Consider the following 144,179-nt stretch of genomic DNA (forward strand, 5'->3'; position numbering starts at 1 on the left):
AACCCGTAACGGATATTTGTCAAAAAAGATCCGAAAAGGCTCGAAAAGTTTCGTAAAGGTTCGGTGTTAGCAACAGGCCAAATACATAAAATTGGATCTCTATCATAAACAGCGGTGGGCTCCTCTACACTTACAGGGTTACCAAATTGAGAATGTGTTAGTAAACACGAACGCGTAGCGAGCACGAAAACAAAATCAATTATTTATTTAGTTTGATTTCAATGCTTGAACCATAGTAAACAATGGCTTGAACGGTGAACACGTGTCACACGCACTCTTTGGTACTCTGTTTTAAGCGTGCGTGCGATACTTCCTCACCGTACGACCATCGAAATCAAACTAAAAGAGCTGTCGTTGATTTTCACGAAGTAGCCATTGTGCTATCGCTTTCGTATAGATATATGGTCGCTTACAACCCAACCTAATAAAACTGCACTGCGTTTTTTTAGCGCACGCAAACAACCGGCGTTTTTTGCCCTAACCCAAATAAAGCATATATGACACTACTTTATTTTTGCTTGGATTCCAAGCTAAAAACACTGACGAAACTTCATCGGAACTTCAAAACACAAAAACAATTTCTATAATGAAAAAGCGAGACCACTATTCCCCTAAAATTAGTGAGTTTGACATGTGTTTGTTTATGTTTTACATTTTATTTTTACATTAACACTTTTAACAATAAAAACAATGCAAATAACACGCGAAAATTATTTCGGTCTCTAATGGTTCACTTTTTTTTACAAGAAAGTTGATTTTAATTGTGTATTTATGCACCGAAATTTCAAACTAAAAACAAAATTTTCATGTGTCAGAAAAAAATAAAGAAAAAGCGGCCGAATGTCAAAAAAACCTATCGAAATACAAACTGGCTCGTTTGTTTTTAATGAACTAGATTGTATTTTCCTTGTATTTCGTTAGTTTTTTGAAATATAGTTTACACACTTAAACCAATACTGCAGGCGTATTAGGAGGGAGTGCGACAAAATATTGAAGATAAAATACATGAAAAAAGACACGAAAATAAAGTAGTGTCATATAGGTATAAGCATGCGTTGCGACAATGTAAAGCATGTGTGCAAACGTCAAATCTAAATGTCACGCAGAACAAAAATTGGAAGTCGAGTTAGGTTTTCACGCAGTCAAAGTTAAAGTTAAGGTTAAAGTTAAATTTAAAGTTACAGTTAAAGTTAATAAAGTTAAAGTTTAAATTAAAGTTAAAGTTAAAGTGAATGTTAAAGTTAAAGTTACAGTTAAAGTTAAAGTTAAAAATAAAGTTAAAGTTAAAGTGAATGTTAAAGTTAAAGTCAAAGTTAAAGTTAAAGTTAAAGTCAAATTTAAAGTTAAAGTTAAGGTTAAAGTTAAAGTTAAATTTAAAGTTAAAGTTACAGTTAAAGTTAAAGTGAATGTTAAAGTTAAAGTTAAAAATAAAGTTAAAGTTAAAGTGAATGTTAAAGTTAAAGTGAAAGTTAAAGTTAAAAATAAAGTTAAAGTTAAAGTGAAAGTTAAATATTAACTTCTCATTTATTCAATAAAAGTAAAAAAATTGTTTTCTTATCAGTCACCACGCTTAAAAAGGTTAACTTGAATTAATATCAAAGACAAAACTTGAATTAATATCAAAGAAAACAAAATGTTGCATAAATATTATAATTGCATAGGTTGATAATATGCAATAGCTTTACCGCGGCAGTCCCCGAGTGCCACACGTCCTTTTTTATTTTTATATTTTGGTATTGTTTTCATAACAAAAATATAACAAACTGTAATATATTTGGCAATTCTATACGACAGCATGACACTCTTAATACACGTCCAAAATATCAAGAGGGGTATCAAAAGACGCGTTTTGGATCCAGGATCGCGAATCCGAAAGCGGAGTGAAAACATTTTGGGTATGTCAAGAGATATTTGCAAAAGAAATTTTGAAAATTTTCATGTGGTTGTTGTAATTTTGATGATTTTGTGGTGCCCATAAAAAAAATTGTGAACATAAGTGTTTTCCGCGGATATAGTTTTGGTCTCCAAACCGGTGTTGAACCCACCCAATGTAATTTTTTATAAGCGCGGCCAAAGGCCGCCAATGCAGAAAGGTGTTCTACGCAAAAATACTGTGGATCCCACCCTCGGTTTCGGAGCACTCCGGGGTCATTTTCGGGTTTTCGTTAATATCTTTTGAACGATCTAAAATTTTTATTTCCGCCTTCGGATTATTGTTGTCGAGGTCAATATGAGTCTTCTGACACCTCTCTCGGTATTTTTGGACGCGTATTACCGGTGTCATGCTGTCGTATAGAATTACCATATATTTTTGCGTTCTAACAATTATATTATGATATTTTATCTACAAACGAATGTTTTATTGGTGGAAATAACCAGAAAATAAGAAATCTCAACGGTCAACCGCATTCCAGAATTTTCAATTCAAGAATTGTATTGTGGTTTCCCGCAAAAGGAAGAATCAGGCCACGATCCTCTTCTGAGGAATTTTCTTCAACAAATTGTTTAGAAATGTATCAGCGTCTGCGCGACGAGAAGAAAAACCCGACTTACCACCAAGGTGTACGGAAGAGATACATATCTACTAATAATAACAATTTGGTGTATATAACTGAGGAGATTAAGGTCCAGCTTTCCATCCAATCTATATTTATTTATTTATTTATTATTTAAAGTCGACGACAAACTATGGCCGACTGAATAATATAAAAGATATATAAATATAGAACTCAAAAGTTAAAATTTAAGATATATCGAGATTTCAGCAATGTTATATTACAAACAAAGATATATTATTGAACATTACACTTTAATTTCAGGATATAGTAATAATAAGAAATATGAGCAGAAATAAGATCTTATACCGAGATCTTATACTGGCGGAACGCTCAGCATGATTTCGGAATGCAGTGGATTCCAATCTTGCTGTTGGAATGCAACAAGATTCCAATCAGCATGTCATGGGAATCCGGCAGTGCTAAGAGTAGTGTAATGAGAATACGCCATCACAAGGCATACAAAAGTAACATGACCTGTGTTTTTGGAATGCACCGGATTCCAATCAGCCCGATGCCTGACCCATAAGATTATACTGCTGGAATGCATACGAGTCCGGTCAGTGACTCACGAAAAAGCATGTTTTTAAGGTTGTTGGAATGCACCAGATTCCAATTAACACAGTACTGTCTTGTTCCTTCTTAATGATATATGTTGATAAATGTTCTTCCATCCTTAAACGAGATAGTGTCTGTTATTCGAAGGATACTTATCGTGTATTCGTTTTTCTACGAACTGTCTCACCTAAATACATGTTTTGTGCCGACCCAAAAATTTATCTGCTAATTCGGACGAACTTTTGATGCCAAGGTAATCCCGAGGGACAATCAATACCATTTATACAAATTTTCTTAAATATTTTTGATGGATAGGCCAACACCCTAGCCCTACACCACGGCGGCAGACTTTGACCGTTCAGCCGGTAAATGCAGCCTCCACGAACTATCATACTCCAACTGGACGATGATGTTTAGCTAAGCTGACAAGAGCTACAGCGTTTTGATGGCAAGTTATGGGAAGATCTCCACTGGGTTCGGAGAAGCAGGTAGGGGAAGACTTTTAGCTGGAGTGACTTGTTACGCAACGACCAGCATCTCTTAAACGGTTAAGCGCCAATTAAAAAATGTATCTTCCAACCACGAGGAAAAGGACCAAAACAAACCAAAAATATCTCCAAGATCATTTTTTTCGGCAGTAGCGAGGACACTTTAGACTGGTGATCTCCTATAAAGGGAAGTTTCAGCATATTTAAGGGTTAAAGACGTATCAACCAAGTGAAAAAGGATGAATGAAAAATCAATAGGTGTGGTCTCCAGCATTCGTTCTTCTTTCCCTTTGCAAAAATAGCACGTGTTGAGGCATCCATTATATTGGTAACTCATTTTTTCGCCATATACATAAAAACCGATTTCAAAACTTCGAAATATTTTTTCACTTATTTCATAAGCATTTTATTTTTTTGGTATTATAAAAAATGAAATGTCACACCAACAAATTTCCACAAAGTTTAAGAGAGTGATTTTAAAATTTTTTTAGAAATCAAAAAACCATTATGGCCGCCAAGAAGAGTAAATGGTTTTACCTGGTAATATTTATACCATGGTGGCCATTGTGAATTCGTACAAGTGAAAAATCTTTCTATTCCTCCATTGCCATACCTACCTGTCAAATAAAAGCTGACAGGGAGAACGGCTGTCGCAAATGGCGATAGAATTGTTTGTTTGAATAGGTTTGTTTTTTGCTCGCGGTTATTAAATTGAACTGCCATGAAAGGCCCAGTTGTGTTTTAAATCAGCTTTTCTCTTAAATGTATCCACAGAAAACCAGACTACATTTTAATATCCACTTCTAAAATCTAGTTAATAGATTAAAATTGAGCAGCCAGTTAAGCAAACATTTCAAAATATGTAAATAACGCAATATACCAGTCGTCCACAAAAATGTTTGAAAAACATTAGGTGTGTTTTTTAACATCTATAGACGTTTACACTTCAGGCGGTGCCGCAATGACATTTTCCATATAGATGCGTTTAACACAAGCTTATGCATTCCAATAACATCGCCACAATCAACCAAGATGTTGCGTTTGTAAATATGAAGGAACTTCAGACGTGGCAATTGAAGTTTATTACGCCATGCCCATTCACATACAAAATTTCGCGAAGCCCTGGTATAAACATTATCCCCTTACAACAAAGATATTTGCTAACATATTTTGTGTCGTATTCACTTGTTATATTACAATTTTTACCTGCGAAAAATGGTAGAAAATTTACCAACCAATGGGAAAATGATTTCACTTGCAAAGTGTGTCAAGACCCTTAACCAAAACAAATGTCACATTCTTCTTCTTATGCTTTGCTTGTAACAAAATTTGGGAGATGGCTACTTTTCAATATCAGATGGCGCCAGTGTGGCTCATTCTACCGTTCTCCATAAAAATGCGTGCAATCTACTCATAATGCATAAGCTTGTGTTAAACTCATCTATATGAAAAAGTGATTATGTGTCGGGGCTTTTAAACTTTATATGGACTGCTAATCGTCAAAGTTTAAGTACTCCTCTGAAATTGCTGCGCATAAAATTAGTAGTACTAAATTTCAATGCGCATTATACTCAGATGTAACTGAAATATTAGTCTATGTTTCACCTCTAAAATAATTCTATGGTGATAATGGTGTGTGCTCACTATTCATCGCAACCCATTTAACTATATGTTATACGTATACGCATGTAAAAAAACACGGCTACTATTTAGCAAATGATTAAAATTATTAAGCCGTGATTGAAGAGGTGATCGAGGCTGTTTACTATTGTGAACTTTTTTTCCGATATTCATATTGGTTTGTAGATGAGCCAACGATATAGCGATATAGTTGAACCAAGAGTTTAATATAAATGCGGCCTTACGCATTCTTTTTTTTATCCTTTTATGTAATCGTTTTGAAGGTTCGCCGATTATATTATCGATTTGTGTTTGGTAGCGAAAAGTGCACAGAAAAGAAAATTAATTCATAAAACGTCTCTAGAAGTTACTTTTTTGTTTTTCTTGCCAAATTTGGTTAAATTTGTGATAAAGTTTCCATAAATTAAATTAGCCATCAAAGAAATGGAAGTATAGTAATAAATTAACGAAAGTACATTAGGAAGTTTTGTCTACAATATTGCAAGTCGTACTGCAAACATATATATGTACATATATGCGTACCTACCGACCAAATTGCCGATAAAAAAGGAAGGGGACGTTTTCAGGCGTCGTCGTTTTCTTGGTATACAGAATTGTTTGCAATTCGAAACATTAACTTTGGTTTGATTCATGAAAACCCACTTCAAATAATTTGAGAAAGTTTAAAAGTTAAATTCGGTATTTAAAGTGAAAGTAAAATGACAAATATGGAGAAACAAAATGAAATGGTTAAACGAAGTTTGGTCCAATTCGTCAGCGCTCACATTCCAGGAGCTGACTTTAGTGTAGTCGATGAAATAGTCTTGCAGTACGTAATTTCCATCTTGGAAGAAGCTTCGCAGGATCCTTGTTTTGATGTGGAAGGGTTTGTAGAGATGATGGGTGCCTACTTTGCCGAGTTTTCTTCAATCGATCAGGGTATTATATGCGACTGGATATACAAATTGGCAAGTGAACTAAATGAAATGGAAAAGAATCAAGGTAGTAATGGTTCAGCAAATTTGTCGCTCAAGTAAGTGGTAGATAAATGGTGACAAGAAGCAATAATAGCCAAAGTAGAGTTAGAATGGCATTCATGATGCTCCGATGTATAGTTATACTAATTGTCATGGTCCATTCCACAGAGATCTCATTTTCTAAGCGCTCGTGTAAAATTGCATTGATTTTAGTTGTTACTGGTTTTTGTCACGGAAGTATACAGATTTGTTGCAAAATGGCCAATTTATCTAGCATAAACGTATGTAAATAATTTGTATGCTTTCAGCTCCTTAAGTCTTTCAGACATAATTCCTGAATCAAAACTAAGGGCACGAAATTCTTCTATTTCCGACAAAGATGACTTACTCTTGAATGGAGGTACCGGAGGGGCTGGCCCTAAACGCTCCCAGCATTTGTCTGAGACGAGTGACGGGGGTTCTACTGATAGCTCCACTTGCGATTATTTTTTGGATGAAGCTGAAGTTTTGCAAGAAATGTTTCCAGATACAGCTTATGTTGAGGTACGTTAAATATTAAGAACTCAAAACCTTACTAATCCTGCCGATTATCGCACTAGGCCCGAGCTAGCGCAGAACTATCGTAATAAAGAACAGTACTAGTTTTGAAGATCTCTTGAACACGTTCTTAATAGGGGTTCCGGTGGTTCTGTAATAGTCGTCGATTTCGATTCTTTTAAATACATATAGCGCCGACTTCAACGCAACCACAACTGAGGCAACTAAATGTGCCGCATTGCATGAGATCTGTTGCTAATCTAATTCTTAGGTTGTCATTGAACGTCTAGGGCGATCATATCTCTTTTTAATATTTATGTGGTCACAGTTATAATCAATTTGTGATCTTAGTACACATTGTACCATCTAATTCACTTTCATACATTCAGTTTATGCCGTCGTGCTCCATAAATACTAAAATCTCACCGTTTTTCGTTCAGGTAAAGCATTGTATTGCTATAGCCAAAGGAGACATTGACAGCGCAACACAAATTTTGTTGCATCGCCAAGAAACTGGGCAGAGTCTAACCGAAAAGTCGATCACTGTTGCAGGACGCAAAAATATTGTTGTGAACGACACAGAGCTAAAAAATCGTATCATTGAAAGGTTACATAATCCGTGCTTATTGATGCGACATACTTGTTTATATTATTTTTTACTTATCCATAGATACTCATATGTTGATAAGAATGCTACACAGCGTGAATATAAACCAATGGTACCGAAATTCGAACCGAAAAAGTTAGTACGTTATCGCGATAATAAGATAGTATCTTTGAAAGGCGAACGCTACACAGAAGTAAAACGGGACGAGGAAGCTGAGTTAAAAAAACCCAAAAAGCAACTTCAACCGTAACTAAAGTTGTTGAAAGCTTGCTACAAATATTTCATAAAAAAGCTGTATCGAAGAGGATCAGAACAGCAGCAACTACAACCAAAATATAACAAGAAACTGCTTCATCATTTAAATCACCATTTGATATTAAAAATTGTGGAAAAAACTATAACTAATAATATAACACTTCTAATTACACCTAAGGATGTATCAAAACAATCAATCGCACTAATATCACAACCACTAACCCTAAAACAAACAAAGCCTACGCTTATAACAGCAAAGAAAAACTTGGAAGCTAAAATTTCCGTACCGCCAATTACACAACTTTTAACTAATTTATATGCCAAAGCAACAACATGTCCATTAAAGAAAAGTGATATTGTTAGCAACATTATTGCTGCGATATTAAAGTCTAAACCGATGTTGGAAACACCATGTGAAAGGTTAAATAAAAATTCGATTTCCATTTCAGCTTACACCATTGATACAGCTAAGTGCATCTTGAATTTGGCGCCCAGATATGAAATTTTTGTTATTTTTAACGAGACTACTGCTAGGATAATTGAGTATTTGTTTTATATTAAAAATCAAGGCTATATTACAGATACCGTACATCGTTATCAATATAATTTTAAACGTTTCCTAACGGAAAGTGAATATACTTTCGAAACACTTACTATTAATATTACTATAATTATTAATTTAATTTTTATTTTTTATATCGAATCAACGTGGAACGTTTTGCAAACATTTTTTTATTACTTAGCAGCTTGTTTTGTTTTTGAAAAGCAACAACAAGAACAAGCTAGTTTTCAATTAAAATTTTTATGAGTTAATATTTTATTAAGAGAAATAAGTTGATTTTGTAACTGTCGATATTTGCTACTACTATTTTATAAGAAATTATGACAATGTCGTCCGGCTGAGGTATTTTTTTCACTGATGTGCCATAGTGCATCAAACAGATAACAAAAAGCCTAACTGCGTAAATTATATTCTGGATTAAAGGAAAATCCAGTTGATGCTGTCGGAATCAGAGTTGAAACTAATAAATATTTCAAAATTCTTGGCTCCTCCAAGCTGATTTGTTATTAATTTACAAATCTGATTCGAAAAACTACCTACAACTGTATATTTTATAGGTGATATTTACATTGGTTTAAATTTCGATTTCAACATCTTTGCATAACAAGATTCATTACGTAATTTCTTGTAAGCATATGTTTATTCTCATGGCCGGATTAACCCTTATTGTCCTCTACAATTTTGAATATCTAAACCACAGTCTTCAGTAAGAAACTTTAAAGTTTGATTCGCTAGACTTTCACCAGTACGACCTTCCAACTGAAGAAAAGTTATAAACCTTTTTTATTATTCAATATACTCTCCTTTCACTACCATACACTTCTTTGCACGCTCGTACAATTTGTCAAATGGAGCGGAAATGTCCTTTTTAGGAACCTTGTCTAGTTTGTCGGTCGTCGCCTTTTCAGTGCGGTCAATTGAGTTTTATTTATTTGAGTAAAATTAATTTTCAGTTCTGATTATATTTTTATTTCACTCTCTAGAATTTTATGGTTGTAATATCCGCCAAGTTCTAGAAATATCCTCAATATCTTGTTGATCATTCCAATTGCAAAATTTATTTCAAACCCACTTGTCCATTAAGCGAAATTTTTTTTCGAATTTTCTAAATATTTCCGTTACTTAGTTCATAAGTTCATACACATCTACCCTCCACAAATTGATCTATATAAATTTTTAAGTATAACCTATATTGTTTTTTTATGAATATGGGGGTTAATTTTTACTACGGATAATTTTTGAGGTTCAAAATTTTTCTCATAGAAATTTTATTTAAGTGCCGTATAAATATGTATATGTTCTGAGCTTTGTGCTTTACCTTGAAAAGTTCAAAAAATTTAAACGATGGCTTTTACATATCAACCTTCTAAGCCAAAAAACAAATACTTCCGTCCCATGAAATAAAACCAGGCAGGTGTCTCAGTACTACAACAACAAAAATTTGACGGCCTTCATAATCCGGTCATGAGTTTTAAAGTATGTAATAGGAAGGGAAAGTTGTTGGTACTATTTTGCTACTTTTTTTTAGCACTTTGGCAATGTAATATGCGGAAAAGAGTCAAACTCGATATATCTCACATATAGGAAACGGGAACATGACAGAAAAATGATGAGAAAACAGAAGCAATAGGAAGAAAAGGAAGAAGTTTGAGGGAAGTGGGAAAAGTAAAGAGACCAAGAGGAAGAGGGAGAGTGCGAGTAAAAGTGGGAATAAAGGTAATGGTCTGAGAGGAATTGGAAAAAAGAGGTTTACAGGAAGGGTTAGAATATATTAAGGATAAAATTAAGGGTAGAAGCATGGACCATGACAACAGCAGAAGAAGCGGCTTTGGGAGTGTTCGAGAGAAAAGTTCTTCGAAAGATTTATGGACCTCTACGCGTTGGCGAGGGCGAGTACCGAAGAAGCTTTAATGATGAGCTGTACGAGCTATACGCAGACATCAACATAGCCCAGTGAATTAAAACGCAGCGGTTGCGCTGGCTAGGCCATGTTATGCGAATGAAAGATGATGCTCCGGCCAAGAAAGTGTTTCTATCCGAACCCGCCTATGGAAGCAGAGGTAGAGAGCGGCCCCCACTCCGTTGGAAGGACCAGGTAGAAAACGATTTAAACTCCTTTGGTGTGACCAATTGGCGCCGGTTGGCGGAGCGAAGGAGCGACTGGCGCGCCTTGTTGGAGGGCCATAACCGTTTAGACGGTTAAGCGCCAATTAAGTAAGTAAAATTAAGGGTAATACTGATAGTTAGACTTGAATAAGAGCAAAAGCAAGAAGAGTAAGAGTAAAAACGGGAAGATTTACGGAATAATGAAAGGGATAGGGAAGTTGAATGGGCCGATTAAGGTAAACTAGAAAGTGCAGAATATTTATGCTCAAGGTTGAATAATGACTTAACATCCATATTTGAATGGGCTAGGAAAAATGACTTATGCGTGAACAGTGAGAAATCATACGTGTTGCCTATATCTAAAAAACGAATAAGTTTCTCAAGTATTCCGCCCTTGCGCGTTGCCAGTAAATGTCTCAAACTCGTTTCAAAAGTGACTAATCTTGGTTTTGTTATTAACACGACGCTGTCCTGTGATGATCATGTAAATTCGGTGGTTAAGAAAGTATACAATATCTTAAGAAACTTACGAATGTCTGCTATTTATACTCCGGTCAATGTTAGAAGAAAACTTGCAATTCAATTGATTATGCCGATCATTTGCTACTCTGAGCTAGTGTACAGTAAACTGAGCTCCCAGTCTGCTTATAAAATTGATGTAGCATTTAATCATGTTACACGTTATGTATTCGGCTTAGCTAGATTTGATCATATATCCAGCTGGAGATCGCGTCTACGGGGCTGTGAAATCTTCGAATATCTGAAAGCTAGAAACAGCATTTTCCTTTGTCAACTTATCATGTATAAGGAGCCTAGTTACCTATATGATAAGCTAATATTCCCCAGGTCTGCTCGAATCAATGACCTAATAGTACCAACTTATAACTATCTAACATCTGGACGGCTATTCTTTGTCAATGCTATTCGCCTATGGAACTCTATTCCAGTATCCGTACGTAGTAGTCTAAATAAAAGCAACTTTAAAAATGTTCTTTATGCACATTTTAGTTGAAACCATTATACTTCTTGAGTTTTCGCCATCAATATGTATGAGTGTATACAATGTTTTGTTATTGAATTTAATTATTTGTTTATATTAGATACTAGTAAATTACGATACTTCTCTATGTTTAATGTGATAATTTAACCTACATAACCGTCTGTTATGACTTTTGTTCTTTTTTACATTGCGATTTATCTTTTTGTTGTACTATAAAAGATCCTAGATCTTATTGTACTAATACTATTTTTGCAATAAATGATGATGATGATGATGATGATGATATAGAGGAAAGCATATAGGATGGAAAGAGTTATGCAGCAGGGAGGTAGGTGGATAGATAGAGAAAAACGGAACCATGTCTATCGGGTTTGATCATACGGCTATTTCATGTTCGTCTAAACGTTTTCAGGGTTAGCCAGATCTGTTTAAAATAAAGTTTTGATAGTCCACATATTTCTTTTTCGCTATCAATGAATTTCTTTAAGCTCTGATTTTTTGAAGCATTGTTGTTGTAAACTCTCTGCCGCTTTACATATCCGGTTTCCGCTTTTTCGAACATTGTTCAGAATAGGAGGAAAGGGAGAAGTGAAAAAACTCACAAGGAATTTTTATTTAGAATACGAGGAATGGGAGAAGGGAAAAAACTCGCACGGAATTTTTGTTTAGAATTGGGCTGATAATGTATGTCCCACTTGCAATGTGTCCCCACATGACACCAACCAACACCTCTAACACCCGTTTCCTTGGACTTCCATTAGAGGTTATTGATGACAATTTGTGAGTTGTCGCGGCTATTGGATGGGACATAGCACTGCTACAACAACAACAGTTGGTAGAAAACTTGAGGTATTGAAAAAGTGGAAAAATGAAGCGTAACAATTTTCTGCACAAGTTTACTGTGCTAAATGAAGAGACAAATTTCGGAGTTATAAAACCAAACACGCACGTAGTCTTAGTTTAGCCCAGTCTCATTTTTCTCACTTTCTTGGTCTTATCTTTGTTTTTCCACTGTCCTACAGCTTATCTTATTTGTATTTCTGCAAAATAATATTTGTGCATAAAAAACGATTTGAATTGTAAAAATTTGAGTTTTTTATCAATTGGCATCTTCTGGTGTTAGAAGGATATGCATGATGATGCCATGATAAAAATATTAAAAAATACAAGTCGCGATAACCCCCGAAAAGTTTTCAGGCAGAGGGGCGATCCCATGAACGTTTTTCTCATTGAAAAAACTGCACGGTTTTTTCTCTTTATATGACCAGCCCACAAAAACTTTCTAGAGCCTATGTGAACAGCATTACACTCTGCACCACCCGGCTAGGTATTGGAACAATCAAATATTTTTGAACAGATTGAGCACTAGGAAAAAAATTAAAAATAATTTCTACGTTTTTGAAGTTAGCGGGCAAGATATAATTATAATTGACCTTAAAAGTCGAAATTGGAGCCTTTGTAATATAAGTAGCTATTTTTTTTATTATTTAAATGGTTTTGAAGGACAACTTCGAAAACAGAAAAATCCCTTTTTGTTGGGGGAACAATTTTTTCAAATACCCAAATGTAAGAAGTAAAATCTTTGCTTCCGAAACGCTGAAGTTCGATATTTGACATTTCGTAACTTTTTTGTTACACAACCGTGTTTCAAAAACTAAAAAATAAATATTTTTTTCTTTGCAAGTCTTTCCCCCATATTCATAAATAAAATAGGTTAAAGCTCTTATAATGGGAAATTCGTATGAAAATGTATGTTTATAAAGCTTCCATGGTTCAACTATATGGTTGGGTCATCTTTACAACATACCTTTGTTCAGATTCTCAAAATCTGCAATTCTTGTGTGTTGTGGGAAAATAATGCGCTAAATTAGATGCATTTACTGAAAAAATAACTGAAAGTGATGTGAAACTATTTTTTTTAAATTTACCACCACGGCAGTAAATTACTATACCAGTGAAATGAAAAAATTAAATCAGCTGGTGAGATGAGCCAACAATATAATTGAGCCATGAAAGCTTCATAATTCTTTTGTATTTTAAGGGAGTTAGTTCATATATCTGAAATTTTTTTTACCTTTTATGTAAAATTGGACAAAACAACTATTTCAATCAAATCAGCAAACAAAGAATAGCAAAGCCATATTTTTACTTTTTCGTTTTAAGTACTCATGAAAAAATTATATCACGATGGTTCCAATTTTGAACTTCGAAAACCCATATCTACGTTTTAGACGCTAACTTTTTAACGATTTCAAAAAAAAAAAAAAAAATTTATATATATTCTAACTTTGATACCTTAAACTGAAACTCAATTATCAAAGCAGAAGTTGCCAAACAATTTAATTAAACAATCTTATTATCCTAAAAATGAAGTAGTCTCAAATCTTATGCTTATGGCAATTTCATTTTCAACATATGAACGAATATGAGTACTAAAATTTGGCGCGGAATCGATTTTAGAGGAAATGTTCACTCACACTTTTTGATTATAATACATAAATAAATATTCACTAAAACACACACCTGCACGCAAAATATCCAAAAATCCATATTCAATACAATGAAGTTTAGAGACATAATATGATATACAAAATAATATATAGTACACATATACATAAATATTGTGCAAGCGCAATAGAAAAGTTTGAATGTTTTTAATTATTGTGCTTCATTGTAATTTCTAGTAAGCTATAAACGGCACGAACTTATGTATATACCTACAGCAAAAACACAACACATATGTATAACTTATATAGCTTATTAAAACTGGAATTCAAATCAAGTAAATTAGTAAAATTAGTCTTAAATTTTATACCGTAAATTTATACTGTGTGACAATAAGGCTGTGTGCCAATAAAAGCGGATATAGATAAACGCTTTGGTCGCCTCAAAACGAAAAAGTGGAAAAGCCTTGCAAACAACGCGACCAAAGCTTTTATATAAATCCGTCTTAAGTCAAATTTTCCTCAGTGGAAAAGTTTGGTGTAAAAATTTTTTGTGGGGACAAAAATTTCCGATATAATTTAAAATTTTGACGTTTAGCTAACAAAACAAGGTAGGGTAAAGGCTCTAATTTTTGGTGAATTCAATTCTTTTCGCACGCTTTTCGCATTAATTTTCCCTTTCCGCCTTCTTTTGTTTTGTTGCTGCCTGCAAAGCTTCAATTATATCTGCGAAAACATATGTATATGCATGAACTCGCATTAACACATTCGTATTTAGCACAATATGTGTCAGCGTTTTTCTTTGGACTGCCAAAATTTCATCTTTTAAGACATTTGGCACATGGCCTAAATATAAATTTTACCAAGTTAACATGTCGATCCTGCATTGGAAAATTGACAGTTTGAAAATAGCTTTTCTCAGAGTTCGCTTGCAGAAAACTATCTCAAATTTTTTTTAACACACTTTCATAAACACTATACCGCAACGGGTCGATCAGGTACGTCCAAGAGTTCCTGAAGATGATCTCAGATTGAGGTCGAAATATCGATCAATTATTAAACAAATATATTTATTGAAACATATAAAATATTTGGTGGCCTTGAGCTCGAAAAATTGAATAATTGCAACTGAAAATATATTGAATTTATTCTGAGGTAGGGGACTTATGAAAATATTGAGATAAGGTGTTTTCGAAAAGGCAGCGGAGTAAGGGGGATATTCCATTAGGCTCGACATGTATAATTGTCACACAGTGTTTTCAAGGCATATAAATATAATTACATATATTGTTAGCTTAATTCAAAAAGAACCTAAAGAAAAAATTTAAAATTTTACAGGAGATGCAAACAAATTTTTTGGTCTATTCACGGTACCATGATTATCAATTTATCTGTTTAAAAATTATTTCGTTTCAATGTGTTTTGTTTTTGTAAAAGAGTAAAAATTATAAGCACATAACCAGAGAAGCACGTCTTCGTGAATAGCCCTATTTTGTTTTCACATTCACTAAATGCAGATCTGGCTTTTTAAAATTGGCCAAGCACTTTCAAATTCTTGCTGCCGGTTGTGTTTTTATACATACCATAATCTGTGAAAAAGGCAATTCCAAAAAAAGAATATATATTGGTTAGGGCCTTTGTGAATTAAGCAATGATATGTATATGTTTTTAGGTTGGCGGCTACTGAAAAGTTTAAAAAGCACACACAAATTAGTATAATCTTATTTTACATAGTCCTCAAAGATGCGATGACTCACTGACTTAAAATGGTTAATACAAATGGTGGCATGCAACATTATAAATAGTGATTTACACATTTATACAATGATTCGAAGTCATTTCGAATGTTACTATTTAGGGTATTCACGTTACCCTGGTTATTAGCTTATGTTTACAAAAACTACAAAAATACACTGAAGAAAAAGGCCCCTATTATGAGACAAATTCGATCTTCGACTGTGGTCGAAAGAGCTGATCGAACGAATTTTCATTCGGTATTATGACACTCATTCGATCAAGACTAGTGTCATTGTTCGATAATTCGATAAATTCAACCGTTCAGAAAAGTACATTCCCATCATCTGTCAAATAAAATAAAAGCAAAATTATTTATTATTAAGAAAAAAGCTTAAGTACTGCAACTAGCTAGAAGTATAAAACGCTGAAATGAATTTCAACACGTAATTGTAGCTTTCTAAACATTGTAACTTTCTAAACATGTTGTTACATGTGTTAAAAACTAAACTTCATAATGACCATAGAAGCGTTCATGGCCTTGCTATCCAGTAAAGATGAATGGCTGCAACAATGCACAAGAGCCAAGTCTATTCCAACGTTTTTGAAATTGGCAACAATTCTCAGATTTTGCGCTAGGGATTGTCCCAACTGAGCATCGGGCACGAGAATGCACTTGGAATTTTTTCCACTTGATCCTTTCTGCAAGTTCCTTTTGTTATAAACGGATTTTGGCCAATTTTTGAAACCAGTCTTTCATGCAGTTGTTTTGTATTCACGACCTTGAATCTATATGAAGGGGTCTTAAATTATATTGACTCAATTATTCGTATCTAACTTTGTAATTATGTTACTTTGAACTTTATAATTTTAATATGTTTTACAATATTTAAATTTTCAATATTGATCTTTCTATTTCCAAAATTTTAATTATTATTCAATTTTGCATCATGAAAATATAACATTTTCTTTTAAATAATTTTTGTGTAGATATTAATTTTATTAAAAATAAAGCATCCTACAATATATACGATTAATACAAATAGTTTAAAATTACTATTAGGTAGCAAAAAAGTAGAAAATAAACACAAAAAACTTACGTTTGAAACAATTTTCTTCTAATTCGATACAGCGTCGACAACAAATTTCTATTCGCTTCAAAATTAGATACACAACGAAAATTTCGACAGAGATTAGATGTCATAATACCAATTTCAAATTCGATTTTCGATGTTCGATAGCCAGCGAAGATCGAAGATCGAAAAATTCTCATAATACGGGCCAAATAGTTTTTAAGCTGACAAGTTGATAAAGAGTGGAACTTCTCACATGCTTAGTAGTTCGAATTTGCAAGCTTGGCCAAAATTTCCGCGGAGTTATATCGTACCAAGAATTATGTTATTTTTTTTGGAAAGGTAAGATTCTTGTTCCAGTCGACAATACCTATAAGATCAGCAGTATGATCTTTCTTAGTCTCGTACCAAGTTTTTTTTGTAAAAAAATAATTTTGTCTGTGATTTTAGACTTCAGTTTAAAACGACGGTCATCGGATATTAATCAGGCTTTGCTGAATCGTCTCTCCGACTCAACAGGCAATGCTGCTAAGCACAGATATTTTGAGGCCGGGTATAAAGCACATATTACTTGTGTCACCGGTTGACTTAAATTACTTTTTGCAGGAAGACCAAATCCCCGTGGTTTAATAATTTCGATTGGAAAAATGATTCAAAATATCAGATACTTTTTTGGCGTAACGCTAGCACCCAAACCAACTTAATTAAAGTTCCAGCTTAAGACCTACAATTCCTCTATAATTTTCCTTCAAACGATAATATCGATAGTCATAAAACATCGGTAGTATCACTGACAGGTGGAAACTATTGATATATCGATACAAGCAAAAAGATCGATGGTTTGTTATGTACTTTTGCCAAGTATTACACTACGCTCCAGCGGAAATTTTTGCGCATTACTATATCAGATTGTGACCAGTTCAATGTATTTAGTTCTATGTAGATACATTCATACAAAAATTAATAATTATAATATGTCAGTTAAAAATTTGCTTCTAAAACTCGGTTAAATACGTTAGTACCATCGGCAGTTATAGCAGTGATTTGCTTATTTGGACACTATCGAAGACTATCAATAGTTTTTTAAACCTATCGAAAACTATCGATAGTTTTGCAACTCTAGTGCCAACAACCGGATAAGTGAAAGCAAATGTTGACAAATTCACTCCATGTGAGATCCCTATGTACCGGCCTGCCCAAGCAATTCCATTATTCTTTATAACATAGCTTAGGACCGTAAATATCTTTAATACTTTAGCGTAGAATGGCGATTCATAGTGGCTTGAGGAAAATAGGTGTTCATACTTCAGCGAACTTCTTCAGCCCAACATTAATTTTGAATTTTGAAATTTTCATTGGCTGCTAATTACAAAAGATTTACATTGGCACTAAAATTATTTGAAATTTTGTGAGCGTATATGTGTAACATTAAATAGGCTAAGTTTGCATAGATTGATTAATTTTAAATAAATTATATACACAAAATATTGGCCACGCAATGTCATAGTCATTATTTACATACGGCTTAGTTTAGTTTATAAGTTTGAAGTTAATATTTCACCTATACTATACAAATGTACAATCTCTATGTGTTTGTATTATAAAAAATTGAATTAACATTTGCATTGATATTATGCCTTTCTGTTTATATTAAACACAACCACTATTGTAAACCAATAATAAGTTTACACTTATATTATTTCTTATGTAAAAATCTTGCCCAAACTCACCAAAAGATATGCATTACCCATATATTTTTTTTCTTTCTAAGCAACTATATATTTTTAATAAGTTTATTTTTATTTATTGTGATATTAGTATAATTTCATCACAACTGAAAATTAAATCAATTTACTACCTAATGCATATTTAAATAGATCATATGCATTTACCTAACATACATACATACAAAATATTATCTACTCGCTATAGGAACAAACAAAAAAAGCAAGAAAAGGTTCATTCAAAAAAAATTAATAAATTGGCTATAAACTTAAAAATGGATATTACATACAGAAATATAATAAACATTTTAAATTTTTCGAAAAAGTAGAAGATAGGTGAGTATGGATTATCACATCCGTAAGTTATTATATGTTATTGTTAAAATGGGAAGTCTTTTTTGGTAGCTTAATAACTAAATCCAATATTTAACACAAATATTTGTTTTAAATGCTCTTCTTTGTTTTAAATAAAATAATTAATTAAACTTATTTTGTTGCTTCTATGTCACTGCATTCCAATGTAATTTCCAAAATTATTATTTTTATTAATTTTTATATTATATGCAAAATGTGCATTTATTTTGGTAATGTTGGTTGTGCAGCTTTACAGCCCAAGAGACATAAAGTTATTCTTTGCAGTTGCTGCCTATATACGGGTACATACTTTAAAATTACGCTCTACTCTCCTTAAAGTCATTGCTCGTTCGCTACTAACAACAGTTTTCGCGGATAGCTCGTATCATGTTTTGTACACACTCAGGAACGGGATTTTTTCTCAATATGCTGACATTTTGCCGGGGTAAACGCTTTATGATAAATAGTTCATTTGTCCCATACAATTATTTGCTATAAAAAAATTGAAATAATTATGTTATTTAAATACAAATATTTAGTTTAGTTATTAAGCTACTAAAAGAATTGTCGTCCCATTTTATTATTTATTAATTTAATTCTAATTAAAGTTGAAATTGTTCACATATACATAATTACTTTACAGAGGTAGATAAAAAAATTGAAAACAGAAAGACTTTAGCAAGCTGTCATGCTAGTTGTCGTCCTGATTATATAAAAAGAAAGCAAAATGTTGTAATCAGATTTTCCAACTGTATTTTCCATTCCAGGTGTTTTAACATGTTTTGTTATGCTCGGCTTCAGTTAGTGTGCAGGATTAACAAATTCGAAGTTGATTCCCAGACTGTTTTCGGTAAGCTTTGTATGGTGCAAGAAGCTTATCTGTCTTCACAAAATGGCAATACAAAAATTTTAAATGCAGCCGTTGATCACCCAAACGCTTCTTTCTGATCGGGTTGGTCTGAAATTACAGTTTTGCTTTTAATTTGAATTGTTTTCGTAAAAATACGAATACATACTTATGTTTTGTGTTAAATACATAACACAATACAATCACCCTTATCGCGAAGTTCACGCGGAAAAGTGTTCGCCTTCACTTCATTTGTTCCCGTGAACTTTTTCCGCCTATCGGCAATTGCGGGCGAACAAAAGTTCACTTCGAAACAGCTGATGCTCTATTGCGAATTGGCAGTGAACAAATAATTTACTTACAATTGTGTAAATTTTGTAACCAAGCATATATTTCCCTAAAACACAACAAAAATATAAATAAAAAATTAATAAAATAATGTTTAGTATTGCACTTAGGTTGGTATTGATTGAGCGCGAGGCCAATATATATGTAAAAGCGATACGGAGGCAATTAAGGGACAGTTCTAACCCTTTGGAGCTAAATGATTCACTGTAAGCTAAAAATTACTATTTTCAGCACTTTTGAATAACAAGTTAATTTTTTTCAATTAGCTTTCGCCAATATTACAGGCTAAAGAAGCTGGCATTATAATATTTGCTAGTTATTCTTACCAACTCCTTGCCACCATTGAAGCAAAAATTTGCAGTTCCACTAATTGTAAAATTGTGTACATGACTTCGCTTTTTCGCATAGGGAAAAGGCGTCGGAAAGGATCGTGAAGTGGGTCTTAGCCAATCTTGTTTCAGTGAGGTGCTCAACATTTTGGAACCGTTGCTTTGTCCACAATGGATAACTTGGCCAACTGATACGTTGTCATAAAAAATATAATTTACAGCAATACAGGAATTTCACTTCTTCCACTCGGCTTCCGATTGTGCATTATTTATTGATTTATTTCTAATAATAAAAGAACATATAATTATAAGAGTATCAAATTTCAAAACAAAAAATTACTTAAATTTTGTTTTCCTCTTGTTCGCCTGTAAAATATAAGTGAACAAATTTGGGTGTTCATTTCGCCCGAACAAAGAGTTGCCGATAAGGTGAAATCTTTTTCGAACACGAAAATTTTTTTCGCCACCCTCTGCGATAGGGTGAACAAAAACTGTGAATATTTTCGGGTGAAAATAAAACTCGCGATAAAGGTGAATGAATTTACGTACTTTTTGATACAGACTAATCATGGTAATTTTTTTAGAGGAACGGGATTTTGTACAGAAATACTTACAGCTGCAAACACAAAAATAGTAGCAAAAATCATCAAACAATTCTCTTTTTTAAATTTATTTTCGTTAATTTAAGAAAAAGCTTTAATTCATTGTATAACTAAACCTATGCAAAGCAATTTCAAAAACGTTTCCAAAAAAATTGAAAATTCTTCATTTTTTCGAGTATGCAGTTCAGTACTGCCGTCCTAATAAAGAATGTGGGTATCTACATTCTATCTGAAACTAAGATATTAAACGCATCTTTCCATCATATTGTGAAATTCCGCTTATTTCAACTCTTCTGCTAACGTTTGAATCGCTAAACTGATGAATAATTCACTCCAATATTTTTTAAATGTTGTTGTTGTTGTTGTAGCAATAAGGATACTCCCCGAAGGCCTTGTGGAGCGTTATCGATGCTGATGGTCCTTTGCCGGATGCAGATCCGGCACGTTCCGGTAACAAAGCGGACCATATGTGGAACGATTTAATATGACCACGTGAAATCTTCAAGGCCATACCGCCCTCCCACTCTTTAGATCCATGAGGAACTTGGGGTCGCCAGAGCCTCGGCTGTTAAAGAAACAGTATTCGCTACCGGTAGGTGAGGTTGACAAGTGGGTTCGAGAAGTTATATATTGCGCTGGCAACCCCTTTAAAGGGATGCGCTACATAACCCCTTGAACCGATTTGGTATTTTAATCGCCTCTTACGAGAGGCATACATGCCGCGGGTATATTCTAAGCCCCCTAACCCGCTGGAGGAGTGTTTTCACATCTAATTGTACAGATCTTTAAACGCTTCTCGTTTTTTATTTTCGAAAATAAACAAACATAATGAAATATATATGTATGTAGGTTTGAAAGGAAAGACGGTAGGTCGAAGTCTACAACCAAATAATATGCTACTTATGAGGGGCTGATAAGCGCAATACAAAGCTTTATAGCTTCAAAGCTTTCGCAATCCAATTGTCAACCTCACCTACGCGAGGGGAATTCTGTTACAAATATGAATGTATCATACACATATTCAGCAGGCGAGGCTCTGGCGACCCCAAGTTCCTCATGGAACATGGTGGAGGGCGGGATGGCCTAGAAGATTTCATGTGGTCATATAAATCGTTCTCGAGATGGTCGGGCTAGTACCTTAATGGTGATTTGTTACCGGAACGAAACGTATCTATATCCGGCAAAGGACCATCGACATCGATAACAGTCCCCAAAACCTTGGGGGAGTGTTGTTGTCGTTAATACAACAACAATAACATGCTATCTATGCCATCCCCACTTGGGCCATGTGGTGTTATATGATCACGGATGAAAAACCAATTTCACTCAAACCATAAATATGAATCTGTCAAACTGTTTATAAAAATTTTAACGATACATGGATCCATATAATCGAAATCAAAACAAGACAGCTACGGCTGTAAACTGCATCTGGATTTTTCAACTATCCGGATAAACCGGATATTGAATAACCGGATATCTAAGCAAAAATCCGGCTATCCGGATATCTAGATTCATAACTGGGAAATTCGGATATCCGCTGTTCTGCTATCCGGATACGTAAACGGAAAATCAAGATATCCGTATGTCCGGATACTGGAATATAAAAGTTGAATATTTGCATATCAGAATTGAACGAAGCAAACATCGAAAACTTATTCACAAAATATGTTTGTAGATTATTAAATTAACGTCAAAATTAAAAAGCTACAATTTTACAAACAAGTGAGAATAAGAACAGTGCCATTTGTTTATATTGTGAAATAAAATAATTTAAAAAAAATTGTTAAGTTCAACGGTTTTATTGAAAACAATACTTACATGAAGCAATAATAATACTAAAAGCTAGAAAATAATTAGGTAGGTCCTAGGTACTAGTATGAGGAGTATGATCATCAATCTAGGGCGTTGATCAGACAATTAAATAAAAGCGTTGGTCGCCTGAAATTTCTGAAAATGTGAGGCGTAGCATAACCTTATTAAGGTTCAGTTGGTCTTATATATGACTATCAATAGAAATTTGCCGCGTCCAACGCTTTTATTTAATTTTCTGATCAACGCCCTAGATTGATGAGGAGTGTGATGACTAGTACTTAGGACCTACCTAATTATTTTCTAGCTTTTAGGATTATTATTATTTAATGTAAGTATTGGTTTCAATAAAACCGTTTAACTTAACAATTTTTTTTAAATTATTTTATGTTAAAGTTTCTAGTCTTTATTTAATTGCCTATTATTTCTCATTCTATGTATTTAGTTCATTTAGTGACTCATTATTACAAGGACTCTTTCCTGACAATTTGTTACAATCTAAGTCCCCAATACATAATCCTTCCAAAGACTTTACTCGACTCTGCGCCACGTATGTATGTAATATTTGTTCCAAATATGTGCCAAATCGGACATCATAGGTCGCTTTCTATTCATGTATGTATTATGTGTTCCAAATATGGACCAAATCGGACCACAAACACGATTTTTTTGAATATCTCGATCTTTACGCCACCTAGCGGTGATGTTTTTCATAGGTCGCTTTCTATTCTTGTATGTATTATGTGTTCCAAATATGAACCAAATCGGACCACAAATACGATTTTTTGAAATATTTCGATCCATGTGCCACCTATCAGAGGTTTTTTCTTATTATTGCATTGTCATCGGGTTCTGAACTATATTACAAGTTTGAAGCTTGTAGCTTATCGGGAAGTTACTTAAATTTCAATTACAAAATTCGTTCACAACGGCCGTGCTGCGTTTAAAAGCTGCGAAATAGTAAATGGTCTTGATTACCTAGGAACCAGCGTTAGAACAAAAACAATGTCAGCCTAAAAATCCAGCGGCGAATTACTCAGGTCAACAAATGCTGCGTATTTGACCTCTAGTTGTTGCAGCAGTGTTACTCTTTATGACAAAGCATCAGGTTTTTTGGCAAATTTTTGAGCAGCTGTGCCAGCCTCGCGCGTTGGTTGACTATCCTAATTTTTTAAGCCAAGTTTGTAACTAACTCCACACGGCGGTCTTCAGGCTATAGACGTAGGAAGGTCCTAGATTGGAAGTCCTGGTAAAATTAACACTAAAATACTTTAGAAATTGGTTTACTAACAGATTCGTCCTCAGAAAGGGTTTGGAAACATTCCAATCATAATGAAATGCTTTTATCTCTCCTTGTAATGTTTTTACATAAGCTCGGTATCCAGATCACAAGAAAACGCTCAGGATAGGTTAGGTTGAACTGGCGGCTTAATAAAGACTGAATGTGTCTGTTACCACAATTAGTTTGACGACCAAACGTAAGAACCGCAATCAAGTGCCAGGACTCATGTTATAGAAAACTTCGTCCTCTTGGCAAACACTGGTGAGCGCAGGATACAAACACGAACGTGCTCAACCGTTTCTTCCTGCAGCCTCCTTTTGATTACTCCCAAACGGATTGGGACCTATACCGTCGATTCAGCGACTGCGACACCATCCTTTGCTAACTCATCGACATTTTCGTTACCCTTATATTGATGCGACTGCAAGCTTAAGCACGCTTCGTCCAGAATTTGTGCTGCTTTCTTCTGTACGAAGATTACTCGAGCCGTTCTACAAGATTGTGCGGTGGTTCAGTTTTATCCAAACCTCAAAGAATATTTTAGGCCATTATACAATGGCTCCACCTGGCATTTTCAGCATAGCAGGTAATATCTCATCTGTACCCGGAGATTTGAGTGCGCACAAAGTTTCGGTATTTTGGTATTTGTCACTAATCCTGCTACCTCTCTCTCAGTGTTAGGTGTGTATACGTTGTTACATATGCAACTCTTTCGCATCATCTCAAATGGGAAGTGTCTTTAGTAGTGTCTCAACCCCCATTCAATGGGCATGACCACTCACAAATGTCCTCTAACGGGAGTCCAAGGAAACTGGCAGTTTCAACAGGGGCGGATCACAGGGAGATTGCTGCATGTGGGGACAAATCGCATGCAGCCTTTTTGTATGTGTTTTTAAGACCAGGCGACCAAACTGGTGACGCGTAGCATATGAGCCGCAGCCAATTGCTTTGTACGTGGTTAGCAACATTTGTTCATCTTTTTCTCAGGTGCTGCCGGGAAGCAACTTGAGGATTTTTTGCGGATTTGCGTAATTTAGGTACAATTTCGGTGGCATGCGCCTTGAAGGTGAGAGCATTATCAAACGTTACCCCTAAGATTTTTGGGTGACTGACAGTCGGTAGCGTTCCATCATCGACGTAAGCGTCCTCACCTCCGTCACCTGTTCCTTCTACGTTGTAAACAGAGTGGCCATGGATTTTCTCGGTGATAATGCCAGGTTGCGCGAGGTAAAGAAACTAGAAAGACCAGGTGCATAGCTGTTTATTTAAGAAACTAATTCATATATTGACGGGCTAGGCCCCGTTACCATAATCGTGCAATCGTCGCCATAAGAAATGGTTGTAACTCCTGGTGGGGAGGGGAGCTTTGATTTGTAGTGATGGGTTGGAGCGGCCGCGTTAGCTGGAGGCGCAGTTTGACGCGAGCAAAAGCGAATGGTTGATGTGGCCTGCTGGGGAGCGTTGCTGCTAGAAGGTGGCGAAAGTACACTTGAGAGTGAACCGCGGGACGTCCTTGCACGCGAACAGCAGGGAGCCACAAAGGTTTTGTAGAAATTTTGGGGGAGGCGATTGGGTTCTAATCCAGAACAACCCGAACGGTGCAACCATCTTTTACACGTGACACACTGGCAAGAGTATGACCGTCTAAGGGTCCGACATTTTCAGTAGAATCACAGCCTGGGACCGGGGCTAGGCTTAATGCCTTCCCGGAGCAGGAAATATGGAGCAGTCCAGGCGCAAGGAGCTCGTCCGAAAATGACAACTTGTGGGAGGGCAACAAATTAAATGGGGTTACAGTGAAATGACAGCCCTTGGCCGGGAAAAAAATCCGGAGTGGATCCGGTAGATAGTACTATTTATCGTCATCCTTTTTTATTAGTACCGCGACCACATAACCGTTATTTAGCAATTTCATAAGTTTCGCTGGAGATTCTATGTTCGCACAAAAATGTTTCCCTGAAACCCTCTTCTACCTGCTGATTTTACGTTTATAGATCCTCAACAGATCTTTATATTCCTCCCAGAATTCTTCGGTTTCCGCAACTTTTGCCAACTAAAAAATCTCGTTACCTGCGTAAGAAGACTCGACTCCGTACTCCACCAAGGTGGTTTTGCTTTCCCCTTGAATATTCTCAAAGGAAAAGCTCTGTTCAGCGCAGTGGTCAGCGCCTTTGATAAGAAGTTCTTGCACTCGTCCAACCCGTCTACTGTGGTAACCTCTTTAAGCTGCCCCAGTATTTCCGATACACATTTTTAAAATTTGTACCAGTCTGTTACCCTAGGGTTTCTAAAGGTTTTATTTTTCTCTACCCTCTCTAGGGGGATGAAACTAATATATGCATGGTCTGAGAAGGATGGCCTGTCAAGGACCCTCCATTCATACACTCAGAGAAAAAATCGTTCTAAAACGAACGAAACAAGTTCAAAATTAAGAACATTCGTTGACAAAAGTCTGTTAAGTACGTTTTTTCTTAACTCATGACCGATGGGCTTGTTTCAAGAACAGTTTTTCCAAGTACATCGTTCGTATTTTATGACCAGTTTGGCATTGATGTGTGAACCTTCTGTCCTCATTTCAAGCACTACTTGTGCTTAAAATAAGATTTTTCGTTCTCACGCTTCGAGAACGATGTGTGGTCGATTTAACAGTTTTCGTTCTCAATTCAAGAACGGTTTGGGCTTGCTAATTGATGGGAGGGGAAAGTATTTTTTTTAATAAGTATCCATTTATTTTTTATTAATAATAATTTGTTTGTCATAAATAAAAAATATTTATAACAAAAAAATTTTTATTACAGTCCAAAAATTTAAGAGAAAATGCATAATATGCATTTTTCTTATGTTTCTCTTATTAAGAAATTATTCTTATTTGAAGATGTAATCTGCATATATACTTAAAACATTTCATAACAAGTTTGAGAATTATCTGTGCATAAGTGAACGAAAAATAAAAGTTAAAAAATTGCTTTAAAAAATTTTATAGTTTGACGGTGATCGAACTTGCGCCACGCGATCACAACCACAACATCATTACCGCTGGGCCACCACGACTGCTTGATAGCTTGCGCCAAATTTTTTATTTAACATTGTAGTACAAACGAATTTTACCCTTTCTTTTTACTTGAACTTAATTTAAGAACATTGTTCTTAATTTAAGAACATTGTTCTCATTAATAGAACATTTGTTCATGTTTTAAGACCAGCCGTTCTCTTTTCAAGAAAATGGTGTCAGTTCAAGAACAAGGTTGTTGTTTTGAGAACCGGTCGGTCGTGTTTCAAGAACAAAAAAGTAAGAACATGAAAATCTTGAATTGAGTCCGGTGGTGCTGGATTTTAGAACGGCGTTTTTCTCTGAGTGTATACCAATATATCATGCTCAGAGCTCAATGTGATATCACATTGCTTGCCGTTGGCTGAACTTATGTAGGAACGCTACCGCTGTTAGCCACCTGTAGACTACTCTGCAGTATATAACAAAAAAGTTACTCACCTCCATTGTTGACATTCTCTCCTCACATACGTTGTGATGCCCATTCGCATCCGCGCCTATGACAAGCCGTCATTTGTACCTTTCTTGATCTACCAGCCTTTTGAACGCATCTGGTGGGGCTTTCACGTTATGGGCCATGTAGCAGGACGCCAGGATCTTGAACGAAATTTTGTATATAATGTGATTACTAATAAGCGAGGTGCGGAGATAATTTTTTTTATAAAACTAGAGACAGTGTGGATACTAATGTTGTAAAAACCTTCAATCAACCTAAAAATATTCAACTTTAAATGTATTTTGAATATGTACCTTTTTTCTTAACGTAAAGTGCTGATTCAACAATTTAAATTAGGTTGGAAAAGTTTATTTTGAAAAACCTCTTAAACAATTGGTGATTTACCACTCGAGTGATTAATAAGAAGAATAACTACCGTAGCTCGTCTTTATTTATGAAGCTGACCTAAGTACCAAGTTATTTAGGCCCTATATTCCTATTATTAGATGTATCGCACAAAAAAAGTCGAAAGCTGTTATTCCGAATTTTGCAAGTCGTTTTTTTATACCATATTTATTATACAATTTCAGAAATTCATTTTAAATATATCCAACAATTCAGTGTAGACTTCTTTAAAAAGTGAAAACGATGTACGCAGAAACAGTTGTTAGAAATGAGTAGACATTGTTAATACGCCTTATAATCCTTATAGGGAAATTTTAATCAAAGTACGACAGCTATGAAGCAGGTCTTTGTCGGGCCCTTGAATCTGAGTTTAGGTCTTAGAGAGTGAAAATTCTTAAAATGTTCCGTGACATAAATTTATTTAGCCCAGGAAATGATTCTATGACGGGAACCATATTTTGAACCTTTGGAATACTTTATTTGCTATTATTACACAGCTTCATTAAAGGCTTAGTTCGAACATGTTTCACTTGTGACAAATGCTATCCCACCTGTGACACTTATGTTTTACATTATAGTAATAAAATCATTTAAGAAAAGTTCATTACTTTTACTTGGATTCCCCAAATGTTTTTATGTCTAAAAGTATTGAAACAAAGCAGGCCACTTTTTATAATATACTAATGAACTGCGTCTTTTTTTCCTCCCACCTCTGACAATTATACAACTTGTTATAATTTGCATATATACTAAGATATTGTGAGTTTTTTTTTACATAACAGTATCTACTGATTCAATGTTAAGTGTCTGAAATATAAGAACGTGAAATCTCCAGCTGGTTTTATCAAACTGCTTTAATAAAATAAATAAATGTAAGGCGCGATAACCTCCGAAGAGATCTAAGGCCGAGCTTCTCTTCCAATTTGCGTCGTGCTCCTATTGATTTTCCCTACAAATTGGCCGGACGGGACCTACATGTTTTTTGCCGACTCCGAACGGCATCTGCAAGGCAGATGAGTTTTCACTGAGAGCTTTTCATGGCAGAAATACACCCGGAGCGCTTGCCAGTCACTGCCGAGGGGCAACCCCGCTTAGAAAAATTTTCTTCTAATTGAAAAGCCTTATTTCTAAAATTTTGATGTTGCTTTGCCCGGGAGTTGAACCCAGGGCATACTGTGTGATAGGCGGAGCACGCTACCATCACACCACGGTGGCCGCAACTGCTTTAACAAAGATTAAATATTGCGTAGAATCGTCCCACCTGTGATGATGGAACATCCCATAAGGGAATATACATTTTTTCAAAGAAAACAACTTCAACTTTGGCTTGAACGGGGAAAATAAAAAAAAAATCTTTGAGCGTTTTATTACGACGTGGATACCGCGCTATATCCTGAATCTGTGAAATTTTTGGAACATTTTGCAAAAAAAAAAAATGTACATTTTGGGGAGCAAAAAATGAATTTTTATGTGTCAAACATCTTTGCTTGCGGTATGGGGAAATCCTTAATAAGCGTAAGCGTGGGAAAGGACAGGAAAGAAAAGAAAGCCAAAACAGAAGGCATGTTATCAATTTGGTAGTGTCAACAGCTCAACATACTCGAGTATCGAGCACCGTTTCTAATTATAAAACCATCACTGTATATATTTACATTCCATACGAAAAAAACCCCACAAAGATTAAAAGCCAACACAATGCTTGTATAAACATGGCTTCGTTTGTCATATGGGATTCATCATAGGGCTGATCACGGCGGAAGCAGGAACAGGCTACAGCCGGAAATTAGCTGATTAGTACTTTTTTGTATGACTTCAAATTTCAACTTCCAACGCAGTACGATTTTGACATTAGTCCATCCATTTCGAAAAACAAAGTACATGGGATCTTTGTTTGGATTTATATGTATGTCACCATGCTGCCATCTTGTATAGATCCGCCATGAGACGCTGATTGTCTATGAGCCGGTTTTTTGAAGTTGCATGATTTCATTTTTTGGGAGTTTTTTCTAGTTGTAATTTTGGTGTGTATAACTATCAAACATCATTGTAAAATTAGCGCTAGATAGTACCGAATTCACGCCACTGGGACTCATTCAAAATGCTTACATGCACAGGTATGTATTTGACCTAAGGATACACATAATACATTTTTCTAATCAGTCTATATATCTTCTTAATTAAGTACTAAAAATGCAACTCTGTATTTAGTGCTAAGAAAGCAAGATAACATCAGACTGGCATTTTTTGTTGTTAGTGTATTGTATTGTTTATGATGTTTGTATTTTGAGACTATGATTGAAGAGTGGTGGGGTAGGCAAAACGTTCAAATCCTACAATTGAACGAGCCAGACGTTTTTATATTGCCGACCAGACAAGTTCTAAAATTATAACAACGTCAGAATAAGAATTAGTGTACCAAAAAGTACTCTTTGGTTTGTATTTGTTTTTGTACGTTGGAAAAGTTAAAGCGGTAAGCAAGGTGGCGAGTGTAAAATTTGTATATGTATATCTACATACCTTTGTACATATGGATGCAAATAAATATGTATGTATGTATGTATGGATCTACATATATACAAAAACTAGAATGAAACGATCACCAGTACAGAATATTTTATTTAGTATCTACATATACAATATTTAAATATATGAATGTACATACATTCCTAATTACGTACATATTTACTGACATAAATGCATGTAAAAGTGGCAGGTGAAATTGTAAGAAACTAAAAACAAACAAAAACACCGAAGAAGAAGTAGTAACATAATTCTAATAAAATCGAAATGCCGGAAGCAGGTCACGGGGCAGATGACAACAGTCGCCGCTGGGCGCTTCTCAATCAGTCCCCAACTTAAACCTTAAAATTAAGAAATTGAGTGAATGATTCATAAATACATATTATGTAGATATGAAACTACTACTCGTATATGTAATTATATACATTTATACTATATGTTTGTGTGTCCGTGTTTGCTATTACAATGCTCAGTGAATAAAAACGTATTTGCATGTACGTTGGACAGTGTCGGTGCCCATACGAAATAAAAAGGTTGTAAAATTTCGCTTTGAAGCTTCAAAAAAAAAAAAGTTTTATTTAAGTCACGTGAGCCTGTCTCGCTAATTTAATGCATATTAAAAATAATATTTATATAATAGTGAACAGCGCAAGCATTGCTAATATTGCTAGATAAACTAATGTCAATTGAACGACCTTAAGAATATTCCCCGCAATTTGGATTCAAAACATATAGTACAGAAAGGCAATTCTTAGAGACAAATTAAAAAGCGTGGAGCATGGCGTTAAAATGACCGAGTGGATAGGGGCTCCCGCCTTTAAACCAGTATGAATGTAGGAGATTTCGAGTTCAAAACTCAGCACCCGAATAGCTAGCTGATGAAGAATCGAAGTTCAAAAACATGACCTAGTAACAATCGCCGTGTGCAAATTTTGTAATTTGTCTCTAATATCAATAACAAAAAAAAAAAAAAAATTATATTAGGCAATATGAAACTGTCTCGCTAATTAAATTCATTAATATATAAAGCTTATGTTGAGAAAGTCTCGGATTTTTTTTTTTTTTCAATTCCGTTGATCCTTATTAATGCAGCAGAAATAGTTTTATGATTGTACTAGCTTTGTTTTTGACATACCTACCATTTTTTAAAATAAAACATATTCGGTTTTTGTTTGGCAAACCGAGAAGCATAGGTACTTTAATGGGATATAATTGGCTCAGTCTGCATAACGAATTCCGAACTCAAAATGGCATTAGAACGAAAAAGACTCAACAAATGGCGTGCATATTTAAAAAAATCGAATATCAAATAACCAACCTGGCTTTGCAAGCAAAAAACAAAATTTAACAACTCTCTCAACATAAGCTTTAAATTAAGAGCTGTCTTTTGCAATTTTTTTCGTCCCAGTCTAATGTGAATATATTTCTTCATATGCGTCGGTATAAATATATACCGATATAAATACGTATATATAAACGTAGAAATAAAAATGTAGTAAATGATTTTAAAACTGACGAACTTTGACTGTTCAATTAACGACTTCTTTTATTATAATTAATAGTCATTCATACAAGAGTCCGTATGTACATATTTTCTTAAGTTTTAACTGCGATACAAAACGAATGTTATACATACCTACATACCACATACGGAACCACTTTTGAGAATAGTTTTCAATGTGGCAGTTTGTACTTCGCAATTAAACTTCGCTTCACAACTGATAGCGTGCTTAAGTCAAACTAAATCCGGACTACTAAGCTTCTGCTGCTTTTATACTCTCTTCCCAAATGTCTAGACGTTTCTTCTTCTAGAATCCTCTACCTGGTCACCAGCTATACGTGCGTGGATTTGTAGTGTGCAACCATATGCGTGTATATGTGAGCGAAATAGTAGCTGATGATGACATGCGTTTGTGAGTATCTCTCTTCTGCTTGTATGTATGTGTTTACGTACATACAAGTGTGGCAGCTTGCTTTATTGTTGTTGTGGCTTTATTTACTTAGTATCAGATTTGTGATGTGAGTATCACTTAGTGCTACTAATATTCGTGATACACTTACAAGAGGTTTGCTCGGTAGACAAAACATTCGATAATTGCAGTAATATACATATGTACATAGCTCTCAATTTGAATTACACCCACTGACTGTTGTTTCCTTGCAAATTTGTGTAAAACAGTAGAAAAGAAATAAGAGGCAAACAATTTACAATTGGCGGGTTATTTCATGATCCTATAGTAAATTTATTATTATTGTACAAGAAATCGCGCACTCTCTAGTGCTAAATTTGTGTGGGCAAAAGCGTCATTCGTTTTTTGTCAAGGGGCTCTCCGTAAATCTACCAAGCCAGTAGAATCGGAGAATTGTACACTTGTTCCTTTTCTTATCTTAACAGCAAAACCCTATGAATGCTTTCCTCCTACAAATAAGTTAGGAGATGTGATTCTGCCTTTTTAGGCATTTTTACACGAGTCAATTTCCAGGTCGATTTTTTTTGACCTTAAACCGAAATTATAAGGCAACTGTGCGTCCAAAACTCGACCAAAAAATCGATTCATGTAAAAAGGCCATTAGTAAATACTAGAGATATTATAACGATATTAAAATTCTGAACTACTATACAAATTTTGGTCAAAGTCTAGAACAGGTGTCGACTGCTAATACGCGTCCAAAATATCGGGAGAGGTGTCAAACGACGCGTATTGACCCCGACAATAATAATTCGAAGGCGGAAAAGAAGATATTTGTAGGTAAGGTTGGCATAAGGTGTTCTGCGCAAAAATACTATGGATCTCCCCCCGATTTTGGAGGAGCCCGGGGTAATTTTTCGATTTTCCCTAGTATCTTTTGAACGAGTTTACATTTTTATTTTCCGCCTTTCGGATTATTAAAACTAATGTCAATACGTCTTTTGACACCTCTCCCTATAATTTTCTTCAATTGTATTTTTCTGAACTTCGATTTCAACTTCCTCAACTAAATCTGAAAAAGATATACTAATGATTGCATAAAAACTATTTCGATTTTGTAGAAAACAAAAAATATATTTAAAAAAATATCGTTGGTTTAATTCACAAAGACCCCAACCAACAAATTTAAAATTATACAAGAGAAGCAAAAACCATTTATTTTAACATTCACTACAAGTTCATAGATATGGGATTTTCAAAGTGGCATAACTCCGTAATTATTGGCTCTAACGATTTCCAATTTTTACGAGGGGTGTATTTAATATATCACACAGAAATCTGTGAAAAACGCAGTTTGGAAAATCGGTGGATTGGTGCTATTCGATGTAATTATTCAATCCTAACGTCTTGGATAAATTCCACAGTCATTTAAAAATCCCAAATTAATCACTCTTAGTCGCACTTGCAGAACGGGAAGCTATTTTTTTAGCGCATATTTTTTTGTTTTTGTTTTTTGGGATTTGGGATTAATGGCAGTGGTTCTATGACCATAGTGCCAGGTATAAAATCGAAATGGCCTTTCTAAATTATCATTTAATTTCACATGTTCCTCCGTTATGCACAATATCTCCGTTATTCACAGTAGCTCCGTTATTCAATTGTATTTAAATTTCGTTATTTCTCGTAAAAATATTAATCTCAATTCAAAGTTTTTTCTTCAATTAAGTATTTTAATGGCAGTATGCCAAGGACAAATTCATAAGTTTTTCTTCCATTTATATATATATAGTCAATATATATTTGTTGTAAAATTTGGTTTTTAAATGGCACCATGCCAGGCGCAAAATGAGTAATATGTTTTTCCGTTAGTTACAGCTTGACCAAACCGAGCCTAAAAATGTTTTTGGTTAAATTGTGGGTAGCTGGTCCTTCCCCGTTAAACTCCACAATCAAACTGGAATAGCTTTTAAACGAGTAAACTTAGTAAAAAAATTTTTGTATACCTTTAAGTTAGATGGTTCAATTTCCTAACGCAATAAGACACCTCTTAATATTAAAGCAAACAGCCAAAATTTTGACAGCTTAAAAGCAAGCTTGTTTAATATCGAGTGAAAGGTTCTCGTGCGATATGCATCATCTTTTTGTCGACTTCAAAGTAGCTTATGACACCTTGAGTTTATGACACCTGGAGTTTCCTGAAATGTTTACAAGTATTTGCTAAATGAAGTTGAGCAACACCGTAAGAGGAGAGGTGGGTCTTGCACCGAACAAGGAAAAGTGGAAGTAGTTGCTGTCATCAAAGAAAGAGTCGGTGCATATGAATCTTAGGAAGCACGACAATCAATGTTGATGCATATACTTACATACATATACAAAATTTTAACTATAAAGGACTTCATATTTCTGGGAATCAGAATTATAACTCTTTTGCCAACAAGTCGCGAAAAGGCAATTGAAAAGTGAAGTTCTCTCTTGAAAAATCACGCTCTATAAGACTCACATAATGCCTGTCTAGAGTATTGGTCTGAGATAGGGACGATGTCAAGAGAGAATGGGGTGGCTTCTCCGGAAGATTTACTAAAATATGTGTTGCAATAATCTAATTTTGAGTTTTTAACTATCTCACCCCGCGGTAGACTTGCTGTTTCAAAAACAACAACAATAAAAACTGAAACGTTCTAAAACTTAATAAAAAATACTTTATCTGAAAATTTAAAAATTTTAAGTGCAAATTGTTGACGTTGTGTGCCAGCAAAGTGTGAGCACGTGATGTTCGTTTTTTTGTCTTGTGCTTTTAATTGAAAATATCACTGTAAATATGTGTACATATTTATGTATGTATGAACGACTGCCAATAATATTTCTCGTAAGAAGTGTGAAAAGGCAAAACGGCTTATCAAACTACTGCAAAACTGAGTAAACGACATTTGTGAAAGTATTTCTGGAATCTCGTGACATTATTCCAGAGTACGAACCTTAATAGCATTTGTTGACTATTTCTTGAAATTAAATAAGTAGGTACCAATTTTTTTTCCTAAATAGGTATTGCAATATTTTGATACGCAATTTGCACCTCCCCCCATAAAATTTATCTACGTGCATCTGGGACGTCAACCGGCTTTTTTAAACGGTCCATTCAATAAATATTTGAAAGATATGTATGTATGTACATAAATGCATAGGTTTTTTTTTTTCATTGTTTGTTTCTGCAGGTTAAAACATCCACTTTTTCAATCTAAAATCAAGATTAATTCGTTTGGTAATACAAAGCGGCCTACGAACCAGATAAAAAAGAGACAACTGAAGTGGCATAAGTTGTCTTTGGTTGTCCTGCACAGGTTTCAGTTAAGAGAATGTTATCCACCTTAAAATTTATTCTTTCGAGCTTATTAGGAAGTATTGATATTGATGAAGAATTCATTGTTATTAACCCCAACTGGTTATTGCAAATCAAGAAATTATTGATCTCTGCTGCGTACAGCAGATGTTGGAACTGCGAGCCGCAGGAAGAAACGGTTGAGCACGTTCTGTGTTTTATGTGTCCTGAGATTGCGAGGTCAAGGCCCAAGCTTCTGGAGGCGGCCGAGTTGGCAGATCTCGAGGAAGCAAATACAACTTCTAGTATTAGCAAGGAGGATGGAGTTATTCTATAACATAAATCTTGCCACCTAATTGGGGGTTTTGCATCTAGTAACACCATGCACACATTCAGTCTATGTGTGGTCTTCATTGACCGGCCAGTTGGACCAAACCTAAACTATTCGCAAAGTTCACGTACACGACTTAAAGTTTGAGCCTAAATCTGAAAGATTTTTGTACTAAATATATGACCAAATCAAGTTTTATTTAAATTTAGATCATACCATCCTTTCTGAAACCGAGTGCGGAGAACAGGGTTTCAATTTTAAACCAGAGAAGTTGTCGCTTGCGGCTATAAAAAAAAAGAAAACTATAGTTAGCAGTGGCCTGGTTTTGAACCTATGTACGTGTCCCGGACCCCAGCAGTTAAAGAAGCTAACGACAAGTTGATTACCAATAAACTAATAATAATGCACACTATCTGTTTATATTCTAAGAAGAAAAAAAGTAACTACTCTTGCATGGAATTGGCATTACATTACATTACTTTCCAACTAACTACTAGTCAACTACGAAGCTAAAAAATAAGGAAAGCATATAATAAAAACATTTCCAATCATACACTTAATCGGACTAAAAACCAACCTGGCTTTTATTCTGGATGCATGAAATTTGGTCTGGGCATTGGAGACGGTAAATTTCCGGTTCAAAGAACCAAAAAACCGCATCGATGAACCAATTCAAAAGAGCAAAGTGGTTCGAACCGCAAAACCGAACCGATAGCATTTTCCATCCGGTGCACCACCCTAGTGTGCATACATACACATAGATTTGTACTTATGTACATACACATTGGCAACGTTCTCGGCTTGTCAAACTTGAATGGCTGTCACTTTATTTACTTACGAATTTATTACAGTCATGTGAGTTTGCATACCTACTGTTGCTAGAAACGACTTTTCTATATTGAGCCGCTCCCAAATTTATTCCAATTTAACACTGACTGCTCCCTCCTCCTTGCCATTGCAGTCGAGCTTTTTTGTATTTTGCTTTGTACTCATCCTTTCTCCATTTATCATACATGCGTTCATAAGGTGTTTAGCTAAATACATTCTTTTGTTGGAATCAGGGACGGCAAATAGTTATTTTTTTTTCATATTGTAACGATTTTACTTGCAAATCCTCTTATTTGCAACATTCTGCTAAGTTCGATCACTAAACTGTTGAATAAATAACTCCAATAGGTAATAATGCAAAATGGCCTTTATTAAAGTACTTCACAATAACACTCAAACTGTGCAACGAATAGCTTGCTTAATAACCAAACTGATTGATAGCTCAAATGAAACTCTACTATTTAAAATAATACTGCTCTTGCTCGCTAGATAACGTCTTAATCGAAATCTCAAATCAAACTGAATTCCAGCGCCTCTACAATTGCCGCCTTTTATACTCTTTGATTTCAACCTTCGCATCTTCTAGGCGCTTCCAGAATCTACTAGTCCATCAGCTCTCAAACTTCTCAGCTGTAACTACAATTGCACAATTTTATAGTTTTTCTCATTGCATACTTATAGGAGTATATCAGATATATGCATGTGTTTGTGCATTGACTCTCCGCTGCTCGTATACGTACATGGTACATATGTGTAGACGCAATTATTGTTTCGTTTATGTAGATACATAATGATTGATCTATGGATGTGAATTCACGTCACTGCTTAGCATCGGCTTAGAGATGGCAGCTCTCCTTAGTTTTGCTAATATTCGTAACACTGCCCTCCACTTAAGTCTGATCGTCCCGATTAGACAAATCTCCCGATCTAAACGTTGCCAGACTTTCCAAAATGGACCACTTTAATTTTGGTTAGTGGTTTACCGATGGTTTGTATGCGGTACACTACATCGTTGATCCGTTTTACAACTTTGTATGGGCCTTCCCAATTACACTGCAATTTCGGGGACAAACCTTTTTTACGTTGTGGGTTGTATAACAGCACCAAATCTCCTTCCTGAAAACCTTCTGAATTAACTGCTTTATCGTATCTGGCTTTCATCTTGTCACTCATAATCTTTGTTCGTTGCCTTATCAGATCATGTATTTATCTTAGCACTTCTTCCAAATCACTAGTGGATTTCTTGACATTCCTCTCCGCATTGGCATCTATCCCAAACTTCAAATCAGCTGGCAGTCTAAGGTCATTGCCAAAAATTACTTTTGCAGGGGTTTGGCCCGTTGTCTCATGCACTGCTGATCGGTAAGCCATCAAGAATAATGGTATGCGGGTATCCCACTCTTTATGGTACTTGTCTACTACTTTCCTTAAGTGATCCTCCAATGTTCTATTGAATCGTTCTACCATACCATCGGATTGAGCATGTAATGCAGTTGTTCGTGTTTTTCGAATGCCCAATGATTTACACAATTCCTGGAACAGAGCTGATTCGAAATTCCTGCCTTGGTCAGAATGTAACTCCATTGGTACACCATACCTTGCAACCCAATTGTTTACAAACACTTCTGCTACCGTTTCCGCTTCTTGATTTGGGATTGGGTATACCTCTGGCCATTTGCTGAAATAATCCATAACTACCAGTACATATTTGTTTCCGCCGTTGCTAGTAGGAAATGGACCGGCGACATCCATAGCGATCCTTTCAAATGGCGCACATGAGTTATATTGCTTCATCTGGCCATGACTTCGGGTTCTGCGCCCTTTCGCTCTGCTGCAAACCTCGCAGTTCGCAATCCACTCAGTGACCGTCTGACGGCAACCAGCCCAATAGAATCTCTGTTTAATTTCCTCGAGCGTCTTCGTGATTCCAAGATGACCTCCGCTTGGACCATTATGCAGCTCGCCGAGCACGTCAGGAATCCTCCTTCTGGGAACAACTATCAGTTTCCGATGAAGGCAACCGGATATCAATTCTAAACTGTTCCACTGTGCCCAATATGACTTCGCAATGGGACTCTCTGCTGACATATCTTCTCTGTTTGGTCTTTCGTTTCGTTCGAGACCTTGCATAACACGTGACAGATCTGTATCTTCTAGCTGACACTTTCTTAGCTTTTCCTTGTCCCATTCATCTGCACATGTTATACTCATTAGCCGGACATCTATAACGTCTTCTTTAGCCTCGGCTTTTGAACAGTGCTTGCATTCCAAACAAAATGGTTTTCGTGACATTGCATCGGCATTTCCATGGGTACTACCTTTTCGATGCTCAATGGAAAAGTCATAGCTTTGTAGTCGCTCAATCCACCGTGCCAATTGTCCTTCCGGATTACGGAACTGCAGAAGCCATTTTAAATCTGCGTGATCTGTCCTAACACGGAATCGCTGGCCGTAGAGGTATTTGTGAAAATGTTTAATGCACTCTACCAATGCCAACAGCTCTCTCCGCGTAACGCAGTAGTTCTCCTGCTCATCCACCAGTTGTGATAAAACGCCTCCTATAGCATATCCGCTCGCATCTGTAGCTAGAATAAATGTTGCTCCTGGAATCGGATATGCTAACATTGGGGCAGTGCACAAACGCTCCTTCAATGTTTGGAAAGCCACTTATTGCTCCTTCTTCCATTCAAAAGCTTTATTTTTTCTTGTAAGCTCATGGAGGCTATGGGCTACGCTGGAAAAATTTGGTACAAATCGGCGGTAATATGTGCACAGCCCAAGGAAACTTCTTAATTCATGTAGGTTCTGTGGTCTTGGCCAATCCTTTACAGCCTCTATCTTTTCGTTCGCAGTGCAGATGCCCTCTGTCGTTACCTTGTGACCCAAATAATTTACTTCCTTTTTAAACAGCGCACACTTTTTGGGACTTAACTTCAGACCAGCGCCAGCTATTCTTTGGAAAACTTCCTCCAAGTTCTTAAGATGTTCATCAAAATTCTTACCCAATACGATGATGTCGTCGAGGTACACAAAGCATGATTTCCAATGTAGTCCTTTCAGTACCTGGTCCATGAGTCTCTCAAAAGTAGCTGGTGCATTACAAAGTCCAAAAGGCATCACTGTAAATTGCCAAAGATCATCACCGACACTGAGGGCTGTTTTCTCTTTATCTTCCTCCTTCACCTCCACTTGCCAGTAGCCGCTTTTCGAGTCCAGCGTGGAAAACCATTTCGTACCAGATAGCGAGTCCAGAGTGTCGTCAATTCTTGGCAATGGGTAGCTATCCTTTTTCGTTACGTCATTCAACTTCCGGTAGTCCACGCAAAACCTCATTTTTCCATCCTTCTTTTTTACAAGTACTACCGGTGAGCTCCAGGGACTAGCTGATGGTTCGATGACGCCGCTGTCGCTCATTTCTTGTATGATTTGACTCACAACTTCCCGCTTCGCCAGTGGAACACTACGTGGAGCTTGACGGATCGGGCTCGCATCTCCAGTGTCAATTTGTTGTTTCATAACATTGGTGCGGCCTGGTTTGGAACCATCCTGGTCAAATATGTTCGCGTACTTTATGAGCAGTTGTTTTGCCTTACTCTGATAGGCTTCCTCTAGCCCCTGCGTCCATGCCGTGATGTCATTTGAAAGATCAGTATTACTAGACGAAACGTGTTCATGGAGCTGTTCACAGTTAATAACTACTTCAGCCTCTTGGCATCTTCCCAAAATAGCTCCTTTAGTCAGGTTGAGTGGTGACTTGAACTCATTGAGTACTCTTACCGGAATACGTCCATCTTATTTTGTCATAGCCAGGGTTTTTCCTACAAGTATGTTCAGTGCTGATTTGTTTCTGCTTCGACAACCCACAATTTGTTTGTTCCACAATCTCCATCAACCTTTGCCCAGATTACTGCTTCGGATTTTGGTGGTATTTGCTGACTCTCTTCCACCAGGAGTCGTTTAATGCTGTAGCCTCTCTTGTAGCCGAAATTAAGTGGTACATCCATGTTCTTATATCGCATCATCTTGCTTTGCATGTCCATCTTGATGCCCTAGTCGAATAAGAAGTCCACTTCAATTATGATTTCATCAACAATCTCTGCCACTATAAAACTACGTCAACTACCGTGACGTTCCCAATTGCGACTTCACATGATACTTCTCCTAGAACCGTGCTGTCTTCTCCAGTGGCTGTACGCAATCTTGCTCCATGCAATGGTCTTATCTTCTTGTTGACTAAATCTGCTCGAATAATGGAATGGGATGCACCCGTATCTACAGTCAGTAAACGTTCCTTTCCATCCACATGTCCTCCTACAGTAAGATTGTTTGACCTTCTTGCAATTTGTGAGATAGAGATTACGGGGCATTCAATTGAGGGAGCCAGCTGTCGCCCCTTGCGGCTGACTAGCTTTAGTTTAATGATTGGGTGGACTTGGAGATTTGCTCATCTCCTTCAGCTCTGCGTTTACGGTCACCCACATTGTTGGAGCTATAGACCCCGGTGCTGCAATGTCGTGCCATATGACCTGGGTTGCCGCACTTGAAACATTTAATAACTCCGGCATTTTTCTGTTGTGATCCCTTCAGTGCTTCCAAAATTGTGTCTACCCAATCTGGTCTTTCCACTTCCACACGATGAGCTTTGTATGCTGGTTTACTCAATAGTGAGGCCGTTTCCTGAGTCAATGCATGTGATACCGTTTCAGCAAATGTCAGGTTTGGGTTTGCGTATGTAGCTCGCTTCGTTTCCACGTCCCGTATGCCATTTATAAAACTCTGGATTTTTCCCTCTCGGTGTATTCCACGGGTGCGTCCGCATTTACGAGATGAGCCAACCTTTCAACATCCGAGGCAAACTCCTGCAAAGTCTCATTCGCTCTTTGATGACGGTTTTGCAACTCAATTTGGAATATCTGTTTCCTATCCCCGCTTCCATAACGTCTCTCGACATCGGCCATCAATGCTTCATAGTTGTTCCGCTCTCCTTCGGGAATCGTCTGTAGGATTTCGGCTGCTGGCCCTTTCAATGCCACGAACAGAGCTGCAACTTTATCTTCAGCATTCCAGTTGTTCGCTGCCGACGTCTTCTCAAATTGGAGCTTAAATACCTGGAATGGAACAGAACCATCAAACGTTGGGGATTTTACCTTCAGAGTAGACGTTGAAGTGATTGGACGTTTCAATTGTAACTCTTGAATCCGATCTTTCAAAGCATCTATCTCGGCCTCCATTTTATCTTGTCGACCACTGAACCCTTCCTGAAACTGCGTTAGTTTCTCTTCCATACGCGATTCTAGTTGTGCAGAGATCTGCGATGATACCTGTGCTGAAATTTGTGTCGACATTTCTGATATACGTACCTCTTGTGCTTCAATTTTAGAAGTTATTTCTGACGACATTTCTGAGATACGTGTCTCCTGTGATTCAATCTTCGCTGTTATACGGTTCTCCTGTCATTCTAGTTGTTTTTCCATCTTGGATGTTATGCGTGTCTCTTGCGAAGCCAGTTGAGATGACATTTGTGACGACATTTCTGAAATGCGTGCCTCCTGTGCTCCCATCTTGGATGTTATCTGTGTCGACATTTCTGACATATGCGTTTCTTGTGCTTAAATTTTCGATGTTATTCGTGTCTCTTGGGATTCCATCTGTGATGACATTGTCGATGTTTGAGCAGATATTGTAGCCAAAATCGTGTTCAAGTCTGTGCTCGTAACTGTCTGCGATGTTTCGTTTTTCATTTCAATTTTTGTTGTCGTCTCGTCCCCATCAGGATAAAAGACATACTCGTCCACATCAATTCCTTCTGCTTCCATTGCCTCTCGTAGTCGTGCTTGGAGTTCAAGTTTAACGCCGCTTGTATTCAATCCACGGCTCTCCAACTCCTTTAGTTGCTGGATCTTCAATTCACTGAACTTTGCCATGCCCTTGTTGTCCTCTAGAATTTATTCAACAATTCCTCTTCCGACACCAATTGTAACGATTTTACTTGCAAATCCTCTTATTTGCAACATTCTGCTAAGTTCGATCACTAAACTGTTGAATAAATAACTCCAATAGGTAATAATGCAAAATGGCCTTTATTAAAGTACTTCACAATAACACTCAAACTGTGCAACGAAGAGCTTGCTTAATAACCAAACTGATTGATAGCTCAAATGAAACTCTACTATTTAAAATAATACTGCTCTTGCTCGCTAGATAGCGTCTTAATCGAAATCTCAAATCAAACTGAATTCCAGAGGCGCGGACAATTGCCGCCTTTTATACTCTTTGATTTCAACCTTCGCATCTTCTGGGTGCTTCCAGAATCTACTAGTCCAGCAGCTCTCAAACTTCTCAGCTGTAACTACAATTGCACAATTTTATAGTTTTTCTCATTGCATACTTATAGGAGTATCTCAGATATATGCATGTGTTTGTGCATTGATTCTCCGCTGCTCGTATACGTACATGGTACATATGTGTAGACGCAATTATTGTTTCGTTTATGTAGATACATAATGATTGATCTATGGATGTGAATTCACGTCACTGCTTAGCATCGGCTTAGAGATGGCAGCACTCCTTAGTTTTGCTAATATTCGTAACAATAGGTATGCATGAAAAGGTTGCAAGAAAGCAACCTTCACGTCTTTTGGGGAAATCGTAACCATTATCATTAGGTAAATTTGTTTTTGGTAACAAATAACCATCATAGCAACCTAAATTCATTATGACCGTTTCATATCCGTGTCTTTTAGTGCTTTAGCTTATGGGTTAATTTCTTTATTGATGCCTGCGTATTTCGGAACTAACCCAAAGAAAATCACAAAATAGTTCCGAAATTACCACAAAATGACCCCGAAATATAAACGAAATGATCCTTAAATAGTTCCCAAAACCATCCCGAAATGATGTGGAAATACTTAGTCCTGATATGACCTTAAAAGGACTCCCGACACGATACTGATATAGGCTCGATTATCGAGAGAAAGTTGCGAAATGACCCCGAAGTAAAGATATACGCCGCCGCCGATTTTGGTCGTTTTTCGCATACCGCCGGCGAATGTCAAAAATACCTCGTTTAAGACTGTTTAGGCCATTTATTGTTCATTTCAAAAATTGTTTCATGTCGAAAATTGATCGGATGTGGTCGAAAGTATGGTATTAACGGATGCGCATCACTGCCAGTTATAAGAAACTAATTGCGAAATTTAACTCTTTCGAATTGTTCAAAAGTTATTTATAAAAACAGGCACTTTCGATGTAAGCTTAACACGGACTTGCAATTCACAAAGTTATTAAAACAAAACACTAAAAGAAAAGTTATATAATAAATTTATATGCTGACTGCATATTTTTTTTCAAAAAGTTTGTAATGAACAATGAATTCAAATAAAATGGCTCACGGCGAACAGGTTTTCAAATTGTCTTCAAGTTGTTAAAAAAGCAAAATACCCAAAAAGTGTCGATTTAAAAAAAAATTTTATATTGCGATTGGCTGAAAGAATAAGCGAAATCAGTGATGCAAAATCCTTTAGTAGGTTCTAGGGGCATAAACACCCCTTTGAAATGATTCTTACCTCATACTTTAGTTGAGGATATATCTACGTATGGGAAGGGTTTGAAAAATCATTTGGGCTTTCATTCAAACATCTGTTGTTTATTTGCGAAACTTAAAAATAGCGTCTGAAATGTTAATTTTGATTTTCACACTTCATCCTTCAACACCCAAGTCTCCCGGTTTGACATTTCCTAAAATTGGCGGCCCTATCCAAAACTAGTCCCTTGGAGTGAATCACATTGATTATAGCTTATCAACTAAGTTTAAATATCACCTACACCTTACGGTTCCTTTTACAAATGTGAATACGTAGGCACATATATTTACCAGGTGAGGCTTTGTCCTTCGCAAGAACACTCAAAGTGGTGAAGTAAAAGCTTTCCCAAGACAGTCCAAGTTCCTTGTAAAATTTTAATTATGTAGATGCGCCGAGGATTATACGATTTTCACCCATTCCGCAATGACATCCACTTAGACGAGGGCGGCATCCTTGGCCGAAAAGTCACTCCCTAACGTTTCAAGGTGCTTCTCTGGTTTAGCTCGGAAGCATTTCTCGACAAGCATCCGTTGCAAAGTCTTCGGAGCTACGCCTAGAGCTTCTAGGAAAGTGACGTCGACGAAGGTATGAGTTCGAAGTCGCAGTCCTATAGCTTCTGTGCTGGCATATGGTGTGAGGGTCAGGAGGCGTGATAGCGACTGGTGGTCGGGATTGCTACTATTCGCACATTGAGAATTGTAGCTCTTAAAAACAGCCGAAAAAACTGGAGGCGCCCTGTGCCACGAGAGTCAGAGTATTAATAGAAGATTAATAGCAACCGTAAGTCGCCTTTGTGCGTGACCGCCAAGGAGCCACAAATTATTTAAAGAAATTGTGTTCGTGAGGATTACGAGGAGTTAACCTTAGGTGAAACTACGCTTTGGACAACATATACAGACAAAAGTGTGACTATTTTATGTATCTCCAATTCCAAAGACCGGGGTTAGGTTCGAAACCTCCCTGGAGCAAGTGAACGAGGGACAATCCCTCCGCAAGGAGCTACTACTGAAAATTTCTGAACGGTCTGCGAGATCTTGAGAAAAAAACCCCGTATCTTTCCGAAATGGCCAACACGTTGATTTCCTTAAATACATACAAACAAAACCTTTCCTAAATATTATTTTTTTTAAATAGAACAAGTAAAAACGGGACTGTCTTCGGCTGTGCCGAAGACTTCATACCTTTCATGAATGGGGCTGAACAATAATCTTATCCCGCTCGTAATCTCCGAATAATCGGATGTATAAGATAAGAAATATATAGTGAACAGATCTACATACCTTAACGATTTTTAAGATAAATATAAAATAAAAAATAGGTAGGTACTTTGTGTGAGGATCCAAAGTTTCAGGTTTTTTGTGGTCTGCGTGTAAAAACTATGACTACGAATCACGTATTTCAACAATATATGACGTAAACGTAACTATTTGATGAAATTTGATGAATTTTGAAGCTTCTAGCCGTAAAAAGGGGGCAAAAATTAGAGTTTATATGGGGTATATAATATATATACCACCGATCTCTATGATTTTTTCAGACAACAATATATGCTATATACGTAAGCATATGGTGAAATTTGAAGCGTCTAGCTGTTAAAAAGGGGCAGAAATTGTGCACAGTTTCTTATCTGAACAATCGGTTGTATGAGATATATACTATATATACCACCGGTATCTGTGATTTTCTCAGACAACAATATATGCTATACACGTAAGCATTTGGTGAAATTTGAACATATCTAAACGATTTTTAAGATAAATATAAAATAAAAAATAGGTAGGTAATCTGTGTGAGGATGCAAAGCTTCACGTTTTTTGTGGTCTGCATGTAAAAACTATGACTACGAATCACGTCTTTCAAAAATATATGACGTAGACGTAACTATTTGATAAAATTTGATGAATTTTGAAGCTTCTAGCCGTAAAAAAGGGGCAAAAATGACAGTTTATATGAAGTATATAATATATATACCACCGATCTCTATGATTTTTTCAGACAACAATATATGCTATATACGTAAGCATTTTGTGAAATTTGAAGCTTCTAGCTGTTAAAATGGGGTAGAAATTGCGAAAAGTTTCTTATCTGAACAATCGGTTGTATGAGATATATACTATGTATACCACCGATCTCAATGATTTTTTCAGACATCAATATATGCTATATACGTAAGCAATCGGTGAAATTTGAAGCTTCTAGCTGTTAAAATGGGGTAGAAATTGCGAAAAGTTTCTTATATGAACAATCGGTTGTATGAGATATATACTATATATACAACCGATCTCTATGATTTTTTCAGACAACAATATATGCTATATACGTAAGCAATCGGTGAAATTTGAAGCTTATAGCTGTTAAAATGGGGTAGAAATTGCGAAAAGTTTCTTATCTGAACAATCGGTTGTATGAGATATATACTATATATACAACCGATCTCTATGATTTTTTCAGACAACAATATATGCTATATACGTAAGCAATCGGTGAAATTTGAAGCTTATAGCTGTTAAAATGGGGTAGAAATTGCGAAAAGTTTCTTATCTGAACAATCGGTTGTATGAGATATATACTATATATACAACCGATCTTTATGATTTTTTCAGACAACAATATATGCTATATACGTAAGCATTCGTTGAAATTTGAAGCCTCTAGCTCTTAAAATAGGGCAGTAATTACGAAAAGTTCCTTATCTGAACAATCGGTTGTGGGGGATATATACTATATATACGACCGATCTCATCAATTTTTTCAGGCAACAATACGTGCAATATACGAAAGTATATGGTGAAGTTTGAAGCTTCAATCTGTTAAATTGGGTAAGATATTACAAAAATCCTCTTTTTCTGAAAAATCGGTTGTATGGAGGATATATGCTATAGTGGTCCGATCCGGTCGGTTCCGACAAATGTCTAATCGGACACCCAAATACACCCGCTCACCAAATTTTATCAAGATATCTCAAAAATTGAGGGACTAGTTTGCATACAAACAGACAGACGGACATGGCTAAATCAACTCAGCTCTTCAACCTGATTATTTCGGTATACTTAATGGTGGGTCTATCTATTTTCCTTTAAGGACTTACAATTTTCGGTTTCGTGACGAAATTAATATACCATTTCATTTTCATGAAAGGTATAAAAATGAAGCTTTTTAAAGTAAGAACACTGGCGTACGCCGGCGCCGCCGATAAAGTGATCGGCGTAAACCTCTACCCCGTAGGGACCCAAGGGCGTGGAATGGTGATGACCGGAACTCAGCGAACGCCCATATATGTATGTACTTCATCTTGCTACCGAAACCTCTCAGCCTAATGAACAATCATGTGCTAATTAAAGTACATACATAGTTAGTCGGCGGTTAACATATCAGCTGCTATATTTCATGCGGGCGATATATACATATATGTATAATCATGTGATTCTCTTTAAATACTTACATACATACATATCTCCGAGTATGTAAAAGTACTGTGCGTAACTAAGATAAGATAATTAGGTATGCATGTACGTATGTATGCAGATATTTTAACTTTAAACTCACCTGATCAACAATTTAAATAGGAATCTGTCGTTTGCGCGAACTTTTCATTTCTTAGAAAATTAGTAGTGCTTTGAACATACATACATATGTAGATAGGTGAGTATTGCGTGCTCACATATTAAGAACATACGGTGTGTGCTCACTAAGTGCGTTGGGTTCCTAAAAATTGTTGGGTCATGTAATCTCTTTATGCCGTTTTTTAATACTTATAAAGTGCTATTCCTGAAATTAGGAACTAGATCAAGTTGTACATACATATATTAAATGATTCCTAATAAAATTGCTGCCCAGCTATATTTCCGCAAAGTTTTATTTTTTCATACAGTTCCATTATATAAATGAGATTCAAAGTCATCTATGTCCGCTAATTTTGTCTTTTTGAGTATTTTATAAAAGTCAGCATAATCTCGCCAGTTGCTATCTTGGTCTGTCATAATATTAAAATTTTGAGTTCAAACAGTTTACAATAAAACATGTGATATGTACATATGTATGTATTTCTCTGGATGTATTCACGCAAATTATCCAGCTAATGTGAGCAAAAAGTATATACATACATATGTTTTAAGGGCAGAGATATGCTCGGTGCCTAATACTTTTGTATATACTTTAGGGCGGGTCTTGAAAAATTAAATGAACGATTTTTTGCCGCCTCACGACTTTAAATGCTTATACCTATCTTATTTTCTTGAATTTCCGATGTATACTGGAACGATTTTCCGTCATCCCTTGTCAAATTTGGGTTCGAGACAAACCGTTTTCGGCGTTGTGCCATAATCAGTGTCGATTTTCGTTTCGTTTCGAGAACGAAGCCGTTTTGTCTCGAAACCAAATTTGACAAGGGATGACGGAAAATTGTTCCAATATACATCGCTTATATCTATCCTTGGAGTCAAAGTTCAGATTCCGCTATGTAAATTCAAAAATTTTTCACTTGTTTCTTAATATGTAGTATGCAACACCGATAATACTATAGTCAATGGCATATCTAACCGGGTTTTATGTAAAACAGAAAAACATCGAAAAAATTATGGATTTTCAGCATTTGCATTAAACATAATGTGGTGTTTAACCACAAAGCTAAGGTTGGCTGGCCAATGAAGACCTAACTTAGACTGAATACGTCTGTACCTGAACTTCTGTTATAAAATAAGTCCGTCCTCTTGGGAAATACTAGAAGTTTTCTAAGGTCTAGCTTAGTTGCTGCCTCGAGTTCTGGCAACTCTGCTGTACCTAACAGCTGAAGACTTAACCTCTCAAGTGCAGGACACGAAAGAGCGTGCTCAACTGTTTCTTCCTTCAGCCGCACTTATTACATCTGCTGCTGTTACTGCTGAGGCCTAATTTGTATGCCTGTGATGCCAGAAGGCAGAGTTCAGTTAGTATGGTCTTCATGAGTCTTAAGTCTTCTCCCTTTATAGATATGAGGAACTTTGTAACTGTTATGATGATCTAAGACAGTTTGCATCCCCACACTTTTATTCACGCCTTTCCTGCTTTATGGATCATAGGCAAGTGAATTGGGAAGTCTATACATCGAGAGCTGCACTTTCTTTTGCCATCTCATTGGGCTTTTCTTTACCTCCTATTTATGACCGAGAAACCCGTGTAGATGTATGGCCCGGTTTGAGAGAAGTCTCCCTAATGCTTGTTTGCATTAGTTTCCAAAAATAAGAACATATTTGGTTAAGTGCAATACTTATGTATAATTACAAATAAATTTTATTTTGATTAAAATAAAAGCGATAAAAATTAGGCTATCGAACTATTTAACAAAATAATAATATATTGTAACGAATTTCAGGGAACTCCGCTTACTTGCAAACTTCTGCTTACGTTCGTATCGCTAAACTGTTGAATAAAACACTCCAATATTCTGTATTACAAAATGGTCTTTATTGACTGCTTTGAAAGTACTTCACAGTTAAGCTTCACTTCGCAACTGATAACATGTTCAAAACAAACTGATTGCTCATGCCTCAGCTGGTGCTGCTTTTATACTCTTCTAGAATTTACTAGTTTGCTGATGATTGCATACTTTTGTGCGTCTCTTCTCTGCTGCTTGTATGGACATATGGGTAGACATAATGATTGATTTGTTGATGTGCATACGAGTCAATGCTTAGTATCGGCTTAGAGATGATAGTATCCCTTAGAGCTATTGTGATTTAAAAAACGGCATCACATCAGGTTATTTAATTTTTTTGTTGAGAAAATGGTGATTTCATTAAGCTTCAGCAGCCCTAAATACTATTCTCATTGAATTGCAAACTTCCGTAGCATATTTTTTACAGTACACTAACAAAATATACGGTTATGCATTAGCTAGGTCATTGCAAAACCGCAACATCAAAAACCGTAGTTAATTTTTTTAATATCGAATAGCAAATAATCAACTGTGAAAACAAAATAAATATGTAGTGCAAAGCAAAAAGTTTTAATAAAAAAAGTTGCTCATGATCCGTAGCTTATATTTGCTATAATTAGCAACATTTCCAACTTCAAATACACAAAAATCTGAACTCCTTAATTATTATGCTTTTTACAAATAATAAGATGGATGGCAGCCGTTTCCTCTTAAATTTTAAACACAATCAAAACAAGTAAGAACGGGACTGTCTTCGGCTGTGCCGAAGACTTCATACCTTTCATGAATGGGGCTGAACAATAATCTTATTCCGCTCGTAATCTCCGAATAATCGGATGTATAAGATAAGAAATATATAGTGAACAGATCTACATACCTTAACGATTTTTAAGATAAATATAAAATAAAAAATAGGTAGGTAATCTGTGTGAGGATGCAAAGCTTCACGTTTTTTGTGGTCTGCATGTAAAAACTATGAGTACGAATCACATCTTTCAAAAATATATGACGTAAACGTAACTATTTGATGAAATTTGATGAATTTTGAAGCTTCTAGCCGTAAAAAGGGGCAAAAATGACAGTTTATATGAAGTATATAATATATATACCACCGATCTCTATGATTTTTTCAGACAACAATATATGCTATATACGTAGGCATATTGTGAAATTTGAAGCTTGCAGCTGTTAAAACGGGGCAGAAATTGCGTAAAGTTTCTTATCTGAGCAATCGGTTGTATGAGATATATACTATATATACAACCGATCTCTATGATTTTTTCAGACAACAATATATGCTATATACGTAAGCAATCGGTGAAATTTGAAGCTTATAGCTGTTAAAATGGGGTAGAAATTGCGTAAAGTTTCTTATCTGAACAATCGGTTGTATGAGATATATACTATATATACAACCGATCTCTATGATTTTTTCAGACAACAATATATGCTATATACGTAAGCAATCGGTGAAATTTGAAGCTTATAGCTGTTAAAATGGGGTAGAAATTGCGAACAGTTTCTTATCTGAACAATCGGTTGTATGAGATATATACTATATATACAACCGATCTCTATGATTTTTGCAGACAAAAATATATGCTATATATGTACGTAAGAAATCGGTGAAATTTAAAACTTATAGCTGTTAAAATGGGGTAGAAATTGCGAAAAGTTTCTTATCTGAACAATCGGTTGTATGAGATATATACTATATATACAACCGATCTCTATGATTTTTTCAGACAACAATATATGCTATATACGTAAGCAATCGGTGAAATTTGAAGCTTATAGCTGTTAAAATGGGGTAGAAATTGCGAAAAGTTTCTTATCTGAACAATCGGTTGTATGAGATATATACTATATATACAACCGATCTCTATGATTTTTGCAGACAAAAATATATGCTATATATGTACGTAAGAAATCGGTGAAATTTAAAACTTATAGCTGTTAAAATGGGGTAGAAATTGCGAAATGTTTCTTATCTGAACACTCGGTTGTATGAGATATATACTATATATACAACCGATCTCTATGATTTTTTCAGACAACAATATATGCTATATACGCAAGTATTCGGTGAAATTTGAAGCTTCTAGCTGTTAAAATGGGGCTAAAATTTGCGAAAATATATATATATATATACTATATATATATACTATATATACCACCGATCTTTATGATTTTTTCAGACAACAATATATGCTATATACGTAAGCATTCGTTGAAATTTGAAGTCTCTAGCTCTTAAAATAGGGCAGTAATTACGAAAAGTTCCTTATCTGAACAATCGGTTGTGGGGGATATATACTATATATACGACCGATCTCATCAATTTTTTCAGGCAACAATACGTGCAAAATACGAAAGTATATGGTGAAGCTTGAAGCTTCAATCTGTTAAATTGGGTAAGATATTATAAAAATCCTCTTTTTCTGAAAAATCGGTTGTATGGAGGATATATGCTATAGTGGTCCGATCCGGTCGGTTCCGACAAATGTCTAATCGGACACCCAAATACACCCGCTCACCAAATTTTATCAAGATATCTCAAAAATTGAGGGACTAGTTTGCATACAAACAGACAGACGGACAGACGGACAGACGGACATGGCTAAATCAACTCAGCTCTTCAACCTGATTATTTCGGTATACTTAATGGTGGGTCTATCTATTTTCCTTTAAGGACTTACAATTTTCGGTTTCGTGACGAAATTAATATACCATTTCATTTTCATGAAAGGTATAATAAAATGTATGCTGTATGTATGTATTCATAGGTGTTACGCCTAATCAAATACGTACCTACTTTTAAAAAAGCTACATATATATATAAAGTTGCAAATACTGCAAAAATAGAAATTAGCATTTTACTGGCGTTTTTTTTTTAATTTTCGCAAATCATTGAAAATAAAATATTTTTGGCTGTCATTTGTTACATTGACAATAAAGTTCGAAGTACCAAGCACAACCGACCATTGTGAAATGTGAACTTGAACTATTCTGTGACATGTGTTTGCCTTCTCCAATCTCCAAAAAATTAAAATTTATTTGTTAGATTTGATCATGGCATTACCATTTGAAAGGGTGAGTTTGGAACATCGTTTATCGGACCCTTATATTATTTTAAGTATATTGTTTAAGCGACTTAAACTATGAACATTTTTCGTTCGTTTGCTTCAGTAGCCATTGAGTGTGCTTGTAATTCTCAACTGGTCAGTGAAATATTCTAAAGACATAGTTTGAGTTTTTTAATTAAAAGCGAGGTTCTTCGGATGGTGTGCTAATACATCAGAGCCCAGTGCTCGCCTCCATATCACACTTTGAAGGGGTTCTTCAAATAGAAGATTAGGTGGCTCATTAGAGCGAAACCTCAGAGTGCCCAACGCTCGCCCCAAATTAAATAAATAGAGGTTCTTCGGATGGTGTGCTAATACATCAGAGCCCAGTGCTCGCCTCCATATCACACTTTGAAGGGGTTCTTCAAATAGAAGATGAGGTGGCTCATTAGAGCGCAACCTCAGAGTGCCCAACGCTCGCCCCAAATTAAATAAATAGAGGTTCTTCGGATGGTGTGCTAATACATCAGAGCCCAGTGCTCGCCTCCATATCACACTTTGAAGGGGTTCTTCAAATAGAAGATGAGGTGGCTCATTAGAGCGAAACCTCAGAGTGCCCAACGCTCGCCCCAAATTAAATAAATAGAGGTTTTTCTTGTAGAAAATGTGGTGCCAATACCTCAGAGCCGTCCCGCGCTCGCCTCCATATCACATTTTAAAGGGTTCTTCAAATAGAGGATGAGGTGGCTCAGTAGAGGGAAGCCTCAGAGCCCCCAGTGCTCGCCCCCAAATTAAATAAATAAAAGGTGTACTGATGCTATGCATCCTCCCATGACTTAAACACACCAATAACACTAAAACTACCCAACTTTATAAACTGAATCCCTTAAAATAAACATAAATAAAGGTGTACTGATGCTATGCATCCTCCCATGACTTAAGTACACCAATAACACTAAAACTACCCAACTCAATAAATGGAATACATTAAATCAAAAACCCCATAAACTCAATACAGTCCATTAATAATAATAATTTATAAATTTAAAAAAAAGGAATGCTTGGTGGGAGTTGAACCCGCAACCCCGGGCGTTTGGTCGGGTACGTCAGCCACTGTGCCACGACTCATACGCTTACAAGCACATAAAATTACTCATTTATAACTCTTATTAAACTGCTCGCCCTCAATTGCCCAAAGCTTAGACATATATTAATGCGGTGCGCACACCTGGATCAATAAGGAGCTAACTCAAAAATCATAAATTGCGAAAATACGAGTACCTCCGAGCTTCCGAATTCAATAACTGCCGAACTGTATACTCTCTTGTTAATACCTCCACTAATAAGCGGAAAAAGCCTTTGTAAAAAATAAAAATTTTATTTGCGCATATGTTCTGCTGTTTTGACCTTGGTGTGTGATATGATATCTTCGACCGTCGATGATTTGATTTTAAAAGACCCCCTTCATTAGAGCAGAAGTGGCCGAATCAAGTTTTTAAATCTCTTGTCCGATTATCTGTTAGCCTTCCGCAGAAGAACAAGGACTGGTAAGGTGCCTTAAACCCAGCTTTTCAGTACAAGTTCAACTCAGTTAAATTACGCTTAAACTTATTCTGTAGTTTTTCAGTCTACTTTAACTGAAGTTTAAGCTGAGCTTAAGCGGCCGATTTGGCAGGGTTAAACTCTAGTTAACCCATCAGTTATTTGCGTTCGTTCGAAATAGCGTCAAATATATCCAACAAGCATTTGGCCTTGAGTACCATTACAGCTCATATTGATAACTAGGCATACTTCTAAAATCTCAAGAGTTGTTTGGAAACAGTGGCTCAACTCGAGAATCATAGCGTACTCAGCAAAAGAGGGCATTATTTATAAAGCAAAAAATGCTATAACTTAGGTTAAAAACAACTTGTTATTAACAACTTGTGGTTCTCTAACTCGACTCAAATGTAAGATTCCATACTACAGTATTTTCACGAAAATAAAATGAAATATATATAACTTAAAAAATAAATAAATGTGAGGCGCGATAACCTCCGAAGAGATTTAAGGCCGAGCTTCTCTTCCAATTTGCGTCGTGCTCCTTAAAATTTTTCCTATAAATTGGCGGGACGGTACCAACTTTTTTAGTCCGACTCCGAACGGTATCTGCAAGGCAGATGAGTTTTCACTGAGAACTTTTCATGGCAGAAATATACTCGGAGTGCTTGCCAAACACTGTCCAGGGCCGATCCAGCTTAGAAAAATTTTCTACTAATTAAAAAACCATATTTCTAAAGTTTTGATGTTGCTTTGCTCGGTGCGTTAACCCAGGATCTTCGGTGTGGTAGACGGAGCACGCTACCATCACACCACGGCGGCCACCTATGTATATAATTTATTTTTGATTAATTACTGTACACTTCTCAAAATCTCTCGAAATTAGGATAACAATTGGAAAATATTAATGACATTGGAAATCAACTAGTAAACTTTTAATTTTACAAAATTTTTCAAAGGGTGGATAGTGATTGGAGAATTAAGTTGGATATCAACTCGAGAACTATCTGGTTTAAGAATAATTAATAAATGATGTTGGACATCACTTCCGGAACTGGATATACATTTCGCTGGAGAATTTTTTCCCCCATGTTTGCTGGGTAAACAAAATCCAGCTGTTGCCGTATCTACAAATTATCTAGATAATATAAAAACCAATGTTGCCGCCAAAAAAGCATATCCCAAAGGCGACCTTAAACTGTGACTGAAAAACTGCTCAGTAGTTTAACTGGAGTTTAAATTTGACTAGAGTTTAAGCAAACTTAGTTTATGACAAAAATCTACTCTTTTATATTAAGTTAATTGGTGTGCAATAATATTTCTTGTTTTAATCAGACCGAAATTTTAAACGATAAGGGAAATAATTTTTCTATTTTCTAATTATGAAGTATGTATGTATGTATATTAGGGTGGCCCTTATTTTCCAAAGTGTTCCGATTCTCACCCCCTAGAAATATGCGAATAGCCTAAAAACTAGAATATAAAAAGTTTTAGGAAAATCGAAAAAGGGTTAGAGGTGGCACAAAGAGCTTGAAGTCCTGAAAAATGACGAATTTTACAATTTCTTAAATTTGGTCAACCCTACTTCATTTGTTATGGGTGAAAAGTAATTTATCGTGTTATTAGTAAGTTCTAGAGATATTTGACTTTCAAATAAATCTCAAACAACAAAAATTGGTCAAATAATAATAAAATTATAAAATAAATTATGCCTTAAACACGGTGTCATAACTTCAGGCATGTGTATATAAAGAGTATACGTAAATGAGTTGTTTAAAATTTTTTTATTATAAATTTTTTTGAAAATACATTTTTAAAACATATACATATATCTTGGTAAACTTTAACTGACACGTATATAATATGATATTATTTCCTAGGATCTAATTAATGATGATTTAGTATGTGATTCAAATTGTTTTTTGTAATCAGTTACAACTTGTAAAAAATATTGTTTTTCTTGTTCGTCATATGTAAATATTCTATTATATTCTTCCATAAGCTTTACTCTCCGTTCTTCTGTGCCGTTAATTTCTTTTATATTTATAACAGTATCCTTAGCTTTTTTATAAGTTCCTGTATGCCCCCAGTATAGTGGATCTAGTACCTCCAGAAATTGAGATGATATCCCAAACCGACCAAAAAAATCAATTGTATTTCCTGTTACAAAATCGTGTAGTTCTTTTTGTATGAATTTATTGATGTCACTGGGCCTTAAGTGTAACCTCTTTAAATTTTCTGTTTCCTTGTCGCAGTTGTCTATTCTTTTGATTTTTTCCACAATTTTCTCTTCATGGTACAAGAGACGTCATCATCGAACAATGCCAATGCAATACATTCTTCAAACAGGTACCATAGGTGGTTTCAAAACTTTTTATTGCAATGTCAGATATTTTTTTATTAACATTTCTGTATTTATAAATTTCTTTAGTAAAAGATAAGTCTTGAAGAGGTGCTCTATGAGGATTGGTACAGTAAAACCAAAGCTTAACATAGAATTGTATAATAAACGCGCATATACTTGCTACCGAATTTTCTTTATACTCCGTTAGTTTAAACTGTTCACGAAATAAATATATTTTTAAGCAATACAATGCCTTAGACATCCACCGAGCATGATGAATGGGCTTTGGTACACGAAACTTTATGCCATCACTTGCTTCTAGATATATAGACATTAATTCCAATAATTCCCTATAGTCATCTCTTACTATTTTCTTTTTCAGCTATTCCTTAGAGGGTTTTTTAAAATAGTATCTTTGCTATCGCTTAAAAGTAATTTCAATTCGTTATTTTATAGCAATCTCTAATCTCGATGTTTTTGCAATTTTCTTGAAATCGCCGAAATAACTGAACGTCCTTACTAGTATTTACTGGAAAATAATTCTCAGCAGAACTTCATAAGTATGATCACGATAAGGTAGATACAAAAGTTTTCGCTCAAGTTTTTTTTCTAATAACGTTGCAGCTCCTTTTATAACGCCTGTGTTAACCGATGTCGTATCAAAACAACAGGCCACAATATCATCCTTCAGATCCCATTCAAATAACAGTTCATACAACGTATCAGCTATTTCCGAGCCTGTTGCAGCATATAATTTTGGAGCTCCTATTAACTGTTCACCATTCCTGTAAGTAACAACAACTGGAAGTCGTTTCACCTTTTCGCGACCTGTTATTTCTGGAAGTGGTTTTCTATCCCAATGCAAAGTGCCGCAATTTATCTATTTAAAAAAACCTACTATTCAAAATTTGTTCATTCAAGAGCAGTATAGTTTTAATAAGAAAACGTCAAAGAAATTTTTTGTAGTTGTTTGCAATTTTAAAATATGTATTTTCATTTCTTTATACTTTTTTTTAAAGCTTGTTGCAAGAACAAGTTGCAGTGTATGCTTAAATTTGTTGTGGCATCACGCACTTCGAAAGAAACTTTGTAAAAAAATATATGTGTATACTTTTTTAAATAAATAAACTTGAAGGGATATATGTATTTGTGTATAAAAAAGTTTATTTGAGCGTTTTTTACCCGAATCCACGATTCACTGATAAACACATTTGCACAGACCTAATTTACTGGAGGGTGGAGCCGTGTGTAGAAGTCCACGAAAGTGGGGAAAGCTTCTGACCGCCGTTCACCTGGGAATGGCCAGAGCGATTCTTTTGCATGCGGTTCAAGCAGCTTACTACTGCCGGTCGCTTGCGGCCAAGTATCCTCTGGGTAGCCGCTAAACGGATGTGAGAAGGCGACAACCTGGCTGGGCCACTCTGACAATCGGTTTAAGGGCTAGCCGTGGGAGATCTTATCGGCAGCATCTGTACACCTCTAGGTGCGGCTGCAAGCGGGCGTCTGTCTTGGAGCAAGCGGCTCGCTATATAAACGTGCAAGTAATATTTACAATGAAATATAACAACAAACCTCGGATAAATACACTCTCTATTGATGACGACCATGGCAAACGTTTGAAGGACAATGAATTGAGGGCGTGCACCTGGAACGTCCGCTCCCTGAATGGGATTGGTGCAGATGCCCGGCTGGTTGATGTCCTCGTCAAAGCAAAATCTAACATCACCGCCATCCAAGAAATGCGTTGGACGAAGCAAGGAAGAAAGAAGATCAAAAATTGTGGCATCTATTGGAGTGGCCATACGAATAAGCGCAGGTTCGGCGTCGGATTCGTGGTGGGAGAGAGACTTTGTCGCCAAGTACTGGCGTTCACGCCTGTGGACGAGCGTCTCGCCGCTATCCGAAAAAAAGCAAAATTTTGTAATATATCATTCATCTGCGCCCATGCGCCGACAGAGGAGAAAGACGATGAGGTGAAAGACACTTTTTATGAACAATTAGAACGCACATACGAGCGCTGCCCCCGTCACGGTATAAAAGTCGTGCTTGGTGACTTTAACGCCAGGGTGGGCAAAGAAGGTGTTTTTGGCCCTACAGTCGGAAAGTTCAGCCTACACAATGAAACTTCTCCTAACGGACTGAGGCTGATTGACTTTGCCGGTGCTCGAAACATGGTCATATTCAGCACGAGGTTCATGCATAGAAAGATACATCAAGCTACATGGCTGTCTCCTGATCGAAATACTCGCAATCAGATCGATCACGTTGTGATAGACGGATGGCATGCCTCCAGTGTTTTAGATGTGCGCACGATCCGAGGACCTAACATCGACTCGGACCATTATCTCATTGCAGCCAAAATACGCACCCGCCTCAACGCGGCTAAAACCAAGGAACAAAAAACACAAGGGAAGCTATACGTCGAAAAGCTTCAATCAAAACAGACTGCCAATGATTTCGGAACTCGACTCTCACACCTGCTCTCTGAGAGCACAACTCATCCTGAAGGAATACAGGAGCAGTGGGAGCATATTTCCAAAGCACTTCGTACTGCCGCCGGGGAAAAAATTGGTTACCGGCGACCACGAAAAAACAACTGGTACGATGAAGAATGCCGCGTTGCAACTGAAAGAAAGACGCTGCCTACAGGGCTACGTTAAAAGCGAGCGCGACAAGAGGAGTGTGTGAACGCTATCGTGAGTTGAAAAAGGAAGTGAGACGCCTTTTCAGGAAGAAAAAAGCAGAAGCAGAAAGGCGTGAGTGCGAGGAGTTTGAGCTGCTAGCCACCAGGAATAACGCCCGAAAATTTTACCAAAAAATACGGCGACAGACGGAAGGTTTTAAGAACGGGGCAAACTCATGTAGGAACGAAAACGGCGACCTTGTAACTGATGTCCAGAGAGTGCTTAGATTATGGAGGGAACACTTCTCTGTTCTCCTAAATGGAGGCAGCAATTCAGCGCGCAGAGATGAAGAACCCGATCCCGCAATCGATGATGATGGAATATATGTCCCCCCGCCCGATTATGACGAAGTTAGAATAGCAATAACCAGATTGAAAAACAACAAGGCCGTGGGCGCTGATGGATTGCCTGCGGAGCTATTCAAGTACGGCGGCGAGGAGTTGGTAAGGCGCATGCAGCAGCTTCTTAGCAAAATATGGGCGGAAGAGCGCATGCCCGACGGTTGGAATCTAAGTGTTCTTTGCCCAGTCCACAAGAAGGGGGATACTGCAAAATGCACCAACTATCGTGGAATCAGCCTTCTCAATATCCCATATAAGTTCCTTTCAAGTGTATTGTGCGAAAGATTGAAGCCCACCGTGAACCGGCTGATTGGACCTTATCAGTGCGGCTTCAGAACTGGTAAATCTACCATCGACCAGATTTTCACAATGCGCCAAATCTTTGAAAAAACCCGTGAAAAGAGAATCGACACACATCACCTCTTCGTCGACTTTAAAGTCGCCTTCGACAGCACGAAAAGGAGCTGCCTATATGCCACTATGTCTGAATTTTGTTTCCCCGCAAAACTTATACGGCTGTGCAAAATGACGTTGAGCAACACCATCAGCTCAGTTAGAATTGGGAAGGACCTCTACGAGCCGTTCGAAACTATACGAGGTTTCAGACAGGGTGACCCCCTATCATGCGATTTCTTTAATTTGATGCTGGAGAAAATTAAACTAGCTGCAGATCTTAACCGCACTGGAACAATATACTATAAAAGCGTGCAATTACTGGCATATGCTGATGACATTGATATCATCGGCCTGAACACCCGCGCTGTTAGTTCTGCTTACTCCAAACTGGAAAAATAAGCGGTAAAGATGGGTTTGATGGTGAATGAGGACAAAACGAAGTACCTGCTGTCATCCAGCAAAGAGTCAGCGCATACGCCCCTTGGCAACCACGCTACTGTTGGCAGCCATAATTTCGAAATAGTAAAAGACTTCGTTTATTTGGGAACCAGCATCAACACTAGCAACAACATCAGCACTGAAATCCAGCGAAGAATCAATCTTGCCAATAAATGCTACTTTGGACTAGGTAGGCAATTGAAAAGTAAAGTCCTCTCTCGGCGAACGAAAATCATACTCTACAAGTCACTTATCCTACCCGTCCTGCTATATGGGGCAGAAGCATGGACCATGACAACAGCAGATGAAGCGGCTTTGGGAGTGTTCGAGAGAAAAGTTCTTCGAAAGATTTATGGACCTCTACGCGTTGGCGATGGCGAGTACCGAAGAAGATTTAATGATGAGCAGACATAAACATAGTCCAGCGAATTAAAACGCAGCGGCTGCGCTGGCTAGGCCATGTTATGCGAATGAAAGATGATGCTCCGGCCAAGAAAGTGTTTCTATCGGAACCCGCCTATGGAAGCAGAGGTAGAGGGCGGCCCCCACACCGTTGGAAGGACCAGGTGGAAAACGATTTAAACTCCCTTGGTGTGACCAATTGGCGCCGGTTGGCTGAGCGAAGGAGCGACTGGCGCGCCTTGTTGGACGGCCATCACCGTTTAGACGGTTAAGCGCCAATTAAGTAAGTAAGTAAGTAAGTAATTTACTTTTCGTATTTGTTTGTCGAAAGCAATATATACTTTGCCCTGTAACTCCGTTATTGAGCGACCGATTTTGAAGATTGTGGCCATTTTAGAAAAGTAAGGAAATACAGATGTTATTACGGTATGTAAAAGCAGTAAATTTTCGTAGGGTGTAGAAATATGGAAGCCTGAAACACAAAATTGTAAAAATTCGTAATTTTTCAGGATTTCAAGCCCTTTTCGCCACCTCTAAATCTTTTTTGATTGGCCTAAAACTTTGTAAATATTCGTTTTTGAGCTATTCGCATATTTTTAGGGGGAGATATCAAGAATCCAAAAAATTTTTTCCCTCCATACAACGAAGGGCCACCCTAATGTATATATAGCGTATAACTGAAAATATAGTTTTATACATATATGCCATACACTTTTTATTTATTTATATAAACGGGCCGGACCCGTGCGCATCTTGCGCAACCAATATAAAAGTCTCTTATCAAATATCAACAGTGTGCCAAGGTTCTATCAACATAAAATATCTAAGTGGATTGTAGATACTAAAACAGCACCATATTTGCGTGTTTTTTTAGTTTTTTTTAAACTATATTTATATTATTTCAATTAGGGGGCAACCTTTTGAAAACATAGTGCTGAGGTCTAAGTTATATATTCAAGAATGAAGTAATCCATTGAGCGGAGACCGAAATGGTATCGGAAAAATAAAAATACCAGAATAGATCTTTTGGAGTTAAAAGGGCCATGCTTCGTCCGTCAGAATCCATCCAAAAATTGTCATCACTGGAGCAACTCCAATCCGTTGAACTACTCCTTATACTACCTTTCCAATTAGGTATCAAACCTTACTCCGAACGTAGAAGATAAATTTGCTGCCGAAGCGAGTAAATGAACTGTAAGGACACAGGTGTATTCCAACGAGCTCGGAAAAACACTGTTAATATAGACAATATCTGCATACAAACCCATTTCGTAATCTTCACATATAAGACGCATTTGATATCTTGGAATTGTAGGTATAAGCTAAAAACATGTGCGTTGCTTTGATACTAATGACCAAAAAAATAATTTAAAAAAGAATTTTAAGTTAAACGGTTTTATTGAAAACAATACTTACATGAAGTAATAATAATACTAAAAGCTAGAAAATAATTAGGTAGGTCCTAAGTACTAGTCATCACACTCCTCATCAATCTAGGGCGTTGATCAGACAATTAAATAAAAGCGTTGGTCGCGTGAAATTTCTTTTGATAGTCATACATATATAAGACCAACTGAACCTTAATCAGGTTATGCTACGCCTCATATATGAATATGATCTTTACGCCACCTAGCGGTGATGTTTTTCATAGGTCGCTTTCTATTCTTGCATGTATTATGTGTTCCAAATATGAACCAAATCGGACCACAAATATGATTTTTTTAAATATTTCGATCCATGTGCCACCTATCCGAGTTTTTTTCTTATTGTTGCATTGTCATCGGGTTCTGACCTATATTCCAAGTTTGAAGCTTGTAGCTTATCGGGAAGTTACTTAAATTTCAACTACAAAATTTGTGCCAGCCAGCCAACCAGCGAGCCAACCTGTCAAGCCAAACTAAATGAAACCGTTTAAAAAACAAAGAAATTTCGGTAATGGTTGGAACGCTCATATTTAATTTGGTTGCAAAATGGTTATTTGTCACCAAACACAAATTTTCCTTACAATAATGGTTACGAATTCCCTAAAAAAATAAATATAAAGATTGTTTTCTTGCAACTGTTTCATACATACATATGAAAAAAATTATTTTTCATCCATGGAATTTACAATGCAAGTCAAAAAAAAAATTTTTTTCGCAAAAATATCTAAATTTGAGCGTTTACAGTCGGTATAGTTCATTTGGGAGGCCGAAACCAATATATTTCCCTTCTTGCAATGGTCGTCCTATATGAGCCTCTTAACGTATATCATTTGAGCCTAAATAAGAGTCCGACTTGTGCCTTAAAAGGCTTTTAAACAGCTCATATTATACTTTACTGGAACTCTCCGGGGTAATTTTTAACTCTAATAAACTCTGATTATCTGACACCTATATGGCCTATTTATTAGGCATCGTCAGCGCTTATTGGGGGCATATATAGTTCGACACACCAGGACTTTGCAGGCAAATTAAAAATGTCGAGAAGCGTCCATAAGGAAAAACGTCGATGCTTATACAAAAAAAGAATAGCTAGGGTAACAATAATGTACAAATGCAATTCATTTTGTATTATAATGAAAATATGTAACAAAGTATCAATATTTGGTCCAAACTCGCTTTGAGGAACACAAATATTTGATAAATGATAATATTGGCATGCTAGGCTAGAAGCTTTTATGCCGTTAAATAAAAGGCAAAAATTAAATTTTCTTTACCCTCCTACGCGTTTCGACGCTTTTCTGATTCCTATATTGCCCACTTATTTTGGACTCGTTTCGGATTCTTAAATTATGAGCGTCGTTAGCATGTTACCCCTCAAAGTTATTGATGTTTGTACATGGGGCAAATATACGAAATTTTCGCCAAAAATTGGCAATCGTCAAAAAGTGTAGAACAAATTTTTATTTTTTTTTAATTTTTGTACCGAGTAACACAAACCTTTTCATTTACTTTTAAATAAAACCTGGTTTGAAAAAAATTTTTTTTTTCTACACTTTTTGACGATTGCCAATTTTTGTCGGAAATTTCGTATATTTGCCCCATGTACAAACATCAATAACTTTCCTTGCGTGAATATTCCAAGATGAGGGAATTGATGGTATAGCACTGTTGTATAGAGAAAAAATTAACAAAAGGGTATGAAGTGATAAAAGTAAAATTGTAGCTGTGCCCACAAAAAAACATGCTCCTGAAAAAAATTTACGCAACCAAGTGCTTCCACTTTTCTGTCTCTACCTTCAAAACTGAAAGGGGCACATCGAATTTGAAGCCCCAGGTATTTTTAGTCCCTGATAGGCTATTATCGTGCATAATCCAAATTTCAATACTCAGTTGCCTCAAAAAGCTATAAGCAAAAAACTGTCAATATTGAAAATTACAAAAAAAAAGTATCGCTATTTGGATTGTTGATATCATATATATATATATTAGGCCGGGCCGATTTGTGGGGAGGCAAAAAAATCGCCCATTGCTCTGTGAAAATCGTATTCTAGGGATCAAAATAAGAAACTCTGTCGAAGGAACTATACCTCTAAGGGGGGGGGAGGGCATCAGAATTCGTTTTAGAGGTATGGTTCCTTCGGCAAAGTTTCTTATTTTGATCCCTAGAATACGATTTTCACAGAACAATGAGCAATTTTTAAATCGACCCGCCCTAATATATATATATATAATCATATATCAACAATTTTTGTTGTTATATCGGCCTACTGATTTTAAGATCGCGGGTTCGAATCGAGCTCAAGGCCTAACAATAATTTTTTATCATTATTATTGTTATGATAAATTTTTTCTTAATTGAAAAAATTTTTAAATTAGAATAGAAGAAAGAAAAAATTTTAGACAACTGCCAAAGCTCGTTGTATAGATCCATTTCGGGAACTGCTTTCAATTAAGAAAAAATTTATCATAACAATAATAATGATAAAAAATTATTGTTAGGCCTTGAGCTCGATTCGAACCCGCGATCTTATAATCATATATAATATCGGAAGGAGGCCCGTATAAGACTTATGTTAGAGGCAAAATATGAGCGTGCTAGAAATCATATAGCATTCCCTTCAGGCTCCTAAATGAGTTCACAACGAGTGCAAACGATCCAAAGTTTGGACTCCTTTCAGACTAATTGTTGACTCCGAGTGTTTGCTGGATTGTTTGTTTAAAATCAAAACGAAAATGTTTTAATATCATTTTTAATGACGTATAAATTTAAATGCTGAATTGTAATTCCAAGCAGCCTCGATTCAAATTATTTTTTAATACCAAAAAAAAAACAAAAAATAGATACAAAAAAGGAATATACCGGGTATTTTCCTGGTATTTACCCATAAAAATGGTAAATACCCGGTACAATCCCAACTCTAGTAATTGCAAAAAATATATTCATCATGTTCATTGGACCGTTTCAAAAACTCGTCTTCACTTTTACTTCTTGTATAAAGGCTGGTCCGCGTGGGTGTAAAAAATATCTTTAAATGGCGTTTTATTTTTTGTAAGAAATGTTATCTTCATGTTGCACTCTTAAATGCTAATAACTCTTGTGCTAGGTCACCTAGCATTCATTAATTTGAATATATTGTGAAAGCGCCACACAAACTTTCAAGAGAGCTAAGAAGAACCAACAGAGCATGGCGGAACGATACAAGGTGGCAGCATGGTGACATATCTACAAACATAAATAAAAATTCCATGTCCTTTGTTTTTGTAAATTCGATGGACAAATGTCAAAATCGTACTGCGCTGGAAGTTGATGTATCAAATCAAATAAAAAAAGTTTATAATCAGCTGTCCCATGCTGCCACCTTGTATCGTTCCGCCATGCAACAGAGTGACATCATTTTCAGAAAAGAAAACGCCATAAGTCTACAACATTTTATATTTTTCAAACGAAAAGCCATATTAAGATTTTTAATTAACTAATTAAATTTGTTGTTTAGTTCAAAGTTGATATAGCCGAGTAGAAAGGTGGAGAAATATATATTTGCCGTGAAACGGCTTATAAAATAATTTTTTGTGAATTTTTTTCTTTTTAATATATTTTGTATTTTTAACGAAAAATCCAAAAGTGCAGCCTCGCGTTCGATTGAAATTTTATTTTCATTAGCTGAAGATATGTAAAAATAAATTCTTGGCACGATTTACCGTCGAACAGATTTAGCCCGAGCTTTTCTAACTATTCGCACCGGCTTCTTTAAATCTTTCCTGCAAATAGGCAGGACGGCACCTACGTGTTTAATGCCGACAAGGAACGGCAGCTAAATTTTCACTGAACAGCTTTTCATGGCAGAAATACACTCGCAGTATTTGCAAAAACACTGCCGAGGGGCGACCACATTAAAATTTTTCTTTTTTCAAAATGTTTGATGTTGATTTATCTGGATCTTATAGACGGCCGCCGAAATAAGGTCGGTCGCCTATATAAGGTCGCTTAAAATCCGACCGCCTAAAAGGGTGTTTTACACAATTAGTTTGTATATTTACTATGGAGCATACAAAAACTAAAAGCCTTCGGAAGGTCCAGGTGGTATTTTTGGAATCTGTACAGTCCAGCGCACCTTACCATATTTTCAACATTTTCGAAATCCTGGCTGCTTAATGGAAAATCTGCCCGAAGAGTTATGAAGAAAACGTCCTTTTATAAAAAAAAACTCTCAAAAGGATTAAAATCACAGTTTTTGTTCGAGATAAATAAATATCGTAAATTACTATGTACGGCAAACCAAAATTTCGGCATAATATAAAAGCAATATTTCATTTCTAATATTTCATTTTCTAAGATTTAAGAGAAAAATAAATTTGTTTTATCTGAATCGGTCTAATGTTCGAGTGTGCGAGACATATCTTAATATGACCGTTCCTAATTTATATTTATTTTCATTTCAGTTGAATAGTGGCTAGACGTCTTCAGCAAGATGGGGGACATGTTCCGCAGTGAGGAAATGGCTCTATGCCAAATGTTTATACAACCAGAGGCCGCCTATTCTTCTGTCTCGGAATTGGGCGAGACTGGTTGTGTGCAATTTCGTGACGTATGTTTAAAATTATGATTGAATTGTATTATGTATGCATCCCATATACATATTTAAATATATGTACATATATAATTTAATTTTCATATAATAAATATCTGCTTACGAATCTATGACCTAGAAGAACACATTGTATTAAAAAAGCTCATTAGCAAAATTTATAATCTTCTCTTCTTTGCAGTTGAACAATAACGTCAATGCATTTCAACGTAAATTTGTCACCGAAGTGCGTCGTTGCGATGAGCTCGAACGTAAAATACGTTATATTGAAGCAGAAATCAAAAAGGATGGCATAGTATTGCAAGAAATTATTGATGATATCCCACGAGCCCCCAATCCACGTGAAATCATCGATCTAGAAGCGCATCTGGAGAAAACTGAAAATGAAATTCTTGAATTGGCTCAAAATGAGGTCAATCTAAAGTCAAACTACTTGGAATTGACCGAATTGCGTAAGGTGCTCGAAAATACGCAAGGTTTTTTTTCCGATCAGGAGGTGCTTAACTTGGACTCTAGCAACCGTGGTCCTAATGCCGCGGACGATATTGGCCCTCAGAATCGTGGACGTTTAGGTTTCGTAGCTGGTGTAATTAATCGCGAACGCGTTTTTGGTTTCGAACGTATGTTGTGGCGTATTTCACGTGGTAACGTTTTTCTTAAACGTTCCGATTTGGATGATCCATTGAAAGACCCCACAACAGGTTTTCCCATCTATAAGACCGTTTTCGTTGCCTTCTTCCAAGGCGAGCAGCTCAAAAATCGCATTAAGAAGGTGTGTACAGGCTTCCATGCGTCCATGTATCCGTGTCCCAGTTCGCACACCGAACGCGAAGAGATGGTAAAGGGCGTACGCACACGTTTAGAAGATTTGAGGTTGGTATTGAGTCAAACTGAAGATCATCGTAGTCGTGTATTGGCTACAGTCTCGAAAAATTTACCCTCATGGTCAATTATGGTCAAGAAAATGAAAGCCATCTATCATACGCTAAACTTATTCAACATGGACGTTACGAAGAAATGCCTCATTGGCGAGTGCTGGGTACCGACCAAGGATCTGCCTGTTGTGCAGAAGGCTTTGTCGGATGGCTCAGCTGCCGTAGGCAGTACTATACCATCGTTCTTGAATGTGATTGATACAAACGAACAGCCGCCAACATTTAATCGTACAAACAAGTTTACACGTGGTTTCCAAAATTTAATTGATGCATATGGTGTAGCTTCGTATCGTGAGGCTAACCCAGCCTTATATACATGTATAACGTTTCCATTCTTGTTCGCTGTAATGTTTGGCGATTTGGGTCATGGTGTTATATTGACATTGTTTGCCGGTTGGATGGTGTTGTATGAGCAAGGCTTGCAAAGGAAGAGGGCAGGTGAAATTTGGAATATTTTCTTCGGTGGTCGTTACATCATACTTCTGATGGGTCTTTTCTCCATATACACTGGTTTCATTTACAATGACATATTCTCAAAATCAATGAACGTATTTGGCTCAACTTGGCATGTGCGTTATAATACATCAACCGTACTTAGCAATCCATCAATGCAGTTATCTCCAAATCACAGCACATTCGGCATCTATCCTGTAGGCTTGGATCCGATTTGGCAATTGGCTGGAAATAAGATCATTTTCTTAAATACCTACAAAATGAAGCTATCGATTATTGTGGGCGTGGGCCATATGATTTTTGGCGTTTGCATGTCAGTGATCAACTTTGTACACTTCAAACGTTATTCCAGCATAATATTAGAGTTTCTGCCACAAATTTTGTTCCTTTTGCTGCTTTTCGGTTATATGGTGTTCATGATGTTCTTCAAATGGGTCAAATATACAGCAAAGACGTCGTTTCAACCGGATACACCAGGTTGTGCGCCATCTGTCTTGATTATGTTTATCAATATGATGTTGTTCAAGCAAACGGCCCCACTAGAAGGTTGCAGTGAGTATATGTTCGAGGCGCAGCCAACTGTTCAGCAAATATTCGTTTTCATCGCTCTTTTGTGTATACCCTGGATGTTGTTGGGCAAGCCGCTATTCATTAAATTTACGCGCAAAAACAAAGTTCATGTGAGTTAACTTATGAGTTAATTTATGGAATTATACTGTACAATGTTGTTACAGCATCAATTTTGCCACAGAGCGAGTTTGGTCTTTTATGAAACTTACTAAAGATTCGAAAATCTAGACTCGTGATAATATAAGTATACCGCCTTTCATATCTATATGTACATCATATACAGCGTACTTAGAATTGGTATGCTTCAACCGCTTATATATGTAGTAGTTTCGCTCTAACTTCCATATTTTTATCGTTATCTAATTTCAAATTTATGTTCAAAACTTTGTTCGTACATTTTTTTAAATTTGTTATAACTGTGAGTCTATTATGCATTTAAATAAAAATTTGCGCTAAAGATGAAGTGGTATGCAGTTCTTGAAATGTTGGCGGTGCCACGCCTCGTTTTGAGAAGTGAAAATCAGCGCAACCATTTTAAGCATATACCATCATTGACTGAGATGAATGTGAGAAGAAGCGGGAGACGAAAACATAAGCATATTGGGAGAGAAATAAATAAGACAAAGAGAGTGGAAAGGAAAGAGGAAACTTTTTCCAATAGAATGGCAAAATAAGGGAGGAGACGGAGCGGGGGCGATATTGGGTTTCGGAAAACGTAAGGAAAAGTGGTAAAGACGAGGATCAAGGAAGAAAAAGGGTATTGGAAAGGAAAATGATGAAGGCAATGGAGGGGAGTCGAAAAGGAATAGAGCGAGGTAAAGGGAAAGGCTTGGCAAAAGCATTGACGCATATTGGAGAGTCAGTCGGTGTACACATTATAATTTTAAAATTTAGTTCTATAGAAAAATACTGAAATTAAAAGAAATTATATAAATGCTTGATACACGTCTATTCTGAGTCGTTTATATGTATATACATTAGTGTGGTCCTCATAAATCAAATAAGCGATTTCTACTTGTCTCAACCTTTGAGATGGTAATACTTAGGTCAAAAATATCACACTTACATTTTGGTCCCGATTGGCGATGATTCAGGGGTGTCGCACAGGGGTCCAGTTTAAATTTTTCTATGAAGACTTAAAACATTAAAATTACATTTTTTTATTTCTAATAACACCAGAGGTTGGATTCGCAAATGCATATTTTATTTTTGTGGTCGAGAGACCACATTACCAGAAGGATTAATATATCCCTGATATGTTTTGCATATTTACATTTTTGGTGGGTATTTTTTGCACTAGGTATACACCGATTTTATTAAGAACCATTTGGGCTTCGTGCCCCGCAATTAACTTGGTCAATTATTTAACGTTACTACTGTTAAGTTTGCTTTTTGTTGTTCTTCTCAAAAAGTCCCGAAATTATACGAAATTATCCTAAAGTATTGTCGACATGGTTCCGATAAAAGTTCCAAAGCATTTCCGAAATAAACTTGAAATAGTCTCGAAATAGATGTGAAATGACCCCGATAATATCCGCACTAGTTTCTTCATCATTACGGAAAGGTTTCGAATTTGACACAGGATGATACCAAAGTCATTCCGAAAAGATCGCAAACGAGTATGAAATTAATCCGAATAGATTCCTAAAATACCCCTCAAGGTGGACAACATTCTGAAAAGACCCTATAAAAAATCGCGAAGAAGACCATAAAACAGTGCCGAAAGCCCTTTAAAAATGGCCGAAAACTCGCAGAGTATTAGTCTCTTCATTTTCCAGAAATATGTAGTTTCGCAAATAGTCTTAATTAAAGTCGCACATTTGTATGTTTCACAAGTACATGGTACTCATGAATTTTTTTACGGACATAAATTTAACATTTTTCTGGCATATTTTTCATATATTTTGAATATCTTTTAGTTATAGGTAAGAGATCTCCTTTTTGAAAAATACCTAGTCATTCCATTGCCGAAAAAAGAACTAAATTCGTTCCATAGTGTTATCGGAATTATAGTTTGCTTAAATAATTGTTTTTTCTTATATTTCAACAAATTAGGTCAAACACAATGGCGATTTAACTGGTAATATGGAACTTGCGGAAGGCGAGACACCAATACCGACTAGCCACAATGAAGCTGCTCATGGCGGTGGCGAACATGACGAGGAACCAATGAGTGAAATTTATATACATCAAGCCATTCATACCATTGAATATGTGCTAAGTACAATATCGCACACGGCCTCCTATTTGCGCTTATGGGCTTTATCATTGGCTCATGCACGTAAGTAATTTAGCTTTTGTTTAACCATGAACTATCTGAACAAGCATAAGTAGTTCGATAATGTTTTAATTATACATATATGTATGTATTTTAATTTTATTAGAACTATCCGAGGTCTTATGGAACATGGTGCTGTCTCTAGGTTTGAAGCGCACTGGTTATACTGGTGCTATTTTCCTATATTTCATCTTCGGTGCTTGGTGCTTATTTACCTTAGCCATATTGGTCATGATGGAAGGTCTATCAGCTTTCTTGCACACGTTGCGCTTGCATTGGTTAGCTATAAGCGATCTTCAATTATACACGAATTTATTCAAAACCTAACTAATCTAATTTTGTTTACTTTTAGGGTCGAATTCATGAGCAAATTTTATGAAGGTCTGGGCTATGCCTTCCAGCCATTCAGTTTCAAAGCAATATTAGATGGCGAAGAGGATGAATAAATCAGCCAAGCAACAAATTTTAGACCAAAATTATGTGTTCGCTAGTGTTTATGCGATGCCAGTATTGTGGTACTCTTCCCACACAGTCAAGTGCCTTCCAAATTCTCTTTGTTTGATTTTTTTGTGATTTTTATGTCCGTCTGTGTCATAGTACTTATGTATATGCATATGTTTATTAAACATGTTATGTACGTCAATTTATTGTTAAAAATATTAAATTTGGCGCTTTATATTTACAAACATACAAATGTACATATATGCATTTTTATGGAATAATTTATGATATTAAATTGCGCTGACTGTTTTTGTCTTCACTATTAAACAAATAAAACCCTAACGTAAAAATTGTATATGTATGTATGTATGTATATATGTATGTTCATTTATGTGCCTAAAACCGATATCAAATATTGTTAAATAAAATTTGAAGAGAGCAAAGCAAATGCTGCTGTAAGATTTATTTTCGTATTTATCTGAAGCAGAGGTCAGAGCAATATACCTATAGTAGAGGTTAGGAGGTTAGGTTGAGCTGGACGGCCCATGGTAACCTCACATAGACGAAATGAATCCATAGTGTTACCAGCAGTTTGCTCACGGGCCAAAATGAAAAACCCTATCAGAAACCAGTACTTGTGTTATAAAATAACGGGAGTGCCCCTAAATCCCCCCAAAAAAAAAATACCCAAACACAAAATCCACAAAAAAAAAAATACCCAAACACATAATCCCCAAACTCAAAATCCCCGAAATCAAAATCCCAGTGCTATGATAAACAGCATGACCGTGTAAAAAATATCATATCTCTATATAACTATATATTCACGTTTTGGCAATACATATTTTTACTTATCCATATATAGGACTGCTAGTCTAGCTCTAATTCGAACAAGCTAACAGAAGCGTGTACTACGCAGAAGGAAATCACCGTGGCGGTAGCCACGGTTACACCACACACCCGGACTTGCCATGGCGTAGCCCAGGGTTATTTTTTATAAGCGCGGCCGAAGGCCGCCTATGCAGAAAGTTGGTATGGATTATTAGCATTTTTTGGTCGCGGCGATTTTAAACCTAATTTGGGAGAGGTTCAAAATCCCCAAAAACAAAATCCCCAAACACAAAATCCCCCAAAAAAATCCCCAAATTCAAAATCCCCAAACACCAAATCCCCAAATTCAAAATCCCCAAATACCGAATCCTTCAAGTGTAGGATCGGCCGTGGGTTATTTTTTGTAAGCGCGGTCATGGGCCGCCTACGTAGAACAGAAATACTGGGGATCGCGTAGCCAGTGTCGGATCGGCTAAGAGTTATTTTTATGAAGCCCGTCCGAAGGCCTACGCAGAAGGGTGTACTACGCAGAAGGACGTCACCGTGGCGGTAGCCACGGTTAGTGCACACGTCCGGAATTGGCATGGCGTAGCCCAGGGTTATTTTTTATAAGCGTGGCCGCAGGCCACCTACACAGAAAGGTTTTTTAATACGGAAATACTGGGGATCGCGTAGCCGGAGTTGGATCGGCTAGAGTTATTTTTATGAAGCATGGCCGTGGGCCACCTCCTCAAAAGGGGGCTCTGCACAGAAATACTGGTGATTGTGAAGCCGGTGTTTCAAATATTCTTTCTGAACTTGCTCTTTAGGAAATAGAAAGATCATAGACAACTTTGAACATCTGCATGAATGTGTGCATACATATTTAAAAAAAAAAATAGTTACATTTGAAGTATTATAATAGTATCGTTCGCTTGTGCTTGAAAAAACTTTTTAATTAAAAAATAAAATGGAAATCAAAATACAAAAGTCCAATAAAGGGAAAGATTTGTTATTTGTTCATGGATATACTTTCCATCTGCATTCCAGAAATAAAGAGCAATATCGTTGGTCGTGTGCGGAAAGGAAGTCTCTATTGTGTAAAAGTGTGGTAGTGACAACATCATCGAATAATCAAGAGCATGCAATTAAAAAAGCCCCACCGAACACTCTCACGATCCCCGAAGCCTTCATTTGGCCACGACAAATGCCAACGCTAAATTAAAAGGATTGGCCAATTCGTCAGGACTTCAACCTTCCCAAATCATTAGGGAAACTGTAGTAAATTGTGAGCTAGAGTGTAGGGTGTACCTTCCTTCAAAACGAGCACAAAAGCTTAAAGTACGACGTATTCGAAAATTGCATGACGTATGTAGCGAGCCAATTAGTTTGCAAGACATAAACATACCCGAAGAATTAAGAAATTTAGAAGGTGAAGCATTTTTTTTAAGTGAATGCTGTTTCGGTGGTGAGAAAAACATAATATTGGGTACAAAGTACTCATTAAAAGCCTTGGGTAGTTCGCAGTGCTGGGTAATGGATGGTACATTTTATGTGGTGCCAACTATATTCCGACAGCTTTTCACAATTCAAGGCCTAATCGATGGTCAGTTTGGGCCCCTAATTTTTTGCTTAATGAGCAAAAAATCAAAGCAAGCATACGAAGAGTTTTTTCATCGGTTATGTTTCTTGGCTGCTTCAAAAAATATATGCTTAAATCCCACTAGAATTATTTCCGATTTTGAAAAAACTATAGCATCTGCTGCAAAGGAATGCTTTCCTGATGCGAAGTACAAAGGCTGTTTATTTCACTTTGGCCAGATAATGTGGAGACGCATACAAAAAGAGAGACTAACTCGAAATTATGGGAATGGTTGTAATTTCAGTATGCACATACGTATGCTAAAAAGCCTGGCATTTGTACCTACAGAGGAGGTGTTGGTGTATTTTAAAGAGCTGGTTGCTAATACTGAGGATTATGACTTTAAAAAAATTGGTGCTTGGTTTAGGGTTAACTATTTAACCGGAAAACCCGGATCTAGCAATTCGAAATATGATCCTGAGTTTTGGAGTGTAGCAGATACCTTCAAAGAAAACTTTACTCGGACCCAAAACTCCATAGAGGCCTGGCACCGAAGACTTAAAGTTATTGTTGGCAGAAAGAACTGTGGTCTGTACGCAATAATACGAGAGCTGGGAAAAGAAATGATTTTAATAAAGACAAATTTGGAAAAGCTCCAGTCAGGAATAGAAATACCTGTAAAAAAGCAAATTTGAAACGTCGCAAAAAAATAAAAAAAATTGTAAAAAATCGTACCAAACTAGATAAAATTAATTATTTACGAGCTGTTGCAAATAATATTTTACTTTCTTGTTAAATTCGTTTTAATTAACTTGAATTCTGTATCCTTTAGTCATAATATGTTATTTTTATATTAGATATGTGTTGTTAATTAACAAAAACAAAAAACTTTTGTTTGGAAATGCAATGAAATAAATCAAATGTAAGAAATGTGAAATTGGGGATTTTGAGTTTCGGGATTTTGAATTTGGGGATTTTGTATTTGGGGATTTTGATTTGGGGATTTTGATTTGGGGATTTTGTGTTAGGGGATTTTGATTTGGGGATTTTGTGTTTGGGGATTTCGAACCCAACCCCCTAATTTGAATTTTTTTCGGGTTGGGCTCGAAATCCCCAAACACAAAATCCCCAAATCAAAATCTCAAAATTCAAAATCCCCAAACACAAAATCCCCAAATACAAAATCCCCAAATTCAAAATCCCTAAACTCAAAATCCCCAATTTCACATTTCTTACATTTGATTTATTTCATTGCATTTCCAAACAAAAGTTTTTTGTTTTTATTAATTAACAACACATATCTAACATAAAAATAACATATTATGACTAAAGGATACAGAATTCAAGTTAATTAAAACGAATTTAACAAGAAAGTAAAATATTATTTGCAACAGCTCGTAAATAATTAATTTTATCTAGTTTGGTACGATTTTTTACAATTTTTTTTATTTTTTTGCGACGTTTCAAATTTGCTTTTTTACAGGTATTTCTATTCCGGACTGGAGCTTTTCCAAATTTGTCTTTATTAAAATCATTTCTTTTCCCAGCTCTCGTATTATTGCGTACAGACCACAGTTCTTTCTGCCAACAATAACTTTAAGTCTTCGGTGCCAGGCCTCTATGGAGTTTTGGGTCCGAGTAAAGTTTTCTTTGAAGGTATCTGCTACACTCCAAAACTCAGGATCATATTTCGAATTGCTAGATCCGGGTTTTCCGGTTAAATAGTTAACCCTAAACCAAGCACCAATTTTTTTAAAGTCATAATCCTCAGTATTAGCAACCAGCTCTTTAAAATACACCAACACCTCCTCTGTAGGTACAAATGCCAGGCTTTTTAGCATACGTATGTGCATACTGAAATTACAACCATTCCCATAATTTCGAGTTAGTCTCTCTTTTTGTATGCGTCTCCACATTATCTGGCCAAAGTGAAATAAACAGCCTTTGTACTTCGCATCAGGAAAGCATTCCTTTGCAGCAGATGCTATAGTTTTTTCAAAATCGGAAATAATTCTAGTGGGATTTAAGCATATATTTTTTGAAGCAGCCAAGAAACATAACCGATGAAAAAACTCTTCGTATGCTTGCTTTGATTTTTTGCTCATTAAGCAAAAAATTAGGGGCCCAAACTGACCATCGATTAGGCCTTGAATTGTGAAAAGCTGTCGGAATATAGTTGGCACCACATAAAATGTACCATCCATTACCCAGCACTGCGAACTACCCAAGGCTTTTAATGAGTACTTTGTACCCAATATTATGTTTTTCTCACCACCGAAACAGCATTCACTTAAAAAAAATGGTTCACCTTCTAAATTTCATAATTCTTCGGGTATGTTTATGTCTTGCAAACTAATTGGCTCGCTACATACGTCATGCAATTTTCGAATACGTCGTACTTTAAGCTTTTGTGCTCGTTTTGAAGGAAGGTACACCCTACACTCTGGCTCACAATTTACTACAGTTTCCCTAATGATTTGGGAAGGTTGAAGTCCTGACGAATTGGCCAATCCTTTTAATTTAGCGTTGGCATTTGTCGTGGCCAAATGAAAGCTTCGGGGATCGTGAGAGTGTTCGGTGGGGCTTTTTTAATTGCATGCTCTTGATTATTCGATGATGTTGTCACTACCACACTTTTACACAATAGAGACTTCCTTTCCGCACACGACCAACGATATTGCTCTTTATTTCTGGAATGCAGATGGAAAGTATATCCATGAACAAATAACAAATCTTTCCCTTTATTGGACTTTTGTATTTTGATTTCCATTTTATTTTTTAATTAAAAAGTTTTTTCAAGCACAAGCGAACGATACTATTATAATACTTCAAATGTAACTATTTTTTTTTTAAATATGTATGCACACATTCATGCAGATGTTCAAAGTTGTCTATGATCTTTCTATTTCCTAAAGAGCAAGTTCAGAAAGAAATTTTGAAACACCGGCTTCGCAATCATCAGTATTTCTGTGCAGAGCCCCCTTTTGAGGAGGTGGCCCACGGCCATGCTTCATAAAAATAACCCTTAGCCGATCCAACTCCGGCTACGCGATCCCCAGTATTTCCGTATTAAAAAACCTTTCTGTGTAGGTGGCCTACGGCCACGCTTATAAAAGATAACCCTGGGCTACGCCATGCCAATTCCGGACGTGTGCACTAACCGTGGCTACCGCCACGGTGACGTCCTTCTGCGTAGTACACCCTTCTGCGTAGGCCTTCGGACGGGCTTCATAAAAATAACTCTTAGCCGATCCGACACTGGCTACGCGATCCCCAGTATTTCTGTTCTACGTAGGCGGCCCATGACGGCGCTTACAAAAAATAACCCACGGCCGATCCTACACTTGAAGGATTCGGTATTTGGGGATTTTGCACTTGGGGATTTTGAATTTGGGGATTTTGTGTTTGGGGATCTTGAATTTGGGGATTTTTTTTGGGGGGATTTTGCGTTTGGGGAATTTGGTTTTGGGGATTTTGAGCCCCTCCCATTTATTTCACACATAAAATGGGGATTTTGTGTTGGAGATTTTGATTTTGGGGATTTTGATTTTTGGGATTTTGATTTGGGGATTTTGTTTTGGGGATTTAGATTTTGGGGATAAAGGAGGTAACACTAAAATAACTCCGTCCTCTTGGGAATTACTGGAATCTTTCAGCTGCTGCTGATAGCTGTGCTACTTCTAATGGCTTCAGTTATATCCATGGTCGAACGTGAATATATTGTCACGGATATTAGCATCACTAAGCTATACCATCACTAAGGCCATGCTAAGCAGTATTTACGTCAATAATCAAATCAAGTATACACATATATAAGGCAGCCCAGAGAGATGTCACACACAGATGCATTTACTTATACGCCTATGTGTACTCGAGAGACTGTAAACTAAAAACATTCACATCAATAATTCAATCATTATGTATCTACATAAACGAATAAATAATTACGTCTACACATATGTACGTATACGAGCAGTGGAGCGGCAATGCACAAACACATGCATATATCTTATCTGAGTTGTAACAAGAGAGGGCAATAATTTGTGCACGTAGTTGTGGCTGGCGATTTTGTAGTCGAAACTATAAGTTCTGGAATGGAAAAGCCTAGAAGTATGCAATTAGAAATCAAAAAGTATAAAAGGCGCGACAATAAAGGCGAGGAGTTTGAGTTTGATTTGAGTTGTCAAGCAGTTACGACTAAGACGATATCTAGCGAGCAATAGCAGTATTATTTTGAATAGTGGAGTTTCATTTGAGCTATCAGTTTGGTTATTAAGCTATTCGTTACACAGTTTGAGTGTTATTGTGAAGTATTTTAATAAAGGCCATTTTTCCATTATTCAATATTGGAGTTATTTATTCAACAGTTTAGCGATACGAACCTAGCAAAAGGGCAAATAAGAGGAATTTGCAGCAAATTCGTTACAATTGGTGTCAGAAGAGGAATTGTTGAATAAGTTCCAGAGGACAACAAGGACATGGCAAAGTTCAGTGAATTGAAGATCCAGCAACTAAAGAAGGAGTTGGAGAATACAATACCGTGGATTGAATACAAGCGGCGTTAAACTTGAACTTCAAGCACGGCTACGAGAGGCAATGGAAGCGGAAGGAATTGATGTGGAAGAGTATGACTTTCATCTTGATGGCGAGGAAGTAACAAAAATTGAAGAGAAAAACGAAACATCGCAGACAGTTACGAGCACAGACTTGAACATGATTTTGGCTGCAATATCTGTTCAAACATCGACAATGTCATCACAGATGGAATCCCAAGAGACACGCATAACATCGAAGATTGAAGAACAGAAGACATATATGGTATCCCAACTGGAATCGCAATAAACCCGTATAACATCACAATTGGAAGAACAGAAGACATATTTGACATCTCAACTGGAAGCGCAAGAGGCACGTATATCTGAAATGTCGGCACAAATTTCGGAACAGTTATCATCGCAGCTCTTTGTGAAACTGGAAGAGCAGGATGCAAAAATTTTACAACTCGAGCACAAAATTGATGCCGAAATAGAAGCGTTAAAAGGTCGTATGGAGCAGTTACAACTAAACCGCCCAGCTGTTTCAGCAAGCAATCCAAAGGTAAAAACACCATCATTTGACGGTTCTGTTCCTTTCCAGGTCTTCAAGCTACAGTTTGAGCAGACCGCAGCAGTGAACAACTGGAATGCGGAAGATAAAGTTGCTGCACTGTTCGCGGCATTGAAAGGGCCTGCAGCGGAAATCTTACAGACGATTCCAGAACGGAACAGTTATGAAACATTGATGGCTGCTGTAGAACGACGTTATGGAAGCGAGCATAGGAAACAGATATTCCAAATTGAGTTGCAAAACCGTCACCAAAGAGCGAATGAGACTTTGCAGGAGTTTGCCTCGGATGTTGAAAAGTTAGCTCATCTCGCAAATGCGGACGCACCCGTGGAATACACCGAGAGGGTAAAAATCCTGAGTTTCATAAATAGCATACGGGACGTGGAAACGAAGCGAGCTATATACGCAAACCCAAAGCTGACATTTGCTGAAACGGTATCACATGCATTGACTCAGGAAACCGCCTCACAATTGAGTAAACCAGCATACAAAGCTCATCGTGTGGAAGTGGAAAGACCAGATTGGGTAGACACACTGAAGGGATCGCAACAGAAAAATGCCGGAGTTATTAAACGTTTCAAGTGCGGCAACCCAGGTCATATTGCACGGCATTGCAGCAGCGGTCCCAATAGCTCCAACAATGTGGGTGGTCGTAAGCGCAGAGCAGAAGGTGATAGCAAATCTCCAAGACCACTCAATCGTTAAACTAAATCGAGCCAGCCGCAAGGGGCGACAGCTGGCTCCCGCAATTGAATGCCCCATAATCTCTATCTCGCAGATTGGAAGAAGATCGAGCAATCTTACTGTTGGCGGACATGAGGACGGAAAGGAAAGAAGATAAGAAATATTTAATTCAATCTCAATTTTACGGAAATCTAAAAAATGCATTTCAATTTCTGGCAAATTAAGCACACCCAATATTTATTTAGGTAGGTCTGGGGGGGGGGAGGCGACGGGCCCCCCCCCCCCCCCTGTATCCGCCATTGGTACAGCGAATGAAAAGATAGAGGCAGTAAAGGATTGGCCAAGACCACAGAACCTACATGAATTGAGAAGTTTTCTTGGGCTGTGCACATATTACCGCCGATTTGTACCAAATTTTTCCAGCGTAGCCCATAGCCTCCATGAGCTTACAAGAAAAAACAAAGCTTTTGAATGGAAGAAGGAGCAAGAAGTGGCTTTCCAAACATTGAAGGAGCGTTTATGCACTGCCCCAATGTTAGCATATCCGATTCCAGGAGCAACATTTATTCTAGATACAGATGCGAGTGGATATGCTATAGGAGGCGTTTTATCACAACTGGTCGATGGACAGGAGAAGGTAGTTGGATATTACAGCCGTTCGATTGGAAAACCAGACAGGCACTACTGTGTTACGCGGAGAGAGCTGTTGGCATTGGTAGAGTACATTAAACATTTTCACAAATACCTCTACGGCCAGCGATTCCGTGTCAGGACAGATCACGCAGCGTTGAAATGGCTTCTGCAGTTCCGTAATCCGGAAGGACAATTGGCACGGTGGATCGAGCGACTACAAAGCTACGCCTTTTCCATTGAGCATCGAAAAGGTAGTACCCATGGAAATGCTGATGAAATGTCACGAAGACCATGTAGTTTGGAATGCAAGCACTGTTCAAAAGCCGAGGCTAAAGAAGACATTATAGATGTCCGGCTAATGAATATAACATGTACAGATGAATGGGACAAGGAACAGCTAAGAAAGTGCCAGCTAGAAGATGCAGATCTGTCACGTGTTATGCAAGGGCTCGAACGAAATGAAAGACCAAACAGAGAAGAGATGTCAGCAGAGAGTCCCATTGCGAAGTCATATTGGGCACAGTGGAACAGTTTAGAATTGATATCCGGTTGCCTTCATCGAGTATGGGAGAGTGAGGATGGTAAATACAAGAATAAACTGATAGTTGTTCCCAGAAAGAGGATTCCTGACGTGCTCAGCGAGCTGCATAATGGTCCAAGCGGAGGTCATCTTGGAATCACGAAGACGCTCGAGAAGATTAAACAGAGATTCTATTGGGTTGGTTGCCGTCAGTCGGTCACTGAGTGGATTGCGAACTGCGAAAGGGCCCAGAACACGAAGTCATGGCCAGATGAAGCAATATAACTCAGGTGCGCCATTTGAAAGGATCGCCATGGATGTCGCAGGTCCATTTCCTACTAGCAACCGCGGAAATAAATACGTACTGGTGGTTATGGATTATTTCAGTAAATGGCCAGAGGTATACCCAATCCCAAACCAAGAAGCAAAAACAGTAGCAGAAGTGGTTAAAAACGAATGGGTTGCAAGGTATGGTGTACCAATGGAGTTGCATTCTGACCAAGGCAGGAATTTCGAATCAGCTGTGTTCCAGGAAATGTGTAAGTCATTGGGCATTCGAAAAACACGGACAACTGCATTGCATCCTCAATCCGATGGTATGGTAGAACGATTCAATAGAACATTGGAGGAGCACTTAAGGAAAGTAGTAGACAAGTACCATAAAGAATGGGATACCCACATACCATTATTCTTGATGGCTTACCGATCAGCAGTGCATGAGACAACGGGCCAAACCCCTGCAAAAGTAATTTTTGGCAATGACCTTAGACTGCCAGCTGATTTGAAGTTTGGGATAGATGCCAATGCGGAGAGAAATGTTAGGAAATCCACTAGTGATTTGGAAGAAGAGCTAAGAGAAATACATGATCTGATAAGGCAACGAACAAAGATTATGAGTGACAAGATGAAAGCCAGATATGATAAAGCAATTAATTCAGAAGGTTTTCAGGAAGGAGATTTGGTGCTGTTATACAAAGTTTTGTCCCCGAAATTGCAGTGTAATTGGGAAGGCCCATACAAAGTTGTAAAACGGATCAACGATGTAGTGTACCGCATACAAACCATCGGTAAACCACGAACCAAAATGAAAGTGGTCCATTTGGAAAGGCTGGCAACGTTTAGATCGAGAGATTTGTCTGATCGGGACGATCAGACTTAGGTGGAGGGCAGTGTCACGGATATTAGCATCACTAAGTTATCCCATCACTAAGGCAATGCTAAGGCCATGCCAAGCAGTATTTACGTTAATAATCAAATCAAGTATACACATATATAAGGCAGCCCAGAGAGATGTCACACACAGATGCATTTACTTATACGCCTATGTGCGCGCGAGAGACTGTAAACTACATAATTCACATCAATAATTCAATCTTTATGTATCTACATAAACGAATAAATAATTGCGTCTACACATATGTACCATGTACGAATACGAGCAGCGGAGAGTCGATGCTCAAACACATGCATATATCTGAGAAGTTTGAGAGCTACTGGACTAGTAGATTCTGGAAGCGCCTAAAAGATGTATACAATTGTGCAATTTTAGTTATAGCTGAGAAGTTTGAGAGCTCATGGACAATGCTAGTACATTCTGGAAAAATGCGAACGAGGAAACCAATGGGTATAAAAGGCAACAGATGAAGAGGCGCTGTAATTCAGTTTGAGTTGAGCACTCAATCAGTTATTGATTAAGCACGCGATCTGGCGGCCAATAGTAGAGTTTAATTTGAGTTATCAATCAGTTTGGTTATTAAGCCAGCGAGTAGCAAAGTATAAGTGTTATTGTGAAGTACTTTAATAAAGGCCATTTTTCCATTCTTCAATATTGAAGTTATTTTTTCAACAGTTTAGTGATTCGAACTTAGCAGAGGATTGCAAATAAGAGGATTTGCAGCAAATTCGTTACAATACATTCATATTTGTATACAGTATTCGCCTCGAGTAGGTGAATTTGACAACGAAGCTGTGGAGCTTTAAAATTTTATACTTTAAACAATATTGAACGAATAAGCCGTTTTTTACTAGCTTCCCCTTTCTGGTTTACAGTTAACAAGCTTTTTTTAATTCTTTCTATGCTCCAGCATAGCAGTGAAAGCTTGAAATGTTCCATTTACTTCCTGAAGCAAATTTTTTTTAATATGCGGTTGTGTATAAAATAAAATAAGTAAGGAAGCCAAAGTTCGGGTGTAACAGAACACTACATACTCAGCTGAGAGCTTTGGAGACAAAACCAGAAAGGAAGGCTAAGTTCGGGTGCAACCGAACATTACATACTCAGCTGAGCGCTCTAGAGACAAAATAAGGGAAAATCACCATGTCGGGAAATGAACCTAGGGTGACCCTGGAATGTGTTTGTATGACATGGGTATCAAACGAAAGGTATTAAAGAGTATTTTAGAAGGGAGTGGGCCATAGTTCTATAGGTGGACGCCTTTTCGAGATATCGCCATAAATGTGGACCAGGGGTGACTCTAGAATGTGTTTGTACGATATTGGTATCAAATTAAAGGCATTAATTAGAGTTTTAAAAGGGAGTGGTGGTAGTTGTATATGTGAAGGCGTTTTCCAGATATCGACCAAAATGTGGGCCAGGGTGACCCAGAACATCATCTTTCGGGTACCGCTAATTTATTTATATATGTAATACCACGAACAGTATTCCTGCCAATATTCCAAGGGCTTTTGATTTCGCCCTGCAGAACTTTTTCATTTTCTTCTACTTAATATGGTAGGTGTCACACCCATTTTACAAAGTTTTTTTCTAAAGTTATATTTTGCGTCAATAAACCAATCCAATTACCATGTTTCATCCCTTTTTTCGTATTTGGTATAAAATTATAGAATTTTTTTCATTTTTCGAAATTTTCGATATCGAAAAAGTGGGCGTGGTCATAGTCGGATTTCGGCCATTTTGTATACCAATACAAAGTGAGTTCAGATAAGTACGTGAACTGAGTTTAGTAAAGATACATATATCGATTTTTGCTCAAGTTATCGTGTTAACGGCCGAGCGGAAGGACAGACGGCCGACTGTGTATAAAGACTAGGCGTGGCTTCAACCGAGTTCGTCCTTTTTTACAGAAAACAGTTATCGTCCTAGAAACTAAGCCTCTACCAAATTTCACAAGGATTGGTAAATTTTTGTTCGACTTATGGCATTAAAAGTATCCTAGACAAATTAGATGAAAAAGGGCGGAGCCACGCCCATTTTAATATTTTCTTTTATTTTTGTATTTTGTTGCACCATATCATTACTGGAGTTGAAATTTACTTATATACTGTAAAGATATTAAATTTTTTGTTAAAATTTGACTTAAAAAAAAATTTTATTAAGCATACATATAGGAATAGGAGCAACGCTCCTGCCAAATTTCATCATGATATCTTCAACGACTGCCAAATTACAGCTTGCAAAACTTTTAAATTGCCTTCTTTTAAAAGTGGGCGGTGCCACGCCCATTGTCCAAAATTTTACTAATTTTCTGTTCTGCGTCATAAGGTCAACGCACCTACCAAGTTTCATCGCTTTATCCGTCTTTGGTAATGAATTATCGCACTTTTTTGTTTTTTTTCGAAATATTCGATATTGAAAAAGCGGGCGTGGTTATCGTCCGATTTCGTTCATTTTAAATAGCGATCTGAGATGAGTGCCCGGGAGCTTACATACCAAATTTCATTAATATACCTCAAAATTTACTCCATTTATCGTGTTTACGGACGGACGGACGGACGGACATGGCTAAAAGAATTTCTTTTTTCGCCCAGATCATTTTGATATATAGAAGTCTATATCTATCTCGATTAGTTTATGCCGTTACGAGGTACCGTTATGCGAACAAAATTAATATACTTTGTGAGCTCTGCTCAGCTGAGCAGAGTCATGTAGATTGGCTGTAAACCCTACCCAAACGGAGCTAATACTTTTTACGACGAAGCATAATATCGGTTGGAGGAGTACCGGTGGTACTTTCTGATGCAGTTAAATATCCAAGAAATATACTGGATAGGAAGCTGTCTTTGAAAATCTGTAATGTTTATAGTGCTAGGAAGACATCGGTTGTCTTATACTGCCGTGTAGAGCGGGCATCAGCAAGATATCAGACATGCTTCTAAGGGTTGTGCACTGGTTTGATGAGATGGTAGTCCAATTGAAATCCCTCTGTGAGATGTTGGCCCGGCGAAACACACTCACACACTGGATATGGCGAGCATTACCAAGAGTTGTCAGTACAGTGACAGTGGAATTCAGAGAACAACAACAAACAGGGATAAGGTCATGAATGAACTAGTAAATATACATACATACTTCCGATTCAGGGGCATAGTAATATCCGAGGCAACTCTTACGCAGATCCCTTAGCTTTAAGGCGTACAATTGAAACTGACTGGTAGGCTGTACAGAATTCGGAGTTTTGGTGTCCAATGAGATTTTTTGCAGTATGTCTCAATTTACTGAAAAACCGTTCCTGTTGCAGCTGTATGGAGGATTATGAGGCGGAATTGTCGAGAATCTATCCAGGATCATTAGTTTATGTGGTAATGTAAATATTTCGAAAAACATAAATTGGATACGTCAGCACAATGTGGCTTAGCTTAAATAAGGGATTTATGGACTAACATAAGGACCCGGCTAAAATATTTCACTAAATAAAGTCCTATCTCGATACTCGGTTGAAGAACGTGTCAACTTCCGTCAAAGCCCCCTATCTCAGCATAAATTGAATATATTTTTAGATGAGATGGGGTTTCAAAAAAAACTTGAGATAGGGCATTCTTCAATCGAATACTGAGAAAGCACTGAGACTTGAACTACCTATTCCAGCATTAGATTAAAAATGTCAAACGATACGGAGTTGATTTGTTAGGACTGAGCACAGGGAGAGGTCCTCCGCAATCCTGATCAAATTTCTTATGAAATGACCATGGCATACATGAGTTTCAAACGGCAGGGATGCAGTAACTCGACCATATAAAAAAAATACTTGGAGCTATACACCTCTGAGAAGATTTAGGCCGAGCTTCTTTTCCCATTTGCCACATGCCCTACTTATGCTGGCTGGTGTATTAAATCGTGATCGTGCATATACGTTCGAGCGCTTGTTGTAGCGCATCTCTGGTGAAAATGTTTATGTGAATCGCGCTGATTTGGAAAAACAGCTATTGGATTCACACACCGGGTTTGAAGTATATAAAACGGTATTTGCTGTATTCTATCACGGTGAACAGTTAGGTTCACGCATCAAGAAAGAATGCAACGATTTTCGCTCCTCCCTTTACCCCTTTGGCACATGCCGAGCGCGAGGAAATGCTGCGCGGTGTAAAGACACGTTTGTAAGACTTAAAGTTAGTGATGAGCCAAACTGCAGACCATAGGCATTTGATACTTTCAGAAACAATTGAAAATTTACCTCATTGGATGGTGATGGTGGGGAAAATGAAAGCAATTTATCCCACACTGAATATGTTCAATGTAGACGTGACAAACAAATGTGTCATAGACGAGGGTTGGATGCCTAGAAATGGTTTTGTGCAAGTCAAGCAATTACTCGCAAAAGGCTCAGCGGCCGTAGGTAGCTCAGTGCCATCATTTGTGAATGAGCTAGAACCAACAAGAACAAGTTCAGGGCGGGATTTCAATATCTAAATCCCGTCCTCTACAGCTGTATTACATTCCCATTTCTTTTCGCGTTGATGTTCTGGGATTTGGGGCAGGGATTTTGAATTTTTCTTTTCGAACAGCGTTAGAGGAAGATGAGGGGAAGCGAAATCTGGAATATATATTTTGGTGGTCGCTATATAATACTACTACTGGGTCTCTTCTCCATGCATACCGGCTTTAACGAAATATTTTCAAAATCACTTAACGTATTTGGCTCCACTTGGAAGGTGATTATAACACCAGCACCGTACTAAAAGATCTAAGATTCAAAAATAGCCTCGTTTGGAGTTTATCCAACGGGCATAGATCCTATTTGGCAATTTGCTGATAACAATTATTTTCGTCAACACATTAAAAATGAAAATGCCATCATCATTGGTGTATCACATGTGATATTTGGTGTTTGTTCATCAGTCGTAAATTTTATTTATTTCAAAAAATATGCGCTTATATTCTTGGAATTCGTGCCACAATTCCTCTTTCTGATCTTTCTCTTTGGCTATATGTTTTATATGATATTCTACAAGTGGCCCGAAGACGGATCATCTGCCCGATACGCCTGGATGTGCGCCATCAAAAAAAAATAAATGTAAGGCGCGATAACCTCCGAAGAGATCTAAGGCCGAGCTTCTCTTCCAATTTGCGTCGTGCTCCTCTTGATTTTCCCTACAAATTGGCCGGACGGGACCTACATGTTTTATGCCGACTCCGAACGGCATCTGCAAAGCAGATGAGTTTTCACTGAGAGCTTTTCATGGCAGAAATACACCCGGAGTGCTTGCCAAACACTGCCGCGGGGCGACCCCGCTTAGAAAAATTTTCTTCTAATTGAAAAATCTTATTTCTAAAATTTTGATGTTGCTTTGCCCGGGAGTTGAACCCAGGGCATACGGTGTGATAGGCAGAGCACGCTACCATCACACCACGGTGGCCGCCATCAGTTCTAATATATTTCATTAACGTGATGTTATTAAGCGCCTCTCCACAGCCCGCTGGCTGTAATGAGCATATTGTGACGAATATTAGCAACACTAAGGGATACTATCATCTCTAAGCCGATACTAAGCAGTCACTTGTATGTACATAAACAAATCAATCATTATGCCTACACATATGTACATACAAGCACCGGAGAGATACGCACAAACACATTCATATATCTGAGATACTCACAAAAGTATGCAATTATCATGACTCACATACACACGCGCGTATGGCTATGCGGAAGGCAGGAAGGAAACTACAGATACACACGCGACGCGTATAGCTGGTAACCAAGTAGAAAATTCTAGCAGAAGAAACGCCTAGAAGTATGTGAGCGAGAAGCAGAGAGTATAAAATGAGCAAAAGCTGAGTAGGCAGTAAGCAGTTTGATTTAAGCACGCTATCAGTTGCGAAGTATAAGTGTTATTGTGAAGTACTATCAAAGTAGTCTAATGAAGACGATTTTGCATTATTCATTATTGGAGTTATTTATTCAACAATTTAGCGATACGAACGTTAGTAGAAGGTGTAAAATAAGCGGATTTTCCCTAAATTCGTAACAATATGTTTGCGGAAAAAGAAAACCATTATAAATATATAATGGCGCTGCGAAATTTGCAGGTAAATTTTGAAAAAAGAAGAAAAATATTCAAACCTCAACATTCCTAAAAGTTTTTATATCAAAGGCTAAACGAATCTATAATTCATCATTCGGCGAAATTGAAGTTGAAGAAGCCACTCCTAAGGCACAGCATGACGAGGATGGATGAAACGACTAGCGAAGTTTGGATTCATTACACCATACACATGATTGAGAAAATACTGAGTACTATTTCCCATACGGCTTCGTATTTGCGTTTATGGGCTTTGTCTTTAGCGCATTCTGGTTAGCTTATTACACAGAAAGTATTTTCCATTATAAAATGGAAACGAAATATTATTATTTAGAACTTTCTGAGGAGCCTTTGTCTATGGTGCTTTCGGAAGGCCTTAAACTTGGCAGCTATTCAAGTGCCATTATTTTATTTTTCATTCTTGGTGCTTGGGTTTTATTGACCATAGCAATTATGATATTGATGGAGGGTTTGTCAGCCCTTTTGCGTACATTGCGATTACATTGGTGAGTCATTGTTAAAAAATTTTGAATAATATGTAATTATACATATAATAAATTAATTTGTAATTTTGGGGTTGAATTTATGAGCAAATTTTACACTGGCTCTGGATACGCTTTTTTTACGCCATTCAGTCTCAACAATTTATTGCTGGATAGTGATGATGATTAAGTTTGATTCTCAATTTAAATTACATAATTTCCAAGAACATTAAAATACTTAAAGGCATTTTGCTCTCAAAATCTGCTTTTGTAGAAACAATTTGCCAGGTAAAAATAAATTATTAATCTCGTCGTAACTTAATAACGGGTATACGATTTACAGATTTTAATTACAATGCTTTCCTCTTATACAATGCCATTCAGCTTGAAAAATTCGAATTTTCCAATTTGAATCTCAAATATTTGACTGAAATTATTTGATTGCAATCTCATCTTAATTGAAGTCTCAATTACGGTTATTTTCATTAAGAAACTTCGAAAAACTATCCAAACTTCCAGATCCTTTAGTGATTAAAATAAATAGGATTTTGGCAAATGACCCTAGATTCTAGAGTATACAATGATAAAAAAACTAAACTGTGTATAAGGAATGGGTTTTCAATGTGAATTTGTGCTGCAAACAAAATTGACCTCAGTTCAATCTTGCAAATTTTGCCGTTTGCGTAAATTTTTACTGCCCATTTTAAATTAAGCGGATAGTGGCTAAGTTCTACAGTTTAATCTTAACCTCAATTTGCACTGACATGTTAAATAAATATTTGAGTTCAGTTAGAAGACCGTGGGCTACTTAGTGGTTCAGGCTAAAGGGCTTATTCTGTAAATTCTAAAGCTGTCAAATTGCATAAATTTTTTTTTTCAAATCCGAGAATCTGTTTACACAAAAAGGCACCCGACTTTATTTTTACTTCACCCAAATTTTTTAGATCTAATACTTTATACAAATTAAATTTTGTTATTACGTCTTGCTCACTGATTTATTTGCTCGGAACTGCATGAAGTCTTCATCGAATGTGAAAAATAATGAATGTGGAGGGCATTTAATCTTAATAAACATACACACAAAAGAAAGTTAGCCTTTAATCTATAGGATTAGAATTTTTTGATGTGACAAAAACTATGAGTCAAAAATTGTTTATCAAGAGGCTCACATTTTTAACTCATTAGACTAATGAGGAAAAACTCATTAAGATTAACAAATCGATTTTATGACCTCAAACCTATATTTTATTGAATTTAAATTGAAAAAACTTTACACCAGGGACCTAACAAAATATGATTTCTATTATAAGTCTCAAAAAAAAAAAAAAAAAGTTATAGGTAGGCTAATTTATGAAAAGGGGACTTTTGTGCCCTAACTAAATATTTTGTGGGTGTATTCAATGTGCTAAGTATGAATTTTTTAAAAGCTCGACTGGAGACTATTTTCTCTCACGGGTCGAAAATTATTCGATGCCAATGCTATTTTTGTGTTCCCCCCGAGCACTTCAGTGACGCATCATTCTCCCTTTTTCCGGACATTTTGTAATATTGTTATTAGGCATTGTGACCTTTATTTAGATCTAGTAAGCTTATTACTGTATGTGGAAACTTGGAATGTAGTATAAATAGTTGGCCTGTCTTTGCCCTGGGCATTCAATACAGTGTCGTCTGATGTGCCAGTCGTTTACTAGTTACTTATGGTTTCACTAGAGTATGCCTTTGTGAATCCACAGAAGGGCTCTGGACCATAAACTGCTGCTAAAGCACCCTGCTTGGCTAGGTAGTATGCCTATTCATTACCTTCATGTTCATCATGCCCGTAAACCCATCCTCATAAAGCCATGTTTTTGACTTCCAGATCAATTACGACTCCAATTCATTCGTCAACTAACTAAGAAGTATTTGTGTTAAACTACAAGGCACGTAAGACTGCCTGGAGTATAAGCTTCTTCGCAGGCATTTTTTACCGTAAACTACTATTATATTTGGGAAAAAAGCTCATATTTTTCTATTTCGAAACCATCCATTATGGTTGCAAAACCACTAAAAAATTGGTCTGAGTGAGTCTGAAAAGATTTCTAAAGAAGATCGCAAACAGGTTACAGTATGATTCCAACAGGGCTCCAGAAATTTACTAAAGAGGTTTATGGTGCATTACTGACAATTGAAAACTGTTTCCAACTGTTAAGCACCCATTTAAGAATAAAAATAAAAAAAAAATAAATGTAAGGCGCGATAACCTCCGAAGAGATCTAAGGCCGAGCTTCTCTTCCAATTTGCGTCGTGCTCCTCTTGATTTTCCCTACAAATTGGCCGGACGGGACCTACATGTTTTATGCCGACTCCGAACGGCATCTGCAAAGCAGATGAGTTTTCACTGAGAGCTTTTCATGGCAGAAATACACCCGGAGTGCTTGCCAAACACTGCCGAGGGGCGACCCCGCTTAGAAAAATTTTCTTCTAATTGAAAAATCTTATTTCTAAAATTTTGATGTTGCTTTGCCTGGGAGTTGAACCCAGAGCATACGGTATGATAGGCGGAGCACGCTACCCATCACACCACGGTGGCCGCCATTTAAGAATAGTGTTAAATAAATACTCGCGAAACTTGAAGTAGATAGATTATTTCATTTTAGCTGACTTACTGGGTTTGACTTAAACCGTGACAATAGCCGAACCGTAAATGTGACCGTAACCATTAAAGTAAGCAATACCAAAACTATTAGTTGCCGCAACAATTATAAATTCTTAGTATTCGTTAAGTTATTCTGTAAATATTTCTTCACATTTGGAAGTAAACAGTTGCCCTCATAATGATGATGGACTGTTTTATTTAATGCCAACTGATTGATTGGTAGTGCGAGGTTTATGTTCACGGCTTCATGTCGATCAAACCAATTTTACTTAACAATAAACTCAAGACGCAGAAGAAAATTTAGTTTGATTTTGGCAGTTGCAGTGGTTATAACATAACTTTCGAACTCGACACAGCGCTGCACTAAAGTGAGCAAAATAAAGGATCAACTAAAAAATTGTGTTATTGTTTTTGCTTTACTAGGGTGACAAAAAAATTACTCAAACATGGGTGGCATGTTTCGTAGTGAGGAGATGTCGCTGTGTCAAGTCTTTCTGGCAGCCGAAGCAGCTTACAACAACATGGCGGATTTGGGGGAGCTCGGTTGCGTGCAGTTTCGTGATGTAGGTGTTAATTTGAAATTTCTTCCCTCCTGTAATGTGAAAACTCATGGCTAATTCAATTTAACAATTCACCTTTTGCCTGCAGCTAAATCAGGATGTCACTGCTTTTCAGCGTCGATTTGTAGGGGAAGTGCGCCGTTGTGATGAAATGGAGCGCAAAATACGCTTTATAAACAAAGAATTAGAGAAGGACGGTTTCAAGTTGAAAGAAGTGTTTGATGCCATACCAAGCGCACCAAACACCCGCGAAGTATTGGAACTGGAAAGTCAGCTGGAAAAGGCTGAATGTGAAATACGCGAAATGGCAGCTAACGATGTTAGTTTGAAGCTTAATTTGTTAGAGCTTACCGAACTGTGCAAAGTTCTGGAAAAGACACAAACATTTTTTATTGAACAAACTATAGTCAACATGGAGGCGCATGCCAATAGCAATACATTCACCGGTGAGATGCGTGGTCATTTGGGTTTCGTGGCTGGGGTATTAAGTCGTCAGCGCGTATATGCCTTTGAACGTATGCTTTGGCGTATTTCACGAGGAAATATGCTAGTCAAACATGCAGATATTGAAGAGCCAATACAAGATCCACGTACAGGCAATATGATTTTCAAGACAGCTTTTGTAGTGTTCTATCAGGGTGAGCAGCTAAATGTGCGCATAAAAAAGGTTTGTACTGGCTTTCATGCTTCTCTGTACTGCCCGAATGTGCACGATGAACGCGAGGATATGCTGAAGGGTGTGAGGAAACGTTTGACAGATCTACAGTTGGTGATTAAACGCACAGAGGATCAGCGTAATTGCATATTAGCTGGTATAGCAAACCAACTGCCAATTTGGTCTGTTAGGATCACTAAAATGAAGGCCATCTATCACACTTTAAATTATTTCAATATTGATGTTACCAGTAAATCATTGATTGGCGAATGCTGGGTACCGAATGCGGACTTGGATGTAGTACAACAAACGATAGCGAATGGATCACTTAATACGGGAAGTACAGTATCATTTTTAACGGTATTGGAATCAAAGAAGACCCCACCTACATATTTCCGTACCAATAAATTTACGCGCGCCTTTCAAATTTTAATCGATGCATACGGCATGGCAAGCTATCGTGAAGTTAATCCGGGTTTATATTCTTGCATCACATTTCCATTTCTGTTTGCTGTTATGTTTGGTGATATGGGTCATGGATTTATCATATTTTTGATTGGTCTATGGATGATTATATATGAAAAGCGTTTGATGCGTGTGAAGGCTGGTGAAATTTGGCGCATTATGTTTGGTGGTCGTTATATTATAATACTGCTTGGCCTCTTCTCCATGTACACCGGTTTCGCTTATAATGATATATTTTCTAAATCGTTGAATGTTTTTGGTTCCAAATGGCGCGTACGGTATAATACGTCTACTGTCTTGACTAATCAAAATTTACAGCTCGATCCCACTGTTTCTACTATTGGCACATACCCCTTGGGTGTAGATCCAATTTGGCAAATAGCATCAAATAAGATAATTTTCTTAAATAGTTTTAAAATGAAGTTGTCCATTATTCTTGGTGTATTGCATATGGTTTTCGGTGTGTGTTTAAATGTAGAGAACATGGTCTATTTCAAGAAATATTCATATATTCTGCTGGAATTTTTACCACAAGTCTTATTCCTTATGCTATTATTCGGCTATATGGGCTTCATGATGATTTACAAATGGGCACAATATTCGCCTACAACCAATTATGAACCTTATCAGCCTACATGCGCTCCATCGGTTTTGATATATTTCATTAATATGATTCTATTCAAAGATACGCCAGCAGCAGCAGGTTGCGAGATGTATATGTTCAAAAGTCAAGGTATGATTGAGAAAGTCTTATGGATTGTGGCATTAGTTTGCATTCCTTGGTTACTAATTGGAAAACCTTTATATATACAAATCATGCGCTCACGTGAGGTAAGCTAAGGTAAAATTGTTTTATAAATATTCTACAATATTAACCATTTTACATACTTATGTAAATAGCGTAAAGAAAGCAATAAGAGCGTGGAATTCGTGGATACAATAGAAATTCAAAATGGCGATATAGTTATTGAAGCAAATCTTACTGATCCTCTGCCACATGCACATCACGAAGACGTCGATGATGAGGAGGAAGAACCAATGAGCGAAATTTGGATACATCAAGCCATTCACACAATTGAATATATACTGAGTACCATTTCTCATACAGCATCATATCTGCGTTTGTGGGCGTTGTCTTTGGCTCATGCTGGTAAAATATAAAATTACATACAGTTGTGTCCCTTTCATGAAAACGAAATGGTGTAGTGAGTTTGGTCCGATTCTCAGAAATTGTAAATATTTAAAAGTGAATTTGAGATTTAAAGAAGAAATCACTTATATCTGTTCTCTATATTATATTTATCTTATACATCTGACTGTTCAGATTTTTGAAATTTGATCACATTATTGCTCAGCATCTTTCATGAAAGGTATGAGGTCTTCGGCACAGTCGAATACAGTCCCTCCCTTACTTGTGTTGCTTATTTTATAACTTATTCAATATTTTAAAGAATTATCATATGTCTTGTGGCTTATGGTTTTGCAAAAGGCTCTACATTTCAATGGTTACCTTGGTGCAATTGGTGTCTACATCATTTTTTGGCCATGGGCTTTATTAACAATAGCCGTTATGATATTTATGGAAGGTCTTTCAGCTTTTTTGCACACTTTGCGCTTACATTGGTAAGTAAGCGTTTTTGGAGCGCCCTGAGCAGTCTTAAAAACATTGTTTGTCTTTTTTTTTAGGGTTGAATTTATGTCTAAATTTTACACTGGAACTGGTTATCCTTTTGAGCCATTGAGCTTTAAAAGCATTTTAGAAGCTGAAGTCGAGGATTAAACCAATGCTAAATATGAGCAAAATACATCTGCAAATAAAATCAAATTATTGCTAAGATCTATGAAAAGCAAAACTTTCAATTCAATAAAGAATATTTGTGAGTAAAGGAATTATCGAACATCAAATTTTGAAAATGCTCCAAAAATAATTTTCAAAGCGGGGGTTTTGTTGTTGTTGTAAAAATGCTTGGCCCTAATCAATAGACGGGACTAATCAATAATTGTTAGCCATGAAAAGTAGAAGTTTCAACAGACTTGGACAACAACGAAAAAATTGGATCCACAAAGTAAGATTAAACCTGTTACAATGTCCAAGTCGAAGCTGGCAGTGGAAATAGGCGTTTAACCCGAATGAGTTACGTGAGGATGGATCTAATCCATAGTGCTCTTTAACCTTTAGGCAAATCCACCTCGGTACGTGAATTTGAATGCGGATTTTGAATAGATCTGCAATTTTCTCCAGTCGGTGTTTTGTAACAACCTTTATTTGTCTTTTACCCAAGGAAAGCAAAGCAAATTGAGGATTTTTTTGCTGTTAAGTCCCTTGGAGGTGTTTGCAGATGAATTTGCGCTGAAACAGAGACTATGATGGAACCAAGTTTTGCACGTTAGCCAGTCTATAGTACTAGACATCAATTTTGATATCCAATTCTTGTGTCGTCTGTGACCGTACATTTAGTCGGTGACTATGTCAAATTCCGCGAAGTGCAAAAACTGGAGAAACAAGGAGGTAACTATTTTTTTTAGAACAGGTCTCATATATAAAAGGAACCGATCCCGTTCCTATTATTAAGCGTGCGTCTGCATATGATGACGTCAGCCTTTAGCACCCTCTGCCTAATGCCTCTTGATTTAGATTTTTCGTTTTTTAGGCAGAAATTGAGGAATAGTAACTTTATTATAGCAACATCAATATAATAGCGATTTAATTGAGGGTGTTTTTCCATTTGATTCAATAAGCAGTTTCATCTGCTTCAAAACTACCTAGACACTGCTATTTCATGCCACTAAGTAAGGGTGGACTTGAACCATTCCGAGCTACATCTACACGAATGTGATACCATTTTTCTAAAAGTCCAAAATTTAGAATAATATTCAAAATGAAAAAATAGGTCTTCGAGTAGCTTTTCATTAGTTCTGGAGTTCCTAAAAATGAGGAAAAGAGTTCTGCAAAATTACAACTAACTACCACATTTTTCAGATAATTTTTATCCTTATCAGGAACTTCAGAATATTGAAAATCTACTCAAAACACCAATTTATTTTTAATTTTCTCCTTTTCAGAAACTCCTTGAAACTTGAGAAGTATTTTTTTTTAATTTTAAACAATTTTTAAAATTTCGACTTCTGGAATAATGTGAATATTGGGCGTAAGATTGCAGAACTTTTTTTCCTTCTTTTCAGGAAATCTAGAACTATTTGAAATCTACTTAGAACAGTTTTTGGTTTTTTTGTTTTGCGAAATTGTGCATTAAACTTCACAAATATGTTATAGTAGTAATAGTAGAAGAGTGTCAAATACGTCACTTTAAAAAATTTTTAAAAAACACAGATTGCATCTGTAAATTATTTTAATTATTTTCTCTAAAATTTGAGTTGTTCGGGCGGGGTGCGTCTGCTCCTGGAGGTAGGTGGGCGCACCGGGGTCGATCTCAATAAGCGGGTGTATGCGCAAATAAATAAGAGAAGACGAGAATTTCTCATTATAATAGATGCGTTTTATTATGTAGAATTAAGAAATAAAAAGGTTACAATATTACCTTAAGAAATCGTGGAAGAACGGCAGAGATCGCTGGCGGAAGATGTGTACGCGTTGGTTGTTAGAATCCAAGAGGCCGGTTGTATAGAAAGCTACAACCGTTGACCCGCAAAATCCTCCGTTTTGGAGGGGAAAGGCACCCACGCATCAACCCCCACATGCATATGCATGAGTGCTGACAAAAACCACACATACACGTGCATGTACATGCATGCACATGCATGTGGCGGTGATGGTGTGAGTGGTTATAAATTAAGTCGAGTATCGAGTATCGAATCGCAGAGTTGCATTGGGGGATCGCAAACAGATGCGGACAAGTTAGGCATCCTGTGACACGTTTTTTATGAATAAAATGATCAAAACGCCTGAACAGTTGCCTTTTTTAAATAATTTTTTTGTCCTATAGCCTTTCTTCTGAAAAAGTTCTGGCAACACTGATGACCCCTCTTGTTATTAGGGGGACTCATGTAAACGTATAAATGCCTTATAAAGTGTGTAAACGTATAAATTTATCTAGTGCGTAAACGAGCTGTCAAATTTTGTATGAAAAATCATTTACACAATTTGTATAAATTTACGCGCACATTTCATTGTGTAAACGCGGTAAACTCAAAGGAATGCAACCTTGCAGACATTACAGTAGTCATTTTCATCAGAAATCTCCAACATCAGCAAGTAAAGGCGTTTTATTTATTTATTTATTTATTTATTTATTACAGCTTATAAGCCTAGATTAATAACTCCATATCACATATTACATATTATATGAGATCTCTTCTATCTATCTTATTGCAGTTGTACGACAATATGATATTAATTTCTTTTTAAATACATTCAGCTCTTCACAGTTTCTTATATCTATAGGAAGTTCATTAAATCTTTTTAATCCTTTGTAAAATAAGGTGAGCTCTCCGCTGACTGTGGAAAAGAGCGGAAGCCTAAAATTATTCTTATTTCTATTGTGAATATCTTTTTGGTATGCAATAATATTACTCCAATACTCCGGTAAATTCTTTTTTTTAATATTAAAAACAAAAATCATTACATAATAAAGTATACGCTGTTTAACACTAAGCCATTGTAATATGTTCAGCATATCACTTGTTGGAGTATCATGTTCTTTATTTAATATAAATCTCATCGCCTTATTTTGCATTTTTTGTAAGCTATCTATTATGTTATCTGCCACCAGAAACAGTATGGTATGGCAGTAAGTAAAATGGGGCTCCACTATAGTTCTATATACTAAGATCTTGGGCTTCTTCGATACGTATTTACATGACCTGTACAGGAAACCTATTTTTTTTAGCAATCTTTTGCTTAAGACCATTTACGTGGTCTTCAAATTTCAATCTATTATCAATAACTATACCTAAATGTTTAGTTTGACACTTCCATAAGTACACTGTTGTCTATTTTTAGCTCATAACTGTTACTAACGGGGGTTCTACTCAGAATCATATACTTGGTCTTATCGGCATTTATCTTTAATTTGTTTTGGCACGTCCATATGTTTATATTATCTAGGTCTGATTGCATTTTTTGCATAGCTATATTAAAATTTTTATCGCTTATCAAAATGAGAGTATCATCTGCAAACAACTTTAAGTTACAATGCTTTACTGATTTAATTATATCATTTATATATATTTTAAACAATATTGGTGCAAGTACTTATCCTTGTGGAAGGCCAATATCGACTGGTGTTTCATTTGAGAGAAATGTTCCATTTACTAGTGTTCTTTGGCGACGATTTGAGAAGTAACTTTTGAACCATGCAAGCGCTTTATCTCTCAATCCAATGCTGTAAAGTTTTTCTATCATAATTTGTTGAGATATTGTTTCGAACGCTCGTTTTAGGTCTAAGATTAGTTTTGATTTTTCACTTAATCTTGGCATTTTTTAATTTGTATAACAATCAAAAAAAATTTGTTTGGCAATAATACAGCTGATAAACAATCAAGTTTATTAAGAATATTACTAGGTGCGTTCATATAACAAAGTGTGTAAATGGATATAATTTTACACCTTATAAGTTTATATGCTTCCATGAGTCCCCCTATTGTGTTTTTTGCTGCCAATGGTTGTTAGTTTTCACGAAAAAGGTATAACTGGAGTACTTTGCTACCAGACGGCTAATATTCTCCCAGCACAAATTAATGACGATTATGATCAGTCAGTCTGTACTTGTAGAGACTACCTTGATATTATTATTATTATTGATCAAAATTTTGAAAAATGGGAGCGGCACGACCAACTTTTAAAAGAATTCAATTTTAAATTTTGCAAGCCACAAGTTAACAGCATTTGAAGATATCATGTTGAAATTTGACAGGGACGTTGCCTTTGCTGCTATATGCACACATAGTGAAAATTAACAAAGTCTTCTGTATTTGATTAGCGAGTCTTGCTGCTGGTATTGTTGTTGTTGTAGGGATAAGGAGATTCCCCGAAGGCCTTGGGGATTGTTATCGAGTTGATGGTTCTTTGCTGGATGCAGATCCGGTACGTTCCGGTACCAAGCCCGACCGTCTCAAAAACGATTTGTTATGACCGCATGCGACCTTCTAGGCAATACCGTCCTCCCACCCGCAGATCCATGAGGAGTTCGGGTTCGCCAGAGCCTCGGCTATTAATGGAACAGGATCCGCCGTGGATACGTGAGGTTGAAAATTGAATTTGGAGAAGGTAGGTATTGTGCTAGCAACCTGAAAAGGCTGCGCTACACAAACCCCTTGAATCCCATATTTTAGTAACCTCTTACGACAGGCATACCTACCGCGGGTATATTGTAACCCCTATCCCGCTGGGGGGAGCGATACTTCCTCATATTGCTTTATACAATTGTTTTGTTATTGATATTAGAGAAAAATTGCAAAGTTTACAAACGGCGATGGTTAATAGGACATATTTCTGGATTTCACTTCTTCATCAGCTAGCTTTTCGGGAGCTGAGTATTGAACTCGAATCTCCAACATTCATACCAGTGTAAAGGCAGATGCCTTTAACCACTCAGCCATATGAATGCCCCTCTGCTCGCTTTCCAATTGGTCTCTAAGTGTTGCCTTTTTGTTGCTATTCCCTTTATTCACCATTTAGGTACATACTTATTCTGTATGCTGTTTAATCCTAATGGTGTGGAATTTTTTAAATTAACAAAATCTTGTTGACTTCCATGCCCAATTTTACAAAATATGTTTTCTAATAGAAAAAAAAGCGGCAACTTAATCTAAAACCTATTTTATTTTGAATATGACTATGGGCCAATATCTTTACGGTTTATAAATAAATTCATATTTCATTTTAGTGGTGATATATGTAAGTATGCAAAGTAGGTACTCGCATTAAAAAACAATTTGAAAATGAAAAATGAAAAAAAGAAAATTTTTAAGTTTTGTGAGTTGTAAACCAAAAGTCGCTTTGCTCATTTTGCAAAAGAATGGGTCTTGGCATTATATCTAGATTTGAGCGAAGACGGTTGCCGACCGACCAAGCCCATTAAGTTCTCGGCTAGTTATAAACTTGCAACATGGACCATAGTGAAATGATAATGATAATTGTTGAAGCAAAAATTATGCTAGGTTGTACACGGATCAAGATTTTTAGATAGTTAGAAGCTTAAAGGCAGCTGGGGGGCATGGCAAGATGAGAAAAAAACAAGTAAGGAAGCTTAAGTTCGGGTGTAACCGAACATTACATACTCAGTTGAGAGCTATGGTGACAACATAAAGGAAAATAACCATGTAGAAAAATGAACCGAGGGAAACCCTGGAATGTGTTTGTATGACATGTGTATCAAATGAAAGGCATTAAAGAGTATTTTATGAGGGAGTGGGCCATAGTTCTATAGGTGGACGCCATTTAGGGATATCGCCATAAAGGTGGACCAGGGGTGAGTCTAGAATGTGTTTGTACGATATTGGTATCAAATTAAAGGTATTAATGAGGGTTTTAAAAGGGAGTGGCCCTTAGTTGTATATGTGAAGGCGTTTTCCAGATATCGACCAAAATGTGGACCAGGGTGACCCAGAACATCATCTGTCGGGTACCGCTAATTTATTTATATATGTAATACCACGAACAGTTATCCTTCCAAGATTCCAAGGGCTTTTGATTTCGCCCTGCAAACCTTTTTCATTTTCTTCTACTTAATATGGTAGGTGTCACACCCATTTTACAAAGTTTTTTTCTAAAGTAATATTTTGCGTCAATAGACCAATCCAATTACCATGTTTCATCCCTTTTTTCGTATTTGGTATATTATTATGGCATTTTTTTCATTTTTAGTAATTTTCGATATCGAAAAAGTGAGCGTGGTCATAGTCGGATTTCTCCATTTTTTACACCAATATAAAGTGAGTTTAGATAAGTACGTGAACTGAGTTTAGTAAAGATATATCGATTTTTGCTCAAGTTATCGTGTTAACGGCCGAGCAGAAGGACAGACGGTCGACTGTGTATAAAAACTGGGCAGGGCTTCAACCGATTTCGCCCTTTTTCGCAGAAAACAGTTATCGTCCTAGAATCTAAGCCTCTACCAAATTTCACAAGGATTGGTAATGTTTTGTTCGACATATGGCATTAAAAGTATCCTAGACAAATTAAACGAAAAAGGGCGGAGCCACGCCCATTTTGAAAATTTCTTTTGTTTTTGTATTTTGTTGCACCATATCATTACTGGAGTTGAATGTTGACATAATTTACCTATATATATACTGTAAAGATATTAACTTTTCTTTTAAAATTTGAGTTTAAAAAAATTTTTTTTTAAAAAGTGGGCGTGGTTGTTATCCGATTTTGGTAATTTTTATTAAGCATAAATATAGTAATAAGAGTAACGTTCCTGCCAAATTTCATCATGATATCTTCAACGACTGCCAAATTACAGCTTGCGAAACTTCTAAATTACCTTCTTTTAAAAGTGGGCGGCGCCACGCCCATTGTCCAAAATTTTACTAGTTTTCTATTTTACGTCATAAGTTCAACCCACCTACCAAGTTTCATCGCTTTATCCGTATTTAGTAATTAATTATCGCACTTTTTCGATTTTTCGAAATTTTCGATATCGAAAAAGTGTGCGTGGTTATAGTCCGATATCGTTAATTTTAAATAGCGATCTGAGATGAGTGCCCAGGAACCTACATACCAAATTTCATCAAGATACCTCAAAATTTACTCAAGTTATCGTGTTAACGGACAGACGGACGGACGGACATGGCACAATCGAATTTTTTTTCGATACTGATGATTTTGATATATGGAAGTCTATATCTATCTCAACTCCTTTATACCTGTACAACCAACCGTTATCCAATCAAAGTTAATATACTCTGTGAGCTCTGCTCAACTGAGTATAAAAAGTTTTGTATGCAATTTGGAGATCATGTTACCTTTCAACTACTCGTTCACTCTTTTGGATAAAGTACCTCAAAGATCAAAGTAGTTCAAGAACGACCCATCTCTATGATGAAGCAATTTGTAATATTAAAAATATAACCATTTTAAAGATTTGATTAAGTTCGTCAAAACACCCACCAAAAAATTAACACTTTACACACATGAGGCGGCTTATTTCATACGATCATAACATGATGACTGATGTTTTTGTAAAAGGACTTACTCTAAGATAATTTCTCTCAGTGGCACCCTATTGTAAGACATCCAATTGGGTAAATTACCTTCTATAAACCTTGCCTACTGTACCAAAATCCTCAGGTCTACGTTTATCACGAGGTGATCGCTATGATCACTATGAAAAGCTTCTTATCACACAATTCTTTGCCGTGTAAGTATGCATATATGTACATATATACATATGTATTATGAAAATGGTTTGCATTCTTTAACTGTTTCAATGAACTTCTAGATGAAACCGTTAAGCTCAGCATTTCTTTTTTTAAAAACGTAAAGGTTTGACATTCACAACCAACAAATCACGGCCAAAACTCCCAAACGCCAACATCTGGCTATGTCTATGTTGATACGAAAACTGAAAACTTTGCTTGATCAGCAAAAACAAAATATTTTTTTAATAAGAATAATCTATTTATGAACATCATCATTGACTTAAACATTCAGTTGAAATTAGTTCTCTGAGACGTGCGTTCATTATTTCTAAGCAAAGATGTCCCCTTTGAAGGCATCAAGTACATCGGCAATGTACACTTTGGTTGTTATTCTTTTATTTATAACCACGGTCTGTGCAGATTTGCTTGTGCAAATAAACGTCAACCGTCCCTTTAATGATGTTAATGAGAAATTTGTTAGTTTTACTGTGGAGCCAGAAGATTTATACAAAGCACTCGATGGGCCGAATAGGTGTGGATATAAAAATGAAAAAGTGTCTATAAGTGTATTTAAAAAAAGGACTAAATAAACATTTTTTTTATTAGAAAAACTTCAACGCAAATGGCAACGCTGCTGGGGAGCTCATTTATTAAATTTTCAAATGATTACAATTTCATACCTGATGTTGAGACCAAATATCGTAACCCAACTAAAACTCTCTGGAAAGGTTTCAATCGTTGGACAAGGTGAGTGTTTTGAGTGCTGAAAGGAAAACTGAGCACGAAATTTAATTCAATTTTGTAGTGCTGTTAACTGGACAATGATCGTACCAGTTCCATACACGGCTGGCGAATGGGATCCTATGGAGGCATTGAGAATATTGAACAGTTCATATACGACGGGCATGACTGATTGTATATGGCAATTGGGCACAGGTGGGTAATTGATGCTGCAAGCAATCAAAATTTTCTTAATTAATAATATTGATTTATAGATTTTGGTCCAAGTGTTAGCGAATATCTGAACGATTTAAAAACTTTAAGCTTAATGGTGGATACATTCAATCCTTACGTCGATGACTGGGAAATAACCGGTGCCGAAATTCCATCTAGCAGCAGCAATGAGGAGATTAAACGTTTTATTGAGTTGTCCAAGGATATGAGCGCTGCATTTAACTGGAAACAGTAAGTTTATATAAATATGGAAAAATTGAATAATGCACTAGGGTGGTTCAGACATATGCTGAAAAATATTTGTATGTAGTGGTACAAAGCCTAGAAATTCTTACAAATTTATCAACAGAATGGTAAATGCTTACAGACTTTTACAGTAAACTTAAGGGTACTCTACATTATTACAACTTTTAACATTGCTGTGGCCGCTTTAGAAAAAATTGTGTCCTTCCACACTTATAAATATTTGGGTTCCAAAACAACCAAATGATCTTGATTCCTCATCAGAAAAACTCAAGAACAGATAAACACCACCGGAAAGCAGAAGCATTCCGGGATACAACACCCATTGCTTCCTCCACGGCAATTGAGTTGGTGGGTACGAACTCACTACCAGTACGACTGTTGTGCACTAAAGAGGTCGTACTTTTGCGACATTTGTTACTATTTGCCTGATACCTTCTTCATATTTTATATTTTTTAAAGCCGATGGCTTTACCTACTTTTCAGATTTATGATTTAATGTGCTATTTTGATTTTATACTTATAGGCCGGCTGATATGTCTCAATCAATACCATTGATAGGATCAGTTTACGATCTCGATCGCCCATTGCGGGCCATGCTGAACGAGAAGGTGCCTGTTTGGCTGAACTTTGTGTCGAAAGAGCAAACTAAAAAGTCCAAACAAAAGAGCAGCTCCGTCGGCAGCAATAGCAAGACAAATATGGAGGACATAAACGAAGTGCTGCACTGGGCACAGACTCTTGGTGAGGCGGCGAGTTCTGGTTTTGATGTTGTGTTTCGGCGTATCAATCAAGATGACTTAGAATACCCGAGCCCGAGTTTCTACGCCACAATGCTCTTCAAAAAGTTAATGGGTTCACGTGTATTCCCAGCACGGCCGTTTACAATATTTCTGCGTACCAGCAAAGTTTACACCCATTGTGCAAATACGATTTCCGGAGGCATAGCTTTTATGATTGTCAATACGGATGATGAACAGAAACAGGTTTCTATAAGATCCACCACTAAGTTACCGGGCGAAGAGTACTGGGAATACATAATGACATTTAAAAAGACTAACGCGTATTTGAACAACGAGAAATTGTCCATAAACTCTACGCTAACGCCTGAAATCAAAACTAAAAGTGCGAATAAAGCATTGCAGTTAAATACGCCAGGCCAATCAATTGGTTTCTGGGTGCTGCCTAATGCCGAAGTGGAGCACTGTCAGTTTACTGAAATTGATATTGATGAGCTAGAACCGGAATCGGAAGAGGAAAAGGTAATACACAAGCGCCACTCATCTGCGGATAAATTGTTGCAGCAGCTAATACAAAGCACAGCGCTCTCCAATAGTGCCCCAACAAAATCCAATCATCGCGGACGTCGTTATGCCACCCACACCAGTCGTGTTAAACATGTCGTACTCGAGAATAACGAAGGGCATATGCAGACCTTGGCCAAACTCTTTGAGCCGCTTTCGCTTGAGGAAAAACCAACAAAGAAGCGTGAGGAGGCATTAAAAGATCGACGTGCGGCTGCGCTAAAATGGATCAAAGAACTACTCGACACTGCTATGCAAGAACGGGATGATTTATTTCCTTTAAAAAGAAATACGCGCAGTGTCGATAATTATTTTGGTAATATCTTTGGTCCAAGGGGCAGCAGAAAGCCGAAAACTGTGGTAAAGAAAATTACAGAAATTCGCAAACCAGAAAAAAAGTCTATCAAACCCACCTATGATCCAGATCATTTTGACGAAGAGGATTTTTTTAAGAAAATGGGCGTCCAAAATGAGCCTGACCCACCACGCGTTCCAGACGGTGATGTTCACTTGACACAAATCTCCAATATTGAGGGTGAGGAAGTTGATGACTCCGAAGAGCGAGACAAAAAGAAAACCACAGCCAAAAAAATACAAAGCTCCATAGGTGGCAAGGAAACTCGTAATGAACTGAAACCTTTGCGTTTACTGCCAACTGAATTCTACGAGGCATTGCCCATACCCACAATCGTTACAATGAGGCCAAATAAATTGAACAGCTGGAATGCCCTGTGGTTTCCAGAACCGTTTACAAAAAAATCCAACAAGGATAACGTAAAGCCGAAAAGCAATGAACTCGACGAAGCGACACAAAAGAATGATGCAGATTCGGAAGTTGAAAAAATCATTGAAACACAATTTCAAAATGGCGGGCAGCTAGCAGAAGACTTTTTGCATGCACAAGAAGAACTTGCGCGCTCTTTTCTACAAAAATACGAAAGAAAAGACGACAGCAAGAAGCTAAACAAAAATGAGTTAAGTTCAACGGAGGTAGACAACGAAGACAACAACACCGCTGAAAAGATCAAAACATTACGCTCCAAATATATCGATTACTTGGCAGAGAATTTGGAAAGATATTTTACTGATCATGGTTTGATGGATCATGATATGGACAACGAGAAGAATGCTGAACATGTTGACAGTACAACAACAACGGAATCAACTTGGTGGGATTTGAGTTCGCTGCGTAAACGTCGCTCTCCACGTGCTTTGCATTATCCGCTTACTGAAGATGCCTGGCTCTCGAATATGATTACTAAGGACGAGGATTTGATGCCTTTAGGTAGCGTCGCACCAGCGCAATTGGCAGAAAATGAACGAAAAATAACAAATAAAATGAATAAAGATGACGATGCGCGTAATCCCAAGTCGAATGGTTATTTGAGAACAGTGAAAGATAGAGTGGATAAGGTCGTGGGTATTGTAACGCAGCATGTAAACAACTGGTATAATACATTCGCTAAACCATTAGACGATGTAACAACAGATATAAAGGAAAATCGATCAAAAAACGTTGTAAAAGGCAAGCGAAGACTTTAAAGAAATAAAAAAAATATATATTTGGGCTTAGTTAGAGGGCGTGCTTGGTCTCAACCAGCAGTTACAGATATCAAGGGCAGCAACGGAACATTTGAATCGTGTGATGCTTTCAACAAATTGGTTCAGATATGATGTTATACCGATGGATATACAAATAAATTTATAACCTTGAATATGTAAATAATTTAAGTCATTTCTTTGAATGAAAAAAAAAAAAAAACATACTACAAACTCGAAAATTTAATGATTTACTGCTCCATATTGGATAACTATGAAATATACTCCCGCCATAGCAAAAAGGCAGTTAATTTCATTTATTTTCTTTTAGGAATTTTGTAGCCAATATATTTTTGCGGCACTAATTTACTCATTAAGTTATTAAAAATTCAAATTTGAAGATATCTAAAACAAGATTTAAAATTTGTTTTATATTTCGTATATCTAAAATCTCCCAATCAAAAAAGCAGCTTATGAATTTACTTGTTTAACCCCGACTCCGGAAAGTATCTACAAGGCAGATGAGACTGAAAAGCTTTCCTTGCCAGAAACACACAAGGATTGTTTGCCAAATCACTACTTAGGGGCGACCCCGCTAAGCAAAAATTTTCCCTAATTGAAAAAAAAACTTGTTTCTAAATTTTAGATGTCGCTTTGCCCGAGCGTTGAACCCAGAACCTTCGGTGTGGTAAGAGCACGTAACCTACTCACCACGGCGACCACCTGAATGTATTATATGTCATGTCAATACAGGCATTTCAATATTTTGCTTAAGAATAAAAATAAATAAATGTAAGGCGCGATAACCTCCGAAGAGATTTAAGGCCGAGCTTCTCTTCCAATTTGCGTCGTGCTCCTCTAATTTTTTCCTACAAATTGGCTGGATGGGACCTACTTGTTTTATGCCGACTCTGAACGGCATCTGCAATACATATGAGTTTTCACTGAGAGCTTTTCATGGCAGAATTACATTCGGAGTGCTTGCCAAACAAAGCTGAGAGGCGAGCCTGGTTAGAAAAATTTTCTTCTAATTGAAAAAACTTGTTTCTAAAATTTTTTATGCAGCTTTGCCCGGGGCGTGAACTCAGGATCTTCGGTGTGGTAGGCGCAGCACGCTATCATCACACCACGGCGGCCGCTTAAGTGCTGTTAATAATTCAACTTTAGAGCATTAAGAAAAATTTGGGTTGTTTTTTAAGTAGGAAATGAAAAAAAAAAAAATGTCCATGCAAAAAATTTATTTGCAACGCCCTTTTCTAAGGGCTTGTATTTATTAAACTTCTGGATCCTGGATCCTTATGTTCGCTCCCGAGTTATTCAAACGTTGGTTGATTAATATCCACTCTGGGTACACTGTTCTGCTGCCATAAATAGGTTTGAAATAATATCGCTGGAAACTGTAAACAGTGTACGGTCCATACTCATCCAAAGACCAAAAATTCGTTTCAAATAAAATCGAGAGCACTTTTTATCGGAATATCTCACTTTAATATATTGCCAATTTTAAGATGGTTAAATTTTTAAGAAAATTTTTTTTACAAAATGTCGGCCCGGCACGGTCAATAACGAATTTTCCTTAAATCTAAATGTAATACCAAGAACCATAATTATGCTCAATTACAAAAGTGATACTTACGGCTGATGTAGTACTTGTAAAACCTTTAAATTTTCTTTTCCAAAATTTTTTTTGAAATTTTATTCCTTTGCTACTACTGAGGTGAAATATTAGTATAATTTAGTTATATACCGCAAAGGTTTTGAATTTTTTGTTACTATAAGACTTTGAAACATTTTTTAAGAGGGCATGGTTGATAGACGATTTTGCTACTTTTTGCTAGGTGTTTATAAAATGGCAAGCAAAGTTTTAAGTTTCTTCTTTTTAATGTTGCCGGTGTCACGCCCGTTTTCAAAAATTTTCACCACTTTATCTATCTTCTAAAATAAACTATAGTAATTATTCGATTTTTCGATATCAAAAAAGTGAGCGCAGCTTTTGTTCATTTTAAATGCAGATAAGCCAGTATACAAATAAATTTTTGTCTAAGTTATCATGTTAACAGACAGGAATGGATGGATGGACGGACGGAGAAAGCTGAATGAAACTATTTTACTATGTTGATAATTTTGATATAATGAAGTATATTTCTACCTCCATTTATTTTGTCCCTTTACGTACAACCGTTATCCAATGAAGGTTATAATACTCTTGTAAACAAGTATGTTAATTTGATTTACACCAATTTGTAACAAAAAACATTTTTGCACAGAACACATGAGACAAATTAGCTTCCTAATAACATCATTAATTTACTATTTTTAAATACAAAAAAACCAAAAAAAAAAACTATTTTTTACCCAACCACACTAATGCCTGGTTTTTCAGTGCGAGTTTAAACTCTAGTTAAAGTTGAGTAGAGTTTAACCTTGCCACTTTGTTCGATAACATAAAATTTTGCTGCTCATCTCAGTTTAAGCGGCCGAAGTGGCAGGGTTAAACTCTATTCAATTTTAACCGGAGTTTAAACTCGAACTGAAAAACCCGGCCTAAGGCACGTATTTAATGTATTAAAAATTACACTCAACTCTACAGCATAGGAGTCTTTAAAATTTTTGTGCATGGAAATGCACTGACGCTTCTTCATTTAAGAAGAAGTCGTAGTCGAGCAAAACTTGTGCTCTTTTTTATTGAGTAACTAATCTATTTTCGTTCTATATTCGATATACATACATTTTACAGAATTTACAGTTAGTGCATCGGTTCATATACAACTAAATAACTTAACGGAATGTGTGAATGAATAAATGACCTACGTCAAACTCAATACAAATTAGACATTAAAGACTAAAGACTAAAGAAACAAACTTTTCAATTCAACAGCAGATTCATCTTTAGTACATACAAATTTAACTTCCATTGTCAAACATATTTTCCTTTTTAATCTTTGTATTTTTCATTTCAATGTCGTTTTATATTTAATACGAAAAATAGTAGTAATAAAATAAGAAGTGAGAGCGGCAACAGCAAATTTATGAGCGCTTAGGAAAGTCGTAGCATTTCCAAACCCTACTGAGTAGCTTAAGAGTAAAGAGCTTAACTCCTAAAATACAAACTTCAAAAGATATTCAATTCAAAACAACCGAGGCAACACTCTCGTACAGTGTAAAGTCAATCGTTCAAGGCGAAGGTTGTGCGCGAACAAAATTGTATAAACAAAAAAATTATTTAGGCTGCAGCAAAGGTATGGGCAAAGTATAAAATGGAAATCTAGTTATTGTTTGTTAGTAAAAATTTCATAAAAGTGCTGAAATGACTAAAAGAGAAGTTGCTTGCTTGCTCGCTGATATTTGTACACATGTGTGTTTTGTTATTTGGTTTGCAAGCCAAAAATTAATACATTTCTTTTACTTTGTAAATTTTATTTGTTTATAATTTGAAAAAACTTGTGCAAGTGCAAGAACAACTTTACAAACCTAAAGTACTGTTTTTAAGTAGTTGATAATTGCTTTCGAAAGAATTTCATTTAACGTTTTAATGCTTTTTTCGCTTGCACAAAGGTTGAGAGAATGTACCTGTGTCTATATACTTGTAGATATGTATGTTTGTTTGCACATATACGTAAGAGGTTAACGCCGATCACTTTATAGACGGCGGCGGCTGGCAATGCAATGTAACGCCACTTAAGCTATCGCGGATCGTTAAAAAATTAGGAGGGTTTGTCCCTCGTTGGCTTGCTCCAGGGAAGTGTCGAAACTAACTTCGTACAAAGAGACCGGTATTGCTGCGTCTGTGCTGAAAGCTAAGGTTTCCTTAAAATGGTCACACTATTGTCTGTATGTACCTTTTCTTAAAATATTTGTAGCTCCTTTCTGCTCTCGTCCAAGTTTGACTATCGGCAGTGCTTAAGACCATATCTGCCCCTTCAACGTCTATTAATAGTCATGACTCTCGTGAAACAGTTTTAACGATTAGCAATAATGCTGGCGTGGTGGCTAGACGAAATTCTCCTTGTTGCTCGTGACAAAGAACGACTCCAGTTTTTACTGCTGTGTTTAGGAGATACAATCTCCGAAGCTCGAACAGGAGCAATACCGATCACCAGTCGCTACCGCGTTTCTCCTCTTTTTCCGGCACAAGCTCTTGTGTGAGACAAGACCATAAGGTTCGGCCCCTCACACCATGTGCACCATATGCTAGCATTGAACTTATATAGCATTGAACTGCGACTTCGACTTCATACCTCCATCGACGTCACTTTCCTAGATGCTCTTGGTGTAGCTGGTAAATATATGTACCTCCCTATTCACATTTACAACAGGAGTTGCAACGTGGAGGTGATGTTAAAACTTGGTTTGGACAGGCTATATTCATGGAACGTTTCAGACATTTGGCGGCGGCGTCCGAAATTTCGGCGGCATATATGTCTTATACATACATACCTGTTGGTCGCGTGTGAAAGTCATTGAAAAGAATAAAGAAGCGACTAACTAACAGAAGCAGCGATTTCTAACTTTTGATGACGTGGTAAAAAGAGGAAAGTAGAGAGAACTGAAGCGACAACAAAATTTTGTTGGTGAATCTTGGGGCTCATTGATACAATTTTTTTATTGCTTCACCTGTTATTTGTAAATAAAATTGACTGTGATAGATTATGACAATAATATGGATTATGTAATTGTTACAATATAAACTTGTCTATGCCATTGCTTTAGTGTAAATCAGACCATCAATTGAAATTCTTAGACAAATTTTAAATTTAATAATTATTGATCATTTATAAGTTGAACTGTCGTGAACCAAGAAAAATCAAACAGATTGAATTGGCAACTAACATACTTTGTTCTTGTACTGGAGCACTTACTTCAAAAAATTGCAAGTAAGGACATTAACAATCTGTAGGCTGACTATATATTTCGGGGAATCTGTTTTGCCAATTTCTATAACTTTAGCCTGTTTAGAAATAAAGTTTAATCCTAATCCTGTTCATATCTGTAATACTCCCCCCAAGTCTTCCAGTCATATATTCACAGTTTCAACAACTCGAAATTGCTTGCTCTGACTATTGATCATCCGCTAGAGCAGCGGACCACTGCGAAAGAACATCAGTACATCTGTCAGTGAGTAAAATTAGCAGAAATAGCAATCAGCCATAGTACTAAAGGCCTGAAAGGTTAAGCGCCAGCAACTTGCAATATTTAACGGGTTAAAATATTGTTTCGATTGGCGAAAAAATTCCTACAGAAAAGAGAAGCCTGCCATATCCACTGTTGCTTTGTTCAATATATTTTGCAGTGAGCTAGGGTGTAGTAAATATTTTGTTTGTTTGGACTAAATGAAACTCGCGCGAAAAAATTTCAACATAGTTGGGCACAGTGCATTATTAAATTATTATTTTCATTTAAATTTAAAGTTTAATTGCTGTGCTCTTTGACTTTGATGCATAGGTAAGAAATAGATACTGAAGGAGTATTTTCCAGACTGCTTTTCAGCTCACCCTAGCGCACAACATAAACGATGAGAAACCAGATCGGTACCACGCATTTGTAAAGCCATGACATACAAACATACTTATAGATGTTTTACCATCATCAAACCACTAAGGCACACTAGTTTAAGTTATAACAAAAGAGACATGTTGTTATATCAAGTGGAAGATCTTTCAAACATTTTTTTCGTATGCAAATATAATTCCAAAATTTGTACGTTTTTTTTTTAATATTTTAATGTTTTCTGCCTTTCACATACGCATATCCATACGTATAGATAAAAACACTGTATTATGCTTAACATAAGATTACTACTTCATTTTCATTATATTAATTTATCTTAAAATATCTTTTTTTCATTTCCTCCAACAACTTGATCATATTATTGGATAATTGAATTATAGCGGTCAATGAGATATCTGCTTTATGAAATTGGTTTTAAGGTTTTTAAAAAGTTTTTGAAAATTTCAATTTATTAACTATTATAAATTGAAATACAATTATTTATGGAGAATATTTAAAAAGGTTCACGGCAAAAAGTTTTAGGTTTTTTTTGTTTCCTAGCCGTTTTCATATTTTGCACTACCTTCAGGGAATAAAGAATCTGCAAATTAACACCGAAACGCTTGGTAGGTAAGGGAAAAAGTTCAGACTGAAATTAACGAAACAAAATTATTAAAGAAAAAAAAAAGAATCAAAGCAATGTTTATCCAGTTTTGTTCAGCACAAAACTATCCTCAAAACGAAAATGATCATATGGCATGTTTTGTATATTTTTACCTAATCACTTATACTCACACTAACACATGCATCTATCTATCATTTTAGATGGACTTATTCAGTCTGTTACCAAGTGCTGATTATTTACGAGACATTTTGCTTTTGGCTTTGTTTTCTGCCATCGTTGCTACATTTTTGAGTATTCGCTTCTATTTGCGCATCACAGCTGGCCGGTGTTTCACTGAGGTAACAGCTGAAACCATGATTTACAACCCAGTCCATCTTAATTTTTTTATAGCTTTGAAGAACTCTTTTTATTTCTAGATACTAATTTTTCAAAACTATTATAATAATTATAAGAAATTGTTGTCATAGTGTTGATGAAGTTATTTATCGTTAAAGTATACAGAGAGAGTGAGACCCCACCATACGAACGTACCAGGTTTGAGTGTTATTGTGTTTACAAACAATTCTCGGGTTCTTACATCTGCAAACCGTTACTTCTTCTAAATTGTCATAAATATTGCTAACTCAAATATCATATTTTCAATTATATGTTATATTTTGTGATAAGCTAAAAAAACACAAAAAAAAAATGTAAGCATAGGAATGCTGTTTTTGGTTTTCTTTTTGCCACTTGCCCTGTCAATAGCTACAATGCACTTAATGGTAGGTATTTAGCGTAAGTTTGGATGTATTTTTTATAATATTTTGAGTGAGCTTAATTTACTCGCGAGCAAAGTGGGTGAGCAGCACTGAATTGAATTCGTTTGAATTGTTTAAACACTCCTTCACTTTTTCACTGCGAAGTCTTCTGTGTCATTAGCTGTGTTTTTTTTTACATGTATATACATATGCACTTAAACTTTATATGGACTGCCGAGTGCATAACTTTAGCTATACATATGAAATTATTGCGCAGAACATTAGCACTGCGAAATTTCAGTATGCATTACGCGGGTCAACACAAAATTTGACTTTGACTTCAAAGCATTAAATTTAAATTCTTTAGGTCGCAATTTGACAAAAAAAAAATATATGGCATGAAAAAGTTTGCTTTCTTATTTTGGATACCGCTTGAACGATATTTTTCAAAATCTATGGTTTTAATTTTTGCTTCGAAATGAAACAGTTCAAATAAATATTTTTATTAAGAATTTTTGTTGTTATATCGCCCTACTGATTTGTAAGATCGCGGGTTCGAATCGAGCTCAAGGCCTAACAATAATTTTTTATCATTATTATTGTTATGATAAATTTTTTCTTAATTGAAAAATTTTTTAAATTAGAATAGAAGAAAGAAAAAATTATTGTTAGGCCTTGAGCTCGATTCGAACCCGCGATCTTACAAATCAGTAGGCCGATATAAACAAAAATTGTTAATACATCCCAGAGCACGGGGAAAAAGTGTCAATAAAATATGACACTATGGCAGCATTGCCATCAAACAAGTCCAATTTTCACATCCATTCTGCAACAGATGTCGCAGTGTTGTGAATATCAATTGGCATGAACCAGAATAGAAGTAGGATTAATGAAGACAAACAAAAAACCGCTGTGATGGCTGAATGGTTATAGCAGCGGCGCCTAAACGTTGCCGATGAAGGAATTTAGCAGTTCCCGAAATGGATCTATACAACGAGCTTTGGCAGTTGTCTAAAATTTTTTCTTTCTTCTATTCTAATTTAAAAATTTTTTCAATTAAGAAAAAATTTATCAACAATAATAATGATGAAAAATTATTGTTAGGCCTTGAGCTCGATTCGAACCCGCGATATTTTTATTAAGGTTTAAAATCGAAATAGCTTACAAAAAAGTGGAAAATTATTTAAAAGTGTACAATTTTACTTTTTCTTTTATGTTCATAGGTATTATACCTCAATAAACTCCAAATATAGTCTCCCATCATGTTTTCATTATATTGGCCTTGATTTCGTTGTTCGAAGAAGAGCCTAAAAGCTCTGCTTTACTTTTTGGTAAATTTAAATTTCTAATCAAATCATTCCAATCTTCAGTAGTGATGAAATGATGTTTTGGTTATTCTGGTGTCGGTTAAAACTCCTTATCGGCATTGCTTTTATAAGAACCAAGAGATGATCCACTTCTCTGCGATAATTCTTTCGGTGGCTCTGGTACTGGTCGTGTCAGATCATGTGCGACTGGAGCAGGTATTCCATAGGTTTTGCATTTTTTATCTACGTCTTTTAGTCGGATTCACAATGCAAAAGTAGCAGTCTTTAACGTGATCTTTTGGTTCTCGCCATATTCGTGCTGTTGCAAATTTCATAGCTAATTTCTCACCTCGATACCAACCTAAAATATAGAAAGTAGCGCTGGGACTATCCGCATATTCGAATATCGGGATATCCACACGGATATCCGTTGAAACGGATAAAATCCGGACGGCATGGATATCCGGTTAATATTCGGTTGTGAAACTATCCGGATATCCGGATTTATGAAGATCCGGTTAATAACCACATTTTTGGATATCCAGTTAAAGCAACAAATTGATGTACCATATATGTTTATTTAACATTAATAACAATAAATTCGTGGGGCATTTAAATCAATTAACAGAGAATACAAAAAAGGCTTGTATTGAGATATATGTAATACGATGTTAAACTATTTTCTTCTTGTTCTGGTGTAAGAAAACAAGTGTCGATATCATTTCCCAAATCAAAAAATTTCGTGTTGGGCGAACTACATTTCCAGCACTTGAAAATACTCTTTCAGAAGCTGTTGAAATAGCAGGTACCGCAAGATATCTTTTGGTGATTTTCGACAGATTGGGATATATTTTTTCAAGGTCTTGCCAGATTGTGGTTTATTTGTTCTTCGAATAAGTAGCGCTGAAACTCGTCTTCCTCCCGTGTGTCACTGTCATTATCATTTGGCAGTATATCCATGGCCGTGAGGTCACTATTTTCTGGAGCTTCTTTTTGGGCATTCATATCAGCAGTATCCATTTTATAGCCATTTTTTCCACATGATTTTTTATTTTAAATTTCAGACGCTTATTGCTAATTTTGTGAATGATGGGTTTCACTTTAGAAAATGTAATATCGCTGTCACTGCTAAGCACATTTGTCGCAATTTCGAATGGGGTGAGTGTTGTTGAAAATTGAAGGATCAGCAATTACTGCAACAATAGAAGATCTAAGCTTTTTAACTCTTTCCAACATAAAAAGAACTGAATTCCATCTAGTTGACAACTTTGAATTAGTTTTTTAACTGCCTTTTCAGTTTGTATTAAATGTTTCTCGAGAGCATATGTACGTTTACTCGAATGATTGAAACTCATCACCAGTTTTGAAACCTTTTGGATAACTCCACAACATTCCGGTAGTTTCATTTCAAAATTAACACTCAATTGAAGTGTATGTGCACTGCCTGGATGACTGGTTATGTCAGAGCTCCAACCTCGAACAGCATTTGCGTCCATACATTCTCTTGAAGATGGAAAACCCGATAGTGGCTCCATAGGCTTGAAGTCGATCCTATGTTTTGTAGCGTTTTTTCACAATATAAACAAATAGCATTGTCTTATTTTCACTTCGTTGTAAAATTGTAGCTTTTTAACGTTAATTTAATTTTGACGTTAATTTAATAATCTACAAACATATTTTGTGAATAATTTTTCGATGTTTGCTTCGCTCAATCGTGATATGCAGATATTCAGCTTTTATATTCCAGTATACGGACATACGGATATCCGGATTTTCCGTTTACGTATCCGGATAGCAGAACAGCAGCTTCTCAGTGAAAACACATATGTCTTGCAGACGCCGGTCGGAGTCGGCGTCAAACATGTAATTCCTGTTCCGACAATTTTTAGGAGAAATTAAAAGCAATTAAAAATAAAAACAGAATAACTGAGGATGGCGCTGTTGCGTCCACACGCGTAGGTGTGAAAAAACATTAAATGTTTGTTTTTTACCAAAACGGCCGAAGCAGCTCTGTATGCAACAGACAAATTAAAAAGGGGACGACGCAAATTGGAGGAGAAGTTCGACCTAAAATCTTTTTGGAGATTATGGAGCTTTCATTTATTTTATAAGTCCATTGTCACCGAATTCTTAACTACGATTTAGGTATTAAGTTTGTAGCTCGATGGAAAGTCTCTCAAAATTTATGGCAGGATTTCATTGATCGGTAATATTTTTCGAAATATCTAGAGCCGAGAGACATTTAGTGAAAATTTTTGTCATAAGTGTTAAACTGTCATCGTACATATATAGTTAACCGGGAATTTTCTTAAAAATCGTTTCCCAAAACTCCAAATCCCGAATGAATTTTCAAATTATCTCGACCCATGGATTGTCAGGGTGGCCTGGACTTTGTGTAAGTTTCCAGCTCAAGTTTGATCTCGGTCCTTGCTCCATCTAGAAGAGAAGATGTTTTTAGACTAAATATTTCATATTAGCGTTTTTTTTCTTCAAAGTTTTAATGAGTTAATTATAATTTGTATACAAAATTTTCAAATTTGAATAATTTTTTTCAAATGTCACGATTTCTGCGCTATAGCGAAATGTTTTTCCTCATGTCAAACTAACATCGAATTCTGAAGTATTTATCAAGTTTCAAGATTCTAGCTCCAGGGCAAGCTACAAAAAGTCTATTGCTGATTCCTTATCATTGTACTAAAACCTATGTATTTCATTATTTTCTCGACTAAAAAGTAACCATGGAATTTTTCAAAAGAAGAGCTTTGCTCGATTTCCCCTTATTCCGACATTGTTGGACCTGTTGTAGATAAAAAATATTTATTGAGTATCAAATGAAACATATTTTTAAGTGGGTTTGCCACACAACCATTTATACTTATTTCTCGTTCTCAAAAACGACTGGAATCATGTCTACAAATAGGTAATGCGCTATGGTAGGTTGGTTGGTAGGTCCTCTGTTCTCTTGATATCGTAATTTGGCCAGATTTGCTAGCTTATCTTGCACGTGTTCAAGGAGTACCAGTTGGAGACTGCTAACTTCTTGAATCTGCTGTGTATGTTTCTTTCCAGTAATACGATATATTCTAAGCTCTCTTGAGCTTTCTGTTATGAAATAAATGGTTTTTTCGTTTCAAAGGTTTGATATTTGAATTCCAAAACAATAATAACTTAGAAAGTTTCTGAGAAATAACTAGAGTTTGGTTCAGAACTAGACCTAAAGTACCAGACAAGTACTAGTTCGATACTAACTAGATTTTCTCAAGTTCTATGCTGTTTCCAAAAAAAAAAAACCGTTAGGGGCTTCGACTATGAGTATGCTTCCTTTCCCAAACTATAAAGCTTCTCCCTCACGGGCTTCACCAAGGGAAATTTTTCAGCATTGATTAAACAGAATACATTTAGACAGTGACAAGCAACTTATATTTGAGTTATTTCGTATCAAAGTCGTTCAGAGGGCATTTTTGGGGGGTCCGAAATACTTATTGCCCATGTACACACACACATTCATGAAAAGGTTTCTACGCGGATGTACTTTGTATCGCATAGCAGGTATTAGACCAGGGGTCTCCAAAATCAAAACTGTGGCTGTGTGAGTAAAACTAAAATCATCTTATTGGTAGTGGTTTAATTTTTGATGGAAAATCAATGCATACGTCACGCATGTTTGTTAACACACAAAAAGTAATTCGTAAATATGCCATATAAATACTACTTTACTGCTTGAGTCTAAGGAAAAATTTAAATAAAATTTTAACATTAACCCATGAAACCATTCTGCGCATGAGCGTTTGTTTGCAAAATATCTTTTCGCAAATGCGCAAATAAACAATAGCCCCACCCTATGTTGCTACTCTGCTTGTGCAGCGACAACTAAAGACGAATAAAGACGAAAGAGAATAATAATATGTGTGAAGTGGCGCCAATAATTATTCAACTAAACGAGGACCCCTGTATTAGACTGATCCAGGAATATTATTTTAAAGAGCGTCTGAAGGCCGGTAATGCAGAAAGGTACCAGTTAAAATATTCCGAAATTTCACCTGTATCAGGAATATATTAAAAAATAAGAGAGTTGATATATCCAACACAGATATTTATGAAATGGTTCGGAACTATCGAAAAAGGATATGAAATCGTATTAGAAGCAGCATGTAGAATTTCGGTATGGTTCGGAACCAAAGACGTTGTAACAACAAGAGAAATAGATCTCAATTATGAATTTTTAAACTACATAGTTCGGAACAATTAGTTCTAAAGTAGAAATTTGTATCTAGTTCGGAACTACAGAAAAGGATATCGCCATATTAAATTCGCCAGTTGAAAGTACGTAAAAGAGATAAAAGGCGATAGCAGGTGTTCCTAATGCACTAGAAGCGTACCAGCTTTGAACTAGAGATTTTCCCTGCAGGGTGAATGTATGTAATTATGAACATACACTGTGTTAAACCCGACCTTTTTTATTTATAAATTGTAATGTGTCATCTAGAGATGTCAATGGTTTTTATTACTAACCAATTTCTAATAATGTAAAAGCAACTAAACAAATTATGATTCTTACCTCCATTTTTTGGTATAACGAAACTAAATTCAGTCACAACTCTAAACGGTTTTACATCCATTATTTGGCTTAAGGCGACTAAAAAAATAGTACGAAATAAAACATTTGCTTTCTCATAAATAAAATGAAAGTCCCCTTGATCAAATTGCCGCATACGACTGTTAGTTGATCTTGTACTCTACAGAAGCATTCAAAGGAAAGCAGATCTGGTTTTTGAGAAGTGATTTCTTTCGGTTTAGGGCGCTGAAGTTCAATGTACTGTAGGTGGCAGTTTAAAGAAAAAATTTTGTGGAAATATTTCGATACATTCAAATAAACTTCGATATATCGATGCTTTTGCCACACTTCTAGTTTCTCATGTACATAAATAGTTATTCCTGCAATTATAGCATTTGCCGTCAGAAATTTTTCCAATTTTTTTTTGCTTTTGCTTATACATACATACCTACATATGGATACAATTGTATTTAATCTGTTTTTATTGGTTTTAATTAAAGCAGTTCAATTTATTGCTTACTTAAGCTGCTAAAGCACTTTGGTTTTTGTCACACAACTAAAAAGTATTTATTTAATTATAGTACATATGAATGTTTATAATTTATGTAAGTGAGTATAAAAGGTAACGATTGCTAATTGGATTCATTCAGATATTGATAATATAATCGTACGTATTTGTGGAGATTGATTATTCTGCTGTATGTTATTTTAAACGCCATATTTATGTATATACATTAGACTGGGTCGATTTATTAACCGATATCGCGCCATCCATTTTCCGATAGGATTTGTGCTCAGGAAAAATCAGTCCCACTACGCATACCCATTTTTTTACTTTTTTCAACTTTGATTTTTAAGGTTTTTTCATGACCTACTCGTTGGTACTTTTCTAAATGATGAATGAATAGAACACTAATTATGTTAGCAAGTATTTTTCTTGTATAGTGAAAATGTTTATAACAATGCTTCGTGAATTTTTGTACGTGAATCGGCAAGGCGGTATAAACATCAATGGCTAAGTCTGAAGCCCTTTTATATTTACAAACGTAACATCTTGCGTGGTAGTGGCGATTAGATTGCGTTAGACGGATCTATATGAAAATATCCATTGGTCTAGAAAATTTGTGAAATCGAACTAAAACCATCCCTGTTTTTTCGAAATGAAATAACTTCTGATGAACCCACAACATTTTATGACAAAAAAATGAAATGGTATAAATATTTTTAAAATTGGTGTGACACTGACCACATTAAGAGAAAGACAATTTAAATGTTAAAAAAAATTCCAAATTTCTATAAAGGGAGAAAAGGCTATAATTTATTATCAAAGACCGCTGATATGATGAAACTTGATAAGGTGTTTGACTTTATGATGAAAAATTGAAATATTGTACAATTAAAAAAGGGCGTGGCGTCGCTCAAATTAAGAAGGAACAATTTGAAATCAGTTGCCGATAGTTTACAAAATTTTGAAAATGGTAATTTAGGTTATCTATCAATAACACTAATACTTACTTACTTACTTAATTGGCGCTTAACCGTCTAAACGGTTATGGCCGTCCAACAAGGCGCGCCAGTCGCTCCTTCGCTCCGCCAACCGGCGCCAATTGGTCACACCAAGGGAGTTTAAATCGTTTTCCACCTGGTCCTTCCAACGGAGTGGGGGCCGCCCTCTACCTCTGCTTCCATAGGCGGGTTCCGATAGAAACACTTTCTTGGCCGGAGCATCATCTTTCATTCGCATAACATGGCCTAGCCAGCGCAGCCGCTGCGTTTTAATTCGCTGGACTATGTTGATGTCTGCGTATAGCTCGTACAGCTCATCATTAAATCTTCTTCGGTACTCGCCATCGCCAACGCGTAGAGGTCCATAAATCTTTCGAAGAACTTTTCTCTCGAACACTCCCAAAGCCGCTTCATTTGCTGTTGTCATGGTCCATGCTTCTGCCCCATATAGCAGGACGGGTACGATAAGTGACTTGTAGAGTATGATTTTCGTTCTCCGAGAGAGGACTTTACTTTTCAATTGCCTACCTAGTCCAAAGTAGCATTTATTGGCAAGATTGATTCTTCGCTGGATTTCAGTGCTGATGTTGTTGCTAGTGTTGATGCTGGTTCCCAAATAAACGAAGTCTTTTACTATTTCGAAATTATGGCTGCCAACAGTAGCGTGGTTGCCAAGTCGCATATGCGTTGACTCTTTGCTCGATGACAGCAGGTACTTCGTTTTGTCCTCATTCACCATAACACTAATACATAATGCCATAAGTTGAACAAATATTGACCAATTCTAACAAAATACGATACAAGGATTGTTTGAATTCCAAAATTGGTTCTTGTAAAAATCGGAAGCAATGGCTGCTATTTATACCCAGCCTTGCCTCTTTCCTTTCGTCCGTCCGTTAACACGTTAACTTAACCAACAATTTAGCTATGTTCACCAAATTTAGTACACGGGCTTATCGTTAAGTACACTTTTACTTTTTCCTAATCGAAATTTTCGAAAAATTTTTATATATGTTAAAAAATACTGCTAAAATGGTGAAACATGACGAGTGGATTAATCTACGCATTATATTGTTACTACATTTAGCACTTAGATCTGAGAAAACTCGATTGAGGACCATACCTGTAAGATCAAAGACAGAAAATTTAAAAACGTTGTAAATGATCCTGGTGAGCTCCTTTTAGTTAGGCTCATTTCTAAAGTTTTAATACCAAAGTCAAAAAAAGCGACCAATTTTCATGAGATTTGATAAGAAAATTGTTTATTTGTCATTAACTGCTGTATAGCTTCGCACAGAAGACGATATTTGTTAATATACAGAAACAAGATTTTTCAATTACTTAGAAGAAATTTTTTCTATGCGGGGTCGCCCTTCGACAGTGGTTTGGCAAGCATTCCGAGTGTATTTTTGCCATGAAAGGCTTCTCAGTGACAATTCATCTGTCATCATTTCTTCGGAGGTTATCGTACCCTATATTTATTTATTTTTAATACTTGAATGAATGCCTTTCTCTAATATATAAATGTGTTAATGTTAGATTTTAAATATTTTGCAGACGAAAATGCAAGGCAAAACCGTTATTATCACAGGCGCGAATAGTGGCATTGGTAAGGAAACTGCACGAGACTTGGCTAAACGAGGTGCGCGTGTTATAATGGCTTGCAGAAACCAGGAGACAGCTAACGCTGCTAAAGGTACATCCATACATCTTAATATTAAGTATGGGACTAAATTTAATTTAATTAATTGCGATATTTATTTCTAGAGGAAATCGTCAAAGAGACGGGTAACACCAATGTGATAGTGAAAAAATTGGATTTGGGCTCACAGAAGTCGGTGCGGGAATTTGCCGCTGATATTGTCAAAACTGAACCAAAGATCGATGTACTTATTCACAATGCAGGTATGGCATTGGCATTCCGCGGCCAAACAAGCGAAGATGGCATTGAGCTAACCATGGCTACAAATCATTATGGTCCATTTCTATTGACTCATTTACTCATTGACGTATTAAAAAAGAGTAAACCATCGCGTATTGTTATTGTTGCATCAGAACTTTATCGATTGGCTTCGGTAAACTTGGATAAACTGAATCCAATCGGTACATTCCCGGCAGCGTATCTGTACTACGTATCGAAATTTGCAAATATTTACTTTGCACGCGAATTGGCCAAACGTTTGGAGGGTAGTGGTGTGACTGTGAACTTTTTGCATCCTGGTATGATTGATTCCGGTATCTGGCGTAATATACCCTTTCCACTCAATTTGCCTATGATGGCTATTACCAAAGGGTTCTTCAAAACGACCAAAGCTGGAGCGCAAACAACTATTTATTTGGCCACCTCAGATGAAGTAGCCAATGTGTCGGGCAAATATTTTATGGATTGCAAAGAGTCGACGCTTAATGCCGCAGCTATGGATGAAGAGAAGGGTAGAAAGTTGTGGGAAGAATCTGTGAAGATGGTCAAGCTAACTGCGCAAGATCCAAAAATTTAAAGCAAAAGTTGGGGAGTTAAAATGGTGGAATTACGAATTTGGATAATACTTAAAACATACATACATACATACATACATATGTACATTAATGCATACTTATGAATGCTTGTATGTATATAACATTCGATTTTATAATCTCTAGTGAGTTAATTCAAGATTTGATAAAAATAACTTTTAGTAATAATTTAAGTTTTATTATGTGCAATAAGCATTCTTGATCGAATAATTAAAATAATAATTTCATATTTATCATTTTTTTAAGTTTTATGAAATAGACTGATTAATTACTGTATAGCTGATAAAACAAAAGAAATGTAATGAGCAACAGTACTTTGGCAAGATTTTTAAGAGCATGGCATGTTCCTCCATAGATGGGCATCGCGTCAGCTCAGCCAGCGTTGGGCGGACACCACCCCTTGCAGCGTAGCAAGATCCTCCTGGTCGGAAGTGGATGGCAGGAGCTCTGCCGAATTAATTGGGTTCACTAAGGCTCATCTATCAATTGTCATTGGGGCTTTGACAGTGAGCTGTCCAATGGAAATCCAAGCAGTACGTCTCAATATACTGGAAACTCCATCCTACTGCATCTATATGGAGGATGATGGGGTGGAATCATAGAGCATCGAAAGGCAAAAGCCGCATCGTGTGTGTTTACGTGTTCGGAACAAAACAACAACTAGTTGTGTTAGTAATTGGTTAAGGTTAGTGAGGCCTTCGTCTGACCCTGGAGCTGCTGAGCTTACCTCAGCCTTCGACAAAACCCATCTCACACGTACATCAGCGAACCAAAAAAGCCTATACATATTCTCTTCATCTTTTTGTATTTTGGTATTGAGTTGCATTATTTAAGTCTTCAAGAGTGTACCTCTGCTTTTCATTTCTTCTACTAACGGTTAACACCTACGCCCTCCTTTATGCACTCCGAAAAACGTAAGGTAAGATGCTGTCGTCGAAGTGTGAAACACCAGTTTAAGGGTTCGTCAAGATTTACAGCGTTTTTTTACCATGAAATTAGGATGCAAGCTGACGTCTGATTTGGATCAAGCGTCTCGCAAAATAAAAGTGTAATAAATTCTTAAGCTTGTACCTGGTGGTGTTCTGGGCCTTGAACTTGCCACTTAAAAAACTATTCCAATGAAAAAGTAGACCAATAAAGATCTTTTTTTTTTGATTAATACGACTCCAAAAGTTTTAAGCACTGTAATTGAATCATGGCAATGGGTGCCTATAAATAAGCCGCTTATTTTATATTGCACAATTGGGGCTTTATTTCCTATAAGAACAACATACATATAAGAAATAAAGCATATAATTAACAAATTATGAACATTAAGGCACAAATAGGTAATATCAAACACAAACGACTGGAATGTAACGCTACGTTCAAAGTCAGATACCATCCCCGTGAAGAGGCAATGTCTTGTGACGTCTACAACATTGGTCACGGTGTTGACTTTGTGTTGGAAAACTGCAGTACTGTCGTTCATGGCTGACAACGAGTGTGTCTACAAGATCCGTATCAAGGCGACGTTTTCCAATATAAGATTTATCTGCGACTACGCCTCAAAAAGGGATGCTGCTAAGTTGATTAAGGACTATTTCTATGAGAAACTAGAGTTATATATTATATAAAAAAACATACAAAAACTACCTCCGTCAGAACATCAAAAATATGCTTGACGACTTGAGCGCAAGGTGGTCATACAACCGGAAAGTTCAGTTTCAGGATATAACATCTCTCTGAGAGTTGAGACTCGTCTGGAGGGGACATGGTGCATACTGCCCAGTAACGCGCGGTTAATGGGAACGTTGTGGTGACGCAAAGAAGCAAGAGACACGCCTAATTAGAAGAAAGAAACGTGAGGACGACTGGTATGAGTGCTTCAGATGTTGTGTGAATGACGACCAAAAACTCTACCACGGAATTCGGCGGATGAAGGATGGTCTTAAGAGCGAGTCAAGAATTGTAATAGTTAGCTGTGAACAAGTGTAGAGAGCAATTTCTAGCTGAGGTGGAGATTAAAATCCCTGTCCCTGTAATATACGTACCGCCATCCGCAAATATTTAGGTTGAAAAATTTTACAGACACAGAAGCTGATGGATTACCTGCGGAGCTATTCAAATATAGTGATGGGAGGTATGTAAAGCGGTAACATCCACGTCTTTGCAGTATATAGTCGCGCAAGTGTATTCCTGACCTTTGGACTTTAAGTGTTCTTTGAAATTCACAAGTATTGCCTTCAGTAACTATTGCAATCAACCTTCTTGGTATTGCGTGGTCCTTTCGCACATATTGTGCGCAGGATTGAAGCAAATCATGAACAGAACGATTGGACCTTATCAGTGTAGTTTTCGGCCTGCTAAATCTTCCTTGACCAGTAAAAGAAATTACAAACATAACTTCGTTGACGATGTGAAAGCCGTCTTCACTATGTCTGCATGCGATTGCCCTTAAAACTGATGGCGTGAAAAGTTTCGTTGGCAACACCATCAGCGCAGTCATAGTTGTGAAGAACCTCTCTGGGCTGTTTCAGTTATTACTCCGCAGGCAGTTCTGATTACTCCAAAATGGAAAATGAAATTTTGAATAAAAGTATCTAAAGATACCAGCTACCAATTCACCAATTAATTTTGGATCACTTTCCCTATCACTTGATGATGTGCTCGATGGTATTCTGCAAATTAAGTCGTCTACGAGTTCTGATGTTGATGGTTTCTCATCTTACCTTTTCAAAAACTGCACTGCTGTTGCTTATCCTCTTATTTTTAATAAATCACTTCATTCGGGTGTTTTTATTAATGCCTGGAAAATCAGCTCTATCACGCCTGTAGGTAATAAAAATGATATTGCTACAGGCCAATTTCAAAATTGTCAACCGTATCTAAATTATTTGAATATATTGTCAAGTAAAAGATGTTTTTTTCCATCAAGAGATATATTTATATGAACCAGCATGGCTTCATGTCTGGTCGATCCACGGTTACCAACCGCGCCGTGTTTTCCGAATTCTGCACATCTGCTTTTAATGATCACCTGCAAGTTAACACTATCTATACAGACTTTTCTAAGGCCTTTGACAAAGTGAGTCACACACTTTTAGTTGAAAAGTTGGCGCATTTGGGCTTTCACTCTACGTTTTTATCTTGGATAAATCGTACCTTTCTTCTCGGCACTGCATTGTATTTGTTGACAATTTATCATCTTATGACTTTATTGCCTCCTCTTTATCATTTTTATACTCAGTTGAGCAGAGCTCACAGAGTATATTAACTTTGATTGGATAACGGTTGGTTGTACAGGTATAAAGGAATCGAGATAGATATAGACTTCCATATATCAAAATCATCAGTATCGAAAAAAAAATTGATTAAGCCATGTCCGTCCGTCCGTCCGACTGTCTGTTCGTTAACACGATAACTTGAGTAAATTTTGAGATATCTTGACGAAATTTGGTATGTAGGTTCCTGGGCGCTCATCTCAGATCGCTATTTAAAAGGAACGATATCGGGCTATAACCACGCCCACTTTTTCGATATCGAAAATTTCGAAAAATCGAAAAATTGCGATAATTTATTACCAAAGAGGGATAAAGCGATGAAACTTGGTAGGTGGGTTGAACTTATGACGCAGAATAGAAAATAAGTAAAATTTTGGACAATGGGCGTGGCACCGGCCACTTTTAAAAGAAGGTAATTTAGAAGTTTTGCAAGCTGAAATTTGGCAGTCGTTGAAGATATCATGATGAAATTTGGCAGGAACGTTACTCCTATTACTATATGTATGCTTAATAAAAATTAGCAAAATTGGAGAACGACCACGCCCACTTTAAAAAATTTTTTTTTTTAAACACAGTCGACCGTCCTTCCGCTTGGCCACTAACACGATAGCTTGAGCAAAAATCGATATATCTTTACTAAACTCAGTTCACATAATTATCTGAACTCATTTGGTATAAAAAATGGCCGAAATCTGACTATGACCACGCCCACTTTTTCGATATCGAAAATTACGAAAAATGAAAAAAGTGCCACAATTCTATACCAAATACGAAAAAAGGGTTGAGACATGGTAATTGGATTGGTTTATTGACGCAAAATATAACTTTAGAAAAAAACTTTGTAAATTAGGTCTGACACCTACCATATTAAGTAGAAGAAAATGAAAAAGTTCTACAGGGCGACATCAAAAGCCCTTGGAATCATGGCAGGAATACTGTTCGTGGTATAACATATATAAATAAATTAGCGGTACCCGACAGATGAAGTTCTGGGTCACCCTGGACCACATTTTGGTCGATATCTCGAAAACGCTTTCACATATACAACTAAGGGCCACTCCCTTTTAAAACCCTCATTAATACCTTTAGTTTGATACCCATATCGTACAAACACATTCTGGAGTCACCCCTGGTCCACGTTTATGGCGATATCTCGAAAAGGCGTCCACCCATAGAACTAAGGCCCACTCCCTTTTAAAATACTCATTAACACCTTTCGTTTGATACCCATAATGTACAAACGCATTCTAGAGTCATCCCTGGCCCACCTTTATAACGATATGCCGAAAAGGCGTCCACCTATAGAATTAAGGCCCACTCCCTTTTAAAATACTCGTTAATACCTTTCATTTGATACCCATATCGTAAAAAAATTCTAAAGTCACCCCTGGTCCACCTTTATGGGGATATCTCGAAAAGGCGTCCCCCTATAGAACTAAGGCCCACTCCCTTTTAAAATACTCATTAACACCTTTCATTTGATACCCATATCGTACAAACAAATTCTAGAGTCACCCCTGGTCCACCTTTATATCGATATCTCGAAAAGGCGTCCACCCATAGAACTAAGGCCCTGTCCCTTTTAAAATACTCATTAACACCTTTCGTTTGATACCCATAATGTACAAACGCATTCTAGAGTCATCCCTGGTCCACCTTTATAACGATATCCCGAAAAGGCGTCCACCTATAGAATTAAGGCCCACTCCCTTTTAAAATACTAGTTAACACCTTTCATTTGATACCCATATCGTAAAAAAATTCTAAAGTCACCCCTGGTCCACCTTTATGGCGATATCTCGAAAAGGCGTCCACCTATAGAACTAAGGCCCACTCCCTTTTAAAATACTCATTAACACCTTTCATTTGATACCCATATCGTACAAATAAATTCTAGAGTCACCCCTGGTCCACCTTTATATCGATATCCCGAAAAGGCGTCCACCCTTAGAACTAAGGCCCACTTCTTTTAAAATACTCATTAACAGCTTTCGTTTGATACCCATAATGTACAAACGTATTCTAGAGTCATCCCTGGTCCACCTTTATGGCGATATCTCGAAAAGGCGTCCACCCATAGAACTAAGGCCCACACACCTTTTAAAATACTCATTAACACCTTTCACTAGATCCTGACCTGCTTAATGAAGCTTTTTTATCTGCCCTACACCCGGCGCTCACCGTGCGTTTATCCCCCCTGCTTCCCTAATCAATGGAAGATTGCATCAGTTCGACCCATTGCAAAGAAGAAGTATGCCGACACTCCTTCTGAGTTCCGTCCTATTAGTATACTACCTGCCCTGTCCAAAGCATTTGAGGCATTAATAGCCGAACAAATCTCAAACCACGTGCAGAGATATCAACTTCTGTCACCTTTGCAGTCTGGATTTAGGGCTAATCATGGATGTGCAACAGCTATGCTTAAGATCCTTGACGATATTCGTAGTCACTACGACGAAAACTTACTAACGTTGCTGTGTCTGCTTGACTTTTCCAAGGCATTTGACTCAGTTGAGCACGATTTGCTCTGCGCTAAGCTGAAGTCCTACTTTGGTTTTAGTTACAATTCATTAGCGTTAATTAAAAGTTATTTAGCCAACCGGTACCAACGGGTAATTATGGGGTCCCAAATGTCACGACTTAGTGCAGTAGTCTGCGGTGTGCCTCAGGGGTCAAGGTTAAGTTCGGGTGTAACCGAATATTACATACTCAGTTGAGAGCTGTGGAGACAAAGTAAGGGAAAATCACCATGTTGTAAAAAGAACCTAAGGTAACCCTGGAATGTGTTTTTATGACATGTGTATCAAATGGAAGGTATTAAAGAGTATTTTAAGAGGAAGTGGGCCATAGTTCTATAGATGGACGCCATTTAGGGATATCACCATAAAGGTGGACCAGGCCTGACTCTAGAATTTGTTTGTACGATATGGGTATCAAATTAAAGGTATTAATGATAATTTTAAAAGGGAGTGGGCCTAAGTTCTATAGGTGGACGCCTTTTCAAGATATCGCCATAAAGGTGGACCAGGGGTGACTCTAGAATTTATTTTGTGCGATATGAGTATCAAATGAAAGGTATTAATGAGTATTTTAAAAGGGCGTGGGCCTAAGTTCTATAGATGGACGCCTTTTCGAAATATTGCCATAAAGATGGACCAGGGGTGACTCTAGAATTTGTTTGTACGATATGAGTATCAAATGAAAGGTGTTAATGAGTATTTTAAGAGGGCGTGGGCCTTAGTTCTATATGTGGACGCCTTTTCGAGATATCGCCATAAAGGTGGATCAGGGGTGACTCTAGAATTTGTTTGTACTATATGGGTATCAAATGAAAGGTGTTAATGAGTATTTTAAAAGGGCGTGGGCCTTAGTTCTATAGGTGGACGCCTTTTCGGAATATCGTTATAAAAGTGGACCAGGGTTGACTCTAGAATGCGTTTGTACAATATGGGTATCAAACGAAAGGTGTTAATAAGTGTTTTAAAAGGGAGTGGGCCTTAGTTCTATGGGTGGACGCCTTTTCGGGATATCGCCATAAACGTGGACCAGGGGTGACTCTAGAATGTGTTTGTACGATATGGGTATCAAATTAAAGGTATTAATGAGGGTTTTAAAAGGGAGTGGCCCTTAGTTGTATATGTGAAGGCGTTTTCGAGATATCGACCAAAATGTGGTCCAGGGTGACCCAGAACTTCATCTGTCGGATACCGCTAATTTATTTATATATGTTATACCACGAACAGTATTCCTGCCATGATTCCAAGGGCTTTTGATTTCGCTCTGTAGAACTTTTTCATTTTCTTCTACTTAATATGGTAGGTGTCAGACCTAATTTACAAAGTTTTTTTCTAAAGTTATATTTTGCGTCAATAAACCAATCCAATTACCATGTTTCAACCCTTTTTTCGTATTTGGTATAGAATTGTGGCACTTTTTTCATTTTTCGTAATTTTCGATATCGAAAAAGTGGGCGTGGTCATAGTCAGATTTCGGCCATTTTTTATACCAAATGAGTTCAGATAATTATGTGAACTGAGTTTAGTAAAGATATATTGATTTTTGCTCAAGCTATCGTGTTAATGGCCGAGCGGAAGGACAGACGGTCGTCTGTGTATAAAAACTGGGCGTGGCTTCAACCGATTTCGCCCTTTTTCACAGAAAACAGTTACCGTCCTAGAATCTAAGCCTCTACCAAATTTCTATAGGATTGGTAAATTTTTGTTCGACTTATGGCATTAAAAGTATACTAGACAAATTAAATGAAAAAGGGCGGAGCCACGCCCATTTTGAAATTTTCTTTTATTTTTATATTTTGTTGCAACATATCATTACTGGAGTTGAATGTTGACATAATTTACTTATATACTGTAAAGATATTAACTTTTCTTTTAAAATTTGAATTAAAAAAATTTTTTTTTTAAAAAGTAGGCGTGGTCGTTCTCCGATTTTGCTAATTTTTATTAAGCAGACATATAGTAATAAGAGTAACGTTCCTGCCAAATTTCATCATGATATCTTCAACGACTGCCAAATTAAAGCTTGCAAAACTTCTAAATTACCTTCTTTTAAAAGTGGGCGGTGCTACGCCCATGGTCCAAAATTTTACTAGTTTTCTATTCTGCGTCATAATTTCAACTCACCTACCATGTTTCATCACTTAATCCGTATTTGGTAATGAATTATCGCACTTTTTCGATTTTTCGAAATTTTCGATATCGAAAAAGTGGGCGTGGTTACAGTCAGATATCGTTCATTTTAAATAGCGATCCGAGATGAGTGCCCAGGAACCTACATACCAAATTTTATCAAGATACCTCAAAATTTACTCAAGTTATCGTGTTAACGGACAGACGGACGGACGGACGGACATGGCTCAATCGAATTTTTTTTCGATACTGATGATTTTGATATATAGAAGTCGATATCTATCTCGATTTCTTTATACCTGTACAACCAACCGTTATCCAATCAAAGTTAATATACTCTGTGAGCTCTGCTCAACTAAGTATAAAAAATGTCTAAGCGTGATCGCTCTTGGCAGTGGTTTGGCGAACACTTCCATTGTATTTTTGCCATGAAAAGCTTCTTAGCGAAAATTATCTGCTTGCGGATGCTGATCGGAGTCGGCATAACAAATTTAGTTTCCGTGCCGCCAAGTTGTAAGAATAATTAAAAATTACCTCAACACAAACGGCAAGAGAAGATCTATATGTCCCTTATTGTAGGTCTCCATATAGCCATATAGCGTAGAACTATGAATGCAGATAACATCAGATTAGGCGGCTCTCTGAGTGTTGGACAGAAGAGTTCTTAGAAAGAATTATTGATATCTATAGGTTGGCGATGAACAGTATGAGTTTTATGAAGGGTGACTAGCTAGACGGAAATAATTTAAAGCAAAGCACAAAACAAGTAAGTATGTAAGAGATAAGCAGGCATTACCATCTATACAGATGACTCGAAAATGAAAAAGGGAACTGGACATGGACTATACTTGGAGGAACTCTATATAAATCATTTTTGCCGACTTCCTGGCTCATGTAGGGTCTTGTACACTACTCCAGTACGATATGCTATGTTTAATCCTGTCTTTTATAGTAATTTTTTTTAGTACGAGTTTTGAACTAAAGGTAAAATTAAACTCAGTTTGTAAACCGTGGAACTGTGAATGATAACGTGAGATTTTACTGCTCATCTTGGATAATTGGGCAAGGTAGCAGGGTTAAAATCTGAAACCTTATTTCGCATTAAAAACTCATTGGCATATTATCAGCTTATCTCAGATGTTGTTTTGTTTCAGTTCAACATACATATGTTGTTTTTTATTTGAAAGAAGTATTTGAGACTAATTTGTATATGATCTTCATTTGGGCCAATAAAAATTTCACATTTTGTTTCTTTCTCATAAAAAAAGTACGTAGATATCCTTTCTTATTTAGAATGGCAGAAATATTCAAGTAATATTAAATAATACAGTTTGGCTGTTTCCGCCAGAATGGCGACCCAGTCTAATAAATAAATATACATAGTTAAATATATGTACATATAATCTTTTTTAATTCCTATATTTGTATGTAAGCCATCTGCCTACCTTAACTCGTTGAGTTATAGCTTCTTATAGTACGGAAGCAAAAGGAAAGTATCAATGACCATTCTAAAAACACCCACAATCTGCAACATGGCTGTGGTGACAGCTGGTCTAAGCGCGTTGCCATCGAATAGGAAATACACAAACATATGTATGTACATATATACGGCCATTTAAAAACCACAATATGCTCTCAAATGGGGTATTTCCCCGTAAGTCACCTCCGTACTTGCGAACCAATATTATTTTTAAATATTCAATGCGTCAAAATGTCAATTACCAGTGACAACGTGACAGTTGAACACAAACTGTCACTATCCGATGGCCAATGTAGGCAAGGATATCTGTCCGACCAGCGCGCTACTTAAATTACCAACCAAGTCGACAAGACTTAAAGCAATATGTTGTTGATTTTTTGTTCTTCATTATTAACCAAGCGCGTTTGGAGGGAAAGCGTTAAATTAAATTGAAATGTGATACTTTCTAAAAAACAAAATTTTCTCAAACGTAGTTCATTCTAGAGGTGCACTTGGTGTTTGCTGATATTTGGCAAAGGAGTTTATTGAAGGCAATTAGCCTCTGCCATTTTATTTTCTTAGACATGTACATATTTATGTATGTACATACCGTCGGCTTATATTCAATACCCTTCATCTGCAATTTTAACAAAAATGAGTTTTAGGTGGGGCTAAGCGGCTTAGGGCCTGTATCTACACCACTCCGCTTCATAGGAGGGCGGCGGGATGTCGGTGACCAAGAACTGCCAACCTCCTCATACAGGGACCGTTATGAGGAGCTTGCCTATTGGACGATTTGCAGCCAGGGGGTGTTATCGGCTGTATAATACCGGCGGCCCTCTAATAAAAGGGATGCAGTTTTGTCTAAGAAGAGCTGGGCAGCTAATTACAACAGCGGTAATGTTGACCAGAGCCTCGGACTGCGAGCGACAAAATGTTGATAGGCATGCACCTATCAGTGTTGGGCGGTAAGGGGTTATCCAAATAGAGAGATTGAAGAGCAAATCGATTGAATTAGCGTTAAACCGTTTCAATTCTTGCAGAGCGTGTGGAGTAAATGGGCTTCCAAAATACAACATTTTTCTAGTAGATAGAAAACGTCATACGGCAATATCTACTAAGAATTAGTTGCAGATTATATCATCAAAAGCATTTAAATTATTCTGCAAGAGCAATGCATCTGATGAATTTATGATCCCTCCATACAGTTTAATTCATCTCAGTAAAGTTAATATTTTTGATTGATTTAGATATAAATCAACGTCATTGGTGAAGATTAAAAAAAGTAACTATACTATGCAGAGGTATTGTAGCTTTAATGGGATAACGTTGGGGCGTAATGATGAAAAGAGTGGTCGATATAGACTTAAACTCCGAACATCATGCGTCATGCTCAAAACATTACTCAAGATAAACACTACATGCAAAAAACTAATATTTTCTTTGCTTTGCAAAAACATTTATCAGCTTGCGAAGAACTGACAATACCTTGACCAGCACAGAAGAAGAAAAACTAAACACATACACATTTTACGGTAAACCTGCATAACGTACTAGGAGCACTTTATGAACGCTCGCTAAAACCGGATTTATATTAAGAGGAAGTAAATGACAAACTTATAAAAAATATCCATAAATGTGCGGAAAAAGAAAGAAAGGCAATAAAAACGGGACTTTTCGTCTTTCCCATTCAAACTGGGATCGATCTTTTCCATAAGAAGAGTACATACCAAATCATTCAATTAAAAATGAACATATGATGACATTCACTAAAGGGAGGTGCAGGAGATTTTCAACTTATATGGCACCCACTTAGACCATGGGTAACGGATTGACACACTATTTTGAGACAATTTCAGGATCACTTCTGGACTATTTCTGGAATAATTTCAAGGCTATTTCGGAACCAATTTCAGGATCACTTCTTCAGTATGAATTTTTTAGCTTAAAATTTTAGCAATAACACAGTTATTTGCAATCCGTGATATATTTATAATAATTGTTGCCTTTCTTCTGTTCACTTTCAGTAATCATGATGTAAGTTTTTATTTAATTTGCAATTCCAAATTTCTCATTGATTACTTAAACACCAAACTGCTAATTTCGTAATCCTTTAAGAAAATATTAAATTTCAATTATATTCATCAAAATATTATCAGCACACGCACGCCGTCAAACAGATACACCCACATAAGTACTCGTTTGCATACATACTTACCCAAATACAAATGATAGGATGCAGTGATCTTGTAAATACCGTTTTGCCACGTGTCGCTCCTGGTTGATGTGCTCCTTATCTGCTTTGGTGGCATTTGTATGTACATAATATGTGTATGTATGTATATGTGTTTGTATCTGTTCTCATAATCAACACTGTAATCTACCGCAAAAATGTGTTTACGTCACCATTAATGAATTACGTGTTGAAAAGGGGCTGCTCTCCTCTTGCTCACCCTTGCAGTGGTTGTCGACTTTTGCCAACCGACAAATTGTCCAATTTTATCAGATCAAGCGCTCCTTCGTTTGTCCTTCTGCTTCATGTCTCATTTAATGTCCTCTGAGAATATTGGTCAGATTTTAGTTCACACACACTCATTACCCAGCATAAATTTGAACCTTATAGAGGCTTATTTCATATGGCCAAAAGGCTTATAGTATCAGGCCTTAATTGTATGAGGAATATTAGTTGAATGGCGTATTCCTTATAATACCCCTCTTTTTTCATCAGGCATAAGGAATATGTGAAATATAACGTTATGCGTAAGCCTTATAGCTTATATAAAATAAGGCTAACACAAGGAATTGTGATAATCCAGTTGGAAGAACATAACAACTTTATTAAAAAGCTTTTATATAAGGCTTATAATACACTTAAAATCACTCTTTCATAAGGCGTTTTAATAAGGTAATAATGGCTTACAATAACCTGATTATAAGGTCTATGAACCAGGTAGCGTAGGAATAGTATGCCATAAGAAAAATAAAAATATTACGAAAATTTATCGACTAAAGCTAAGTTCCATTTATTATGTATCCTTCAAGTTCAGGCAATATTTATTTTTTATTTTTTGGTTTACTTTAGGGATAATTCTTATTTGTAACGTAAATAGTCCTAAAATTAGCCGTTAATATAAGGTATATGATGTACTCTTTTTATCTTATTCTCTGGTTTATATGTGAGGAGGGAAACCAGTATTCCTTATTACTTACCACCGCTGTTTATGCCGGCTTTAGCTGGGTACTTTCATACATGCATGCGTGCGTGTGGTTTGAACATGCATGTATTTATTGAAAAAATATTTGACTTTTTTGTTGTTGCCCTTCAACAGGTGGGGGAATTCGAGTTAGGGCTTTCATTCACATACACATGAAATATGTAATTACTAGGGCAACCAAAATATTTCCAACTGAAACCGTGCTTTTCTATTGTTAGAACTCTCAGTCTATTTAACCAATAGCAATGATATTTGGTATTTAATTCGAGTAGATTAGGGTCTAAACAATTGGAGGGAACTGAGTAGTGGCACCCTTCAAATCCCTACCCCAAACCCGTTTTTATAAATATTTATAATTCTACGGCTCTGCTCCATCGTATAAATTTTGGAAAAGCGAAAGTGTCACCTGGGATTCATTGAGACACCGTTGGATTTTACTTCGGGCTTCTGGCTATTGTGTAGTTTTGGGGCCTTGCTGGGGCTATTTGGATTTTTTTGGATCATTCTTGACTGATTAAAGTGTGCCACGGAAGTGTTTTCGGAAATCTCAATATAATTTTGTAACTACATATTGAATGAATCATTTATCAATAGGCCGATAAAAACAAAAACAATTGTTAATAAACCATGTGCACTTGGGAATGTCAAACAAAGTAATTGACAATAATTAAATCCAACATTATCAGTGATTTGCAACAGATGGCGCAACACTGAATAAATATAGTTGGTAAGAAGGAATAGAAGTAGCAATTCGTCAGTCAAACAAACCACCGCTGTATAGCTAAATGGTTAGCGCAGCGTGCCAAAAGCGTACTGATAATGAAGGCTTAGCACCCTTCGAAATGGATCTATCTGCGCAGGTATGGCAGGTTGTCTGAAAAATTGTCTACTTACTATTCCGAAAACAAAATACAATTTTTCAAATTTAGAAAAATTAAAAAGTAGCAATAATTATCATTAGGAAAAAATTATTGTTCTGGCCTTGAGCTCGAATCGAACCTTGAAGCAACTACATATTTTGAAAATTTTTGAGGACCTTTGCGAGATCATATCACAAGTGTTTTCAAGAATGTTTTTGGATCATTTAGGGATTAGCGCAGGTCTGTTTTCAATATTATGTCAGAACCATTTGAAGACAGTTTTAAGTGTTATATCAGTGCCGATTCCGGAAAATTTCGGTATTGTTTTCAGGTTTCCTTGAGACTGTCTCCGGCTCGATTTGGGATCATTTCGCGCCTTTCATGGAATTATTTCGAATATATTTAGGTTTTTTGATTACTGCGGAACCATTTGGAGATAATTAGAAGATATTTCGCGATAATCACGGAATCGTATCGAGATTGTTCAGGATCATTTCGGAGTTTTTTTAAGAGCCGTATCTTTACTATTTCGGGAGCATTTAGGCTTGCTATATTTTTGGATTGAGTTAGCGATATGTTCGGCTCTTTCGGTATGGCTTTTCAGATTGTTAACGAAACATCAAGTACTATCAACTTCGGGATAGTTTCGGAATTGTTTTGAGACATATTCAGTCTTATAAACTACTTGGAAAGTGTTTTGATGCTATATAGATCAATTTGGGAATATTTTCCGAACATTCGCGAATTGTTTTGTTTCCCTATAATATTGCAACTATTAAGGAGTTGTTTTTGATATCATTTCGAGAAGAAAAATTGGAAAGGGGCAATGCATAACTTATAGAAAAATGTACGTTTAAAATTAAAAAAATACAATACTGCGGTGATTATTAGCAATTTCGATATATCACTATGCAGCTAGTAAATAAATGCTACATAACAACAGCAAGCCATATACACACATATATAGAATGCAACGAAAAATATTTCAGACATAAGAGCGGTACGCAGATCACAAGATAGTAAAAATTCCATATAAAAAACACTCAAGAAATGCTCAAGAAAATTCCTTGTGGTAAATTGTCTTGAGGTAGTATGCAGTTTACAAGAAATTTAGTACGCTATTTTACTACAATTTTTCCATCAAATTTGCATACGGCAACACCGGTTTCCGCAAGAAATATGTCAAATGCCATATATTTCTTAAAGAAAAAAGGTAAAAAAACTGGAAAAATTATGTAAGCACATGGTTTTTAATTTTTCTGCAATAAATAATTATTATTTTATTTCAGAAATGGAAATAATAATAGCTGCAGCACCAAAACGCAAAAAGCCCATAGTGAATTTCACGGCGGAGGAGAAACTGGCACTTATAAGGGAAGTGACATTCTTTACATTTCTTTTGTTTATGTGCTCTTCTTCTTGCTTGTTTCACTATTCACCGTGGATTTTTAAACGTCAAAATTACTTCCATACTACTATTTTTCGCGCAAGAAAAAGGGCTAAATTTTTCTTGAGCAATTACTTGTGATCTGTGTACCGCTCTATAACCAGCAGCTAACAGCGAAGACAATATTTCACCCACACATGTAGAGGCAATCAAGTGCTTATATGACCTTACAAAAACAACAGATATACATATGTATAACCAAAGCCAATAAGAAACACATGAACGAGAAAGAAACAAGCAATTATTCGAGACGGGTGTACGGGATAAATCTATACCCTGGGAGAAATAGGTGAACGAGACGAACTGAGAGTATAAAAGCAACACATTCCAAGCGATGGCCAATCAGTTTGATTTTAAACCGCCATAAGTGAAGTACGCGAGTAAATTAACTGTGAAGTACTACTACCAAAGTAGTGTAAATAAAGAACCATTGCTATACTGAATATTTGCGTTATTTATTCGCCAGTTCAGAGATTCCAACTATAGTAGAAGGGCCTTATATGGAATACTATTTATTGCTAATAGAAAATGCTCGCAAAGAGTTTTGAATTCGAAATCAGAAGAAGACAGCCTACAAAATGTTTGTGATTGTAGCAGCATAAGTGTGAGAAGAAAAAATTTAAATTTAGGTACACTTTTTTTATTAAATACAAACACAAAAACATTTAAACAGCAATATATCAGAATAATCAAGAATTTCCTTAAATTCCCTACAGTATGTTATTTTATTCATGCGTTGGGAATCGGGTAGTTCTAATTATTTTCTCATAACACCATTTTTTTCTTGCACTCAGTTGGTGATGGTAAAAGAATAAAAAAAATTTAATTTTCTCAAATTCTACCTAACTTTACTGCCGCCCATACCCAAAAGGCAGTAAAATTGACTTACTGCCTTTAAGGCGACACCTATTTACTCATTACCTTTAGAATTAATCATTAAAAATTCAAATCTAAAGCTAAAACAGGATTTGAAATTTGTACTATATAAACAAAAAGGCAACTCTTAGAGACCAATTGTACAGCGAACAACGGAACATTCATGTGGCGTAGCAGCTAAAGGCTTGCACTGATATGAATGTTGGAGATTCGAGTTCAACGCTCAGCTCCCGAAAAGCTAGCTGATGAAGAAGTGAAATTCAGAAACATGTCCTAGTAACCATCGCCGTTTGTAAACTTACAATTTTTCTCTAATATCAATTACAAAAACCATTGTATAAAGCAATATGAGCAAAGCTCGCTAATTAAATACATATGATATAAATGTTATATTTCAACATTAAAATAACATTTGTAATAAAATTTTAAGAATTATTTCAAAGCATAAAAGCATTGTAAGTCAAACTGTTCTACGAAAAAAAAAATGAATAATTAATTTTTGCAAAAGTTGGTAGATCTGAAGTAACTGTTTTGGGTTGCCCTATTATGCGCATGTTTGTTATTGTAACTGTGTTGTAAAGCTAATACATATTGCATAAGTGAATCAGTTTTTAATAAGACTTGTTCCTTTTCCCAACAGTGCAGGTCAATTAAGAAATGATAGCCGCTGAAAAGTATCAAATTACATTGCGAAAAGTCTTAATTTAATGGAATCAATCTCAGTTAATAATTCTCACGCTGTTTAGTTGTTGTGAGAAACAGTGAACTATGCAATACCAATCGATTAAGGGTTACATTTTTCATACGCCGATTGAAAATAGTTTTAAACGATTTCCAAATTAGGTAATTAATAAGGAAATCGATATTTAATAAAAACTTTAAAGTTCTGCAAGCTTATTGGTATCTTGAACATTGTACACAGTTATGTTAAATGATATTCACTCGAAACCTCTCATATGTAGTTCAGCCTCGTTGGGGTGCTGTTGTCAAATGGCATACAAAGTTTTAGAACGAAGCACCTTAATCAGTAATAACTCATCCCGGCCCATGTTGTTACGACGTGAACACTCTAAAGTAATTTTTACTCGTAAATGACTTTCTGAGTTATATTGAACACTTCAAAAGTTGAAAGATTTTTATAGTTTAAAGCTTATTGAGTAGAAAGCACGCCTGTGAGTTGTAGCTTGTTTAAAACACATTAGCTACAAAATCTTTAGCTTATATATTCAGACATAAACAAGAGTCCTCCAAAAGCCTAAAAGTATGTGGTATTGTTCAATAAATACCCAAAATTGAGATGGTGACATTTTTCATAACAGGAGGAACTCGCTAGAAAATCTCGATCTTCGAAAACCTATTTGAATTAATTTTCGAAGACTGATATATTATTACTTTTCCAAGATTGAACTGTTTTCGAAGCTTTAATAATTTGCGTTGCAATTAAAAAAATTTATGTAGAAAAAAAAACTAATTTCGGTAAATTATTTGATGTTCTAAAAGTAGTTTGATAATCGAAGAGTAATTTGGTGTTCGAAAAAGTTGAACAAATTTGGCTCACTTGTGAAAGGTACTTTTGATGTACCAAACACCAATTTCAGAGAGATGCAGACGTTCTCATAACTAGAAAATTTCAATCTTCGAAAACCTATTGGTGCATTTGTCTATTTAGCGACTTTTTGGAACTTTACACTTTCGTAGACACTGTCGCCCTACTGTACAACCATGTAGGTGTGTGTGTATTCAGCCAGCTTGAGTTTAAGCTAGCCCAACCCATATGAACAATAAAAAACGAAAACGTATTTAATTACAGCATATTTAATGCTAATTTAATACGGGTTAATTAAATTTATTACACTTGTTTTTTTTTAATAGCTTAAACTTAAGCTATCCCAACCCTCGATATTTTTTAAAATACAAGTGTAATAAATTTAATTAACCCGTATTAAATTAGCGCTAAATATTGTGCAATTTAGTGCGGCCTCGTTTTATGATTGGGCTGAAAAGGTTGGGCTAGCTTAAGAGACCTGGTCAATTTTTTTGTTTCACGGACAATTCACGGGTAAATTTACGGCAAATTCGTGTGCAAGAATTATTTTCCTAGCTGGTCTTTAAGGTGGTTTTCTGACGGTGGCACCCTATATTTTCTAAAATATGACCGCGGCAAATTCTTTTGTTTCACGGATAAGTTATGTATGTATGTATTTATGTATATTACGGTAAATTCACGGCAAATTTCCCAATAGGTAATTTTTTCCACGTAAAAGTTGTCTTGCCAACTTCAGAGAGGTCATAACAATACAACTCGAATCACAAGAAGAGCGTATCTCATCACAGCTGGAGGCACAAGAAAAAAAGATCTCATCGCAGATGGAGGCGTTTAGTGACCGACAACATAAAATTGTGGCCGAGATGGATGCTTTGGAAGATTGAATCCAGGAGTTACAATTGAACCGTCCAATCACTTCAACTTGTAGTCTGAGTAAAATCCTCAACGCTTGATGGCCATGTTCCTAATGGATATAATACACGCTCCACATTACGAACATGTATATCTTTTTCATATAACAGGCTCGCATCACCGTCACCATGATGTCCTTCAAATAAAATTCATGGTTTCATCGGGCCACTTGAGGGCAGTGCGCTGCCACAACGTCCGAGATAAAAAAAAAAATTCGAGTACAAAACTGAGGAAAAAACTTCTATGCGGATAACCCACTCCACTTTTCCTTGCTCTTGGAAAGTCTTTTTTTTTAGTCCGTCGAAAAAATATTGCATACGACCTGTTCTAAGTTTGAGCATTATGAATAGATTGTTTCTGAAGAACTTGGTTATTTAATATTCGATTCACAAAAGTCAGAGACATCAGTTCAGTCCAAACAATATTCGCAAAGCTACTCCTAGATATTAACTCCTGGAGCAAGTATTCAGGAGCAATTCTATCTTACAGCAAATGTAAAATATTACATATCTGCCGGAAGAAAAACTGTCAGCAACTACAAATAAACACAATGAATATAAATATAGAGAATGTCCAAAAGCTTAAGATACTTGGCGTCATATTTGATGCGAAATATACATTTAAAGATCACTGCCTTTCGCTCAGAAATAGTCTCATCACCAGACTCAACATCATAAAATATATTTCATCAAAATACTTACACATTCACACTAACACACTCATTAACATAACACGAGCATTGATTTTTTCTAAAATAGACTATGGTCTACCTATTTATGGAGGATGTGCAATTTCAAAACTAAAATTACTCAACATGCCTTATTACGTCGCAGTCCGTAGAAGCCTAAATGCCTCCCAACATCGCCTATTAAGTGTGTACTTGCAGAAGCTGGTCTACCATCTATCCCTGATAGGTACAAATCTAACACTTTAAGATTAATCCCAAGGTTGCTGACTACTACAAACAGACCCCTTTACAATACTTTGAAGACTGCTTCAAAGCAGAAACGCGCATACAAGATTAAGTCCACCATACGCCGTTGTGCTGCAGAATTGCATGATCTGGGAATCCAAATACCAAAAACCTGTCTCAAACTTGGTTAAGAGGCCCCATGGACCTTACCTTCCATTTCAATAAACCCCGACCTTCATGCTTACCCCAAAGGTAACACCAGTTCCGATCTCATCAAACACCTCTACTGTGAGCTAATCAACAGTAAAGATCTCGCCAATAGAAAACCCAAATATTCACCGACGGATCTAAAATGGATTTCAGCACAAGTTTTGCTGTTGTACAAAGCAATGGAACACTGTTAACAGGAGGCTTGCTACCTAGCTACAGCTCAATATTCTCATCTGAGGCAACTGCTATCCATAAAGCAGTGGAATATGCCTCGAAGTCCAAAGGCAAGTTCGTTATATTCACAGACAGCTTTTCGGTGTTACAAGGATTAAAAAATATCCACAACAGTAATCAACTTCTTTGCCAAATACGAGATTGTTTGATAAGAACCCAAAGCAAAATACGTATCATTTGGATACCAAGTCATAAAGGTATCCAGGGAAACGAGTTTGCCGATCTAGCGGCAAAAAATATGCACCAGTCTCCCACAACTCTTGTTGCTCCCCCTCTCTCTAAAGACCTTCAAGCGTGTATTAAAAACTGTCTTTTGAAACTACACGATGAGTCGTGGTCGCAATTCACTCACCCCTTCAAAACCTTTAACCCTGAAGGCGAAAAGTAAATTTTCCCATCCTCACTATCCAGACAACAAATTTCTACATTTGTCCGCTTGAGGATAGGCCACTCAAAACTAACTCATGAACACCTCCTCCTTTCTGCATCTCCCTCCAATGCCCTTTCTGCAACAACCACCTCAATCTTCTACACATTCTTGATACCTGTGCAATCTTACAAGCTAAGCGTACAACCTTATTTGGTTCCAAAAAACCTTCAAAAATTTTGAAAACTATCACAGAAGACAATGTAATAAAAATATTTAACTATATAAAAAATATTGGTTTAATTGAAAAACTGTAAATGTTTATAACTAAATATTTCGTACCTGATAAGAGTACATATATGTATGTATCATCTACTAAGAAACCAAGCACTGAAGGCCAATGTAGCTAGTGTGCTGTTAAATTAGTGTAATATTTTATATTATCCTAATAAATAATAATAATATTCGATTTTTTGAATAGCTCTACGCTCGTTTTCACGTAGTTGTTTCTTTATAGGTTTTGTGAAAAGAGAATCATAATTTTTTTTATATGGACTAAGTTTTCCCTAAAAGGCATAAAGCGAAACTACTTGTATTTTAAATTAATATGTCCCATAATAAGCTATAAAAAATGTAAATGTTACGTTTTGGTGCGATATGAATTTTTATATACAAATAGGGAAAAAAATTTTTGCAAAAATTATATAGTATCCAGATTAGCGAATTCGGTAGTCGGGTGATTAGTACCTTTGTAAAAAATAGTTTTAATCTTTACCATAAGTGGAAACTAGTGACAAATAGTCCTACATGATGGTTTCAAGTCAACGTAAGGAACTGACCATCCATAATTTGAATGGTGATACGGGCTCGAATCGGAACGGCAACCATATGAAAGAGAATTATGTAATACGCTAAAAGTATGTACCAAATGGGGTTATAACATACGATATCGAACGGAACGTAATTGCTTCTCAATTCACAATGGTTTTTAAGATCCACATTAGGTTTGATTTTATTTTTAGCTCAAATAGTTTCTGAACTGTAAAATTGGTTGCAAAAAGTATGAAAAAACGAAGTAAATCACTGCGATGGTTCAAATTTTATTGTTTCATTTGAGCTCCAGTGATAACAAAGGCGATGAACAGATAGTCCGAAGGAAGTTAAGAGAGCGCCTTAACCCGTTGGACTTATCGAACTAAGCTTTTAGTTACCTTCTGGAGAAGTTAAATTCGTAGGAAGCCGA

At 36.5% G+C, this 144,179-nt stretch overlaps 5 protein-coding genes, 1 long non-coding RNA gene and 1 pseudogene across 8 annotated transcripts; 6 read left to right on the forward strand and 1 right to left on the reverse strand.

The window, feature by feature from the left end:
- The first annotated feature begins 5,543 nt into the window (after positions 1-5,543).
- LOC137238513 (CUE domain-containing protein 2) lies at positions 5,544-8,050 on the forward strand. Its single transcript, XM_067763600.1, has 4 exons — positions 5,544-6,254; positions 6,507-6,741; positions 7,176-7,342; positions 7,406-8,050. The coding sequence occupies exons 1-4, from the start codon at positions 5,941-5,943 to the stop codon at positions 7,590-7,592; spliced, it is 903 nt and encodes a 300-aa protein (XP_067619701.1). The 5' UTR covers positions 5,544-5,940; the 3' UTR covers positions 7,593-8,050.
- Positions 8,051-18,268: 10,218 nt separating this feature from the next.
- Positions 18,269-31,957, reverse strand: LOC137238515 (uncharacterized). Its single transcript, XR_010949209.1, has 3 exons — positions 31,861-31,957; positions 27,305-27,460; positions 18,269-19,552 (listed from the first exon to the last, which is right to left on the reverse strand). It is a non-coding gene; the product is annotated as an uncharacterized lncRNA (long non-coding RNA).
- LOC137238514 (V-type proton ATPase 116 kDa subunit a 1-like) lies at positions 30,003-71,949 on the forward strand. 2 transcript variants are annotated; one of them, XM_067763601.1, is made up of 6 exons: positions 30,003-30,174; positions 66,679-66,824; positions 67,006-68,892; positions 70,838-71,063; positions 71,167-71,338; positions 71,413-71,949. In XM_067763601.1, exons 2-6 carry the CDS (start codon positions 66,708-66,710, stop codon positions 71,504-71,506), a joined length of 2,496 nt encoding a protein of 831 aa, XP_067619702.1. In that variant the 5' UTR covers positions 30,003-30,174; positions 66,679-66,707; the 3' UTR covers positions 71,507-71,949. The 2 variants fall into 2 exon arrangements, with proteins under 2 accessions (XP_067619702.1, XP_067619703.1); XM_067763602.1 differs by having other exon boundaries at positions 30,112-30,136.
- A 13,939-nt stretch (positions 71,950-85,888) lies between these two features.
- Positions 85,889-88,606, forward strand: LOC137241419 (V-type proton ATPase 116 kDa subunit a 1-like; annotated as a pseudogene).
- Positions 88,607-91,451: 2,845 nt separating this feature from the next.
- Positions 91,452-94,783, forward strand: LOC137245671 (V-type proton ATPase 116 kDa subunit a1-like). Its single transcript, XM_067776720.1, has 6 exons — positions 91,452-91,581; positions 91,637-91,776; positions 91,862-93,724; positions 93,794-94,043; positions 94,345-94,516; positions 94,580-94,783. Exons 2-6 carry the CDS (start codon positions 91,660-91,662, stop codon positions 94,671-94,673), a joined length of 2,496 nt encoding a protein of 831 aa, XP_067632821.1. The 5' UTR covers positions 91,452-91,581; positions 91,637-91,659; the 3' UTR covers positions 94,674-94,783.
- Positions 94,784-102,489: 7,706 nt separating this feature from the next.
- Positions 102,490-106,499, forward strand: LOC137238516 (uncharacterized). Its single transcript, XM_067763604.1, has 5 exons — positions 102,490-102,749; positions 102,824-102,964; positions 103,023-103,153; positions 103,213-103,402; positions 103,941-106,499. The coding sequence occupies exons 1-5, from the start codon at positions 102,556-102,558 to the stop codon at positions 106,258-106,260; spliced, it is 2,976 nt and encodes a 991-aa protein (XP_067619705.1). The 5' UTR covers positions 102,490-102,555; the 3' UTR covers positions 106,261-106,499.
- A 2,870-nt stretch (positions 106,500-109,369) lies between these two features.
- Positions 109,370-123,219, forward strand: LOC137245677 (retinol dehydrogenase 14). 2 transcript variants are annotated; one of them, XM_067776729.1, is made up of 4 exons: positions 109,372-109,496; positions 112,570-112,707; positions 122,032-122,170; positions 122,242-123,219. In XM_067776729.1, exons 2-4 carry the CDS (start codon positions 112,570-112,572, stop codon positions 122,970-122,972), a joined length of 1,008 nt encoding a protein of 335 aa, XP_067632830.1. In that variant the 5' UTR covers positions 109,372-109,496; the 3' UTR covers positions 122,973-123,219. The 2 variants fall into 2 exon arrangements, with proteins under 2 accessions (XP_067632839.1, XP_067632830.1); XM_067776738.1 differs by lacking the exon at positions 112,570-112,707 and having other exon boundaries at positions 109,370-109,496.
- The last annotated feature ends 20,960 nt before the right edge of the window (positions 123,220-144,179 follow it).

The sequence above is a fragment of the Eurosta solidaginis genome, chromosome 1, assembly GCF_040869045.1.
Source record: "Eurosta solidaginis isolate ZX-2024a chromosome 1, ASM4086904v1, whole genome shotgun sequence".
Classification (NCBI taxonomy): Eukaryota; Metazoa; Arthropoda; class Insecta; order Diptera; family Tephritidae; genus Eurosta; species Eurosta solidaginis.

What these genes read in the sequence shown, in the direction of transcription:
- LOC137238514 (XM_067763601.1), top strand. Translation starts at nt 66,708, where the DNA reads ATGGGGGACATGTTCCGCAGTGAGGAAATGGCTCTATGCCAAATGTTT. An exon ending in CGCGCAAAAACAAAGTTCAT is followed by an intron (nt 68,893 to 70,837) that starts GTGAGTTAACTT and finishes TCAACAAATTAG; the next exon opens with GTCAAACACAATGGCGATTT. An exon ending in TTTATCATTGGCTCATGCAC is followed by an intron (nt 71,064 to 71,166) that starts GTAAGTAATTTA and finishes TAATTTTATTAG; the next exon opens with AACTATCCGAGGTCTTATGG.
- LOC137238516 (XM_067763604.1), top strand. Translation starts at nt 102,556, where the DNA reads ATGTCCCCTTTGAAGGCATCAAGTACATCGGCAATGTACACTTTGGTT. An exon ending in GGTTTCAATCGTTGGACAAG is followed by an intron (nt 102,965 to 103,022) that starts GTGAGTGTTTTG and finishes TCAATTTTGTAG; the next exon opens with TGCTGTTAACTGGACAATGA. An exon ending in GCTGCATTTAACTGGAAACA is followed by an intron (nt 103,403 to 103,940) that starts GTAAGTTTATAT and finishes TTATACTTATAG; the next exon opens with GCCGGCTGATATGTCTCAAT.
- LOC137245677 (XM_067776729.1), top strand. Translation starts at nt 112,570, where the DNA reads ATGGACTTATTCAGTCTGTTACCAAGTGCTGATTATTTACGAGACATT. An exon ending in CTGGCCGGTGTTTCACTGAG is followed by an intron (nt 112,708 to 122,031) that starts GTAACAGCTGAA and finishes AATATTTTGCAG; the next exon opens with ACGAAAATGCAAGGCAAAAC. An exon ending in GACAGCTAACGCTGCTAAAG is followed by an intron (nt 122,171 to 122,241) that starts GTACATCCATAC and finishes ATTTATTTCTAG; the next exon opens with AGGAAATCGTCAAAGAGACG.
- LOC137245671 (XM_067776720.1), top strand. Translation starts at nt 91,660, where the DNA reads ATGGGTGGCATGTTTCGTAGTGAGGAGATGTCGCTGTGTCAAGTCTTT. An exon ending in GTTGTCTTTGGCTCATGCTG is followed by an intron (nt 94,044 to 94,344) that starts GTAAAATATAAA and finishes AATATTTTAAAG; the next exon opens with AATTATCATATGTCTTGTGG. An exon ending in CACACTTTGCGCTTACATTG is followed by an intron (nt 94,517 to 94,579) that starts GTAAGTAAGCGT and finishes CTTTTTTTTTAG; the next exon opens with GGTTGAATTTATGTCTAAAT.
- LOC137238513 (XM_067763600.1), top strand. Translation starts at nt 5,941, where the DNA reads ATGACAAATATGGAGAAACAAAATGAAATGGTTAAACGAAGTTTGGTC. An exon ending in TCAGCAAATTTGTCGCTCAA is followed by an intron (nt 6,255 to 6,506) that starts GTAAGTGGTAGA and finishes GTATGCTTTCAG; the next exon opens with CTCCTTAAGTCTTTCAGACA. An exon ending in CAGATACAGCTTATGTTGAG is followed by an intron (nt 6,742 to 7,175) that starts GTACGTTAAATA and finishes TTTTTCGTTCAG; the next exon opens with GTAAAGCATTGTATTGCTAT.